Source organism: Ruditapes philippinarum, unplaced genomic scaffold, assembly GCF_026571515.1.
Source record: "Ruditapes philippinarum isolate M1 unplaced genomic scaffold, ASM2657151v2 ctg4257_1_1_1_1, whole genome shotgun sequence".
NCBI classification, from domain to species: Eukaryota; Metazoa; Mollusca; class Bivalvia; order Venerida; family Veneridae; genus Ruditapes; species Ruditapes philippinarum.
This window is the reverse complement of record NW_026865845.1, coordinates 1-124,399: the sequence shown is the minus strand read 5'-3', so window position 1 is coordinate 124,399 and position 124,399 is coordinate 1. Positions and strand designations below refer to the sequence as shown.

At 31.9% G+C, this 124,399-nt stretch overlaps 3 protein-coding genes and 1 long non-coding RNA gene across 4 annotated transcripts; 3 read left to right on the top strand and 1 right to left on the bottom strand.

Annotated features, from left to right (window-relative positions):
• Positions 1–1,339: 1,339 nt before the first annotated feature.
• Positions 1,340–2,870, bottom strand: LOC132730526 (neuferricin-like; the record flags this gene model as incomplete). Its single annotated transcript, XM_060716479.1, is given in 2 exon segments — positions 1,340–1,480; positions 2,336–2,870. Coding segments are annotated over 2 exon segments (424 nt in total), but the record flags the coding sequence as incomplete, so codon positions are not given.
• A 55,580-nt stretch (positions 2,871–58,450) lies between these two features.
• On the top strand, positions 58,451–73,060 carry LOC132730525 (protein slender lobes-like). Its single transcript, XM_060716478.1, has 3 exons — positions 58,451–59,696; positions 62,525–64,856; positions 72,824–73,060. Exons 2-3 carry the CDS (start codon positions 62,547–62,549, stop codon positions 73,058–73,060), a joined length of 2,547 nt encoding a protein of 848 aa, XP_060572461.1. The 5' UTR covers positions 58,451–59,696; positions 62,525–62,546.
• A 2,375-nt stretch (positions 73,061–75,435) lies between these two features.
• Positions 75,436–123,976, top strand: LOC132730523 (unconventional myosin-XVIIIa-like; the record flags this gene model as incomplete). The annotated part of the gene is given in 34 exon segments (XM_060716477.1): positions 75,436–75,603; positions 77,115–77,325; positions 79,596–79,738; positions 80,654–80,754; positions 81,521–81,581; positions 84,286–84,430; positions 84,738–84,996; positions 85,426–85,618; positions 86,019–86,105; positions 87,384–87,401; positions 89,849–89,993; positions 90,638–90,800; positions 91,104–91,287; positions 91,559–91,763; positions 93,336–93,433; positions 97,309–97,374; positions 104,178–104,306; positions 104,767–104,910; positions 110,746–110,835; positions 111,113–111,232; positions 111,745–111,859; positions 112,282–112,409; positions 113,022–113,176; positions 113,457–113,580; positions 113,972–114,175; positions 114,761–114,871; positions 115,933–116,056; positions 116,681–116,808; positions 117,312–117,425; positions 118,073–118,273; positions 120,430–120,567; positions 121,185–121,370; positions 122,262–122,395; positions 123,792–123,976. Coding segments are annotated over 34 exon segments (4,639 nt in total), but the record flags the coding sequence as incomplete, so codon positions are not given.
• LOC132730524 (uncharacterized) lies at positions 77,680–78,706 on the top strand. Its single transcript, XR_009625771.1, has 2 exons — positions 77,680–78,314; positions 78,467–78,706. It is a non-coding gene; the product is annotated as an uncharacterized LOC132730524 (long non-coding RNA).
• Positions 123,977–124,399: the final 423 nt, after the last annotated feature.

Below are 124,399 nucleotides of genomic sequence, written 5' to 3'. Positions count from 1 at the left end.
AAATTTCAATAGTAACAAAATTGTGTTTGTACTAAATACACTTAAGCTCTCATAACAGAAATAAAAATGATTCGTGCTGACAACCTACTTTCAATTTTACAATTAACTGTTTGATGACGTAAAATATGACGTCATTGTTTCAGTTTGTGCACGCGCACATGTTCTGCGGGCTGATAACTAGTTCTCGGCCCCGGGCCGCAAACTCATAATAGGTCACGTGACACTCATAATCAGTTGAAATCATAGGCAATTTTGTTACTATATATAGTAACAAGTGTATTAATAACTGATTTATGAACACATTTCCTATATACAGTGTTTGGGGGGGGGGGGGGGGCTCTTCTTTGGTTAAACAAAAATACTCATAGATTAGAAGGAATAGAAGGGAAATAATAAACTGAAAATATATAATAATTCTCATACTTCTTACAAATACTTATTAGATCTAATTAAGGTAGACCATGGGTAATGGGAACCAAAAGGAACTGTAAAATTGACAACATAGGACAGTTATATGTCTTCAAGGTCACCTGTATGCAAAATTTAAATAAAATTTACCGTGTGGTTTATGAGTTATGGATATATTTCTGAACTAAGACTTTGCCATTAGAAGGGCTTATTTTCAGAAATGAGGAAACTCTAAATAATCTGTAATATCATCATTATTAAAAATGTTTTTTATCGCCCATTGATAAGAAACAAATAATAACATTCAGGTAACAAATTACACGAGCAAAATGTTTGTTTCTAAACAAAATGTTCTTAATATGTATAAAAATGTTACCCTACCCCACCCACTTAAACACTAATTTTACCATTTCCCTATCTAAAATGATTTATTCAAAATATCCCTAAATTTTACCATAATGAGGGGCTGTTTTCAAAGTTTGCCTAATTTTTCTTTAAGGTATATTGGTTGATCATGCAAACTATAAAATACTTTTACCGTGTAGTTTTTATTTTATTAAATTTTGAAAATATCTGGTATCACATTTGGTATAAATTTTGCCATTATTTAGCAATTAAATACCTACAATAATTATATAATTTAAATCAAATCCTTTTTTTCTTCCATAAGGGATCAGAGAGATACATAAATAATGTTAAAAAGAAAAAAAAAGAAAGAAAAAAAAGTTGCCCCTTCTGGGGTTTGAACCCACGCCCCTCAATGTCAATGTAGTTTGAAAGCGATTCTAGCCTATAAAAAGGAGGTAATGCATTACCCATGGTCTACCTTAATATTCAAAATAATGTTATCTATAATGAAACCTGTATAAGTTTATATCTATAGCCCTCAGGTTCTTGTTCAAATGACAAATAACTTTATATTTAGATCTACCTATATGTTTATACTGTTTTCTGTAAAATTCATTCCATTCCTCTATTCCTAGATAATCAGTAAGTGACAGACCCTCTGTATCTTCTATAAGTCCTTTCTCTGTAAAATCTCCAGACACATATGCCCTTGTACCATCTTTACCTAAAATTAAGAAGTTTGTTAATTAAAAAAAATATATATACTTTTACCTTCACTTTTGGCAAAATATTTTGAAACTATAAAATGCAAGTATTTTATATACTTAAAATCATGTTACATACAAAAATATATAGAGGATATTTGTTTGTTTCAGTGTAAGATCGAAAAATATTTCACCGAGTGAACACCAGATGCAATATTTTCCACGAGTGGCGTAGCCACGAGTGAAAATATAATAGCTGGGGTTCACGAGTGAAATATTATTTGATCTTACATGTAAAACAAACAAATTTTCTGTTTATTTCATGATTTTTTAACGATTTTTACACCATTTTACTGATTTTTGCCGCGTAACGTCATGCTCTTATCTTCATGACGTCATCAAATAATGACGTCACAATGTTGAAGCAAAATATAATTCCATGATTATTTTTAGATTTTAGATGTTTTTCAGCACAACGTTCGTAAATATTTACGAACTACAGTTATCACGTACATTTTTTATTATGATTGACTACATTTCCGCTGAAAAAACATTCATTAATGATAAATATTTTATTTTTACGCCAAATATAGTTCGGCTACTGTGAAATTATATTTGGTAATCATTACTGTGAAATTATCAGAATATAATTAACCGTTATAATTCAGTAATCTACTGCAAAACATGTAATAAAAAACTTTAATTATGTATTAAACTATTTACAACAGTAAAACTATTGGGAGGAAAACATGATTTGATAAAGGGGCCTACTGCATTAATCTTTTGAAACTACATGTATAATGCTTACATTTTAATATGTAGTTCAGATTAATGAACAATTTATAATCCAAAACTTAACACATTCAATCAATTACCTGTGAAGAAGTGATATCCTCCGCCTTCTCCATAATGTCTTTTACCTTTAGAAACGTCAAATACATCACCGAGTATTGCTAGGTATACGTACGGCGATTCCTGGCCAGTAAACTTTGATAACTCCTCTTTTGTAAAAAGCTTCTCATTTGATGTTAATGAAGACGATTTTAATAATAACGAGACGGGTATCAAGTCAGTTAAATGTTCAAATGCACCGGTTGTTAATAAAATTGCAATGACAACAGCCAAAAATGAAATAAATAACAGTAATTTAGTAATCATGCTTTACTTCCTGTTTTTTCAACCGGTACATGTATTATCTGTAACGATAGTAAAGATAGTTTCTCGCTTATTTGCCATTGCTGTGCATTAAAATTTGTCGCTTTAAATAGCAATAATATATCATACAAATAAATTTACAATATAAACACATTGTAAATAGATGGCATAGTCTCTTTTGATCACTAAAGGGGTTACAAATTAAGATTTTAAGGTCAATCGTAAGTACCATAGCTATTCGTTCCTTTCACATCAAAATAAGTGAAAGAGAGGCCCGACAAGGAATTTGGATTCTAGGTATCTATACGAAATACAAATAATTATACAGTTCCTGCCAGTTGATATGTTTTGTCAATGCATAAAAATGTAACTTTTGCAATACTACAGACAAAGTTTTATTAAGTACTTCGAAATACATTTTAATTATTTATAATTCAATGCAAATGCTGTACATTTGTATCATTCAAAGCTTAAACAAGAGCTGTCGGTAGGACAGCAACGCTCGACTATTCTTAGTGCTTGATAGTAAAAAAAATGCTTGATACAGTAACCTCCTCCTGTTTACAGATTGGGGTCATGATGGTGAATAAGTGTGCAGAGTTTCAAAGCCATATGTCAATGGACTTTGAAAATATTTGAACTATTACAAAAACTTTAACATAAATTCTAAGTCGAAAAAAGGGGCATAATTCTGTCAAAATGCTTGATAGAGTTACCTCCTCCTGTTTACAGGTTGGGGTCATGATGTTGAACAAGTGTGCAAAGTTTCAAAGCCATATGTCCATGGACTTTGAAAATATTTGAACTATTAAAAAAACTTTAATATAAATTCTAAGTCGAAAAAGGGGCATAATTCTGTCAAAATGCTTGATAGAGTTATCTCCTCCTGTCTACAGGTTGGGGTCATGATGGTGAACAAGTGTGCAGAGTTTCAAAGCCATATGTCTATGGACTTTGAAAATATTTGAACTATTACAAAAACTTTAACATAAATTCTAAGTCGAAAAAGGGGCATAATTCTGTCAAAATGCTTGATGGAGTTACCTCCTCCTGTCTACAGGTTGGAGTCATGATGGTGAACAAGTGTGCAAAGTTTCAAAGCCATATGTCAATGGACTTTGAAAATATTTGAACTATTAAAAAAACTTTAACATAAATTCTAAGTCGAAAAAGGGGCATAATTCTGTCAAAATGCTTGATAGAGTTACCTCCTCCTGTCTACAGGTTGGGGTCATGATGGTGAACAAGTGTGCAAAGTTTCAAAGCCATATGTCTATTGACTTTGAAAATATTTGAACTATTACAAAAACTTTAACGTAAATTCTAAGTCGAAAAGGGGGCATAATTCTGTCAAAATGCTTGATAGAGTTACCTCCTCCTGTCTACAGATTGGGGTCATGATGGTGAACAAGTGTGCAAAGTTTCAAAGCCATATGTCAATGGACTTTGAAAATATTTGAACTATTACAAAAACTTTAACATAAGTGGTTACGCCGACGCCGACGCCGACGCTCGGGTGACTGCAATAGCTCTACTTATTCTTATCGAATAGTCGAGCTAAAAATACATTAAAATTTGACTATGAAATATGTGGGAAAACACATTCTGGTAGGTATCATAATGAAATGATCAGCAAATTTGTCAGTTTGGATAAGGGAAATTCAGTTTGATTGGAATTTTTTAAAAATTGTGAAAAAATATACAGTTGACTCTCAATAAGTCAAAATCGCTTTACTCAAAATTCCGCGTTAGTCGAAGAATTTCTAAAGTCCCGTCAAATTTCCTTCTCTATCTTTGTATTTTAACTCCGCTTAGGTCAAATTTTGACTTACCGAGACTCCTATTTAGTCGAAAAGAAAATTTGGTCCCGTCAATTGAAGTCCAACATATTTTCATCTCGATTAGTCGAAGTGTGAAGACAGCCGACAGATCAAAGGTCGGCGACATCAAGTTGAGATGTTGTCACTCGTGATTCACAGTCACACGTTTCATAGTAATTCTAATTGCCGGTCATCATGTATTATTAGCACGTCGTGAAAGTGGCTTTAATCGGTTTCAGGACTTAATTGGTTTTAACAGTTAGATAAGTAAATTAAGATTTAATTGTGCCAGCCTAGGTATTGATGTGTGTTTTGAACGTAATGACATTTTTATAATTAATTTTCCGTCATATTGCAAACATTAATATTTACTTCCGGTTCACGATAGTTGCTACTTTGGTTTTCGTCCGATGATTAATTTACTTCAAACATTAGATAAATTGTTGTTGAATTTAATGTGTTATTGTGCTTTTATTGTAATGAATTATCATGAGTGCGTATTAAAAGCATGTGCATTACTGATGAATACTGACAAACTTGCATTTATGTCATTGCTACGAATGCTTGTGTTTATATTTCACTATTAATATACATGTATTAAATTTTGAATAATATATTTTTGTTCATTTATAATTTGTATTTGTAAGTGATTTACAGTCATTTCAACGGTTAAATATTGCAGCATTGCCGCTATCAACAATAACAAACCTACTTCTTTGCATATTCAATCAGGTACATGTATATACATGTACGAATGTCAACGTAATGGCGGCAGATCCACGTTACTCGAATTCCGTTTCTCTCGAAGTAAAATGCCCAGTCCCTTGGATTTCGAGTTATCGAGAGTCAACTGTACATATATACACGTACATGTGATGTATTTGCCACTGGGAATGGGTCTGATGACACGCGGGAAAAAGAATTATTTGATTTGCACATTTAAAAAATACAAGTGTCTACATTTTTTCACAAATTTTCAGACAAAATGTTGTTTATAACAATCTTTCTTCCGTACTTTTGAACACTCAATACTAACTATAATGATGATGCATGCATTCATAATCGGGACTTTTTTTCACAGACATTGGAGGGGCTCGGCCTCCCTTAATTTTGATAAAAAATAGCATAGTATTTTTGTAAAAGGAGGGGGAAACTTGATGTGAACTGAATTTTATGAGAAAAATATTAACAAAACAGTATGCTTTGAAGAATTCTTCAGAGGGAAAGAGACCTATATATATAAATAGCCCTCCTGTAAAAGGCAAAACCCGCAACGTCGTGATTACAAGTCTCGCGCTCTAACCGATTGAGCTATGTGACCTGGCTTTTAAAGGCAATACAAGCCAGCCCAGATGTTGCACGTATTCATTATTCCTCATGTACAGACTCAATCAAACCGAGTCTGCAATTTTCAAGCAATTTTGTTGTGTTTAATGATTCCGATGTATCACTTTGTTTCCAGATTTTTGTAATCGACATTTGGTTCGATTCGCGGGCAGCCAACGAAAATTACGAAACATACTCGGATGAGATTTTAAATCGAGGTCCCGTGTATGGGAGCTTAAACACTTGGCACGCTAAAGAACCAGGAGAAGCTTCTGGAATCGGGGCGTCTTTCTGTATCTGCAATTGCACTATCCTCCAAAATCTAAAATGACTATAAAATACTCTTCTGGAGAACTCACTCGCCCATATGGGCAACCGGTGGGGAGTATAAATAAACGCAAATACACACACAAAGGCAAAACAATTAAGCCGCGATGTTGTATAATAGTAAACTCTATTTGCAAATGCTTATATTGTTTGTCTCAATGTCAGATTTAATGAAATTGTGATATATGTTTGTCGAAAGAAGAACAAACTTTTCATTTGTACTAAAAGCCATAAAGCAAATACACTAGGAGTAAGGAGCTCAAAACACATTTTAAAATGCAAATAAAATGTATATTTGTCAATCCCAGCACGTGCTTATTTCTTATATATATATCAAAAAAACTTAGCCGTATGTTGCGCTTGGATTGACAAATATACCTTTTATTTGATGAGCTCACACACCCAAGTGTCTGGCAAAAAAAGGGGCCCCGCAAAACTTAATTAATTTTATACAATAAAAAAAAACAAAAAGGGAACGTACAAAGTCGAGAGCAGGGTGTGGGGAAGTCCTTTTTTTTAGGGATCCTTTTTATAACGCCTTTTGAAAAGTCCCACGTCAATTATTTTAAAATCCGTAAAAACAATTTTTTTATGGGTTTTTTTTCATAAATTGTTCTCAAAAATTTAAATTTTTCAAAATTTTTCCAAAAAACCCTTATATCCTACCGGTTTTAACGGGGGCTTTAGGGTTTTTCCCCTTGTCCGTTTCCGTCTGTTTTGTTTTCTTTTGTTTTTTCTGTCTGTCATCCGTCGCCCGCCCGTCCGAAAAAACTGGACCCCGCATAACGAAAAAATACTAAAATTTTATGAAAACTTAAATTATATATAGAGGGAAAGAAAGGGAAATATGCACGTCTTTTTTTTTCTCTTCCTATGTTGAAAATTCTGGTTGCTATGGCAACAAATAGTCTGAAAATATGGCAAATTCAAACACATAAAACTGATCAGTGATAACTCAAAAAGTACTGAAAATATTTTTATGAAACTTGAAATATGGGTAGATGGCAGTCTGAATTATGCACATCTTTTCTTTCTTCCTATTGTGAAAATTCTGGTTGCTTATGGCAACAAATAGCCTGAATTTCAAGATTTCTGATTTAAAATTTTTCAGCTTTTCACTATATGTTCTTTATTTCTTAAGGTGTTACTTCAACTTTAAATATAAGTTTCTGGTCATCAACCACATCATATGTACAAGGTTTATAACTCTAGGCAAAAAAATTATCAGTATTACCTCCCTTGAACTTAGATTTTTTAGGGGAAAAATGTTGTCTTTTTTAAATAACTTTCTTTATTTCCTAATGATCTACTTCAAACTTCAATATATATGTGTTTCTTATTATCATCACATTTTTGAGAAGCGTTAAATTACTCTAGCCAAGACTAATTTCCAGAATTATTGTCCCCCTGAATCTTAGATTTTTTTCGAGAAAACTGTATTTTCAAACTCCAATTCTTCCTTCCTTATCAGGCATTTACTTTAAATCCACTATCAATATGACAAGGTTGATAAACATAATTTCCCTTACTAAGCATTGGAAAACTTAACACATTACTGTGATATAGACAAATTATTTTTTATTTTTGTGGTCGATTTTTCAAATAACAGACTTCATCCTCAAATTCATTATAAGTGGCAAACACAGAGTGTATACAATTAAAAGGAACTTTTTGAAGGACCGGTTTAGGACTACTGTTATTGCCCGCAAATACTATCAAATGCGGTTTTATAAAGGGATATTATACCAATTTAACATTTCATTTAAATAAAGAACGTAGATCTAATAAAAAATTTTATTTCAAAAAACCCTAAGCCCAAATTTTCCAATAAAAATGAAGGAATGAAATTTATTGTTTTAAAAAAATTGGCACAAATATTTGCATAAAATTTTACTATTTTTAGTTTTTGGTTTTTATTTGCTTTAATTTAAAATACATATTTTAATTTTTTTTGCAAGTTTTGTATACACAACATGTACCTATCAACCCACAAACTTTACGGGTTTTTAAAGTAGGGCCCTTTTTAATTATCTCCTTTAAATTAAAATTGCCATTTATATCAAATAAAAAAATGATCAAATATCCATTTTAAAAATGAAGAAAATTATAATTTTCAATGTTTTTAAAGCAATGACAGCGATTTTAACCCAAACTTTCTGGATTTCCCCGTCCCCCTTTTTCCCAATTATTGGAAATTTAAAAATATGAAAAAAAGTTTCTCCCATAATTACCTTTTTCGATAGGTTTTTTTTCCCAAAAATTAGTTAATAAATTTTTTTTTTCAAAAAACCCTTTCAAAAAAATTTTTCTCATTCATAAAAATCAAAATTATAAAACCCCGATTTATTTCTTTCAATTTTTCTATTTACAAAAATTTTGGGGTGACATTTCCAAACATTGCAAAAATTTCCCCCAAAAATTAGGGAAAAATTCATGAGAAAAGGGGAAATAATTTTTAAAATTTTTTTTATTTTACCTTTACTTTTTTAAAAGGGATTTAAAATTTCCCTTGGGGCGGGCCTTAATACTTTCCGTTCACCTTTGAGGGTGCCTTACGGGGGATTTGTTTTTTCTGAGAGTCAAAATCCCTGCTTTTCCAAAGTAAAAATGTGAGGGGGAAAAAGGGGTAACATTTAACTATAAAATGCTTTATTTTACTTTTTTAATTAAAAAAAACATACTTTTTATTCTTTTGTTTTTAAAATTTAAAATTATTAAAATTTTGTAGTTAAAAAACCAGATCAGTTTCCCGGGGGTTTGTTTCACAAAAATGGGGGAGACAAAAAACATGGACCCAAATTAATTTTATACAAAAAATTTTGTTAATAAACCCGGGGAAAAATTTTTTTATTTTGAACCAAAAATTTCTTAAAAAATCCACCCTTTCCCTTTTTCAAAATTCCATTTTCAGCCATATCTTAAAAAATTAATATTTAAAAACCCTTTTAAAAAAAAAGGAAGTTTGGAAAAATGAGGGTAAAGGAAATCTTTAAAAACTTTTTATCAAAGGGGTTAAAAAATAAGAAAAATCTGTATTGTGTTTAAAACAGAAAATTTTTACAACACTTTTTGAATTGGGAATTTTCTAAAAATAAAAAAAACCCAGTTACCCCCAATTTTACACCCGTATTTATTTTGATAAATATACCCTCAAAAAAAATAAAAAAAGTAAAAAATTTCTTGTAATGGGAGTTTCAATTTTAAAACAAAAATTTTTATCAATTTTTTTTGTAAAAACAAAAAGAAAAAAAAGTCCCAAAATAACCCAAAATTTGGGAAGTGGAAATTCCGGGTTTTCAAAATCCAGCTAAACGGGAAAAAAATTTTAAAACAAAAAAAAAATAAAACCCCTTTAATATTTCTTTAAAAAATTTCCCAAGCATCTAAATAATTTTGGGAAAAATTGGCATTTTCAAACAAAAGAGTAGGGGAATTTTGTATCAATGGGGAGAAAAATTTAAAGTTTTTCAGTTTCATCCCAGATTTTTAAAATATGAAAAAGGTTTAATGCTTTTTATTGGGCTAACTCAAACTTTTAAAATGTCATCAAAAAGGGCTTTGCTCACCAATTGACAGCTTTATTTCCTGAAAAATAGGGGACAAAATCATTTTTGGTCAACACTTGGGTGAGTCTTTAAAATTTTACAACCCTAATAATGAATTTATTCCACCCTTTGAAGTAGGTCTGCTTGAATACTGTGCGATGAAGTGGAACAATGTAAAGCTGATTTCTTGCTCAAAGAAATTAGCTGTGTCAAATTGTCCCTCTTGATCAGGAAGTATGTCAAACCAGTGGAAACTGCCACTCAGTTAAAAGCAACAACAAGTGAAAATATTAATTTATCTCCAAAATGCATTTGCAACATGAATTTCATGTTCAAAACACAAAGCAGGGGTAATCAACATGCATTTAGATTTGTTTCAAAATAAAAAGTTACTTTATTATAGTCTTGGGTGAAAACTCACTGCAGGATGGAAACCAATTTGAAATTTTTTCAAATAGTAATTTTAGAAAAAACAACAACTTTATATCTTATATATGTAGCTCGAAAGATCATGCATCTGAGGGCAATGTTGAGTGTTTCATTCCTGCTGATAGTAATGATGCTGGCCGTCAAACTGTGTGGAATGAAACCAATGAAACAAGAACGAGAAAACCTTGACTTTCATGAAAATGTTCATTATCTGAATATACATGGTAAGTGCATTGTAGCATTTTCAAATCATCTGCCAGTATTTGAACAGAGAGTAATGTTCTGAAATTAGGTTTATTTTTAGGTATAAACTTTTTGTGTAGCCTTGAAAAAGGGGACATATAGGGATTATTTTTGTCGGCGTTGGCGGCAACGGTGTCCCCTTGACTTAAGCTTGTCCGGAGCATAAGTCAGTCATTATAAGTCGGATTGTTCAAACTTGGTAAGCATGCTTCTTATAATGACCTGGAGTGCAGTGCACAAGAACCGGTACACTGCATTTCTTCTTTTTTGAGTTATTGCCCTTTGTTAATTTTCACACTTTATTTTTTACCAGGCCATTTCTCCTAAAGTATAAAAGCTATGGACATCAAACTACATAAGATGATAGATCTCATTAAGAAGAAGTGCAGTGCACAAGAACCAGACTTTGCATTTCTTATTTTTTGAGTTATTGCCCATTGTTAATTTTCATACTTTATTTTTGCCAAGGCCATTTCTCCTAAAGTATAAAAGCTATGGTCTTTAAACTTCATAGGATGATAGATCTCATTAAGAAAAAGTGCAGTGTACAAGAACCAGTACTCTGCATTTCTTATTTTTTAGTTGTTACCCTTTATTAATTTTCATACTTTACTTCTGTCCAGGCCATTTCTCATAAATTATAAAGGCTATGGACTAGAAACTTCATAGGATGATAGATCTTATTGATTAGAAGTGCAGTGCACAGAAACTGCTGCTCTGCACTTCTTATTTTTTGAGTTATTGCCCTTCGTTAATTTTCATATTTCATTTTTGTCCTGGCCATTTCTCCTAAACTACATTGTTCACAAGGCGACACATCCGACTTGCGGAGTTCTAGTTTAATATTGTAGTAAAATATTGTATCATGATTGGTTTCCAGACTCAGAAGTTAGTTTAAATACACTTTCAGTAAAATGTGCACATTTGTATTAGCAAAGGGTTTAAATAAAACTTTGATGGCAGATCATTAAAAACTGCATTTGTACCAATATCCTTGTGTATTATTGAAATTGACCCCCCATTTCATTAGGCAGTTTCTTATTGCATCCACTGTTAAGTATTGTGTCCACTATTAATAATTTTATGTGTCATTTGATAAAAAAGTGGATCAAAATGCTGGTCTAAGAGAATACCCTGTTAGTCCATTGTGAAGGACAAATTGTAAAGGGAAAAGTTACTAACAAGTGCTGAGACTAAATCTTGCCTGTAAACTTTAACCCTCGTAAGCTTTCAGGGAATGAATTTGTAGTCTCTTTTTTTTTTACACATGTAATTTCTTTTTCATTTAGACTTATTGTAAACAAAAAAAACTTGTTATTTCAATAATACTGGCTTTAACATCTACTTGACATCTTTAAATTTCATTGCAGACATTCTGAAAAGAAAGCGTCCATATTTACCTAAGTATTTACTAACATGGGAAAGACGACTGCGGCGGAAGTTTAAAAGGCGTCAAAGGATTAAAAGGGCACTTGAGCAGGAACAAGCTGAGAATGTGATGACAGACAACAGTGAGGAAGAGATGCTGATATACGGTGGAAATTGTGACTTTTAATGCAATAAGTTTAGTTTATATAGAATCTATTTTAGTTTGTGTTTGAAGCTGTTAGCTTTTAGAAACACTTTTTCATCCTTTTTTGGAACCAATCAATACTAAGCTGTGAGTGTGAAGTTTCTTGCTCAAGGGAACAACCGCTTGTTTCTGAAAGGGTTTGAGCTCATGTGGCTAGCAACCCTTAGATTTTTAGTCAGATGCATTTACCACTCGGCCAGGACACTACCTTTTTAATGCAGTTGTTTCTAGCTGGATAATTGTATTATATACCTGTACATATTTTACTATTTTTCCTGCAGGTATCACATGGCGAAATAATGTCTCGCAGTAAAAACATTTGCCTTTATAAAAGGTTGATCTGAAATGATGTTACGGACATAATGTCAGTAAGTAACTGGTGATAACATGATTAAAATACCAAGACATACAGTATGAAATAAAGGAGTTATTATAAAGATATCTTGATTAATTTGTTGTATTTGCCTCTAATTGATATTACTAGAACACTGAGATCACAGAGTGCATCTTAATTTTGTAAGAACCTGACCTAGGAAAACGTCTTGAGTCAAATACATGTCCTGAATTAAGATATTTTTAAATGTTAACTTTTCTCTCAGAGCAGTGTTGTAATATTATTTTTTGTTTAACTTTGTCAGAGCAACATTGAAAGGTGTCTGTTGGTAATATAAATGTTGTACTTTTGTTTGTTTTTTTTCATATACGTTTAATTTTTGAGGTATTTATATCTAGAAGTTTGTATTTTACTGAAAGGAAAGAGATTGTTTTAATCAATTTATTTGTTAGTTACTATGTTTTCAGTACAAGGTAATGAACTGTCACAACATATTAGTACACTTACATATTTATTAATGTATTATGATAACCTGGTATGTTTATGAGCTGTTATGTTGTAGCTATTATATTAGCAAACTGTATACATGTGTTGTTTAATGTTATATAATCATTTATGTTAAATAATTATAACAGATTTTGTGGATATGTTGCGCATCATTCAGTTTTTGCAATCCCACATTGAGGAATAGCAGGGGAAAATGAGTTTTTACATTAAGTATGTTACTTCAGCAATTTTTTTTATGTGCACAAATAGTGGGGCATTTTTCTTACTCGCAGTGCGAGGGCATTTAATGAAAATTGTTCAATCTGGCCGTCCCACAGGGTGGGGCCTTTAGAATTGTATTGTCCTAAAAGTCTTGTGCAGTTGAGAGAGTAGGTCCACTGGTAACAAATGACATTATATGCCAAGGTTTAGTGTTAAATTTCAAATGCTTGTCTGAATAAGCTAGCTACCTTCCAAACTAAATATCTAACTACTTTTACAGTACTAGTATATGCTAGAAAAGTTACATGATATAAGCCTTTTTTCAGAGAAAATACAATATGCAATACTTTTGCTAATATATTTGAAAAAAAAAAATCATTTTGATTAGATGAATATTTTTATATCCCTTGAGAATAAAGCATGTTCAGTTCATTTAATTCTGAGTGCTAAAAAATTTAGATTAAAAAATTGCTAGGAACTTTGGATTCATGTCTTACCTGAAATAATGCTACAAGGTGCATGTAAGGTAGTGATTGAAAAGATTGAAAGTGGGCTAATGTTCTTTACATTGTCATATCAAATTAAGGACAAATGACCTTGACATTGTTGTACCCCCCTCCAGGACAAATGACCTTGACATTGTTGTACCCCCCCTCTCCAGGACAAATGACCTTGACATTGTTGTACCCCCCTCCAGGACAAATGACCTTGACATTGTTGTACCCCCCACCCCCTGCAGGACAAATGACCTTGACATTGTTGTACCCCCCTCCAGGACAAATGACCTTGACATTGTTGTACCCCCTCTAGGACAAATGACCTTGACATTGTTGTACCTTCCTCCAGGACAAATGACCTTGACATTGTTGTACCCCCCCCCCTCCAGGACAAATGACCTTGACATTGTTGTACCCCACCCCCCTGCAGGACAAATGACCTTGATATTGTTGTACCCCCAAACCCCCCTGCAGGACAAATGACCTTGACATTGTTGTACCCCCCCCTCCAGGACAAATGACCTTGACATTGTTGTACCCCCCTCCAGGACAAATGACCTTGACATTGTTTTGTACCCCCTCCAGGACAAATGACCTTGACATTGTTGTACCCCCCTCCAGGACAAATGACCTTGACATTGTTGTACCCCCCCCCTCCAGGACAAATGACCTTGACATTGTTGTACCCCCCCCCCCTCCAGGACAAATGACCTTGACATTGTTGTACCCCCCTCCAGGACAAATGACATTGAAAGTGTCCGGCTGATCTCCCTATGTTTGAATTCCCTTAAAGACAATTTGATTATTGTTTAGATATATTTGTTGGGCATGTATGTTCATTTAGTGCAATAATGATTGAATTTCTCTTGTTATTTTGTGTGTGAGTGATATATTATTTTTAAATTCAAAGTGTTTATTTTGTGAAATCAATGAGAAAAATTGAAAGTTTTTGTGACGAAACAAGATGAGTAATGGACTTGTATTGCTTTCAGTTTGGAAACCCTTAGTTGTTATTTAATGAAAAAAGTTTTTAAATTACCAACAAGTCACTTTCTCCATTTGTACTCAAATTGTTAAAGAATTAATATTAATATGAGCCTTCAAGACCTTGAAGAAATGTCCTATCTGCAGATACAAAATATTTCATTTTTCTCTTTTTAAGAAACAGGATTAAATGCAATTGCATCTGTCATGTGTATCAATATTATTTATTTACTTAACTTCTTTATACATGTGTTTGCTATCTGGATTGCAAAGAAAAATTTACTCTCTCACTTTCTATTTTACAAGTATTACACATTGCCTGTACATATCATAGAAGTATTCTGTGCAGATTAATTTTAGTTTGGTTACGTCCCTTTTTAGGGATGTTTTTATGTCTCTGTTGAGCAGTTTCTTTATAGGTTGATCCTGTATTTAAAGTCTTGCATTAGTCTATCATAATGTTAGTAATTTTCTACTACATGTATAATATTATGTAGTTACTTTAGTAATTGTATATATAATTTTGATGTCATAAAGTATAGAGCATGGTTTTAATCACAAGGATTTTGCTATATGCATTAGTTTTATGTAAACTCGGTTATCATAGCTTATTTCATGTACATTTGTTGTTTTTGCTTTGTTTCATTTAAATGAAGGAATTAACATAGTCCTCTTAATTTATAACCCATAGAAATTTAATGTTAATGTGTGGAAATGGCAGAAATAGTGCTTACTCCATAAGTAGCAGTGTAGAAATTTGATGATGAAATTAGTTAATACCAACAAACAAGCAAAGTTTCATGTGCACTTAAATTGTGAATGCTTATTCATTTCTAAAACTTTTAATATACATGTATACCTTTCTTGATTTTAGTTGGGTTTTTTTTGAAATCTTAGAAAAGATAGAAATAATGAAGAACAAATGTCTTACACTTGGTAAAACATGAGCAATTTTTAATCTACCGGTTCCTGTTTTCACGACTAACACAATATACAAGAATTCAACATTTGGAAAATTTAAGATATCTTTTAGAAATTTATAACTTAAAATAGATTGACAGTTTCCAATCATTTGTTGTTCAGATTTGAAGTTAGTGACAGAAAGTTATCATGAAGACTTAGAAATACAATAAATAGTTGAGATATTAATTAAAACTTTGTTGTTATTGTTCAACTTTTTTCCAGTTTTGAAATCTGAATGTGTTCACTTTTATTTAAATTTATACAATGTCTTAATATTTTGAAAGAAAAATTTTTACAAGTTATTAATTTCAATATTTTTTCATTTTTTGGTAAATTTTTTATTTAAAGGGGTTTTTTCAAATTTATATAGATTTTTAGTAAATGTACGCAAAAATTTTGCATGATTTTTTGTTTAAAGTAAACAAATGTTTTTTACAGTGGCTCACTTTGTATTTAGCATTTTCTTTTAAAGTTTTAATTTACATTTACATGCATAACATTTATCATTTTCCATTTTGGAATACCAATTTAATACAACTTAGATAAATCTTAAAAATTTCAAAATCTTTTACGTCATGAAGTTTTAAAGTTTTTTGATTTATTGCATTTTAAAAGAAATATTTCCCTGGATACAAGCCACCGCCTTATTTTTAAATTTATTCATTTGAACTTTGCTGAAGGTATTTAGTTTGCTTTAAAGGAATATTATAATAAAAAATGAAATAAGGATTTGAATGATCGCCAGATTTTCAGCAAAAGATAGAAAAGTTGTATATATAATTATATTGTATTTATAACTTTGTTCTTTAGATACATGTCCGTTATAGGAAATATTTATAATAGCTATTTGAATAAAACGTTATGTAGATAACAGTGAATAAAACTTTAGTGAAGAGAGCATTGTTATTTCATTTCTGACCTTATTTCAAATGGCTTTACAACAATAACATATATGCCATTTTGTCCCAGATGACTGGGGCTGTCCAAATTAGGGGGATTGTCCCAGAAATTGAGTGTGTCTGATCTGGATTGGTCCAGAGAGCAATAGGCTAGGACCCTGCCACTGGATATATATATATATCGATTTAAAGAGATATAGTTCTTGTGAATTAATCTGTTGAAAATACAAAGAAAACTACAAATCATACAAATCATTGACAATAACGTTTAACAAAAAATAGCCTGATAGATATACTGTTTAAGTGTTAAATTTTGCGACTGGTAATATTTGCGAATTGAAATTATTGGTGAATTGAAATTATTCGTGATCGTACAAAAATTATTCCTTTTTAGGCAAACTTTCTTCCATCATTTGAATAAATGATTAGATATATAATAAGGTCTCCAAAATTCAGGCCAGTTTGCTATATTGGTGTGAGATAACATGAGTTAAATAAAGGTTTTAGAGAATTTAAGATGTTTGTTTGTCATGTGAAAAAAGTAACGATAAATGTGAAATAATTTGTAATAATAGTAAAAAAATGTAAACAAAGCAGTATTTTGACTTCCATACATAATACTAAATTACTTTCTGCCAAAAAGCAACACATGAAAAAGATGATTCAGCTAATTAGTCAATATGTAACCTTTTGGATACTATAAAAGTTCAACAAAATTAAAAAACTTTTGAGAAATAAATATCAAAAGCATTTCTAAGACATAATGTGCCTGTTAAGATTTAAAGATGAGGAATACAAAAAAGTTTTTACATCTTCGTTCCAACAAATGGAAGTGGTGATAAATGCAACTGCACAAAATCTATAACAATGCAATAAGTTTTGTTTTTTTTTTAATTTATTTGGCACGTTACCCTCGTCATTACGCCTCTGCACCACACGTGTCAGTGTTTGAACACCTTACCACACCCTGCCCCTGGACCCCTGCCACAACCCTGAAAAAAAATCACTACTAAGGCTTACTAAAAGATACTAAATACAAAACCACCGATAAAATTATAAAAAAAATCCACTATCAAAATAATAGTTATATAACTAATAATAAACATGTATGTCGAAATTTCGTGTTAGTAAGTCGAAATTTCGAGTTACTTATCTCGAAAGTTTGACTTACTAACCTAAAATTTCGACATATTAACTCGAAATTTCGACTTACTAACTCAAAATTTCGAGTTGTTTTTTTTTATCTCAAATTGCGAATTACTAAGCTGAAATTTCGGATAAGTAAGTCGAAATTTCGAGATAAGTAACTCGAAATTTCGAGTAAATAAAAACACACACCTGGCACTAATGCTCTTCCCTACGTCAAATAGCTCAAAGTAAAAAATGGAAAAAAATATTTAAATCATAGGAATCCTTTCAAAATACGGCAGTATAATAATTAAATGAAGAATACATGTATGAGCAAAGAAGCCATACGCTTACAAATCATATCTGCATTTTCTGTACAGTAGCGGGCTCGTAAGTTAACTTCCAAGTCCAGCTATATTCCTTGATTAACCGTTTTCGTCGCGGGATAACGGCCAGAAAATATAACGTCAACGTTTGAATGACTAATTCCTGTTTTTTTATTTTTGCAAATCCATTGCAATTGCCGTTTCATGTAGCATCGTCGTTTGGAACGACGAAATTAAACCAAGAAACATATGTCCAAATTATTTTTCTGCCGGAGTACAACGCATTTCTCTCACATTCTGTGTGTTCAGTCTCCTGTAGAAAAAGATGATTTCGTTGAGCAATGTCCTTCTGTTTTCGTTCAAGTGCACCATACACGTACTCTGTGCTAAACCTACCCATTCAAATAGATGAAAAAACTTTTTATGAGGTTATTCTTAGCATGAAAATTAATGAAAACATGGTATTAATGTGTTGTATCCTTAGATATTTCGAACATTTACCATTGTGGAATTCGTTATTCAAATAAAAATCTTAAAATTAAATAACGTGCTTGGTCCAGATATATGTGTTTAAGGGTTATGGCCCGGTCCCTAGAATTTGGCTAGTATTAGTATATGTAATCCCTCTGAGATTTGGATATCAACTTACGTGCAAGTCTTTTTAGCAAAAATGAGTAAAACTTTGTCTCACGACCACCTCTGAATTTTAAAACTTAAAATAATCCTGACTCCTTGCAGATAAATATCCATATTAACATAGAAAGTCAATGGTAACAACTTAGATGTTATAATCTGACTACCAGTAACACACCTCTACCAATACAGCAGGAAAGAAAGAAATATATATGAGCCGCGTCACGACAAAACGAACATAATGCGTTTGCGACCAGAGCCTGCGCATCTGAGCAGTCTGATCAGGATCCATGCTGTTCGCTTACAAACCCTATAACAAGTAGAGAAACTGATAGCGAACAGCATGGATCCTGATCAGACTGCGCGGATGCGCAGGCTGGTCTGGATCCATGCTGGTCGCAAACCCATTACGTTGGTTTTGTCGTGACGTGGCTCATATCATAGTGTCAGGTTAACATAATTCAATTCATACCTAAAACAAACAAACAAACAAACAAACAAAATTTTATTATTGTAACAAATGTTTTTTTTTATATCTTTTCATACTATTCTTGCCCTAATTGAGCATCAACATTAGAAAATAATAATTTAATGTTTTGAGTTCTTTATCGCAACAAAAGAGGGCATTCTTTTGAACCATCAGACATGTAACATGCTCTGAGAACAGAGGAAGAGAAGTGTTGGCAGACTCCTAATCTGGATCGAGGTGGTTGCATGGTTCGCATCCGATTGGCGGTAATATTCCTTTCCGACGAATACTAGTTAAGAAACATCTATTTAAAGCGTTATGTTTACTTACCCAAATACATTTGAGATTTGAGGAAAATAAAACATTAAACAGCTCTTGCTTTAAAAAAAATAAAGCCATTTTATTACATGCTTTTCGGTGGTTTATAGAAATATATCAGTGATATAAAAATGGTAATTTCACTGTTTGAAACAGTGAAATTACCACTTTGATAATTTCACTGTTTTGAATTTAAGCCCCTTACGTTATTTCAGTAAAATACCAGCGTGCACAGTACTGGGAACCAACTTAATGACGTGACGTCGTAAATGACGTCACGTTGTATTATTATTTGGCGCGCTTTTCATTCAGTATTAGGTAAAATGTCTTTTTAAAACGTTTCTTTGCATATAATAAAAAGAAAATTTGTTTAGTTTAGTGTGAGATTGAAATATATTTCACCTTGTGAACACCAAAATTTCATATTTCACTCGTGGCTGCGCCACTCGTGAAATATACCTTTTGGTGCTCACTCGGTGAAATATATTCCGATCTTACACTGAACTTAACAAATATCCTCTATATGCATAACCTGAAGATATTAACATAATTCTTTTTCATCCAGGTATTGACGTCGTCATTTTCTTGTTTTGGATCAGAATCTCATTGTACAATGATTAGTACAATACTTGCAAGTTGTTAAATTAGAGAGATAATTAAGATATGTTTTTTCTTAGAAGCACTCAAACTATATCATAGTGCTATTGATGTGCTATTGATATAATAGTGCTATTGTGAGAGATGTAGATCAAGATCTATGTCTCTGGAGTAGTGGAGAAATATAATAGATATTATTTTGTTATTAAATTATTATCATTATTTATTTATTTATTTAGCGGATTCGTGTATTTTCGTCCATCGGCAATAACCGACCACTTATTACTTTTTGATAATTAATCATAATTAATATATGCCAATCAAACTTCATGACGTCAAGAATTACATCATCGATCTTTCCAAGAATTTTTTTTTCGCCATTTTTACCAGTTCAATAGAAATTTATCACAGACAAATCGCTACTCTAAGACAAGGTAAGATTTATTTATTTGTAAATTACTGCTGTTAACTACGATTGTAAAGGGGGAGGCATACTTTTTGTGATTTTTAAAACTTTATTAGTTGCTTTTTTATCGAGTATTTTAGCATGTACGTTATGTAGCTTATGTCCTCTCGTCGAAATTTTAATATCACAGGAATTTGAAATTCTATCAATATTAATGATATTATATAATATCCAAAATATACCCCCTATACAGTATAAATAAACACGTGTTTATTTATACTGTATAGGGGGTATATTTTGGATATTATCATTAATATTGATAGAATTTCAAGTTCCTGTGAAAATATACTACTGTGCGCCCGCGTCTACCTTTTCAACCTTGTTAGAGAGTGGTCGGTTACTGCCGACATAAAATCTTAAGTTCGGCAGTTACCGACCACCTTTGTCTTAAGCTAATATTTAACATCTTTTCTTTTATTTACAGAAAAAATGGCATTGAAGCCTAAGTATTCGCCGTCAAAAATGCAGCAGGCTATTGCTAGCGTAAAATCTGGAGCATTGTCTATAGGAGGAAGGCTGCGGAGTTGTTTGGTGTTCCAAAGACAACATTACTAGACAAGTTATCCGGACGCAGTCCAGAAGAAAGAGTTCGACCAGGCCCAGCTACGGTTCTTACTCAGGCAGAAGAAAATGTCCTTTGTGACTACATTAAGCTCATGGCATCAATAGGATATCCTATGACCAGAGAAGAACTTTTAAAAGAAGTTCAGAAAATATTATCTATCTATCTTCCATCTAGTCAAACCCCTGCTGGGGACCTAGACTTGACGCGCGTCAACTGACAAGAATGTTAGTAAAAGAGCTGAAATAAAAGAATATAAAAGTAATGGAAATGAGTATATTGTTAAAAACAGGTTAAAAATAGAGAAGGTATTTTAGGGAGACGTATGTTCAATCCGGCTTACAGCCAGACTGAACTCGGGGCCAGACAAGTTCATGATATCAGGTGGTAAAGCATTCCAGTGGACTATTGTTCTTGGGAAAAATGAATATTTATGGTAATCAGTTTTAGTTTGGACTTTTTGGAATGCATGGGGATGGGATGTTCTTGATGATTTTGTTAGAGGGACGATATATTTTGGGAAAGGGATAGCCACCTGGTCATGCAAGATGTTGTGAAACATGACCAGGCGTTGGTCAATACGCCGAAGGTCAAGGCGCCTCCATTGAAGGGAAGTCAACATGTCAGTGACACTCGACATACGGCCAAAGTCATGTTTGACCCACCTAGCAGCCCTTCTTTGGACGGACTCTATCTGGTCAATGAGAGTTCCTGTGTAGGGGGACCAGACCGTGGAGCTATACTCGAGCTGGGGCCTGACAAGTGTCTTGTATGCAGTTGACTTTAACCTTTCTGAGTGAACCTTGATGTTTCGGCGTAGAAAACCAAGTGTTTGATTTGCCTTTGTTGTGATGTTGTTTATGTGTGTGTTCCATGTTAGATCATTTGATTTTGTAATGCCAAGGTATTTTGCAGATGGAACTGTTTCTAATGTGGTGTTATGTAGAAGGTATTGTGGTGGAATGACTGTTTTTCGTTTTGTGATTTGGATAACCTGGCATTTTGATGGATTAAATTGCATGTCCCATTTTGTCTCCCATTGTTCAAGTTGTTGTAAGTCATGTTGCAATAAGCTAGAATGAGAAGCGACAGTCAGAGATAGATAGATGGCCGTGTCATCAGCAAATAGGCGGATTTTGGAGGATTTGGACATATTCAGGAAGGTCATTGATGTATATAAGAAATAAGAGAGGTCCGAGGACCGAGCCCTGGGGAACACCGGAGGAGACTGGTATGGAGCTTAGATTAGATATAGACCGCCGTTGTAACCCGTTCAAAATTAACAAACCTGGGAAGGATTGGAACTATGGTTTTAAAAATCGCCATCCCGATATAGCTGAAAGAACAGCAATGTGTTTAGGTAGAATCTAATTAATGTATTTATTTCTCAAAAACATAAATCTACGAAGTAAACAAAATCTAAATCTCATAAACGTTTACTTTAATGCATAATACTTTCTTCTGTTTCTATAACCGGTGATTTGTGGATGCGTGTGTGTTTATGCTTGTCTGACTATAGTATACAGTGTGTTGTTGTTTTTTCTCTGTAATGCAATTTTAAATGGAATGATTCAAATAATAAATATGTTGCCGTAACATATACATGTACGTTTTATAGATCTACGTGTAATTTATACGTTAAATGCATATGAATTTTAGTGCGGATACTTCTAATGAGTCCGATTTTTATGCCCCCACAATGTGGGAGCATATAGCGTTGCACTTGTCCGTCCGTCCGTATGTCCCGAAATCTTGTGAACGCAACTCCTCTTAAACCGGGTGGCAGATTTTGCTTAAACTTAAAGGGATGAACAACCTTAATGTGTAGATGGTAGTAAAGGAAGGAATTTTTGCTGCGACCAAATTTAACAGAATTATGGCCCTTTGTTGATTTTTTCACTATATACTATTTAGAAATTTTGTGAACGCAACTCCTCTTAAACCGGATGGCAGATTTTGCTTAAACTTACAGGGATGAACAACCTTAAGGTGTAGATGGTAGTAAAGGAAGGAATTTTCGCTGCGACCAAATTTTACAGAATTATGGCCCTTTGTTGGTTTTTTCACTATATACTATATGTAGAAATTTTGTGAATGCAACTCCTCTTAAACCGGATGGCAGATTTTGCTTAAACTTCCAGGGATGAACAACCTTAATGTGTAGATGGTAGTAAAGGAAGGAATTTTTGCTGCGACCAAATTAAACAGAATTATGGCCCTTTGTTGATTTTTTGTTTTCAACTTGTGGCACATGTAGTCCAAAAAATATTTGACCTAGAGTCATAAGATTGACAGAACAGTGGCGTGTGGGGGCATCCGTGTCCTATGGACATATTTCTAGTTTTTATCTCATTTACATAAATTAGAATTGAGTTACTTATTTATATTCAAACATAATTTTATTATTTAAAGTAACATCGTTTAGCAGCCATTAACATATCATAACAACAAAAATACAAAAATGCTTATCAATTTTAATCAATTTTAAAAATATTGACATTTTTTCCATCTGTATTTATGTTTAATTTTGTATTTGTACAGGTCATCAGCGTTCCGTTGTGAATATGGCAATGATTCAGGGATGGTATGATGGTCTACTGAAGTTCCTTCAAGATGAAGTGCCGGACTTCAAGAATCTTCTTAAAGATCCCCGAAGAATGTTCAACGGAGATGAAAGTGGTTTTCCGTTATGCTTGAAGACGGGTAAAGTTCTAGCAGAGAAGGGGGCTCGTCATGTCTATCATGTTACATCTAGTAACAAACAGCAAATCACTGTAATGGTTTGCTTTAATGCGTTCGGGGATTATGTACCGCCATTAATTGTATATCCCGGTGAAAGGTTTCGAGACACTGATATCGAAGCTTTTCCTGCAGCTATCTATGGACATACCAGCAACGGCTGGATGGATAGCGAACTTTTTGTTGCTTTTTTGGAGCACTTTTCTGAGTTTGTCGACAATGCAAATATAACAAAGCCCGTGATACTTTTTGTGGACGGACATACAACTCATATGTCTCGTGCTGCAGCTATATTCTGTGCCAATAATGGCATCATTCTTTACTGTCTATTACCTAACGCCACTCATGTTTTGCAGCCGTGTGATGTCGGTTTTTTCTCTCCAATGAAATCAGCATGGAAGAAAAATTTGAAAAAATGGCAACTAGAAAACATTGGCGAAACTCTTACAAAACGTCAATTCCCTGCAGTATTTAAATCAGCCTGGGAAACTGTAAGCACCTTAGAAAATGCATCCCATGGGTTTAGGCGCTCGGGCTTGTTTCCACTAGTGATGGAAATCGGATGAAATTTGTCCCAATCGATCATCGGTTCAGTCGGTTGGGACATAATCAATAACTTTTGAATAAAGTCGCATTAAAAGGAAATAGGGAAGTAACATTTCTTACCAAGGCACTTGATTATATTTAGTAACATGAACTTCATTTAGCACTTTTCAACACAGTTTTAACCTTATATAGTCATAATTTTACGAAATTGATTTTATTTTTCAATGGATGTCAAATAATACCATTCACATCACATTATATTACTATTGTTTACATCACTTTTTGATCCTGTTCAACTCCAAATTGTCTCTGAGTGATTTTTTGCGATCGGATCGGCGAGGTGTTCCTAAAGGAAAATTACAGTCAGAATTAATTTCCTTTGATAATTTAAACATTTTTGACGACGTCGCGGAACAAACTTATGTGAATCGATTATTGTCGTTTTCCATAACAGTAAGTGATAATCGGCGACTTGCGACAATCGGAACATCACTAGTTTCCACTTGATGCAGCTGGAATTGATAAATCGAAATTAGAACCCTCCAAAATTGCTAATCCTCCGAGAGCTCTTCCATTTTCTCAGGACAAGGAAAACATTGGAATAACTATCTATTTAAGTATTTATTTAAATATCTATTTAATTATTTATTTATTTATTTATTTATTTATTATAAATATCGTCCGCTGCGCATTCTTAGGATAAATGATATTCGTGTTTTGAGTCGGAAACATGAAGTTGAAATAGCACAGATAACATCTACATCTCTTGCACAAAATCCTCACACGGTATATGGACTAATTTTGGCATATGGCGAGCATTGTCTCTCTGTGAAAAGTTCATGCTTTTTTTCTGGGACCAAAAATAACCAAATATATACATTATTTTTGTCCCAGTTTTTATGGAGTTTGTCAATCTCTTGAAAAAGCTACATTTGTCTGTAAGTTGGGACAGTTTGCATACTTGAGCATTGTCGTGCTATGATGCATTCCTTAATGATTTTTCTATTTCATAGCTACAGTAGTGTTAGAGAATAAAGCTAAATGGTAGTATCTTTGCAAAAAATGCATCACGCTAAAATTGCCGGTATTACGGTTTGTAAATATCACGAAAAGCAAAATTTCACAAGACACCTAAAATCAATTTTGGACGAAGCGTTTCTGCTTTCGTCAAGCTTTTCGTCAGTAAAAGGTAAACTACTTATTGAATATATCAGAAACATTATGCAAACATAAATTATTTAAGAAATGAATTGTTTCATGCAAATTCACGTGAAGGTTTGCTTGCAAAATTTATTTACACGATTGTTTACAAACCGGAAGCTAATTCCGGTAGCTATACAGTGGGTGGGTGGGGTTTGAGTACGGTAACCAGACAACTCACCCCCCAGACGATTCACCCCTCAAAAAAGCAAGACAACTCACCCCTCAAGACAGTTCACCCCTCAAGATAGATAAGACAATTCACCCCTCATAAATGATAATCATGTTTATGGGTAGAAAAGATTAAAAAGTCGGTATATTTATTTATTTATTTATTTACAAAACATAACAGCACATATACCATGATGTATACAACAAAAAATATTATGATATTTTTATGCAAACATGTACAACTGTTTAATTATGGAGAAGAAGTACATTGTATCATTTCTTTTTGGGAATACTGTAAGATTTCAAAATGTCATTTTATGTCATTTAAGTATAATCGGGACATTTGGGAAATATTGCATGATTGTCTTTTAATGTCATTAGCACATATAATGGGGATTAGTATCATTTGGGTTTGGGAATATTACATGTCTCTGCCAGGAATCTATCTAATCACTAGTTATCACTCAATCATATTGCATGATTGTCTTTTAATGTCATTAGCACATATAATGGGGATTAGTATCATTTGGGTTTGGGAATATTACATGTCTCTGCCAGGAATCTATCTAATCACTAGTTATCACTCAATCATATTGCATGATTGTCTTTTAATGTCATTAGCACATATAATGGGGATTAGTATCATTTGGGTTTGGGAATATTACATGTCTCTGCCAGGAATCTATCTAATCACTAGTTATCACTCAATCATATTGCATGATTGTCTTTTAATGTCATTAGCACATATACACATTCAATTGTCCGTCAATATCATGAAATTCTAAACCTAATAGTTTAGTACTATCTTGAGTACTATGCAAGTTTCTGTTTGAAACAGATTTCTGCTGAAAGTGTTTTTCTTTGGGTCAAGGAAAGTTTGTAATATTTTGTGGAAATGATTTTAAAATACATTTCAGGATACTGTTTTGATTGTCAATGTAAAATTTCATCATTTTGAGCCAAATTGAGACTGTACAGTATCTTAAATTATTAGGTTTAGAATTTCATGATATTGACGGACAATACATACATGTGACATCCCGGTGGGATTTAAAAAAATCCCGATATTTCAACACTGATCCCGATTCCCGATATTACAACTTGAATTCCCGATATTTAAAAAAAAATCAACATAAAAAAAAATCAAACACAGCACCTGTATCTAAAATGTAAACCGTGCCTCCGGGCATTGATTGTTATCTGTCCATATCCTAAATTATAGCGGATTAAATGTTGAGTCCCTAATTGACAGCAAGGTGACGTAATAAACAGTTCCAATACCCAAAGTTATTCTCACGTGTTTAACTTATCACGTGTCGTGTGTCAGTCAATTGACCTCTTTTTAGGTATAACACGCTACGTCATCAACACTACCCTGTAAATTTACATGTATGAATTCGGCTCAACCTTTGATTTTCTTTGATTAGTGCCGCACTGATAAAGATAAAAGGTGAGCAGAATCATTTAAAGGGGATCATTCAAAACCTGTTTAAGATGTCTAATTAACCTATTTTTAGTGAGTGGGTAATTTTTTGTTTTGTTTAGGAATTACACAATCATCAGGCAAAAATGTGGATTTAATTAACGGAATGATTCTTGCATTTATTTTGAGTCTTCTACTTATGTTACGCTATTTAACTGTCATAGTCTTATGTTCATGAATAGTTGTTGCACATTTTCAAATAGCTTGTGTTTAATTATTGAAAGACTGAAAAGAAATATAATTCTTCAAACTGAAAATAATGAAATGTGAAAGTGTCACTGTTTTAGAAATAGCCTGTATGACTACACTTATTTATTTATCTATTTATTTATTTTTTTGGTGAAATAAATTAATATTGATCAACAAAAAAATCATAAAAAGTATAATCATTAAAGGATATTGAGGGTAATATAGATTCTTTGAACCAAATGTGCCAAACACGCATTGAAATTCAAGTCGATAAAAAAATCCAGTTTTGAGCCTCAAAATCCAGCTGAAAATCCAGATTTGGCCCATTTCATTTGTCACATGTATGACAATATGTAAATTTAATAGTGATACCCTGGTCTTATTCAGGATATAACCAAAATTCTGTAGTCAAATGTATTGATGTTTTTAACGAGACATGTCATAGAACCATGGCCATCTTTGTATCCATTCACCACCACCAAAATAGTCTGCGTATAGTCTGCATGTAGCAGGTATGTGCAACTGAAATGTGGCAGTGAATTTTCCTAAAAGAAATCATACAATTATTTCATTTCATAATGCTGCATTCTTTTTATACTGAGTAAAACTTATGCAAGTCCGAATGAAATCCTTTTCGCTGTCAGGATAGTGCATATTTTGACACAAATATATAGCAAGTAATTTTGCACTTCAGTCATGCCATGAATGCTGGGGCATACATAGATAATAGTAAAATTTAGACTTTGTTACTCTCATTGTACAGAAACTAATGTGACAACTTAATGACTGAAGCATTTTCTTCTTTTCAGGGATTTCCATATACATTAAAATGTTCAACTTTATGAAAAAGGACAAAGAGCACAGGAAAGAAAAAGAAGAAAAGAAAAAAGAGAAAAAGGAGAAAAAAGAAAAAGAGAAAAAGGACAAACATAGAGAACACACTACACCAGAGGAACTCAATAGGTTAGAAGAAATAAAAAGAGGAGTGTTTAAGAGAAAGAGTGACAAAAAGAAGGATGGACTGTCACCTGATGATGATGATGGTGGTTTCCTTCAGAGAGACAGTGACAGTAGCACAAGTTTAGGAAGTGCTGGCAGGCCAAGTCCAGGGCGTGAAAACAGCGGTAGTGGAGATATGCAGCAAAGAGCTGGACCACCAGTCCTCCCAAAACCAAAAAGTATTTTGAAATCCAAAGGCGACAGACAGAATGTTTCACAAAACCTTGATGATACTGCCACATTGAAATCCAATACCTTATATAATGTTGAAATGTCTGGACATCCAGTGGATAATGAGAAAGCCAAGGTAGCTGACAGGGGTTCTAAAGGACAAATAAAAGACAGACCTCCAGAGTTTACTCCACCCCCACCACCTGATGAGCCTCCGCCAGAGAAAACATTTCAAGCTGCTTTAAAACTTCCTGATATAATTCCAAGTAAACCTCCAAGAGTGAGGGAATTAGTAATAAATAGGAGTAAAAGTGGTGGGTTTGGATTTACCTTAAGGAAAGGTTCAATCACTCAAAAAGGTAGTGAAGGCAAGGATGTTAAACAGACTGTAATATTTGCTGAACCTGGTGCTGGTCAGAGTAGTTCACAGACAGGACTTATACCAGGGGACAGGCTGATTGAAGTGAATGGTGTAAATGTAGAGCATACTCCAAGAGAGGAGATAATAGAAATGATAAAGAAGACTGGAGACACAGTAGTTCTTAAAGTTCAGCCAATTCCAGAGCTTGTAGAGCTTTCAGTAAGACCCACTGTGGATGGTTCATCGGTAGAAATTCAAGAAGATGTAATGAAAGGGGGAACTTTGAAAAGAAGTGGAAGCTTAAGATACAAGAAGATGCCGGTAAGTGTATTCAAAGATCACATGTATTCTGTGTTAGCAGTGGCTTTTTACGTAGTTTTGAATTTCAAATTCAGCTAAATTTATGTACTTAAGTCACCTAAGTGGCCAAAATATCACACTATTATTTCTGCAAATCTTAACCATTTGAACCCTCCTCATAATATTGAGACAACACTTTAAGACTTTACTGGCATACTTTCTTTCACTTAAAAAAAAAAAGAGATATATATGTTCTAAATATACTTGGTATTTAAATGTTTGCATGTATATATTGGTCTTGAAAATCTGATCATTGTCAAAGATTTTTTATCATTTATACAGAATCTTTTGCTTTACTTTTACAAAGTGTTCTATCTTTATCAAATCTTGTATGGTACAGGAAACTACAAAATGTATATAAATGTATCAATTTATAGTACAGTATACAACTTTAATGTTTTAGTAATAAGTATTGATCTTGCCCTCGGGTCTTATTTAATTGACATTTTAAACTTGAAAGACAATTTACTGTGAGTCGCTCGAGGACAAGTATTGATACAAATTACTATTATTGAACAGTCAAGTCACTGATGTTTCACAACATTTTATTTGAACAGAACTTTATAATACTAGTATACTGTTACCATTTCTTATGTCTCTCTGATAGATACGAATTTATTTATTACATGTACATTAATTTAATTTTATTGCATAAAGTAGGGGTCAAATATTGTTGTTGTTTTTTAACAAACCTATTGAAAATTTGGACTCGATCTCAAGATTCAACCAGGGTTGTAATTAGATCAACTTTGAAGTCATATAATCATGAAAACATCATTTATATCTACATAAGATATGTGAGTGTATCATCATTGTAGGAAAGAAAAGTGTTGAAATACTTGAAACATACTTCTATAGTAATATATTTATGGTATAAATTTATGACTCTTGGTCACATGTACACATTGTTGACAACTTGACATATTTATATAACTTATAAGCAAAATATATCCCATTCAGATGCAGTACATTGTGATAAAAATGTTTGGATGTAAAAAAGATGTATATTTGTATAATATACATATATTGTCAGCTTCCTTATTAATCACTGGCTGTGATGAGAAGGAAGCAGTGACAAATTTTTTGGAAAAGAAGGCCAAAGCAATTATTTATACTTTCCTATGTGACACATCTCAGTGTTGCATCTAGGCCGCGCGATTGCGCGATTTGCGCATTTTTTATGCAGATCGCGCATTTCAATGAAGTCAGTGCGCGCCAAGTCGCGCATCTGACGATCTTTTCAACTTAATTCAGTTTATCTTCATCGTATCTAAGAAATATCTCAAACACTTCAGCCATGTTTGTTTTCACTCGTGGTTATGACTAAAATACGTACTAAATCGCGTGTAGCAGCCGACTAAGTCATCTCGCGTGTGTTTTGTAGTATTCGTCAATATTTTATTTTTTCTACTTCCGTTTTTGAGCGGACAATAACTGTCAAAAATGCCTGAACGGAAAATAAATGAATTCTTTTCGGTATGTCATATTGTAAGGTAAATGTATGTCCCCCACATTTTTTTCAAATCCCCCACATTTTTCAATTGAGTGGGGGACAATCCCCCATAATTTTGAAATTCTAGATGCAACACTGCACATCTATGCAAAAATAAAAAGAAGGAGAATTCATATGCAGGAAAAGAATGAAATATGAACTTGTAATCGTATTTATAATATATATTAAGGAATGTTTTATCTAACAGATTGAAACTTAGAGTTTCAAAGAGAAATATACATATGTAGAAATTTAAGGAAAACCAAAGAATGTTTGCTATTTCCTACAATCTGGTAACTTGATGTCTTAGTTGGTATGACATAGGATATATGTAATATGATCTAGAAATTACAGTCATATATCAGAATTTACTGTTTTCATTATATATAAATATATATGTATACTAAAAACTTCAAGTCAAAAAGAATTCTTTTTACTGCATTATATGGTTACTTTAACATAAAAGGTGTACATTATAGGCAATGAAATAGAAGTTTGGGTTCAGCTTCTTTTATTTACCCAGTTTATACATTTGTATTTTTACATGCAATTGGAGATGTTAGTTTCATTAAATCTGGCTGTCACTCAAGGCATGATATTAATATTATCATATGTAGTTTTAATATCACATTATAACTAGTTTGATATGACCTGATTAGACCAAACTTTGACATGGCTTTAGTGGTTTTAATACCATTTCTGAAATTTCTGGATACCCTTTTCCTCTCAGTCTCTATTTTACCATCCCGCCTGTCCCCCTCCCGACTAAGTGCTGCTATAGTAGTAGTTGCATAAATTCCAAATTTATTTGGAAACACATTGTAATACATATGTATTAAAGAAAAAAATTCAAAAGGAAATATTATCAAGTAAATAAAAGCTGTAATTCTTATTCAAGCTTTAACTTGAGATTTATTATAAATCAAGTAATATTATACCAGACTGGAAGTTAAGTGGCTTAACATAGTTAATTCTGTTTATTTCTTAGTGTGAAATGTTAGATGATTCCTTATTTGAAACTTAATCAGGGTTAGAATTAATGACATATACCTATATAATATCTATGAAGCAATAATGTTTTACTAATATTATACATGGTAAGGGCCTTTTACTTATTGAGTTTTTTGCATGTAGAACTTCAAAAGTGCTAATGCCGAGCCCAGGGCCTGTTTGTTTTGTTTTTGCTTTTGTACAGGGACATTTATTTACTGTGGCATCATAAGCAGTTCTTTATTCAATTGACACTGAAAAACTGGAATGACTTGGGGTACATTTATATATATATGAAAAGAAGGACACCCCATTTATTATCATTGATGCTATTGAATGATAATTTGTATAATATGTATGAAGTAAAATTGAATGATAATTTGTATACTATAATATGTATGAAGTAAAATTGAATGATAAATTTTATATTGATTATGTATGAAGTAAAATTAAGTGTACTAATAATACACTGTTACATTACTTTATAATGGTCTTAAAAAATTGTGGTTAATACAGTTAAACATCAGTGTATAACAGATGTTACCATTTTGATAGATATATCTGTATGTAATAGTGAACAATAGGAAGTTATTGAAGTGGATTTATGAAGAGGTTAATATTTGCCATATAAACATGAAGATTTCTCTTTCAACTTGGATTTATATTAGTCCCATCTTGTATCATCTTACTATCTGTAGATAAATACCAACCTTTAATATTGGTCATAAAACATGACTTGCTTGGTTTATCAAGTATTTTTCCCTCTCCTGTTTGATACATAGAGGGATGTATGTTCTATAATAATGGTAAACTTTTACTGTTAGTAATTATGTCAATTATCCAGGCCTGTCTATTGTTACAATACAAATAGCCAAATTATTTAGATAACCACAGGTTAACTTTACAATTTGGTGGAGTCAGCAAAAACTGTGTTATAAATGGCCAAAATCTGAGAATGCTATAATTTTCATTTTTGAAATTTTTTGTTATCCTAGTAATTTGATAGTGACAATAATGTTAAAATAATATATTTACATGTATGCCCAAAACATAGCAATATTCATACTCTGTCTGCTTAGCTCAAAAACATCGGATTTTTAAACCGGTGGTTGCTGGTTTGATCCTCTATGAGGCGGAATTTCTCTGTTAGGATATAACCCTCACCACTGTTGGTAAATAATTATATTAAGAATGACTGAAATCTTTTATGGGAAGACTCTATCTGGCTAAAAGCTTTATGAAATTAGATGTTACTGTGTATTTGAGGTGTCACCTTGTATCCAGTAGAATGCATAGTGATCGATGCATGTGAAGTATTCTTCATCCAGTAACGCTCAAAAGTTACTATTTACATTGTCAGTGTGTGTCAATATGTCAGTAACCCCACCCACCCACTCCCACCGGGCCCCCTCAAAAAAGAATATAAAATTTGTCAGCAGTAACAAACATTAAGTAGACTGAAGTGAGGAGAGCGAGTCCTAAGGTCACTTTTAACCCCTTGTTATACTAGTCACTTTTGCAATTCACAACCCAATCTGTAATAACAATAATTAAATGGTTTAACCAAATTCCTATATTCACCCCTTTCCAGCACATTGTGTTTGCATTAGTATTTGTTAAGATATTTTGAATCATTACAGATAACAAGCTGTCATTGGAGAATATAGAAGTGATAAGATTCCAGAGTTGTCACTTTAGTGACAATCCTCCATGTTTGATATGATTTTGAAAATTGAAGTTGTACCATCATTTATAGGTACCATGTAAAACATTAAGCTCTTCAATTGTCGGCAAGGTGATATTCAGTGATTGATCCGCACCATTTTAATAAATATATAGAGCAGATTTTATTCTGTTATGTTATTTCATATCTTTTCAAGAGCTGTAATGAAATCAATGATAAATGCGATATTGTCTTTGCATGAAATTACCTTAAATTGAAAATTGCATGAAGTCTGTTGCTTATTTGATATAAATTCATCCAAGTGTCATTTTCGTATTTAGCTCCACAACCATAATATAAGAACATTTGCCATTCCCCCTGTAATACTACCATAGATTGCATTTGACATGTGCATAATCTTCATTCATACAAAAGTTATTGGGACAAAACAATCTTATCCTGTCAATGACTCTTCATAAATACAGAATTATCAGCTTGAATTTCAATGTAGTCTTCCTTTCATTCATAAACATATAGTCACTGTTTAATTAAGGCACTTGGTGTAAACTTGAAAATCTCCTAAGTTTATTGTTTATTTTTATACCATAAAAAAAATGCTAACGAAAGTATTGTCATAACTTGACAGACACTTAAAAGAGGTTAAGTCAACTATTTCAATGATAACAGGTCCTTAAACAATAGCTAGAGATAGTTGTAAGAAGTGCAGCATGTTTTTTGTTCAAAGCATACCATGGGTTTGTGACTATTATACATTTTTCACTAGAGTTAATTTAACTCTTTTTATCCATTATGAAGGAATGCTTTTGAAAAGAAAGATTTTGAAGATGGTTGTTGAATCTTAATGGCCACTCACTAACATAGTCATCTAAGGTACATGACAAATTTGCAACTTAAAGGAACAATATGCCTCAGAAACAATTAAAATTTTCTTCTTTATAAAGGGCAAACATGACGTTTATAATGTTTAGACATTTTAGAAGACTTGAGCACTGAAATTAAAGGCTGAACTTATTTGTCATAAAAGTAGCAAAATGTAAACAAAGTAATATTTTGACTTTCACATAAAATACTAAATCACTGAATCTGTACTTACATTTTGTATATATTGCTGGAAAGCAACAGAAGCAAATGTGGTTCTGGAAATAGTGTAATAAGTAACTGTTTTGAAAGTGAACTATAACAGGGCACTGGTCAGAAATAAATAGCTTCAAATGATATGGGAAGACCAGAGTGTAAGCAAGGCACCTGACTGTATAATTTGTTTTAAACACATTTTCACCAAAGTCTCTTGATCAGTTTGATTTACTTAAAAAAAACAGTTGTTTTAGAGGAAGAATTGCATTTCAAAACAGTTTTCTATGCATTGTTTAACAAAACATCTAAGGAAACCATTATAAATATGCATGTCCAAGGACTTGAACATGCAACTTTGAAGTCAGTGAGTACTAAAACTTGAATACTCACCCTTCAGAACTAAGTAGGAATTATCAGCCATTAAAAGCTGTAATATTGTGTCCGTACCTGCATGTTTACTTGAAATAAATGCTTAATCAGAATAAGGCAGATACTTGCAGCCAGACATGATTGTGATTAAACCATTGTTCATTGACTCGAGTCATTGCTTCAATTGCATTGGCAGTCACTTCAAAAGAAGAAATATGTGTCATTAATTGCAGATCTATGAGGCAATCAAATTAACAACTCAAAGAGAACTTTAATTACCATGTCATGATACCGGATTTGACCTTTAACCTGCTTAATTTGTGTAAAATGGGTTAGCCGAGCTTTAAATTAGGAACAGTCCATTCAAAGTTTAAGGGATTTCAGTATCAAATATAAAAATTGAACCACCTACAGTATAGAGCCTGGTCAGAGAGCACAGCTATGTATAGGCTGGTAGTGGCTCTCTTTACTTGTGTAAAACACCAATCACTTTTGATTCCAGTTGGTTTAAAGTCAAATCATTCTATATGCATGTTAATTAAGATGTATGTTGAACTAAATGGAGGGTTGACTAACTGTCAATTAAGTTTACCGTTATAGTAAAGAACATAACATTATACACAAAATTAATAGTGTTAATATATTCAAAGTTATTTAACTAGTTTTTTTTTTCTTTTGCATATATCCAATGCTGTCTGAAACTTTTTGAAGGTATTTTCATTAAACTTTTGGTGAGGTTTATCCTTCTTTTGCTTGAAAGCAATTTGTACTATTATAATTGATTCAGAATCTATTATCATAAAGTTACTTCTGAAGTAGTTGTAACAAGTAAACTACACTCTACACAGAAACAATTGATTTGATTTTTTTCTGTTCTTTTTGTTCATTTAATGCCAAATACTAATAAAAGCTTATGGAACAACATGATAAGATGGGCGGAGTTGATTTTTTGTTGCAGAATAATACCTGTTAACTGAAATAAAAAATGTTTCTTACAAAAAATCTTCTTGAAATAACAGTAACATATAAAACTGCATTTATGATAGGCATTAATACAAATGTTTCTGGAGAGGTTTTTAGAAACTGTTGAGGGTTATAATATAATTGTGTGTTACGGGGTAACCTGTCTCAGAGTCCACATATTTATTTAAGTGTTTGACTTTGTTTATTGTGAGTATTTTCAGCAGAGTGTGAAAATTTAAATTATTTCATAAGGCTTATTATTTCAAAGTATGCATTTGTACAGGATTTTCATTATTAACAGATTGGAAAATCCAATTATCATCAGTAACTGTTAAAATCCTGTAATATTTTAATGGTTGTATTTTAAGTCTGTACATTTAAACTTCCCCCTTGACCCTTAGCAAAATCAGTTGTTTTTGTTGTCACATTTTTGCCTCAGATAAAAATGAAAACCCTGCTTGTAGTTTTTACAAACAAGCTAAAATGAATGTTACAATAATGATAATTGTGACTAATATAATGATAACTTGAATCTTCAGATATTGTAGAGTCATGGTCAATTTTCATTCCAAAGAGATGCCAGATTCCTTGACTGTTGGAAGAAATATAATTATTCATACATTATTTCAAAGTGCAAGGTCTAATTACCGGTATGTTAATTTCAGAGTGATTCAGAAAGACATTAACCAGTATGAGTACTGTCATTCAATACCACAATTTTGAACATTACCCAAAAGACGGCCCTTAAAGTCAGTACTGACTGTATATTCTTCTGAATTTATTTTCTTCAGAATAATCTGCAGGCTAGCATGCCCGTCTATGCAGTAAATTTATTCAATATATAAACAAATACTATATAAAAATTGAGTGGTAGGCAAGAGTGTCAAGATGTGCGGCTGGCCTGACTCAATCAATATACTGGTCGTTTTATTATAGATATGTAATTTTCACCCACCACACATGTGTTAAATTTAAGAATAACAAATTTTATTTCCGTTTCTGTAATGTTACAATTTTATCTCAGACATTTAACTTGATCAAAGGATCATAAATAATTCTTTTTATGATAGCTACATGAATGTTTATTTAAGCTATACTTCATGATATCTTTAGAACAAGTTTACTTGGTTAAATAGCATAAATTATGTAGGTAAAAAAATCCTTTCCTTGAAAACTTCAAAATTATTGTTATTATTTATTTATTCTTTTTTTTTTTTTGGTCCTGTAAAGCATTGAGTCTCTGCTTTCAGACAATAATTTTTAGCTCGACTATTCGATAAGAATAAGTAGAGCTATTGCAGTCACCCGAGCGTCGGCGTCTGCGTCGGGGATAATTCTTTTTATGATAGCTACATGAATGTTTATTTAAGCTATACTTCATGATATCTTTAGAACAAGTTTTCTTGGTTAAATAGCATAAATTATGTAGGTAAAAAAATCCTTTCCTTGAAAACTTCAAAATTATTGTTATTATTTATTTATTCTTTTTTTTTTTTTTTGGTCCTGTAAAGCATTGAGTCTCTGCTTTCAGACAATAATTTTTAGCTCGACTATTCGATAAGAATAAGTAGAGCTATTGCAGTCACCCGAGCGTCGGCGTCGGCGTCTGCATCGGCATAACCACTTATGTTAAAGTTTTTGTAATACTGTTTTAATATGTTCAAAGTCCATTGACATATGGCTTTGAAACTTTGCACACTTATTCACCATCATTACCTCAACCTGTAGACAGGAGGAGGTAACTCTATCAAGCATTTTGACAGAATTATGCCCCTTTTTTGACTTAGAATTTACGTTAAAGTTTTTGTAACACCTCAAATATTTTCAAAGTCCATTGACATATGGCTTTGAAACTTTGCACACTTGTTCACCATCATTACCCCAACCTGTAAACAGGAGGAAGTAACTGTATCAAGTATTTTGACAGAATTATGCCCCTTTTTCGACTTAGAATTTATGTTAAAGTTTTTGTAATAGTTTTAATATTTACAAAGTCCATTGACCTATGGCTTTTAAACTTTGCACACTTATTCACCATCATTACCCCAACCTGTAATTAGGAGGAGGTAACTGTATCAAGCATTTTGATAGAATAATGCCCCTTTTTCGACTTAGAATTTATGTTAAAGTTTTTGTAATACCTCAAATATTTTCAAAGTCCATTGACATATGGTTTTGAAACTTTGCACACTTGTTCACCATCATTACCCAAACCTGTTAACAGGAGGAGGTAACTGTATCAAGCATTTTTTTTACTATCAAGCACTACGAATAGTCGAGCGTTGCTTTCCTACCGACAGCTCTTGTTGCTAAGAACAGTTTTTATTTGACACATGAACTGTTCATAGCTTGCCAGTCCTATAAATTATATCACTCATTTAATTGGTTTAACTGTGAAAGTCTGTTGTAAAGACATTGCCGGAAAAATCAGAGTTCCTTGAAAACAAGTGTAGCAGGTAAAGCATTTTAACATTTGATCTCCATTACCTTCACTGATAACACCAACATTTCCAGATGATAAGCTTTCCCCACAAATATTGCCTCTGCAACAGGTTATATACCAGAAGCTCTTTACTGTAAAATGATGAGATTATGTGTGAAAGGCTTTTGTAGCAAGCTTAAGACTTATATTTGTTAGTCTGCAGCCAGAGGATTTTTTGGCAGATTTTGTAGCCAGTAAACAGTCATACTCCCTTTAAAAAATATAACTTTTGTTCACAATTCTTAGTAAAATAAATCCTAAATAACTTGGCCAAAATATATTATATTGTAATCATATACTAGAGCTGTCATTGATTCAGTGCAAAGCATATCAACGATATATCAATATCAAGTGACTAAAATCAACGATACACCGATATATCGATAATATCCTATACTCACTTGTTTGTAGGGATGGCAACGAGTAACCGGTTAACCGAGTACTCGATCGAACGTCCGAATATCGGTTATCAAAACTGATATTCGATTACTCGGAAAAAATATTTAATTTCTACTTTTTTGCGATTTAAAAAGATTAGTTCGGAAATTCGTATCTGTATAAATACTTGTTAAATGCAATCAAAACATCCTTGCAGAGGTGTGAAAATGATATCGTTAATTAAACGAGGCGATCAGCAGTTTGACACGCGTATAGGATTGAACACAGTCCTGTGTCGTTTATGCATTCGGCCTTCTTATGATATTTAATCACCTTTAAATAGTCGAAACTTGTTAATTATAAAAACGTAAATATATACGGACTATTATGTTGTAGCTTTGTATTTTGCTACGAGCAGCGGTGGAAAAATTGGTATCTCGCGAGACCGAAGGTCGAGCGAAATATCAATTTTCCAACATTGCGAGTAGAAAAATGCATAGGCTCTAAAAGCTACTACAACATAATTTTCCTTTTATAATATACCTTTTCGTTTGAATTATAAATGATTTTCATTATACTACACTTCTATAAGAAATTTCAGAAAATGAAATGTAGCTGTCAAGAAATAAATTTATGACCGACGGATGAATACGTAATTTTTGCAAAACCGGCCACGCCTTGTATAATTTTGGTTTCCGTTTCCAAATGCTACGTTTATACGCAGCTAAGATCGGAACTTACGTCAAAAATAGTCTGGCACTTCCATATATGATACCGTATTTGTCACTAACATAATACGGAATTTTCTATCCGTTGAAGCGTATTTGCGCTTCAAGTTCATCCTGTATTTTAGGGAGAAAAATTTGTAGGTATATAATCAATGCTGTGTTTGACATTTCTTATGTTTATATTTATATATGTATTTCTTGCAGTTCTATTTATAGTTACGAATTCTATGAATTAAAATAGAAAACGAAAGTAGCATGCAGGCGGTGTTGATATTGTGTGATAAAACTTTAAAGACCATTGGAAATCATCCGAGTAACCGAGTACTCGATCGGAACAATGACCGAGTACTCGAGTATTGATTTTGGTATTCGTTGCCATCCCTACTTGTTTGTCATTCACTTTCATACCTGTTTCAATGATTTCAGTCAAAAACATGTTCTGTACAGTGTCTTGTCCACTGCATGATTTTTTCCAGACAATATTTTTTGTCACCATTGCTATGAAATAATTCCACTATATAACAAAAGCATAACATTAGATATAAATAACTGCTTCTGTATATATTTTGGGTGAATTGTATAATTTCTAGACATTTAATATATTAGTCAAAAGTATCGATTTTTTAAAATGTGTATCGATTATTGATCGGCAAAAAAATATCAACGATACATCGATATTGTCGATATCGATGACAGCTCTATCATATACAATGTATCTTGATTTCAGTTTGTTAATAAAATGTTTTAAAGCATGATAGACATATAGCATATGTCGTCCTATTTTTATAAAGCACTGCTAAAATTCCCAATTCTGATAGGACAGTAACTCATGTTCCCAAAATGATTTTGAAAAGTTAGTATTTATTAATGAAAGTTTATATTTCAGAAGGAAAGTATTTATCTTAAAAAAATTAAACTTAAAAATGATTTAATACAAAGTATTTTAAGTATTCATCAGTATTTCTTTGAAATTTTGCACTTTTGATATGCCTTTCAAAAGCTATTGCAACAGTATTTATACATTATTTTGGTGTTTAAAACTGTAATATAATACTTACTAAAATGACACAGAAAAAAAAACAAGACAAATTTTTTTTCAGTGCAGCCATTATTATATCAAAAGAATTGTTTGAAATAAAATATCCAGTCTATTAGCTTTTATGTGTTTTGTAGTCTAAAGTGTGTTGATCCTGCAATGATATACAGTTAAATAAGAAAAGATAAACATCTCTTATCTTGCTGTTTTGTGTCAGCTAATCATCATGTACTGAAAAAAAAACATACAAAGGGAAGTAATCATGTGAAGATTATTGTGTATCTGAAACATAGTAGTTTCCCTTTTCTCAAAGTTGGTATATATTAATTAAAGGGAGATTATTCTTGTAGTGGCTGTTCAGAATTGAAACTAAGTTGTCTTTTTGAGATAGACTTGTTGGAAATGAATAACAAATAAATGAAAGTGTGATTGTCTGATGATGTCTCAAAATTTTTTTAGGAAAGTATATAATACACATGTTATAATAACATCATTTAATTACATGGTACATGATAATTGTCAAAAATATGTTCTTCATAAATCCATTTATATTTAAGATGTATGGTAACTTTGAGACTAAATTTTATTTCATATCACAAATTAGGGCCATTAAAATAGCACCTCCATGATTACCTACTATCTGGGAAACAGTTTATGACTGAAACCATACCAAATAAAAGTAATCTACGTCTTGACCTTGATGTAAGCAAAGCCAGATTGTAATGTAATCTAATCTTGCAAAGTTATGAATTAACAATTTAACAGAGGTACAAATATATTTATGAAATACCCAGAGGAAAGTGTACCAATAAACTATATGATTGAGAATGATGTTCTGACAATAAGAAACAATTTTAACCATTAGCCTGCTAGTACACCATCAGATTCTTAGTAACCCATGCAGCCATCAGTGCTTTCTGCTGTGAGCTATTCATTCAGTGTACATTTAGAAAAAACTCCCCAAAAATGATGAATGGTTTTGTCAAGATTGAAAGTTTGGTCAGTCCATTTAAGTTATTTGGCATTGGTAAGAGTTATTTGATTCCTAACTGGCAATTGTGATTGGGCTAAAATGTTGCATTTATTGTTATAAAGTCTTCGTTATTCATTCATTTACACATTGAATGTGCAGAAAATTTAAAAAATATAGTGATATAATGTAAGTCTTGAATTAATGAAAGTATGAAATGCTATCTCAAGATATATATTTATAAATAAATCAAATAAAATACATGTACATATGTATACATATAGATAAATGACTATAATTTTTTAGAAAATAATGTTTTTAACAAATAATTGTTTAATTTATTTTAGCATGATCACACATTTAATGCTAGATTAAGCTTTGAATAGGTCTAGTATCTGTCATGTAATACATTTTAGAAAAATCTTAATTAAGAAAATTTGTTTATCATTATTGTCATATTAAGGGGAGATAATTACAGGAGCATGGCACTGAATGTTATAAAGGTCAAGGTCAGATTATGTCTGTGTGCCAGACAGTAGCCAGTCTGTAGTCTGTCATATTAAAATGTTTGGTCATCAAGTTACAGTCAGCCTGTCACATTCTTACAAATTAGTCATCAGTTAAAGTTATACCTGCATCCCCCTGGGGACATCTAGTTGTCTTGTACACCTACAACATCTTATTGTTATATTGATCTGTTAACTGATAATTGAAATTATGCTTTCCTGAACATTTTAAGGGACTGCCTTGGTATAACACTGTCATCAAACAAAATAAGTGTAAAACGTTATAAATCTAGCAGCCACTGTTACTTTGTAGAGTAGCTGGCACAGTGGTGCAAACACCATGTCTGTTTGCAAATTCAAGGATCACAAGTTTGATAGGGGAGTGGTGGCCTTGTGGTCAAGGTGTCTGCCTCTCAACCCAGGGATCATGGGTTCGAGCCCTAATATGGTCACGACCATGTTTTTTACATGATACCAGTACAGGTTGGTTCCAGGAAGCAGACTCGAAAGTGATTGATATAAGTTGCATGAACTTGTTTCACAATCGAGCTTAAGGAAATATGTTCTACCCCACTACATTTAAATAGTAGCAGTAAAAGAATTCTAATAAAGTCATAAATATATAAAACACAAGTTAAATCATAAAAAATGTGTATTTTTTTAGCTCACCTGAGCATGCTCAGGGTGAGCTATTAGGATCGGTGAATGTCCGTCGTCCGTCGTACGTCCACAATTGCTTGTGAACACTCTAGCGGTCACATTTTTGAACCAATCATCATCAAACTTTGTCAGGATGCTTGTTTAGTCAATTGCTTGGATGAGTTCGAACATGGGTCATCTCCGATGAAAATCTAGGTCACAGGAGCTATAAATAGAAAAACCTTGTGAACACTCTAGCGGTCACATTTTTTAACCAATTATCATCAAACTTGGTCAGAATGCTTGTCTAGTCAATTGCTTGGATGAGTTCGAACATGGGTCATCTCTGATGAAAAACTAGGTCACAGGAGCTAAAAATAGAAAAACCTTGTGAACACTCTAGTGGTCACATTTTTGACCCAATCATCCTCAAACTTGGTCAGGATGCTTCTCTAGTTGATAGCTCGGATGAGTTCGAACATGGGTCATCTCGGATGAAAAAGTAGGTCACCTGAGCTAAAAATAGAAAAACCTTGTTAACACTCTAGCGGTCACATTTTTGCATCAATCATCATCAAACTTGGTCAAGATGCTTGTCTAGGTGATAGCTCGGATGAGTTCGAACATGGGTCATCTCGTATGAAAAAGTAGGTCACTGGAGCTAAAAATAGAAAAACCTTGTTAACACTCTAGCGGTCACATTTTTGCATCAGTCATCATCAAGCTTGGTCAGGATGCTTATCTAGCCAATAGCTCGGATGAGTTCGAACATGGGTCATCTCGGATGAAAAACTAGGTCACAGGAGCAAAAAATAGAAAAACCTTGTTAACACTCTAGCAGTCACAGTTTTGCCTCAATCATCATCAAACTTGGTCAGGATGCTTGTCTAGGTGATAGCACGGATGAAATTGAACATGACTCATCTCGGAGGAAAAACTAGGTAACAGGAGCTAAAAGTATAAAAGCCTTGTTAACACTCTAGCGGTCACAGTTTTGGCCTCAATCATCATCAAACTTGGTCAGGATGCTTATCTAGTAAATAGCTCGGATGAGTTCGAACTTGGGTCATCTCGGATGAAAAACTAAGTCACAGGAGCTAGAAATAGAAAAACCTTGTTCACTTTCTAGCGGTTACATTTTTGACCCAATCATCCTCAAACTTGGTCAGGATGCTTCTCTAGTTGATAGCTCGGATGAGTTCGAACATGGGTCATCTCGGATGAAAAAGTAGGTCACCGGAGCTAAAAATAGAAAAACCTTGTTAACACTCTAGCGGTCACATTTTTTGCATCAATCATCATCAAACTTGGTCAAGATGCTTGTCTAGGTGATAGCTCGATGAGGAGTTCGAACATGGGTCATCTCGTATGAAAAAAGTAGGTCACTGGAGCTAAAAATAGAAAAACCTTGTAAACACTCTAGCGGTCACATTTTTGCATCAGTCATCATCAAACTTGGTCAAGATGCTTGTCTAGGTGAAAGCTCGGATGAGTTCGAACATGGGTCATCTCAGATGAAAAACTAGGTCACAGGAGCTAAAAATAGAAAAACCATGTTAACACTCTAGAGGTCACAATTTTGCCTCAATCATCATCAAACTTGGTCAGGATGCTTGTCTAGGTGATAGCACGGATGAGTTCGAACATGGGTCATCTCAGATGAAAAAGTAGGTCACCGGAGCTAAAAATAGAAAAACCTTGTTAACACTCTAGTGGTCACATTTTTGCATCAATCATCATCAAACTTGATCAAGATGCTTGTCTTGGTGATAGCTGAAATGAGTTCGAACATGGGTCATCTCGGATGAAAAACTAGGTCACAGGAGCTAAAAATAGAAAAACCTTGTTAACACTCTAGTGGTCACATTTTTGACCCAATCATCCTCAAACTTGGTCAGGATGCTTCTCTAGTTGATAGCTCGGATGAGTTCGAACATGGGTCATCTCGGATGAAAAAATAGGTCATCGGAGCTAAAAATAGAAAAACCTTGTTAACACTCTAGCGGTCACATTTTTTGCATCAATCATCATCAAACTTGGTCAAGATGCTTGTCTAGGTGATAGCTCGGATGAGTTCGAACATGGGTCATCTTGGATGAAAAAGTAGGTCACTGGAGCTAAAAATAGAAAAACCTTGTTAACACTCTAATGGTCACATTTTTGCATCAGTCATCATCAAACTTGGTCAAGATGCTTGTCTAGGTGAAAGCTCGGATGAGTTCGAACATGGGTTATCTCAGATGAAAAACTAGGTCACAGGAGCTAAAAATAGAAAAACCATGTTAACACTCTAGAGGTCACAATTTTGCCTCAATCATCATCAAACTTGGTCAGGATGCTTGTCTAGGTGATAGCACGGATGAGTTCGAACATGGGTCATCTCGGATGAAAAACTAGGTCACAGGAGCTAAAAATAGAAAAACCTTGTTAACACTCTAGTGGTCACAATTTTGACTCAATTGTCATCAAACTTGGTCAGGAAACTTGTCTAGGTCATTGCTGGGAATAAATTGAACATGGGTCATCTAGGATGAAAAAGTAGGTCACCGGAGCTAAAAATAGAAAAATCTTGTTAACACTCTAGTGGCTACTGTTGTGATCCAAATATTCTGTTGATTGGTCTGAAAGTTTGTTTTGATGATTTCTAAGTCAAGTTCGAACATGTGTCATCTTGGATGAAAAACTAGGTCACACCGCCCAAATATGGAAAAACCTTGTTAACATTCTAGTGGTCACATTTTCGACTCAATTATCATCAAACTTGGTCAGGATGCTTGTCTAGGTAATTGCTTGGATGAGTTCAAAATCGCATGTGGAACTAGGTCACCGGAGCTAAAAATAGAAAAATCTTGTTAACACTCTAGTTGCTACTGTTTTAATCCAAGTATCCTGGAAATTGGTCTGAAAGTTTGTTTTGATGATTTCTAGATCAAGTTTGAATATGTGTCACCTGGGTAAAAAACTAGGTCGCACTGCTCAAATATGGATAATCCTTGTAAACACTGTAGTGGTCACATTTTTGACTCACCTGTCATGAGACTTGGTCAGAATGCTTGTCTAGGTAATTGTTTGGATGAGTTTGATAAGTCAGGTGAGCGATCTAGGGCCATCATGGCCCTCTTGTTTTAATTTGAGGATAAAGATTATAGCTACTCTAAAACATAACTTATTAAGGTAGAAATGAACCTTGTCTGTGTGTAAATTTTTTGAAAAACATACAACCTGTTCCATCAATTCAAGTGTCACCTTCTCTATTGTAGTTGTGTAATGTTAGAGTTTTGTAATAATGGACAATACTTGCAAAGGTAACAGACACAAGATATTCTGAAATATAAAGGTATAATATGTAAAATTAGCCTACTAAATTGTTTCATATAAAGTCTAGACTGTTGTTGACGATTAATGGTGTATTTTAATAAATGAATACATGCACAACCCCATAGCCTAATAACTAATGAATAAAATGATGACACAAAAGTTTCCCATGGCCTGACCAGAATATTATTCAAAATTAAAGCATTTCTAGAGCTCTAATTTATAAGGGAGAATAACTTGCCCAGAGCAACTTCATGTTTTCCTAGTCTTATGTACATGTTTATTTACCATTTTATTGAAGTCCAGTTTTCTCAAAATTAATAATCACTAAAAACTTGGAACACTTAAGTGGGAAGCCCATATACCAGTGGGTCAGCCAAATTAACTCGGATATTGCTTTATGCAGTTATGTGCCCCATCAGTTTGCTCAATAGGCAGAGTGTAAGAACTTTGGATCAGGCCGACGCGTCAGTTTGATTTTCCCCAGATGGGTGCAGGTCGGACACTTTTGTTGTGAATTGATCATGAAAAACTATTTCTCGGTCAATCAACACTGTGCCTCTACTGTAAGCTGGCATGTACAGAAGTTTATCATTTCCTTGCCAAATTAAGGCAACTAAGTACTTCAAAAACTACTTGACAGGGCCTACCCCAAGGAACAATGCAGGTGGCTAAAAACTTGCTCTGGTTTTTTAAAAATTTTTTTTTAAATTTTTTGTGGCCCTTACTGCTGTGATCCGGAGTGAAAAACTACCAACACCACCAAATGGTCATGGCAGTTAACTTCATGCCAAACATACTTTACTAACTTTAAACTCAAAATTGGAATTGCCTTCTTGTATTGTGGATTATGACTTTCATCAAGGGCAGGTAACTTTAACTGTGCTTAATTTTCTTAATTCCAGACTTGCTTTTGGCATTTCTTTCCTGAGCACTGAGAAATTTAATGGGACTTGCAAGACGTAAATACTTGTTGACTGTGTCTCTTGTATGACTGCTACATACACTTAATGTAGGGCAGTATTTAATCAGCTTTTGATCATGAAGGCTGATTCAAGTTGGTTGAAGTGCCAGAAAGCTAATATGGCCAGAAATGCAAGAATCCCATTGTAAAATCTATAAATATTAGAGCTGTATTGTCTTATTCAACATTGTGATGGTTGGTTCGAAATGTACTCTTCCAATATTTTCCTTCATTTGTCTATTTTGACTGAAATAAACATGTATGGCCTTTTGTGGACATTTTTGCATGCAACATGAATCTTTAAATCAAAACTACTGAAGCTATCCGCTTGAAAACTTTCACGATGATAATAAGAGGTCACTGTCTGAGGCCACAGCCATTATTGGAGCTTACACATTTTTTTTTTTTCATAATCCATTTCTAATAATGTATGTTTTTGAATCAAATTCTTGGGTTTTTTGTTTTTTTATATTGTCCAAGGTGTTGTTTTTAGTTATCAAACACTGAGAGTATTCTAGCACACTGTCATACTGACAGCTCTCGTTCTTTTCCTTTTTTTAATGTCAGGGGCTTTAATAGGTGAGATAGATTTCTGTAAAATTGGAGTAGCATGTATAATACTTTAAAATAGTATCATATTTATTAATTATTGTCCTTTCCACTCTACAGGGGGGCAATTGTCCTACATTATAAAGGAATTGAATGGCGTTAATAAAAGACAAGATTTATTTATTTATTCTGACAGAGTTTTTGGAGGAAAATTTGACCCAACACACATTGTTAAGGAACATTAAACGAAAAAAAAAAATGAATAATTGATAGGAAAAAACAAGAAGTTATAAAACTTTATATTTTGTTTGAAAGTTGTGTCTTTATTCCCATTTTAAAAGATAATTTCAATCAAAAGTAAATGGTGAAACATTTTTGCAGGCTTGTTGCATGTCTTATGATTTTTCCTATTGAATATTTAATTAAACTAGTTTGAAGGAAATATATTCACAATTTTGAATTTATTTAATTTACTGTTTTTTTAGACAAGAATTTTTCTAAACGGCTGAATATTTGTGGTTTGGTTGTTTGGCATTGTATAATTGATTAAATTTAAAATATTTTGATTGGAATTTAAAGAAATGTTACATTCATCCTTCAAAAACATTTGGTTTTTTCTCACCCGTAAATTGTAATTTTTTGTATGAATTTTTGGAATGAAAATTGAATAATTTAGAAATGATTTGTCCCCCAAAAGTATAATCGAATGAAGCTTTTAAGACCCATTTATGAAAACATCCATAAAGTTAAAATAGCCTTAAATGAAAAATGGCAGATGAAGAAAATGATTTCAATTTAAGCATATTCTTAACCCTTATTTTATCTATTTAAAATTTTTTAACTTAAACTTTTACTTCCAAATTTGAGATGTGATATTTTTAATATTGTTGACCCCTAGATCGAGGGCCTTTTCAATAACATTAAGAAAAACAAGTGTTTTTACGCCCTCGAGGCAATTTTTTTTTAACGAGCAAACAATATTTTTTGTCGTAAATCATTTGGACCAACATGAAGGGAAAATCGGCAGCTTAGTCGGGTTAACTTGTCAATTAAAAATGGTCTTATAAACACTGTCCAGTCTGAGGTTGTGATAATACTTTACGATTAAAAAATACCCGAAATTTTTCACAGTTGATGAATTGTCTGTAATGTGAGTGGTAGATTTAAGTTTATTTAAGGAAAAGCAGTTTTGTCGATGATGAGTGAACTTATGGTCGAGGGTGGTGCCGGGATTATGACGGTTTTACGGATCGTTTGTTTTGTGATTGTGAAAATGTAATAGAAAGCTTTTAAATAAAAGGAAATTTATGAAAAAGGAGCGTGTGAAAAGATCATTGCACTGAATATGGCTAATGATGTGAATAAATGATATTAAATAGGAATTATGTAGAGAAAAAGTATGTGTTTAATTATTTAAAGAAATATATTATATCAGTGTATGTTTTATCAATATTGTGGGGAAAAAAAACTTACAAGGTTGTGTATTACAATAGTTATTGGACATTGTAAGATAAAAGTAGGTAAAAATTTACTCGTAAGTAAAATATTTCATATTAAAAGACTATAGAAATAATGTTTTGATAGTTCTGAATGGGAAATTGATTAATATTTCGCACAATCAGACTGTAAAGTGCATGCTGATCGTTACTTTAATGTAAGAAATAAATTTGATTTGAAAAAACTGATAGTTTAATGTGCTTTTTTATAGTTTCTTAATGAATTGTCTAAGCGATTAAATGTAAAAATTTAAGTGAACAATTATAATTTGAGGGATTAACTTACATATTTACCTGTATATTGATGGAAAGTGTTTAATTTATTCAAACGCAACAGTTAAAGCTCATTGTTGTGCAAGTCAATAAATTGAAGGAATTTTGAAACATTGGATTTAAATTTTTTCAAACGGAAGTGAATTTTGTGTTCTTTTACACTTTGTGGAATTTAACAATAAAAAAATAAGGATGAGTACTCTTATTTACCCGAAGATCAAGTCCCCGACTGAAATCATCTGTCTCCAACTTAAATCATGTGAAACGTCTTCGTAGGGTAAGTGTAAAAAAATTCTTCTTTAATTTAGATTGAAACAAAATGCATTGCAGGAAGTTGATGCATCACTATCTTAGCTTTGTCATTTACAGCCGTGTTTTATTACATATCAAACATCACAGACCACGTTTTGCTAGTCTAGCCCCTATTATAAGTTCCACCAAGTTTTCCATTAGGATTTAGTAGGTGCATGCACGACCATAATTATGTTTTGTGTCATGATTAACATTCTTCTGCTGTTTCAGTTGATTTCTGTTTATAGTCTGGGAAATTGACTTGAGATCTTGGAATTGGATCTTTAGTATTGATACAAAAATCCATGAGGATTTGTTAGGTATTAAGTCATGTTCTCTGGTATAAAGCTGTGTTTTTGTGTCGCTTGAAAAGGTGACATATAGGGGTTACTTTTGTCGTTGGTGGCGTCTGTGTCGTTGTCGGCGTCGGCGTCCGCTAAAGCTTGTCCGGAGCATAACTCAGTCACTATAAGTCTGATTGACTTCAAACTTGGTATGCATGCTTCTTTCAATAACCCGAAGTACAAGGACTGGTACTCTGCAGTTCTTATTTTTTGAGTTATTGCCCTTTGTTAATTTTCATACTTTAATTTTGTCCGTGCCATTTCTCTTCAACTTAAAAAGCTATGGACTTGAAACTTCATAGGATGATAGATCTCATTAAGAAGAAATGCAGTGCACAAGAACCAGTACTCTGCACTTCCTAATTTTTTGAGTTATTGCCCTTTGTTAATTTTCATACTATATTTTTGTCCGGGCCATTTCTCCTAATGTATAAAAGCCATGGACTTGAAACTTCATAGGATGATTGGTCTCATTAAGAAGAAGTGCAGTGCACAAGAACTGGTACTCTGCATTTCTTATTTTTTGAGTTATTGCCCTTTGTTTATTTTCATACTTAATTTTTGTCCAGGGCATTTCTCTGAAAGTATAAAAATTATGGACTTGAAACTTCATAGGATGATAGATCTCATTAAAAAGAAGTGCAGTGCATAAGAACTGATACTCAGCATTTCTTATTTTTGAGTTATTGCCCTTTGTTGCTTTTCTTACTTTATTTTTGTCCTGGTCATTTTTCCTCAAGTATGAAAGCTATGGACTTGAAACATCATAGAATGATAGATCTTATTGATAAGAAGTGCAGTGTACAGAAACTGCTGCTCTGCACTTATAATTTTTTTAGTTATTGCCCTTTGTTATTTTTCATATTTCATTTTTGTCCTGGCCATTTCCCCTAAACTAAACGTTGTTCACAAGGCGACACATCCGACTCGCGGAGTTCTAGTTTTTTTAGTACTGTGGCAAGCATTAGAACAATAACTCAGCTAGTACACAAAACTATGTGATCATTTTATGATAGTTAAACAAAATATGTGCCTTACTTAAGAAATAATGCATTCATAATTCAAAATATATGAATATTGTTCTTATAGTTATAAGAGAATGGGCATCCGTGGCCAAGTGGTTAAGGTTGTTGACTTCAAATCACTTGCCCCTAATACCACTATGGGTTTGAGTCCTGCTAGAGACTTTGATTCTTTCTTGTGATGAAACTATCCAGCTGTACCTTATGGAACATCGGTGGTTCTACTCGGGTGCTTGTTTGCGCCAGAAATAATGCATGGAGGAGCACCTGAGGTCTTCCTCCACCAGTAAAGCTAGAAAGTTGCCAGATAGACTGTATACAATGTTGGTGCGAAGTAAAACCCAAGAAAGTCTCATACAATGTAATTGTGCATAAAAATGTGCAGATTACCTTAGAAATGTTAGTGAAAGTTTCTATTTGAAGATTGAATGAAAAAGTCAGACTCTGAACATCTACATCAATGACTCATTTATGTATAACATTTCCAGAAAGATGTAATCCCTTTATCTATTCTAAGTCCCTTTCTCAACTATGCTAATGAATTGTTTGCTAGAGATAAGGGATTTCTGCTGTATACATGTTTTCCTGAGGATTCATTCAAGATGTTATATTTATCATGTTCTGAGGATTTTAATTCATTTTTAAAATTGTAAATATATTATTGAACTAAGCACCGGGAGATAAAGGTTAATTTTCATTTGGATATGCTGTGGCTTTTACTATGGTAAGAAAATGAAATTAACAATATTAATTATGTACAATGGGTAACTTGTTTGTATACATTGTGCAAACCTTGTTTGTTTCAAACAATTTAATTAGGGTATCAAGGAAGGTTCCTTTTCATGTCATCCTTTTTAACCTACATGTACATTTAATAATTTTAACTCCCTTTTCTGTTTGTCTTTCTGCTTTTTCAAAAGCTTTATTGTACAAAATATATAAAAATATTACATAGAAAAGGATATTCCAAGGTTTGTAAACTACTATCTACACCTTGTTCTTTTGGGCTGGAATTTCACTTCACAAGAAACAAAATTTGTTATTATAATTCTGTCAAACTTTCCAGCAGTTTTTCCTAGTAACTTTGTAACACATTGATCTTCAAGATTTGCCTTGTATTGACCTGTAATGTTTGGGGTCACTAAGGTCAAGGTTATTTGTGCTACAAATAGATTTTTTACACTTTAGCCTAGCTCATACAATGTTATTTATATTGATTGATTGACTTTGGTTAAGGCATAAACATTGGGTGTTACTTAACCTTTGTCAGAGTAATTGATGACTATGAAGTGTGGGTAAGGGCAATGAAGACATTATGTTGAAACATTGTGTAAATGTTTGTATTTCCTGTACAATATGCATGTATTACCAAACAATTTAAATTTAAATACAATTGTTCATCCATTGTTATTAAATTTGAATCATTACAAATTTGCAAATCACTGTTGTTGAAACTGTCTCCCAGTTTACATATGTTTTATATTATGTATATATAAACCATCGTGGGTGCATGTACAATCTATTCGGGTATTTTAACCATGACGTTTTATAGACCTGAAAAACATTTTCCATCCCTTTTATTAGGCTTATACAGTGAATAAATAAAATCTGATTTGTAAGAAACTTGGTATGGGGAAAACATAATTGAAATTCGTCATGCTCCGTATGCTAGTAACATTTAAGATAGACCATGTAGAAAAATATTCTCGGTTTTCGTCTCCCTAAAAACTAATAGTACCCGTATTTGTAGGTGTAAGTTTAGCTTCTTGAAGAATTTTATAAATAATTTATAGATAAGATGGATTTTCATTTTTTACGTGTTTCACTGTTTCCCATGTACAATGTAAAAACTTAGGACTAGCTAGCTTTCAGCTAAATATGTATTAGGGCCATAAACAGATATTTAACTTTTCTGTCTTTAAACTAGACCTATCTCATTTTTCAGTTTGTCATATTTAAATTTTATGTTAGACTACAAATGATTTTCGGCAAATTAAGGTAAAGTTACATCATAGATATGAAACGTTTCATTAGGAAAGATGTTAGTATAAATATGAGATAGGGTTCATCTTGTATTTAATGTTATAGTATTCAAGTTACAAGATTTTTTCAGATATGAACATCCTGCCCAGGTTAGCTTGCTTATAATTTGTTTAGCAGTAACAGTGTGATTAATTTACATCATGTAAAATTTGCTGTTGTTTTGCTGTCGGTTGAGCTGTGGTGTTGTTGTTGTTGTTTTGGCAGCCTGGATGCTTCTTGAAGTTCCTTTAAGCCTTTGGTGTGAAAGAGTGACCCTTGTTATAATATTAATTTGAAACACAATATGTAAGTCAATACCAATTTCAGTTATATACTTTCTTTGTTCACTTGAAAATATTTTACTTTTAAATTTGTTCATGAAAATTATCACGAACCTTGAGGCATGCTGCTTTAATTGCTAAATTATGTTGTGCTGATTGATGTACTAACCTATATATAGTATGACTTTAAAGCACCATCCCTTCAGACATTTAAAAATGGGTTAGGAAAATCGTAAGTCTTTCTCAATCAAAATGACACTTACAGTAACATGTCATATGTAAAATTTGACCTATTCAAGCTCCCTTTTTACTAGATATGGAAATGACTTTTTGTTGCCACAATTTACTAGTGATTTTAATTACGAGTCTTCAAGCAATGTTTGGTGTTTAAAGCTGTAGAAATGGTATTTTAATTAACTAATGAAAAATTGAATAATCTTTTCAAGATTGAAATGTTGTGTATTGTGAAATAAAAATGATAGAAAGGGAGAGTATACAGTACTATTTTGAAATATTGGTTATACAGTTATCTCCCCTTAATTGCTGTGTTGCCAATTTTTAGAAAAATATAGATTATAAAGTATCTTTAGATAATGATATGCCATTGTTACTGAAGGGTTTCTATTACAGTTGTTGAAGGTAACTTGGTTTAAAAGTTCAAAGGACATCAAACTTGTCTGGGATAGTATTTCCGTTGGCTAAAACATGACTAAGTATTAAGTGGGTGATTATTTACAAATGGTTGAGTATTACTGATATTTATCATCTAGAATGTCTACATTTTATGCATTATTGTGGACAGAAATTGCTGTTGTCATGTATTTAATGAATAAGATAGTTGATAGTGACAATTAAAAGCACATTATCCCTCACAAATCCTTCTTTTTTAATTCTTTAGAAATGCCAAACTTGTTTTTTAATAATTTTTAATAATGGATTAATTTATTATAATAACAGTATGTAAGCTATTCAACAACTGAAAAATGTACCTCTGAACATGCTGTGATGTGATGTGTTGCAATGTAGACAGTAGTAGTAATTTGACTTCTATTAGTAACAAGGTGCTCATTCACTAAATTGTAACCATTTGCCAACAGAGCAAAAAAAGGCAAAAGAAAGTTATGTATATGGCATATGTGTATATTTTTGGAAACAGTGACAAGATACCAAAAATAAAATTTTTTTGAGAAAGTAAAATTATAGCATTTCTATGACATACTGGGCATTTAATAGAAATGGCTGAGAATTATGAGAATTTTCCTCAGGATTTCTTGAAAAACTTGGCATTACAGAGTTGTGTCCCTTGCATCAGAAACTCATAGAACGTCCTCTGCCCACTGTTAGATAACTTAGGTTTTCTGTGACATGTCTGTTTGATAAGATCATGTTTAACCCTTTAAGCACCTGCTGAAATTCTTTAATGGACTAACTCCATCTCCCATTTTTTTACCAGAAACTGCCCATTTATCAATTTTAGGGATCAAAGTATAATTACTTGGTAAACGGTATAGAGCCCGAGTCAGAGATGGCATGATCATTTAGGATGGCCTGCGTTGCCCTTTAATACTCCTGGCATTAAAGGCTTATCACTATTGGTCCCTTTGGGTGTGCATGGGCTTACAGTTAATATTATTTTGAAGAATGATCATATTTTGACCAATGTAAAACACTGCTCTATATTATCTACAAACTCAATAATGTTACAATTTTAATGTCACTCTGTATCTTGGGCGTAAAAATTCTAACTTTTCCCTTGAAATTTTAACAACTACTGCACTGTTTGAAAATAAATTACTTTAATATGTCTTTAACTAAAGAACTGGGGAAAATATTTAAAAGATTATTTGAATGAAGTATATCAAATTACGATACCGTTTTGAAATAAGGCGTTTAACTATAATGAAAGAAGAGTTATCTGTTCATTCATGATAGTATTCCTTCTTTTGTAATCATAATATTTTCATTACCCCACCCATACAGTTTTTTCAATTATGACACCATTGATTGACAATACAACATGTCTGATTATAAATTGACTGACAGCTGAAAACATTTCTACATTGAACTATGTAATTTAACATTATCAGCAAGATTTGTCCTTAAATGGGGTAAAATTATGTTTCAACCTGGATTAATATCTTCTGTGAAATCTACATTGAAGCTCTAAATGTGCTTTCAACATTGTTTGAAATAATGATTTCACTGCAGGAGATGAATAAAAAAAGTCATGTAGGCAAACACTTTTGTCTGACCTTAATTTTGATAGCGCTGTTTCAAGGTGATGTAAGACCTTATTTGTTATTTGATAAAAGAAAAAAATAAAAATCAATTTTAAGTATTGATAGACAATGTAAACTGTGTTTTTGAGTTATGTAATATTTATTTGGCACAGATAATACATTGAATTTTGCTGATTTCTTATTGAAAAAGTTCCAATTGGGGGCATTAATTATGAACAAAGTTACGGTGCTAAAGTTGTGGAGTTAATTCCACTTATTCAAATTTATAGCTGTCCATTGTTAATTGTAGGAATTTTATTTTCAACTTTATATAATATTTTTTTTCAATGTGTTAGACCCATCCTAAAATATATCATATCAAATAACATATTTAGTGCTGCATTTAGCCATTTAAATTATTATATTCCCTTTCTGGCCTGTTTTGTAAAGACCTTGTGTATTATTGGCAGAAGTAAGTGATATATTCCATACTTGTGAATGAAAAAATGACAAGAAACTGTATGATAATAATTGCGGCATGCATTTTTTATAGCTCGGTGTCTGATTTCTTTCTTATATTCATTATGCCAGTCTTTCTCAGCTCTTATTTTCTTCAAATTCGTGACATGACAAAAGTGTTATCCCCCAGTTAATAGCGGTTTACTTTCAGAAAGGAGGTCAAGGTCATTTAAATATTTCATGTCTTTAACCAGAGAAACGCCTAAGTACCTTGAAAATAATTTAAAATGATCTTATCTTGTAGAATAAACAAACTTGTGTCACATGAGTGTTATAGTTTTTCTTGTATTTGTGCGTTTTTGTTATCTCGTATTGAACTGCCTCGTTCAATGACTTATTGTATCTAATTTTTGCTGACATTATTTTGAGCAGCATATTGAAAAGAGAAAAATTTTGAATGAAACTTGGAGTTATGTTAATTACTAGAACATCAGGCTTAATTGTGGTTTAGATTTTTAGATTTTGCTCAAGTGAATAAGAAAATTTTACATTTTGTGATACTTGGATGTGGATTTGAAAGTTTTTTGTTAAAATGTGTTTTTATGGAGTGTTTGAGACTATTTTTTGGTGATTTTACAATTTCCTTAATTTAGTTTTATTGTACTGAAATTGACAGTTTCTTTATATTAGAGTGACAAGTCAACATAATGGATTTATATTCTGCATGCCTTTGTATTTAATGTATTATTTTATATTTCCCCTTGAATTAATTCATTTAAATTGAGGAACATAAAGATTATGGTGAATATGATAAAATAAAGTTTTTGCAGATTTGAAATAGCATAATTAATTTACAAAACAATAATTTTATTATTCATTATGATATATAATTATCATATCCTATAATGTATGTAAATTTATAAATTTATGACAGTCTGAAGTTTTTAATGTACCTATATGGTCATATTGATGCTTAAAGGGAGATAATAACTTACACATTTCTCTTTTGTTGTAGACAAATATGGGACTAGAATTAACCTTTTCTTGTGATGTCTTAAGAAATTATAAAAAAAACTGAGAATAATTTGTCAAAGCCATCTTCACTTTATAAATTTTTAGTGTATTTGAATGCTAATTTGTTGAATATTATGATAAAAATTATAGTTAAAGGGAGGTAATTTAATGTACCTCATTTGGCCATTTCTTTGATAACCAGTGTTTATAATGGTAAATCTCCAACTTTCTTTGCACAGTCATGAAGACTTTGCTTTTTCTCAAGTCCAGATATATAAGTTTTATTTGAAATAATATTTTTTAATACATTGTTGAAAATTGAAATTGCAATTCTTGCATTATGCATGTAATAGTGAAACTTGTCCACAGGAAACTAACATAGACTTTACAAAACTTTATTTAGGTAAAATGCAGGTTTTAGCATAGATATACAGAAGTGGATGTTGAATAATGCAGTACTGATAAGAAAGAAATTTATTCACTAAGGAATTTAATTATTTATAGGCAACTATAGTGATTGTTGAGGACATTATATAAACCACCTTAGTTTGAATTTTAGACAAAATGTGTAGAAATATGTATTAATCATAATAAATGAGTAGAAAACCCAGCAATGGAGAGATCAATATGATATAATTATATGAGTGCAGATACATATATATATGCTCGTGGGATCATAGTTATTTCTAGTGAAAACATTTATTGTATTACACATCACATTCAATAACAATTATTTTATGCACAAAAAAGGATTTTGTTTTGGTAAACTGAAATTGGAGTTTTTAAATTATTGTGTATCAACAAAAATAGTGTGAAAACTGCGTTGGTGTATAACATTATGCTGTGGCGCATTGTGATTTGTATAAATAATTAGCCGATTTATTTCTTTCATTGAAAACTTTGGCTTTGATTATTTGTATATATATATTTTATAATATGGATAAATTATTTTCTTTCTTTGTGATGCCAATATAGAGTCTATTTCATGAAAAGAAAATGAATGATATTTTAGAAGAAGTTCAGTATAGGGCATCAATCAACTTGTAAATTTGTTCTATCAACATTTATCAATTTAGAAAAAAAATCTTGATCTCACTGTTATGAATGTGCTATACTGTTGATAACTAAAATGTTCTTCTGAACAGCATGCCGTAAAGGGAGATAATTCATATTAAAAAGGTAGTGCAAATTCCAAAGCACAGCTGTTGTTGGAGGTAAATAGTTCAAAGAGATCAAGGGAGGTAATTTATTTTCATTAACAGTCGAAGGGAGAAATTTATATTGTATAGTAAAAAGGTATTTGATATTTTGGACCAAGCAGAGAAAAATAAATATTTCACAGCAGTTAATTGATATATTCTGTATTCTTTAACAGTAAAGGGAGTAAAGAGGGGAAATTAATATTCTACAGCAGTAAAGGGAGGTTATTACTAATGTACAACAATCAAGGAAGCTAAAATTAAATAAAAGTTTTGGGAGTAGGAAAAGGTAACTGTTTTGTTATTGTTTGTTCAAATTATTTGTTCAAGTGACTGTTCAGTTTGCATTTTTGCAATAATTGAAATTTATAATGGCTTATAATGACTTCAGTATTTAAAACAATTCTCAAAAGTCTTTATTATGGAATAATAATTTTGCATTGAGTTACCATAACTAAAATGGATTTTCATTGTAGCACATACAGAACAGTGAGGTTTAGTTTGTTTGACCATCAGAAGATATTTTCTGATGATGATTGAACAACCATATGGTCTGAGCTATTTTTCTCTGTACAAAAATATATATTTCTCTACAAATGGAAAATAGATAAGCATTTTATCGAACCTCACTGAATTGATAGCTTAGTCACAAAACAATATTATCTCCACGACTGTATTATTCATGCATTTCTGAGAAAATTCACATGCACAAGTTTATTCATTTATGGGATATTTGATACAGATCAACAGTTTGTGAACATCGGAATATTACGTTAAAGTTATGAAAATCACTGTTGCGATGTTTAGAGAAATTTTGTCACGAGATTTTGTCGCATTTATCTGCAGTCAGCAGCTAACTGATATAGTATAATTGCCATGTGGTTTACTTTTATTTAATTGTGTTTTATGTTTATGAATAAGTTTAAAGTGATTCATTACAAATTGTTTTTGCCAATTAATTCATAGTCAGTGTTTTAGAAAGTTAATTAGAGTAAAATGAAAAGGGTCGTAGGTTTTGAAAAGGACTTATAATACTATATTTGATCGTATTACTACAAGTGATATAGTAAAAAAAAGAAAATAGGACGTACAAGGTTAAACAGTATTTCATGAACTGAGTTTGGAGAAAAAGTTGAAATCGGATAGCTCTTTTTTTTAGGTGACATGAAATTGCATACAAAATGTGAAACATCTGTATAACTGTGACTTTAGTTTGAGGAAGGAACAAAAGGAAAACAACAAAATAAAGACAAGACTACATGGATGGATATAATCTCCATTAAAAACTAAATTTGTTTCAATAGTTGCACTGAATGATTTTGAATGATACTTTAGCTATATATTTATACTGATTTTGATTAATATTTTGAATATTTGGACATATTGTGACCATGGACACCAACACTGAAATTGTTTCAACAATGGATGCGACATGCTGAAAGAAAATTGTGCACTAAACTGCTGGTAATTGGAAAAGTATGACTGATTCATGGATTGATTTTTGGAGCCAACTAGTCACAACTACAAATCTACAATAGCTGGTCTTAAACTTATATATAATCAAGACAACCAGATTGGTACAGTGAAATTAGAAAATCACTATTAAGTGCAATTTATGTCTAAAATTAACACCTGGCTTGAATTGTAACGCAGGAAAATTGAGCTAATTTGATGCTGAAGAAGTTGATGCTTTTTAGACTCACACAAATTTGTTTTTAAAGGAATTTTGGACAGTTATTGTTGTGATAAGCATTGAGTTGTATTTAACAGCACTTGCAGAAGTAAACGTCAATCATCATTGTCAGAGGGTTGATTAGGAGGACATCAAACCAACACTTGGTAACAAATAGTCCAATGAGTAAACTGTAATGAACAGAAATAAATTAAGAGACATATATGTTTGAAAACTCATCACCCACAGTCTGCTGCCATCCATTTGAAAGAAAAAGAAAAATGGTAACAATTGATTTGTTTTTTATGATACTATAATCATGCATTTTCTATTCATAATAAGAAGTAATTTTACTGAAGTTAAGTGAAATGACTTTACCAGTTTGAACATGCAAAGGGAGGCAATGCAACACCTTACAATGAAAAGTAAAATTAATTTAAGCATAGAAATTTAACAATAAATTAAAACCAATGGAAAAAAAACAAGGTTTTTCTAAAGTAATCATAACTAAACATGATAAAGATATTATCAGTGATATGCATTTATTTGAACACACATGGCACTGTAGTTTTTTGCATTTATTTGAATAATTATGGTAAAAAGCAATGTAAAATTAGAAAACCAGCATAAACTACATATTGTTATGAAATATGTCATGTCAATATGTAGTTTATGCTGGTTTTCTAATTTTTCATTGCTTTTTACTGCATCTTCACCAGTGTTTTGTATCTTTTATTAAGATCCTACATATTACATTTATACGCCAAATTATGTATTACATTTTGACGTCGTTGTCCTTGACGTCATATGACGTTGACGTCATTTCCTGTAAACAAAGTATACCTGATGAAGACTTTTGAGGCGAAACATTGTATAATTTACAAATAAAATAATTACATTTTTAAATTGAAACTGAGACAGGAGTTGATTTCTATATTCAAACTTGCATTAAATAATTATGGTACAAAAATTATTAACCAGAATATGCTTTTTTAAAGCAATGGTAAATACATTTAACTTATTTTTCTCAATCAGCTTTTATCTTTAAGTAGACATAAATTAGAATAAATGTAAAAGTTTGCAATGTTCAATCTTTTTAAAACGTAAGTTTTATCCTATCAAAATGATAAGGCACCATGTTCAATGCATTTAATGTAATTAATTACTAAATAAAAAGGTAATTGGCAGAGTTTATTTTTGGATTGAATCTAAGCCAGATGGACTACGTCTCGTGTTACCCCTTAAACATATAAATGTTTAATTATATGCGTGAAATGAATTAAGTTTAAACAATTATAGGGTTTAATAAATACCTGATTGAATTGTAATCGAGTAATGATCTAACGCATTTCAGGTTGTAGCCGAGTTAATTGTTTTTACTGGCAGATTTCGAGTTGATTTTCTCAAATTGCACCCTCTTAAAAGATATGAAAAGAAGTTACTCAATACAGTTCAGTTTGTGTCTATAATGTATTTAAAACTTTATTTCATCGCAGTTTTTTTGGTTTTTTAAATCGTAGGTTTGAAAATGAGTTATGAATTATAAATATCTGATCTATAGGATTCTTTGTATAATATTCATTGTGTCAGATTTGATATTGTAAATTATTGACACATGACCATGTATCATGCAAGGATAAAGAAAAAATATATCTTCAGTTTATAAAATCAAATAGTTTAATCAGAGATCTTTATCATTCAAAATTTAGTGGTTTACTGTACGAAGGTCAGTGCAAACTATAGATTTTGGAATAACAACTTTTTATTTAAGGAGGGAAAATGATAATTTTGGAAATGCTAAAGTGAAAACATTTGTGATTAATAAAGTTACAGGTTATAAAATTTAATGGATAGATAAAATGGCTGAAAATGAGTCATTTGCATATTAATTTGCTTACAAAATAATAAAATAAACGACACTACCTCAGCAACCAGGATATATCTATTTTATTTAGCTACACAGGTGGTTTATTTAAGTTTCATTTGTCATCTAATATTTATGATATTATCTTAAAGTCTTTTATATGTTTGGTGTGAAACGTCAGTTGTACTTCTTTTGACATACACACAAAGATGTCACTGTTTTGCACCAAACTTGCATGGTAATTGTCATCTGATTTTTTTTTGTATTTTTTCTTGATGTGTGTATTTTTTCTTTATGTTGGAAAAAAATTATACACACAAAAAAACAAACAAGAAGATAAACCACATTTATAACAATTCTTCAACTATTTTTTAAAGTAGGTTTAGAAAAAGGCAAATCTGCTCAAGTCACATGCTGTTTATGATGGGCAGTCTGAACCAGACTTAACTTCTCAATTTTATTATTTTTGATACTATAATGGACCAATTAAATTCACAGTAAACAATGCTGAATTCAAAGTAAGATAATTCATCACACAATCAGGTTTAAATCATAAAATTAGTTAAAAATAACATGATTCCATACAAAATAATTCCTATACAAAATTATGATTCACATGAATATAAAAAACTTAGTTATTCTAAAAATGTCACTTCATACAGTATAGAAATCTGATAAATGAAAGAAAAATAAAGAATCTAAATTTTATGAAAACGAGACCAATCCCTTATTTATAAATAAATCTTTCAAACGAATATTGAGGATGTAATCAGTAAATCTTAAATACATATAATTTCACGGACAGGTACAATTTTTATGGATCAAATGGTGCATATTTTAGTAAATAAAAACAAGGGTCAATTGTTGATGTTCAAATTGGTAAATGATTTTCATTACATGTGTTCATGGGCATTTTAACATTCACTTTTCAACTTAATTGAATTTTTCTAAATATGGTACTACTAGTGTGGAGTATAGATCTTACAAGTTAGATTTGCACTCAAGATTTTGTGTTGATTTTAAAAGTAAATAGAAATGACATTTAAAGTTTTTACTTTTTTAACAACAGTTTTACTTATTACAATTTTAGTGATGACTAAATCTTTTAGTTTGATAAGTTATTGTGGTTACAGTTGAGTTATGAAGATCAGGATTATCATAATTTTTCATATAAGATGAAGTAAAAGATAATAATTAAAACTTGCAATATCAAAACTTTTGTTGAAAAATATTGATTATTTCTAATAGGAAACTCAAGCCTTGGTAGTCCATGGAGGCCGAAAGGCTGATGTCCCCTCTCCGCAGGGGTGGAAGCTCAAATAAGCTTGGGAGCTCAGGTTTTTTGAAGCGTAGAGCAAAAGAAGTTGACACAAAAGAGGACAATTTATGTAATAGAATTGATGACACTAGTGAATTGAATGAAAGCAATCTTACAGATTGTAATGCAGTGACTAATAGTACTGAAAGAAATTATCTGAACTCTTCACCAAAGTTTGATGTAATATCAGAAAGTAGAAGGAAAATTCTTGAAAGTGCCTTGAATCGGGATAGAAACTCTGATAATAGGACTAAAATAAGATTGAAAGCAAGTGAGGGGTCACCAGTGAATGAAGAGTCACCTAGAAGTGAGAGAACAGGAGACAGAACTAAAGTGCTGGAAAGAGCACTTAGCAGAATTAGAAAAGGAGATAAGGAATTATCAGGAGTTGTTAATGCAGAGAATGAAAGAGAAAATGGTAAAGGTGTTGGAGTTCTTGATATAGATTTAGATGATATCAGTGATAATGTTAATAGCAAATATGCTGGCAATGTGAAAAATGATTCAACAACTTATTTTGTAGACACATTAAACAGAGCTGTAAGTCTGAAGGAACAGAACAGACTAAAAGATAATGAAAAAGATGAATTTGATGATGAAGATGATGCCAGTCAAGAAAGTGTAGCAAATACACATTCTGAAATTAGAAGAAGTAAAAAAGATATTGAATCATCAATAAATACTGATTTAGAAAAAGAGGTTAGACATATACCAGAGAGAAAAATCTCTGGCTTGAGAAGGGGAGCAAGTGCAAGTGTGCTAGTCAGATCTCAAAGGTCTGTGAGGGATATGCAAACTGGTCTTCCTGGTAAAATAAGAGGACATAACATAGAACGACCAGGTAGTGCAAAAGCAAGATATTCTCCAAGGGTAGAGGTAGTACGAGGAGTGTCACCTAGGGGTATTGTAAGAAAGGAATGTGATTCGGATTTAAAACTTTCCTTAAAGGGATTAAATGACTCTGATGATGAGACTGATGATATAGAAGATAATATAAGTCCAAGAAAACAGGGTAGTTTAAGCCCCAGAAAAAGTCTTCTGTCAAAAACTAAATCTTTTGAAGCTAAAGAAGCTGACTATAGAAGAAAAGATAATGACAGTCCTGTTGTTAGAGTAAAAACAAAATTAAGTGAAAGAAGTGACTCTACTGAAAGGGTTAAGCCAGCTATTAAACAAGGTTTAAAACTAAAAACTTTTTCAAATGAAAGTTTAGGGCCCAGTGAACAAAGAGATACATCAGTTGAAAGACCACTTCGAAGAACATCTTCTGGCAGGAAACTTCCTGGTGTTCCTCCACAGCCCAAAGTGCCTGTTAAAATACCTGAGAAAGAGAATATCAGAAAATCTGAATCAGAGAATAGCTTTCTTTCAATTAGAAAAGATGGTAGTACTGAATATGTGGCTCTTGATTTAAATAGCATTCTTGAGCCAGATAAGAACACTGAAACTGAAGAGAAAGAAACATTTACCATTACTGGAAAAGTGAAAAGCAATCCTAATTTAATGTCCGAGATGAATTCTGAAGCTAAAGTGACGCGCACAATTGATAAGAAGCCAAATGGACGAAGTACATCAGTTGATTCTTCAGCAAGTAAAAAACAATCTGAAAAAATGGGCAAACCTCCACTGGAAAGAAAGGCCAGTAAAGGTGTTGCACAAGGTGTTCCTCCTTCTCCAAGAGGAAGTATTTCTTCTTCCCCTAGAAAGATTGTTGCAGCTTCACCAAGAAGTGCTGCATCACCAAGAGTTAACAATTCACCAAGGGTGAACAGCTCTCCAAGAGCAAGAGGGGCTTCACCAAGAACACCCACATCTAGGGCCTCTCCAAGAGAAGGAACAGGTAGAGCAGCAACTCCAAGGGAGGGGGCAGCAAGAGCTCAAACACCAAGAGAAAGAAAAGCCAGTATTGAAAAATTAAAAACACAATCTTCTGATAGTGGGGAGAAGCCTGCAGTTAAGCAAAAATTAAATGACATACCTCTAAACAAAGGGGTACAAAATGGTGAGCCAGGTGGACGCCGAAGAACATCAAGTGGAAGTAGTTTAGTTTCTCCTCGGCCTGGTTCCCCAATGAAAGCAAAGCATCTTAGTCATGCTGTCGAAGGAACCTTACAAACAACCTCTATTAAAGAGGAACCAGTTAAGCAAAGATTTACAAGGCAGGATAGCTGCCAACAATTAGATCTGCAAAAGTGTATTGAACTATTCCAGATTAAGGATGAAGAAGTTACAAAGGGGGATGATTCTTCAGGGAGCATTGAGGTAATATTATATACTTAAATCAATTTGAATTAGGTGATATTCTTGTACCTATGTTTTTTTTTTCTCCATTTTTATGAATGACTCGATTAAGTTGGGAGAGAAAAGAAGATACCATCAGAATATTCTTGCAATGTCATCAATGTCAATTGCTTTTGCATGAATCGATTGATAAAAAATGTCATGTGAATTTTTTTTTTTGGTAATTGAAATAGCTTTCAAATTGTTTAAGAACCATGCTTCCTATGAATTTTATTGACAGATTAGAGTATCATTCTACCATGAAAGTGATAACTTTTTGTTAGACCTCTTTGACTGATTAGTTTGTAACAAGTTCTTCTCCCTGTTGTCTTTCAAGTGTGTTATCTCAATATTAATAGTTATTCACTGGTTTGGTCCATGTCAGCAAACAAACAAGCTCACAGGGAGAACAAATATTGTCCTACCAAATTAATTGTGTATGTATGAGGACATTCCTATAGGAGTAATGGTTGTCACCTCTTACTGTACTGGTTAGGCAAAGGATATTGCATAATCAGCAAACATTGCTTCATCAAGGTCTCCCATAACTTTAGATAATACTGAATGCTATAGACTTAATTCAAATTTGATTTTCCACATACTGCTTGATTATGAAGATATCTTAAATGTTATGGAACAATATTCAATATTGAAACTCTAATTGGCGTGATGTATTCGAAATGGGATATTATTTACTAGATTATTTTGAAAGATTATTGGTTGCATTAATACTGATTTTATTTTTTAGTGTGGGTGTATGCAGATAGGTATTGGTAAAGTTTATGAGCTGAGACTGTATCTATGGGTATGTTAAGGTGGGGGGGGGGGGGGCAAAAATTTTATACTTTTCCTTTTACCCATGCACCATTATGATGTTGCTGTTAAATAAGTGTTTTGAAATAAAAATTGTATAATGGTACTATTAAACACTTGTCTAACAACATTCAAGTCTTCTACACAGTCATGGTCAATATTTAAATTGTTGATCATTTTACTGAACTTTTTGAATGTAACTATGTAATGTGATAGGGTATATAAATGTTAAAATTTTGTTGAATGAATGGGGGTATTCATAACAGTCATTACTGATTGATTCGGTCAAGCAACGGCTTTTGACAAGTAGGTATATATCATTGATATCGGATATGAGCAAATCATGGTGGTAGAGACATTAATGTAGTAAGTAGTATGATATAGTAAAGTAACCACTGTGCTTTAGATAAAGAAAACCATTCATAATTTCTCAAGTTGTGAAAGGTGTAAAGTCAATAAGTCCCTTTTCCAAAGTGTATTTCCTCTTACTGAGTAACTTAGGTATTAAATGACTGCAGTAGTTAATTTATTCAAATAACGGACATAAAAAAATGCCATGATCAATGTTGGACCTGTAATCGTTTTTAATTATGAATTTGTGTTTTCACCATCATCATCAGCACCACTACCAACATCATCATCATTATCATCACCAGAACCACTACCATCATCATCATCATCACCAACACTTTTGCATTCACTTATCGTCAGTTGACTGTCAGTTAACTCATCATTATAATCATAAACAAAATCTTTAAATTTTACTATTTCCATAACTTAAAGTCAGTATAAGTATGATTATTCATAACATTGCCAACAAATTCATTATCATCGATATCATCAATAGTAACAAAAAAATTATCCTAATTTATCTTCATTAATATCATTATTATCATCATCATAATCAATAACAAAACATTATCATTATTAACATCATCATTAATATTATTACCATTTTTTTATGTTCATTTAATTCATCAGTACTTTAATCATCTGCATGATCATCTAATGAGCCTGAACTTGTTAAAAATGAGGAAACTATAAGCCTTTTTTAAAGTGACTTTTGAAGCATATCATATATCGTATAAATTTTTTCATCTGAATATATTATTGATAATCAACACACCTTGCATTTTTGCATAGACTTGTATAGTGGTATGACTTTACGTCTTTATTCATCGTTACTGTTTGACTAGTGTATTGACAGTTTGTAGTAGGTTAAAATGTCAATAGATCTTATAGTCAATGTAAAAATGGTAGTAGGGTTATACCAGGTTATGACTGCCAACAAAGTTTATATAGACCAGAATATCTACATTGTCAGTGTATAATACTAACGTTATTTATGTACCGTATTCAACAAATAAGGCCATGCTTGATGGATCAACAATGTGCGATTTGTCTTAGTTTCATGAGGAATTTGTATTATTTACCAAAAGCGCGTAATTTGTGCATGTTTTATAGCATTTAAGCATTATGATTAAACATGGACACGTATCCCATCATCATCGTCACGGAAAAATCAAGGTTGGTCGCATTTATTCTGAAGTCTCGGGCATTTAAATTTTGACGAAGACGTAACATAATAGCTGAGTAACGGGTTTCACAAGTTGAAGTTTAATTGCAAACTATAGTAATTATGTAGTTAAACACATTGTTTTGTTTTCAGACTTTTTGTCTGTTGCTTCATAATTTATTTTTACTGATATGCATTGCACTTTGCATTCCATTCAATTACATGTATTGCAGACTGCAAAAATATGCGCATCTTGCATAATCTTTGCGCAGTTATAATACATACAATTTTGTTTGAACATTATTATAACTTTTGTCAATACTTTAAGCTCTAAAATTAGTTTGTCTGGTTTACTATCATACCTGTGTAGGAATTTTCGGTAGACTTTAATTACCCACTTATTTTGGTTACTTCAAACAAGGTTGTTTGTTTAAACAGTTTATCTTTAATTCAGTCCTTATCTATTCACTTTAAACATTCAAAATTCAGTAAAATACTTTATGCCTTATTCATTTTTTATACACCCAGATCAAAAGATTGAGCGAGGCTTATTGTTTTTAGTGTGTGTGTCTGTTTGTCAGTCTGTCCCTGTATATAGTATAAAACAATATGATGATTACCTCTTTAAGTTTTGCTAATGTCACGGTTCAGAACTGCTTGCTATTTAGGGTTGTGTTAGTGGCTGAATAGCTCCGTCGGTACAGCCATGACGAGGTATTCCGAGGGTCCCGGCTTCAAGTCCTGTTCAGACTGCACATTTTTCTCTGCCTGCAACACTAGTATATAGTATATTGACCATCAGTTTAACACTAACTCTAGCCTATGCCACCATTATTATCTAAGAGTCAAAATCAGAGGCTCAATGATTGTGGTAGTTTAATGCTGAAATCCTTAAATTTTTCATCGACTGTTCCAAATTCAAAAGGGCAAAGCCATAACACAAAGTCAGCAGGTTATGGTGGTTAAATCAATGCCTGAGCGTTCACATCAGTACAATCTGACCAGTCTCAAACCAGTAACGTAATGAATTCATGTAAGGTTTTTGGCCTGCAGCAGCCCATTGTTAGAGCATCAGTCATATACTAGTACTAGATTGACCAGTCAATGATCTAGTCTAAATTAAGGCTGTGCAGGCTTGCTTGGCTCTAGTTAGTGGCTGGTCATTTATGTCACCTTAGCATCCAAAAAGGATGAGACTGTTGTGGCTCTTGGAAGTTTAAGCCATAAAAGTTTCGAAATTCTTGGCCATTTTCACACAACTTAAATCTGTGAGGAAAATATTATAAATGACTTGTTTTATAAACCTCTGATATGCTTGATTTTTGTTGTTGTTTTATATGCACATTGTGTAGCTAAATTACATAATATTAATGCAATCTGTCATTTATTTTGTAAATTAAAGCAATAAAATTATGCAAATTTGTGGCTTTGTATACTGATGCTCATAAATCCAGTGCATTGTTTTAAATGTCATTAAATTTGTAAAATAGATTCTTTATATAAAAACAGAAACAAGACCGAGGTTTTATGGGATATATTGTATGTGATTTGACTTGATTGTCTTGTTAAAATCGTAGATGTATGATAATATTTAGGTATGCATAAAGAATTTCTGTTATTGTATGGTTTGTTCAATTAGATAATATCACATGACCTACTAGAATTTTGATGACTTCTTCAATTGATATTTTTTGGCTGTGAAAAGGTCCTGATTACAAGATATTAATTCTTACCACAGGCGATAATATAAAAGTGAATTCTTAATGGTTTGTATGCTAATTATTTGAACGATGGTTGTAAAATCATTTCAACTATTTTACAATGATTTCATATCAATAACTACTACTCTATAATGAAAGTTGAGTTTTGATTAGAGGTGGTTCTGCAGCACACTAACTGTTAAGACTCAGTTCAATGAATGGACTTGGCTAACTTGGTTTTGTTATTTATAAGTTCTGACATCATTTTCTTTTGTATGCAATGAATGTCCTCTGATTTAAGTTTAATAAAGAAATGGGTTTCTCCATGTGCTAGCACGATTTCATTTGGCAATTATGTAATAAAACCACCAGGGCCGTCATTGCAACAAGCCATTTTTACATGGCACCCGGAGTCAAGCATATTAAAAACATGCAACAAGGGCGGCTGCTCACATGATTTTATCTTGTTCTCCAATAATGTTTAACCATGTAAGGAGGTTTTGTGCAAGAATTAAAATTAATGGCCTTCAATCAAATACACCAAATATATATATATATAAAGTTCTTTCTTTGAATAAGGCATTAGATAGATAAATTCAAAGGTTTATTTAAGAATATTAAAAAAAGATATGCAATAACATTTTTATACCCCCAAAAACGAAGTTTGGGGGGTATATAGGAGTCACCCGGTGGTCGGTTGGTCGGTCGGTCCAGACGTCCGTTGCATTTTCCTTGTCCGGAGCATAACTTGAAGAGTCAAGACTAATAGTTGGAATTCAATATAACTACATACAATGGTCAAGCACATTGAGAGGAAGTGCAGTGCACAAGAACCATAACTCTATCTTGACTACTTACAGAGTTATTGCCCTTTGTTACTTTTCCTTGTCCGGGGCTTAACTTGAAGACTAATGGTTGGAATTCAAAACAACTTCATACAATTGTCAAACACAATAAGGGGAAGTGCAGTGCACAAAAACCATAACTCTATCTTAAGTAATTACAGAGTTATTGCCCTTTGTTGCTTTTCCATTGCTTTCTTTTGTCCAGACCATAACTTGAAGACTAATTGTTGGAATTCAATATAACTACATACAATGGTCAAGCACATTGAGAGGAAGTGCAGTGCACAAGAACCATAACTCTATCTTGACTAATTACAGAGTTATTGCCTTTGTTACTTTTCCTTGTCCGGGGCATAGCTTGAAAATTACTGGTTGGAATTCAAAACAACTTCATACAATTGTCAAACACAGTAAGGGGAAGTGCAGTGCATAAGAACCATAACTCTATCTAAAGTAATTACACAGTTATTGCCCTTTGTTACTTTTCCATTGCTTTCTTTTGTCCGGACTATAACTTGGAAGACTACTTGTTGGAATTCAATACAACTTCATACAATGGTCAAGCACATTGAGAGGAAGTGCAGTGCACAAGAACCATAACTCCATCTTGACTTATTACAGAGTTACTGCCCTTTGTTACTTTTCCTTGTCCAGAGCATAACTTGAAAACTACTGGTTGGAATTCAAAACAACTTCATACAATGGTCAAGCACAATAAGGGGATGTGCAGTGCACAAGAGCCATAACTCCATCTTGACTAATTACAGAGTTATTGCCCTTTGTTACTTTTCCATTGCTTTTTTGTCTAGAGCATAACTTGAAGACTAATGGTTGGAATTCAATATAACTTCATACAATGGTCAAGCACAAAAAGAGAAAGTGCAGTGCACAAGAACCATAACTCCATCTTGACAAATTACAGAGTTATTGCCCTTTGTTACTTTTTCTTGTCCAGAGCATAACTTGAAAACTACTGTTTGGAATTCAATACAACTTCATACAGTTGTCAAGGACATTAAAAGGAAGTGCAGTGCATAAAAGCCATAACTCTATTTTGACAAAATACAGGGTTACTGCCCTTTGATACTTTTCCTTGTCTGGAGCATAACTTAAAACGTACTGGTTGAAATTCAAAACAACTTCATACAATGGTCAAGCACAAAAAGAGGAAGTGCAGTGCACAAGAACTATAACTCCATCTTCAGTATTTATAGAGTTATTGCCCTTTGTTCCTTTTCTTTGTCTTTCTGGACTTATTACAGAGTACTTTGTAATTCAATAAAACTTCATCAATGGCCAACTACATTGAAAGGAAATGCAACATACAAGAAGCACAACTATCTTTAATTGCCCACAACCATAACTCTATATTTCAATTCTTTTACAAGGTATTCTGTTACTAGTAACATCCTCATTTCCGAAACAGTCTTGTGGGGGTATTAATCACATTTAGTGATAGTTCTAATTCACTATACATTTACTTATAAATGTGATGTATTTTGTTCATGTTAATAGATATTTTGTTGATACTAATTGAACATATTAAGGAAATGTACATCACACAGTTTTGGTAATGATTGTACAAAATGAGCATTTAGTTACAAGGATATAAAATGATTTGTGTTTTGTATAATACAGCTTGATAATGGTGATTAAAACTTATCCTTAAGGCATTTTCTAATGTGTGCAATAATGCATGAAGCTATGAAAGGTGATACATGTGTAAACTATAAGTTATAATAACTATTGATGAATGTTTTAACTTTTATTAATCTCTTTGAGTGCTTATATCATCGTTCCTGTTATCATCTGTCAGGCTCACCTGAATCTGACCAATTAGCTTTTTACTATTGGTTGCTTAACTTTAAAGCCTCTGAAAATAAAGAATGACAATACTGACCTTGAAGGCAGAGCATGTTATTAGTTCAATTAAGAGTATTTTAAAGATTTCTAAGTATTGAAGAAAAGAATTGTCATGATTTCAGATTTCAGAAAATTCTTTAAAGCTGCCATACCATTGTTTTCTTTAAGGTCCCAGTCTGAGAAATTATCTTTTCTTTTTTATTAAATGAAAATGTATGATGGTAAAATTTAGTGCAGAATTCATCTATGCATTCTGAACACTCACTGTAGTACTTGCTGCTCCCATTCCCAACATGTAACTATTAACAATTTATTGATACAAACTCGAGGCAGGACAAATTTATGATACAAATTTAACTTGTTAAGGGTTAATATAATTATTTTAAGAGCATTTATATGAAAATATATGATAGCAACATTTGCAACAAAGCCATTGGGAGCCTTTATGTATGATTTTATCATGCTCTTCTTGAGTCAGAAATATAACATTGTAAAGTATTGCATAGAAAATTACCATGGCAGTACAATAAATGAAAATATTTTGAGCTGCGTCACGACAAAACCAACATAATGGGTTTGCGACCAGCATGGATCAAGACCAGCCTGCGCATCCGCGCAGTCTGATCAGGATCCATGCTGTTCGCTTACAAACCCTATTACAAGTAGAGAAACTGATAGCGAACAGCATGGATCCTGATCAGACTGTGCGGATGCGCAGGCTGGTCTGGATCCATGCTGGTCGCAAACCCATTATGTTGGTTTTGTCATGGTGCGGCTCATTTTAATTAATTTTTTATGGTAGTGACATTGTTTTGATAATGCTTTAGGGATTCAGCTCCAATTGTTTTGAAATTGCTTTCACTGCATGTGCTGTAATACTTCTTTTGAGTTGAAGCCAAGTAACATTTATTAGTTTAAAGACTACATTTTGTAATGGTTATAAATAAAAATGAAATTGGGTAGCATTGAAGAATTTGTTGAATGGATTGTACAAAAGAGCATTTGATTTCTATGACCATGATTATATACTTTGTTCTACTATTTCTTATTTTGACTATGGCTACGTCTCTCCTTATCCTTCTCAATATTTTGTTTTTGTATTCTTTCAATGTTTGGTCACTCCAACTTTCACAGACATGTACCAAATGATGTGCTAAAGCACAGAATTTACTTGTTATACCCCAAAAATAAATATGTTCTTTTATTTTCCAGGCTCGATCAGAAACTGAAGTGCAATCAGAGAAAACATGGATGGATGCAGAGAGGGTGTGGCTTGTCCACAAGGGAGGGTTTGCCTCAGCCAGTCAGCTGAAAGGGGAGGGGTATGGCCTACCAGAGGGGCGTGTCAAGATAAGACTGGATCATGGAGGAGAGATACTAGAAGTGGATGAAGATGATGTTGAGAAGGTAACAATTTTCAATGCTGTTTTAACTTTGAGAAGTTTATAGGTTTACTGCTGAACTTCAGCATTTTGATATTTGAATTATAAATGGTCAGATCATACAATGCATAAAATCATATTTAAATGCCGATTTCTGTTGAAGTCTGTGCCATGGATTGCATTTACCAACTCAGCATGGCCTTGAACAAGCTCAGTCAAACTCAGTCTGCATCATTTTCAATTTTATTAAAATGTTGTTTGTTCTTTAAACATTTTTTCTTTATTATCTAGTTTACCTTTAGGTCTGTTGGATACATAGATGATTGTATTTGACTAATACTTTATATTTTTGATGACTTTCTTGTCAAATGTTGTCTCAGATGACCTGTGACTATAATGCCATTAACCTGAATTTATTGTTGATTGTTCAGGTTTTTCTAGGTTATAATAGTGGTTGGGCGAGAATAAGGTTGTAAATCAGCCCAATAGTTACACATGAGTCAGTGTTATTGGTAATATATAACATTATTTCAAATAAAGTAGATATAAATTGATGATAAATGTTTGATTTAGAAATTAAACATAATAAATAAATTATTCTTGAGGTTGTAAGAAGGTGATTACTGTGTCTGATCAAAGAATTTACATCTTAATCTGTTAATATGATCTTTAATGAAATAAACTCCTATGATGAAAATATATTTTAAACAATCATGAAGCTTTATATACAACTTATACCAGAATTGTATAGAAAACACAAAGACTCAATATACCAATTGGAAGAAAATTCACAAATTGGTAGAAAACATGGTTCATTGGTTTATATACCACTTGATAATAGACCAACTTGTAGAAATCAATGGTAGAAAACAATAAATAAATCAAATGGTAGAAAACACCCTGTGTTTAACCAATGGTAGAAAACACACTCTGTTTAACCAATGGTAGAAAACACCCTGTATAGCGAGTGGTATAGAAAACTCAGTTAAGATAAACCAATGGTCTGGAAACACAAGCCATGACCAATTGATACCATTGCAACAAGAATGTTGAATATATCAAACATTATCAAAATCATAGAGATATGTCTTCCAGTCAACTATGCTCAATAGGTTAAGTGTCTAGCAAGAACATGTGTGTGTCTGTATTTGAGTTTATTTATATTGCCACTGGTTGCCCATATGGGTGAGTCCTCCAGAAGAGTTTGCCACTGGTTGCCCATGTGGTTAGTACCATGTAGAAGAGTATATTTAAAGTTACTTTAGATTTTGGAGGATAGTGCAAGATACAGATACAGAAATATACCCCAATTCCTGAATCTTCTCAATTTAAAGTTTCATCCAAAAGACTGTTTTTAGTAATATCAGTTGGCCACTGCCCAAGAATCGAACCCACAATGTCGAGAAAACTTCAGGCAGCCAGTTTAAAACCTATTGTTAAAGACAGTTTGTGCTGCACCTGTGAAAATAATATTTAAACATGTTAACTTAATATAATCTGTTAATGGACACAATTTGACAAAACAAGAAGATAAACAAAACATACTTTAATTGGTTTTAATTTTTTTAAGCGATTAAATTTTTTGCTTATCAGCTTTTACATAGCTTTTAAAATCTATCGATAGGTGTCATTATAGTTGAATGTCAGACAAAATTGTTCCATTGTATAAAATCAGTTTTTTTGTCTATCAACTTTAAATTAAGTTGGGATCTTTTGAAATGATAAGATATATATATTCAATTGGTGTTTTATTCTATTGTTAAATGGTGAGCAAATGAAAGTTGTGAAAATGAGAAATTTTGTTAGCATATCATATTTAAAACATGTATATTATTGTTATCAAAGAATTGTTTTATATATAGAAATCTCATTATTTGCTCAAATGTGTTGCATTACAGTAGAATGAAATTAAATGATAAAAAAGTGGACATATTACAAAATGGAGGATATATTTTACAATACAGATAGGATACCTGGATTGCATAATTACATTGATTAAATGAGTTTTTTGACAATGTATTACTTAGCTTTTGAAATTCTGATAGTTGTTGTTATTTAGGCTTATGGACCCTAGGCTTGACTTTTTGCATGTTGTTCTAGATGTTTAGTTGCCAAATGTTGAAGTGTTTACACTGGTGTCCAAGCATGCATGAAAATAATGGATGGTGGGACACTACTTGGCCTGACCCTTCATTATGAGAGCCGGAAAATCACCACATGAACATGCATTCTAGCAGCTAGCTCTCTAAACTAAGATGATTCTTAACATTTCTTAGAAAGTGGCTGTGAAATATCAACTTGTTTAAGAAGAATATACAGAAAATGTGTGACACAATCTCACAGGAAATATCTTATTGTAAATGTTGATTAAAATTCCTTATACACAGACATTAGAAAGCAGTTATCGTCATGATGTTGTGTTGTAATTTCAGGCCAAATCCACCCCAACTTGACAGAGCCGAGGATTTATCACTGTTGAGATATCTAAACGAGTCGAGTGCCCTGCACACAATACGTCAAAGATATGGCGGGAATCTTATACATACATATGGTGGACCATCACTTATTGTTGTCAACCCTATGCAACCTCTACAGATTTATTCAGAAAAGGTAAGTAATTGTTATTGTAGATATGTGTTAGCAGTAGTATTATTGGTCTATTTCTCCAGCAAGGCCTTTGTTCAAATGACTAGCCGCTCATTGCCAGCAGGTGACTTTCATTTCTTTTCAGGTTAGCTTAAACAATATTGGTGCTTCTACCCAGCTTCATCATGCATGTGCCTAAGATAATACATAGGCATAGGCAAGCTTCCTTCATGTCTAAAAATTAGAAGGTTGTCATTCACTGGTTTATAAAATTTCAAATGTTAGATAATAAAAAAGATACTTATAAATCATAGAAATGGTTGTGTCAGGGAAAACTAAAGCTTGTTTGGTAATCCAGTTGTTTAAAAAAATCTCCACAATGCAGGGAATTGATATTGATGTTAAATATCAAATATTTATAATTCATAAACTGTCTACCATATTTCTACAATAAGTAGCAGTCTGTTTATAAAATGTCAATTTAATCACCCAAGATAGAAAACATTAATATTTAATATGAGTTTTACATGGTATTTATTGCATGCCATAATCTATAATAAGTTTATTGAAGTAAAAAAGTCAAAATCATTTAAAAGCTTTATGTGTGAGAAAGTTGAAATGATGTGCATCACACAGAATAATCAGTCATTAGATGCATGTACAGTCACACCTGTTTTATCCATCCTCTGATTAGTGATTATAATAGTAAATCTATGACAGCAATATAAAGTCAGACCAGCCTTCGTTCCATTAGTAGTAGATCTCTTCTGCCAATCTATTTTGATATACCAAATATAGTCCAACTTCTTGTAACGGCCATATTAGTAAAGCAAGCATTAAGTTAATACAGTTAAACTTTGTAAGGACCACATTTAATGTACCAGCTGTTAAAATAGCAAGCCTATACCTGCAATGTTGTCAGGCTAGCCTGAATGTAATCAATGGGACATAACATATTGCACAGGGTTTTATTGTGAGGTAGAATGAGGGCTGTTACTATCATCCTTATGTAGAAACTATCAGTATATGAAATACCACATCTTCTGTATTTACATGTAGACCACACAATATGATTTTATTGTTTATGATGGTTTTGTAGAATAATTATATATGTATTAATTTGTCTTACCAGCTGTGATATTATACACTGTGTGTGCTGTGACAGATTGTCTGCAAAATCTTATTATTTTATTAAAAAAAGTCCATGTTTTTTGTTTTTTTTTTCACAATATTTCTAGACAATATGCTATTGAAAGTGTTTAATTTGTCTCTCCTTACTTCCTTAATTCGCTGATTTTAAAAATATGAGTTTCCCTTCAATAATGCTGTTTGAACTATTGATTATGGTTTTACCTTGGAATGAAGGGCCGAGTGGTCAAGGTCATTGACTTTAAACCACTTGCCCCTCACCACTGTGGACTTGACTTTGAATTCTTTCTGTTGTCTATGTAACTGATGCATTACAGGAGGTATTAGCAAATATCATATGTTTAAAATTTTTACTATAACATGTTATTTCCTCCCTGTTATTTCAGGTTATACAGATGTTTAAGGGATGTAAGCAGGAGGACATGCCCCCTCATATATTTGCCTCGGCCCAGATCGCATATCGTGAAATGTTGAACACTCGTCAGGATCAGTCTATTGTGTTCATGGGTAGAAGTGGTAGTGGTAAAACATACAATGTTCATCACGTCTTACAATACCTCACGTTGAGTGCAGGCACCGTCAACAATGTTCTTACAGGTGAATATACAAATGGTCTTATGTTGGAAATATATTGTTTCTTGAATGTATTATAAGTGCATTAACATCTACAGAAGCACGAGGATGCATATAAAGACTGAACTCAAAATCAGCTCCTGCAGATATTTATTAAATGCACAAAAAAGGTGCATAAATGCTATTCTTGCATAAAAGTATATCTTGTATGGGGTATTTAACGTTTTGTCATGGGTTTTAATATATAAAGATTGGATTGTTATTGTTTGATAAAGCACGGTTCTAGAGTTTACATTAGGCAGTAATTTCTCAAAGCATCTGAACAGAAAATCATTATAAAGGAAATTAAAACAGCCTCAAAAACAATATCTATATTTGTTATATGCCCGAAAGGGCATATTATGTTATACCCCCTGGCGTCCGTCTGTCTGTCCGTCCGTCCGTCCGTCCGTCCGTTAGCAATTTGGTTTCCGGAGCATAAGTTAAGTTCCATTTGGCCCACAATGTTCAAACTTCATAGGATGATTGTCCATATTGGGTAGAAGACCCCTATTGATTTTGGGGTCAAAAGGTCAAAGGTCAAGGTCACTATGACCTTAAAACTGAAAACAGTTTCCGGAGCATAACTTAAGTTCCATTCGACCCACAATGTTCAAACTTCATAGGATGATTGTCCATATTGGGTAGAAGACCCCTATTGATTTTTGGGTCACAAGGTCAAAGGTCAAGGTCGCTATTACCTTGACACTGAAAACAGTTTCCGGAGCATAACTTAAGTTCCAATTGACCCACAATGTTCAAACTTCATAGGATGATTGTCCATAGTGGGTAGAAGACCCCTATTGATTTTGGGGTCAAAAGGTCAAAGGTCAAGGTCACTATGACCTTAAAACTGAAAACAGTTTCCGGAGCATAACTTAAGTTCCATTTGACCCACAATGTTCAAACTTCATAGGATGATTGTCCATATTGGGTAGAAGACCCCTATTGATTTTGGGGTCACAAGGTCAAAGGTCAAGGTCACTATTACCTTGATACTGAAAACAGTTTCCGGAGCATAACTTAAGTTCCATTTGACCCACAATGTTCAAACTTCATAGGATGATTGTCCATATTGGGTAGAAGACCCCTATTGATTTTGGGGTCACAAGGTCAAAGGTCAAAGTCACTTTTACCTTAATACTGAAAACAGTTTCTAGAGCATAATTAAAGTTCCAATTGGCCCACAATATTCAAACTTCTTAGGATGATTGTCCATATAAGGTAGAAGACCCCTATTGATTTAGGGGTCACAAGGTCAAAGGTTAAGGTCATTATTAATAACTTAAGTATTAATCAACCTACAGCTGTAAAATTTTATAGGATGAACAGCGAATTCCCATGTCTTACAAATGCTTCATCCTTACTAAAAAAAAAACACACTTTCGGGCATATAATGCTCCGCCTAGCGGTGCTCTTGTTTTAACATGCACTCAGCAATAGAATTGATAAAATATTGCCTCTATGGCTGACAGGTTTGGATTGTATTGGTCAAATTGCACTTTAAAATTATGAGGATCTATACATGTAGCTTATGGAATGTCATATAATATTGTTTCCTTAATTTAAACATTATGATTAAAAATGATTTACAGCATTAATGTAAAATTACTGGTCGGAGAGATAACTCCGACGCATAGATAACCCCGACACTTGATAAATATAATTGTTTTAGCTTTGTTTTTCAACAAATAAGCACATGCTCACCTAACAGTATAGGAACAGGACAGAATGTGATGATTTGTTATAATTTGGTAGACTTTTTAATGTTTTTCAAATAACCTAAACTTTTTGTAGGCAAAAACTGCTTCAAAACGTTCTTTTTACTAAATTACAGTAAGGTAGTTAGAAATGTATTGACCACAGGCCACTAACTTGGGAAAGATTTTTGAAAAATTGTTTAAATATTTACAAAAAATAGATAAACCATATAAGATGTAAAAATAAATTATTGATGCTGTTTTTCCAGTCATTTTTTACTTAAAAATTTAAGTGTCGACTTTATCTACTGTTGTGGGGTAAAAAGACCATGTTTTGTATACCTCATTAAAGACCTTAAAGAAGTACCAGATTCCATTTTCATACATAGTTTTTGTGGTGTAATGTAGTGTTTGAACTGAACTTTGTTTAGGTGGTTCAATATTTAAAATATACTAGAAGATAATTAAAATATTGCAAAAAATATGTGATTTAGTGTCGGAGTTATCTCTCCAACCAGTATATAATTTTATATACATTTATGTTATATATTTCAGTGGACAAGCTGTCAGCAATGACAGTACTTTTAGAGGCATTTGGAAACAGTAGAACTATATTAAACATAAATGCTAGCAGGTTCTCACAAATTACTACACTAGATTTTGACCATAATGGTCAGGTTGTGTCAGCATCTATACAGGTAGGTTTACATTGGTTTATACAGAATTTATTTTAGTATGATTGTGTAGGAAGCTATAAGCTTATAGACACTTTGGATTCAGTTCCTGGAACCAACCAGTGCTGAGCAGTGAGTGTAAAGTTTCTATCTCAAGAGAACAATGACTTGGCCCTAAAGTGTTTTCAACACATGCGATCTTTAAGATTGCTAGCAGGACGCCTTAACCACTTGGCCAGGCCAACACTTCATTGAGGTACACATTGATTCTTAGGAAAGACCCTTTTCACTTTTCAGCTCTGGCGAGCGTTTCACTAACATTTCGTTAGTTTTGCATATCTTTTTACGTAAATTTTGACTTACTCAAAACGTAAATTTATGTTAGTTGCATTTCATTAAACAGAACAATGCAATTTAATTTAGTGAAATGCAAATAGATACGTAAGTGCTGCTTATACAAAAAGTTACATTCAAACTCGAGTTACAATAACGTAAGTATGTTAGTGAACTATCAAAACTGGTGTTTTGATATTTAAATTTTTGATATGATACTGGTAATGAACAGTTTCAATTTCATAGTTAGAATATGTATGCTGTTTAAATTAGACAGGAAAAGGTTAAAGGTGTAGGTTCTTGGTGTTAATTTTAACATACAGTATAACCTCTGCAGAGCAACATCCTTTGGGAGGAAATGGTTTTGGTTGTTATCATGAGGTGTTGCTGTAGAAAGGTTAAATTCATTGTTAAATCTTAAATTTGAGAAGATTTGATATATATTGTTGTTGTGGTTTATAATGGCTCTACAGAGGGTCACTCTGTTTAGGTTACACTGTAATTCGCAATTTTTCTGTTTTGAATTTTCAGTGTTTCATTTAGTTTTAATACCATGATAAATTTGATAATACACCATGTAACATGTATGTTTTGTATTATTTGTAGGTGTTAATGTTTGAGAAGACAAGAGTTGTTAGAAGACCTGAGGGAGAACCAACTTTTCATGTGTTCTATCAATTACTGGCTGGCGTGGATTCTAAACTTAGGTATCGTATCTTTTAACAGTAAAGTTAAGTACAAAGATAAAATGCCATGCATTTAAAATGTAAAGAAAATTAAACGTTTTAAAGTGTATAGGACTCATAATACAAGGTAGCTTTATTTTGAAATTAGTTATTTAACACATTTATATTGCAATATATACTAAAACAATTGTTCATTTTCATGTAACCATATAAAGACCAAGAATGTCAAATTCTCCAATGAAATGAATAAATCTTGTGAAAGTTTTGTAACATAATGTTTTTTGTACAATTTAGTGCTACCCAATACAGCACTGGCATGTAATTTTTCACAAATGCAGCCATGTTACTTTTTCTCTCAAATACTTAATTCACTACATTTCCAATTTCATATTAGTTTAGACCATTTTAATGACAGAGCAAAATGTTTTGTCTTATATTTTCATTTCTCACCTGTTTTGTTCTCCTTCCAAATGGCTTATTTTGTTAAAAGTGTTTAAAAAAATTTGCAAACTGTTATAAGTAGATTTAAATTGTAATCAGTTCTGTAAATATTGGTGTGCTTTACAGTTTTCAATATTCACAGACTTGTTGCAAAACTGTTCTATGTCCTTGATAATCTATACACTGTTGCATTTATTTAGTGTTTAGCAATCAAAAATGTCAACTTTATTGATTCTGACTTCTCAGCTTTATTATTTATTCACTCATTGAAAGATATTGCAAAAAGTGACTTACTAATATTTGTTCTAAATAACATAAAATAATGAATTTGCATATATTTTTACAGGTCAGAATTACAATTGAACAACTTGAATGACCCTAACCTGTTCATGACACCTCTACAGAAGGTAAAATTAGGATTGAAATCTTTTTATATATGAGCCGCGTCATGACATAACCAACATAATGGCTTTGCGACCAGCATGGATCCAGACCAGTCTGATCAGGATCCATGCTGTTCGCTATCAGTTTCTCTACCTGTTATACAGTTTGTAAGTGAACAGCATGGATCCTCATCATACTGCATGGATGCGCAGGCTGGTCTGGATCCATGCTGGTAGCAAACCCATTATGTTGGTTTTGTCGTAACGCGGCTCATATAATTTTTATTGTTGTGTAATTTGGAAAGACATGTTTATCGGGGGAGGCGGGCTGTCCATTTTGCATTGGTTGACCGCTGTACTGAGTTACATTCTTGTTGGCCTGAAATAGTGCTTGGCATTACATTGCACAATACATGTTTAAAAGATTGTTTTACATTAAGATAGATAATGTTTCACTCATAAACTACAATAAACAACAACTTCACTCCTGGCTATATCATGAAATGATTGGGTCTGATGTTCACTCTGTGAAATTACAGTTTAAGCTGTCTATAGCAGTGAGCAATGGGAATGAGCTAATATGATCCCCACTACACTATATCTAGAACGTAATTATTATCCCCCGCCGATGGAATCGGGAGGGGGATATAGTTTTGGCGTTGTCCGTCCGTCCTTCCGTCCGTCCGTCCGTCCATTCGTCCGTCCGAATTTCGTTTCCGGAGTAGTTCTCTGCAACTAATGGCTGGAATTCAACGAAACTTTATGGGAATGTTGATCAGCATGTGAAGTTGTGCACCTGGGTATTTTCGTCTGGATATTTTTAGTATTTTTAGAGTTATTGCCCTTGACTTAGAATTTCGTTTCCGGAGTAGTTCTCTGCAACTGATGGCTGGAATTCAACGAAACTTTATGGGAATGTTGATCAGCATGTGAAGTTGTGCACCTTGGTATTTTTGTCTGGATATTTTTAGTATTTTAAGAGTTATTGCCCTTGACTTAGTAAAATTATGTAATTTTCAACTTGTGTCGCATGTAACTCAAAAGAATTTGACCTAGAGTCATGAAACTTTACAGGAATGTTGATCAGTATGTGTAGTTGTGCACCTGGGTATTTTTGTCTGGATATTTTTAGTAGTTTTAGGGTTATTGCCCTTGACTTAGTAAAATTTTGTCATTTTCAACTTGTGTCGCATGTAACTCAAAAAGTATTTGACCTAGTGTCATGAAACTTTACAGGAATGTTGATCAGTATGTGTAGTTGTGCACCTGGGTATTTTCGTCTGGATATTTTTAGTATTTTTAGAGTTATTGCCCTTGACTTAGTAAAATTTGTCATTTTCACTTTGTGTGGCATGTAACTCAAAAAGTATTTGACCTAGAGTCATGAAACTTTACAGGAATGTTGATCAGTATGTGTAGTTGTGCACCTGGGTATTTTCATCTGGATATAGGTCCTCTACCAAAATTGTTCAAATTTTAGCCCTGGGGTCAAAATTGGCCCCACTCCAGGGGGTCATAGATTTTCCTTATATGTATATAGTGAAAACTTAAAAATTCTTCTTGTTTGAAGGTACAAGGCTTCAAGTTCAAAGAATATTACAGTTTATGCCATGATTAATATATAAATAAAGCCTTATGTCTTCAGTTGTTGTATTAATAATAACCAGTACTCGGCGGGGGATATAAATTCAACGAATTTGCTTGTTATCATATACAGTGGTAAAATAGAATGCTACATATTCTCATGATAATTTTAACATGTCTGCCTGCTCAGCTCAATAAGGAGAGCATTGGATAAGTAAACACGGGGTCGCTTGTACAGTATGTAAATGTTATATGATTATGAATGTAATAAATAATATTTAGTGTATTTCTATCTTACCATGAAATCAACAAACCTGCTATTTTCTGGAGATACTCTAAAGACATTGTTTCCAATGTAGCATGTATACCAGGTTCTTGTCTGGCTAATTAGCAAGATTAACATTACCTTGTTGTAGTTTATAATACATGTATGACCTTAAATGCTACATATAGAAACAAATGGAAACAAAAATAGAAGACAAAATGTTCATACTGTATTATATTTCATGTCATTAGGAGTCTAATGTAACAAATTAGACATATTCACCACAAGATTTTAAATGTTTCTGTAAAATAATATTAAATGATTTTATCAGCAAAAGATTCAAAGAGTTCAATTCACCTTGACCTTAGAAATATTATCTTTTTGCATCATTTGAGCAGTAGAAATGCCACACACTGGTATTTTGTAAATGTAAAAGCTCTAATTCAAAATTGATAGTTTTGTAGAAAAGAAGGGCAGAAAATATTTTAGCTGTGTTGAATTTCCATATAGTATTTATGCACTTGTTGGATTTTACTGTTAGATTGTTATGCTAATTGCAGTATTTGCATATCAGTTGTAATTTACATAAAATTTAACAAGGGGATGCAACTGTTATGCGTCACTTTTTCAATATAGTTATAAACTATTTCACTTTGTAGCTAAATTTGGAAGGTCAGTGGTCTTACTTCATTATCCACTCATTACCCAAATAATGTACAAAGAGGCGTCTAAAGTTACTCCCATTTCCTCACTCCCTCTCCCCAGCCACACTACCCCCAGCAAAAAAGGGACGTGGCCATATGACTTTAAAAGACTTGATGTGATGTAAAACCACAAGAAAATTTCATTATGTGTATACTTCATGTTAATATTTTGTAGACGGAGGACAAACAGAGAGCTATGCAGTACTGGGCCAAAATTTATAGTGCTATGGACTCTGTAGGAATGACAGAAGAAGAAATCAGATCTATATGTTCTGTACTGGCTGCAATATATCATCTAGGTGTAGCAGGGGCAGTTAAAGGTACAACATATCATTTGTAACATCTTTCATTTGGATTTTATCCGGTTTAATTTTAGCATTTTAGCCTATTTTAAAACAGACTGCAAAAGCATTTCTATGTTAGACAAACTGTAGCCTTGGTGATGATATAAATGTGCATCTAAACACAAACCATACATTATCCTACCGCAACACTTAATTTCCTAAATATCTATTTGCTAAATTTTTAATCATATCTTTTTGTTAGATATTTTTTGCTTTCTCGTAACCCACTTAAGTACTTTATTATTCTATTCTCTGATATTTATCTTGAACATATTTATTTTAGGAAATAACAACAAAGGTCAATTTGCACGACCTGCTGGTGCCCAGCGTGCAGCTGCTCTTCTAGGTATATCAGTAGAAGAATTGGCCCGTAATATATTTGCCTCATCTGGTACTGCCACACTAACTAGGAACACTTCCATGAGGAACAGTCCTGCAGATAAACAGAGTGAGGCTCACACGACAGCTATGGATGCCCTCGAGGGATTTGTGATTGGCTTGTATTCAGATGTCTTTAATGCAATTGTCTCAATGATAAACAGGTATCCCATTATTGTAGTCAACTGATTGATGAAAGCCTACCTATTAATGCTAGTTTTATATGAAAATATTAAAAATTACTTGAACAAATCATAAATTAACATACTGTCATACTGTCATTGTTCTATTATTTAACCAAAGCTCAGTATTTCCTAGGATTTTGTTAACATTTATGACCCTAATGTGACATTTGAATTAATTGTAGTAGATTTGTTGTAGAAAAATGAAACACATTATTTCTGTGGATGGTTTTAGGAAATTACTTTCTATAAAAAGAGCTTATTTCAAATAAGGACTGTGGAAGCAAGGAACATGATTTGACTAGTTTGTTAAATTAATACTTTTCCATGAAAAGTCATATTGTGTGCAGCATGTGAAACTTGCGTTTACTATTAGTATATTAACATTTGAACTTATTTCTTGTATTACAGATCTCTGTCATCAAATTTCCGATCATTGGCATCAATTACGGTACTGGACACACCAGGCTTCCAAAATCCGGCAACATGTGGTCGACAAAGTGGTGCCAGTTTTGAAGATCTCTGCCACAACTACACTCAGGAGAAGCTACAACTTCTCTTCCATGATCTGGTGTTCACCACACCACAGGACCGATATAGTCAAGTAATAAATAATTATATAATGATATTGATACTTTAGATTAATGATTTACCCCTCACTGCTGTAGGTTTTGAATCTCATCAGAGAATTTAGATTCTTTTATGTCAGGGAGCTAGCTATGTGGTTAGCTTATGGATTGTTGATGGTTCTACTTAAATATCTCCTTGTACCCTTGTGACAAAGATAATACAAGAAAAGCACCTGAAGACTCACCTTATCATTAAATTGGATCCAATAATGTTTTCAATTGGAACATCACATGGTGCAAATGCTGAAAGTGCTGAAATTACATTTTATAAGGTGTGAAATAAGTTATATTTAACTATTTAATACTATAGTCTGGTGTAAGGCAAAGCTTTATTCGTCTATTTTCATGTAATTTTTATATTGTTTTTTCTTGTAGGAGAACATAGACTGTGATTTTGAGTTTGTGACAACTTCCCCTGCTGCAATGGTTTCCCTTATTGAGAAGCCTTCTCAACAAACACTCGTAAGTCTATAAATTTCCTTTATTGTGCTTTCATTTTAAACTATATCTCAAACTTAGCAGGTATTTTCAAGTCTTATGATATAAAACTTATATAGAGGATATTGAATGAGTGTAAGTTCAATACTGAATTTATTGCACAAGTTGAATAAAATTATATTATGCGAGCCTCTGGCGAGCATAATATTATTTTATTCAACGAGTGCAATAAATTCAGTAATGAACTTACACGAATTTAATATTCTATTTATCACATACCAAAAATAAAGACCGTTTAAAGTGAAATAAGAGTAATTTTACATTGACGCGCATATAGTATAGCGTTAACATTTAGCGCGTCTTTACACTATGTTTGTATAACGCTAATGACGTCACGTCAAAATATATGCACGGCCGTGCAATACCATATTTACGGAGTCGCAAAATCGGCACGGGCGTGTGATAAATAAGGAAAATGGTGATAAGCCATTGGCCAATTTTAAATTCTGAGTTTCAATTAATCAATCAGATGCATTGGTTCCTGAATTAGGGGAATCTCTCATAAGTATGACACAGTTGCAAAATGCTATTGACACAACTATATACAATTTATAAAGGTGATATTTCATAGTCTTTTAAATGTTATTTTTTGTAACTCATCTGATTTATAGATATTTAAAATGAAACAGAAAGTAAATAAAAATTTCAGGAAAGCAACTTCAATGATAGTAATAAATGAGGTTGTTTTTTAAGATTATAGCACAGTATTTCATTTTTCTGTGCAGTGTTTTAATTCTAGAATGGAAAAGTTTTGACTGAATTTCTGTTGATTGCTTATTGACTGAAACATAGCAAAGCTGTGTGAAATTGTCAGTTTTACTATAATAATTGTCAATTTAGCTTTAAAATAAGCTTCATCTGTTGCTATGCAAATGTGAAATTGTCAGTTTTGATTTTTTGCTTTAATAAAAATTAGGTATTTGATTTTTGCATTAATGAATAATGCAAAAATATATATGAAAATGTGTATGTATGTTTCATGGAAATGTCTATATTCATTTAGGTTTATCAGGTATTTCTACTCCCCACTTTGCTTTTAGATAAGCATCTTCTTTTACTCTTCAAAATTGTATTCACCCATTATTTAATAGTGGCTTTCAAAAATGCCTGACATTTTCTTTTACACATGTAGTTATTGTTTTCTTTAACAGCATAGTGTCAAGCCATTGCTGCTTTTACAAAGTCTATATTTAGAAAATTGAATTGCGATATACATGTATATTACACAATTTTCACTTTCAGAATCCATCTGTTGTTAATGTGAGAGTTGAATTACTTTTAACCTTTCTTTCCAGTTATTTTCATTTTATTCAAGGTTTTTGTTTTAATTCTGTGTAGATTCCATTCCTAGATATATTTTATTATCTTTTTTCCATGCATGAGAACATATTCCCATTTTATTTCTAGGATTATATATAGATGTATACAAAAATATTTTTATCAATTAAGGTAATTCATGTTCTTCTTACTTATGTTTTATTTTTAAAAATGCAGGGATTTTTTAAAAAAGAAAGTATTATCTTTGAGGGTTTTTTTTCTTTAACTTGATTGTCTCCCTTTGCTGTGGATTTTCTGTATTTCATACTTAATTATAGCATTCAAAACCCCGACCTTCAAGTTACCATGAAAATAGAGATGGTCATCTTGTTAATGATCCATTTTCCAAACATGGTCACAACAATGACCTTGAAAATCATCACAAGGTCAAAGGTCATGGTCATTCAAAAGACAGTAAAAGAAGTCTGTCAACATCAAGTGAAGCACATGGGAAAGGAAAGTCAAGAGGTTACTCTCCACAGAGGTGTCATTCAACATCTAGTATGCACGGATTCTCCAAAATTCCTGTGAAAGTGACTTCCCCTTTGAAATCTTATCAGCATTTGTGTCAGACAAGTAGTCACCATAGCAACCAAGGTCATCATCACCTTGGTGACCATGACGAGGTATCCACAGAGGGTCAAGGTCATTGTTGATTGCTGTGATCGGTGAAATGCTACATGTTAGAATTGTGTTCTTCTGAGTTTTGAATGGCAGTGTGTACACATTGCAAATATATTTTTTAGTAGATTTTTTAAAACCTATACTGTTTTAACAACATAGATTCTGGGATTTATTCTTACTGTCTCAGTATTTCAGAGTGCGGTGCCTTCGTGTTCTGTTTTACTCACATTTTACACAAAGAAGTTAAAGCACTTTGTTTTTTTTACACAGTAGATTTGATATCCAAAATTTTTTTAATGTCTTATTTTAACTTAATGTTTAAAATTGTATTTGCTAATAATTTTTTTGTCAAAGGTCTTGCTCAGATATTCATGGGTTAACAGCTGTCTTAAAGGTTTTCTTAATAAGGATATCAGTTACGTTTTAAAATGAAAAAAAAAAAAAAAAAAAAAGATCATTGAATAGATTTTTGCTAGATTTTTTAAAGAATTGTTGTAATTTCCCTTGCTTTGATTGCACTTTCCCTGGCTTTTCATTTTGGCATTTTCCCCACACCATTAAAGCTAAGCACTCCACAGTTTTAACATAGGCTAAACATCATTTTACATGTACATTTTATAAACTTGAGTCAAAATGCTCTTATTTATATTTCAACCATGCAGTTAATACACAAACAGGTATTGTCTGTTTATAATTGGACATGACCATAAGCTTAAGTCTTTACTATTTTAGAAATATATCACATTCATGCACCAGTTGATTGTAACCACTCTCAGCTCCTTTACAATATCAGGGACTTGGACTCAAACCCCTGGTATCATGTCCCGACCTTCAGGGACAGTATGTTGATATAATCCGCAAAAAATGCCCTCATTATACATATTAGACATACCCTAGCCTTTTTTAAACCAAAAAGAACAAAATGGGTCAATATTGCATTTAGATGGAAGATAAAAACTCTACTCATTCTGGCTGCTGTCACCTGTCTTGCCGTCGGGCTTATGGGCTAGGTTACAATTGACTGGTATATGATAACAAAATGCTTTGCTGTTTTTACATTTTACATAAAGTATTAAGTAGTATTTTTTTATGTTTTCACTGTTATCAATGGGCCTGGTTAATCAATTTCTCATTGTTTGATCTAAATTTAAACTGTAAAACATGTTTTAGTGGTAGAAAGAATGGATTTCTTGGGGATAAGTCAAACCAAATTTATTTTATGTGTAGTAATAACAAGGTTATCTAAAGTTGTTTTTAATATAAACATTTTTCATACTCCAGTGTTGTGTTTCCTAATTATATGTAGAATTAAGGTAATTTTCGAACCAAATTTTATTTTACTAATTTAAAGCTAGTTTTTAAAAAATAAATAAATCGGAGATGGGAAGGAACATCATTTGTGACTGTTTGCCACCAAGTTTCAATTATTCTGCAACTAGATGAAATATACCTTAGAGTTGAAATACCATTTAGTGAAAAGAAAAGAAAAAACCCAACAACAAATAAATCTAACAATAAAGGTTTTAAATAACAAACTTTGTTGGCTCAGTTGATTACTGCGATTAAAGCTTATTTTGTTTATATAAATTTGTTGAAACTTCTCTATATTGTTTCTACTCTATGTTGTGTTTGTTTCAGATATACATGTATATATTTTGTTATTCCAATTTAGAATATTTCCAAGGTTTATGAACTGTTCTTATTATTAAATCAGACATAGCTTGTATATTAATCATACTGACATTTGTATGATAATGTTAATATAGGTGAGGACATCAACACCAGAGACAAGAGAAGCTGAGAAGAAAGGGTTGCTATGGATACTCGATGAGGAGGCAATATTCCCTGGGGCAACAGAGGACTCATTTATGGACAGGTTCTTTGGTTACCATGGTGAACATAAAGTCAAAAGTAAGTGATCCTGTAAAAGTCCTGCAAAAACAGACATTTTTCATGTAAAAGTCCTATAAAAGACAGTTTTTTTGTTAAGTCTCGTAAAAGACAGTTTTCCTGTAAAAGTCCTAAAAAAGACAGTTTTCCTGTAAAAAAAACCTTTAAAAAAACAGTTTTCCTGTAAAAAAAATCTTAAACAGACAGTTTACCTGTAAAAGTCTTGTAAAAGACAGTTTTTCTGCAAAAGTCTTGTAAAGGACAGTTTTCCTGTTATAGTATTGCAAAAGACAGTATTCCTGTAAAAGTCTTGTAAAAGACTGTGTTAAAGTCCAGTAGAACTGTGTGACAATGAGTTTTTCTGTAAAAATAAGTTTTCGGTAAAGATAAGTTACCTGTAAAAGTAAGTTTTTCTGTAAAAATAAGTTTTCCTATCAAAATAAGTTTTCTGTAAAGATAAGTTTTTGTTTTCCTGTAAAAGTAAGTTTTCCTTTAAAAAAAAGTTCTGTAACCTGTAATTTATTTCTCATGACTGTTTTAAATACAGGTCTTACAGGTATTGTCAGCTCTTTGGTTTAATGGTTGCTAAATGTCATATCAAGCACTCATGAACACAAAAAGTTTGATCTTCCAGCATTAATAAATATCTTTATTTGTTATTTCAGGAGACAGTTTATTAAGGAAGGCCTCATCATTAGGGAACACATTTATATTAAATCATTTCCAGGGCACGAACCCTGTACAATACAATGCTAGCGGATGGTTAAAGGTGTGTAGAGAAAACCCAATCTGCAAGGTAGCAACACAAGTACTCCAGGACTCCAAAAAGTAAGACATATTTGATTATTATCATTGGTAGATTTTATGTTTATATGTATTTTATGAATGGAGTCTTTATCAAGGAGAATGGTTTGCCTATTTGACCAGTATAGAATTAGGCCAACCGGGACCATCAGATCAGCTTAGTCTAACGGATTTCTATACTCTAGCTATTCCAAATCTTTTAAACTAACTCTTTATATTTAGCAGGACTCAATGAATTTATAATGATTTGGTTGTGTTTTATAATTAAATAAAATAGTTATCAATATTGAAATAGATCGTGTATGATTTTGATACTATTATTTCCAGGGCCAACATAAAGGAACTTTTCAACAGTGTTAAAGCCCCCGTAGGTGGAATGGTGAGCGGGTCCATTGTAGGAATGGAAGGTTCTACTTCACTAAGAAGGGTGGGCAGTATGAGACGAACCTTCATGTCGGGCACAGCCGGTCTCAAGAAACGGTCCATGTGCCTACAAGTTAAATTTCAAGTGGTATGTTTGTAAACTTGTCATCCACATTAATGGTTTAATTTACATGTAATGGTGATGGACTTCGTAATTTAAAAGAGTTAAAAAAACAAAATTTGAAGCCTCATACTTTTGAGATGTTTAAAAAGCCTTTATCAGAGATTTGAAGGAAATCGAAAAAAAGTCTGGATATGAAGATAAATGTTGTAAAAATATTGATGTAATTTTTTTGCAAACTATGATGTCAAAATATAATGTCATAAAAATGTTTAACACCAATCGTGTATAATTTAAGGACACTATTATTGAGACATTGAGGAAAACCAACTGCCATTTCATTCACTGTATCCTGCCTCAAGCCAATGCTGGTCTGTGTGAACTGAGCCGACCAACAGAAATGGCCCCTGAGAAACCTGATGATATACTTATGAATGTGACCTTAGTCAGATCTCAATTCAGGGGCAATGAAATCTTGGAGTCTGTCAGGATTCATAGACAAGGTAGAGTTGTCTTTCTTTATGCTATATTTAGTAACTGACTGGAAAAGTAGGTGTTAGTATATGTATCTGATGGTATTATTGTGTGTGAAATTTGTAGGGCATTTATATAGTATAAGTAAGAACCGATGGCCATTGAAAAATTTACTACGCACTATAAGATTAGTTTACAAGCAACAATAATTTTAGTAAACCAAACCTACCAGTACTGGAAAATTCGCCACAATGAAAGGAACTTATTAGAAATAATTTATTGTCACAAAATGCTGAACTTTGTCAAAATAGGAAAATTCCATCACAGTTTTTAGTATAATGTTAATAATGTGACTATATTACAGTATAAATATATGATAGTTTTTGTAGTATTATAGATATATCAAAGGTAAATGTAAAATAATTAATAGTTTGAGGTATATCTTAGTAATTACTATACCAAAGTTTCCTTCCATTCAGGTATTTGTTACATAAATGCCAAGAAAAGTTACAGGAAATGTCTTGTTATAAATATATGATGGTATTGTTTTTAGTGTATGTAAAAGAAAAAACTGCATGTGAATGAGCTAATTAAGACAGCAGGATTTTGTTAGTAATGAGGGAAATGTATATTTTTTGTTATAGTTAATCTTGTTAGAAAAGATTTATATATTCTTATCATATTGAAAAAAGTTGTACTGTGTTTTAAGGACGGTTTTATGTTTTTTCTTATATTTGTGAAAGTGTGAGTAGTGCTACATGTACTGTTTGTTGTGATAAGGAAAAGAAGTACAGTATAACCTGATTTATAAAACCATGAAAGGAAACTATCAACCTCTGTAAATGTGCATACTTTATAATGTAAAAAGAAAGCTATTGAAAGTGGGTGCTTCAGACAGGTTATCTGTGTATAGAGGTTGTACTGGATTATTTTGGATTATTATGTATGGGAAATGCACCTTTAAGTGATGATTTGATCTGTAGTGTGCAAATGACTAAAGATTATTTGTGTAATATACAAATGACTGAAGCTTATGTGTGAAATATGCAAATGACTGAAGTTTACATGTGAAATATGCAAATGACTGAAGTTTAAAGGTGTAATATGCAAATGACTTAAGTTTATATGTGAAATATGCAAATGACTGATGTTTTTATATGTAATATGCAAATGATTTAAGTTTACATGTATGTGTGTAATTTGCAAATAACTGAAACATATGTGTGAAATATGCAGATGACTGAAGTTTTTATATGTGAAATATGGAAATGACTGAAGTTTATATGTGTAATATGCAAATGACTTAAGTTTATATGTGAAATATGCAAATGACTGAAGTTTTTATGTGTAATATTATATGCAAATGACTTAAGTTTACATGTATGTGTGTAATTTGCAAATAACTGCACTTTTTATGTGTGAAATATGCAAATGACTGAAATATATGTGTGAAATATGCAAATGACTGAAGTTTATGTATGAAAGATGAAAACGACTGAAATTTCGATGTAAAATACACAAATGTCTGAAATGATTATATGAAATACAACAGAGACAAATGTACATGTTATCTGATTTGGTTGATCAATACCTATTTTCAGGGTATCCTGATCATATTACATTTGGAGAGTTTATACAGAAGTTTGAGGGTCTTGTTCCACCAAATGTCAAACCTACCCCTGATATGAATGATAAATCGGTGAGTATCTTACATTATTTCTATTCTCTTGTGTCTTGTGACTTCAATATAAGGTCATATGGTTACTTTATGCCTTTATTGATGGAGAGATACCTCAAATGACCCTCTGTGTATTTTATTAAACAAAAGTGGTTAGCTCCCTCACTTGAACACACCATGAGGGTTTCATTAATAAGTTCACTTACCTCAAATTACTTACTCCTTTCTACTGTGGGATAGAATCCTGCCAGGTACACTGGTTTATTTAAGGAGGCTATACAGTTACAGAAGTCTCTACATGGATGCCTGCTGATGCTAAGTATTATCAAATACTACAACTGTAATCCATTCATTATGTAAATGTTACTCACTTTGTTTATATATCAATGTATAAGACAGGCAAGTGAAGCATTTCAGTTATATTGCTACCTTGTCAGTACATATTGTCATTACACCTATTGTAAAATTAGCACCTGTTTATGTCAGTTCCATGGATAAAATAAAACATGCCTGTAATTTGCACCTTAATTATGTAATACAAAAACATAATGAACGATAGATAATTTCTGTGATTTATGATTCTAGCACCGACTTCTGTTTTAAATTTATGTCCCTTTATTATTCGCTTTATTTTTTAGTTCGGAAATTCAAAGCGTGAAAACATTGTAAATCTTTCTCATTATAATGCTATCTTGTCTAGAAATCTAACAAGTTGGCAACAAGAAATCATCATCAAAATTGTGGATGTTCCCATGAAAGCCTTGCTTTTATATATTAAGACCATGATTAAAAATAATAGTTAATATTTTGCATTATATTCAAAAAGGACGTTAAGCAATTACTTTTTTATTGTACCTTATATGTTTTTTGGTAGAATGTGATTGAAAAAAAATCCTAGTAATCCTAATAATTCTTACTGAAATGTTAATGTTTAAAGATGATATTGGTAACAAATAAAAACATTTGGTGAGCCTTAAACTATAAAGACTAATGTATCTGTACTTTCTGATTTGTTCAATTCCCATGAATAAAATGACTCAGAAAGAAAAGGTCTGTATTTTTTAGACCATGTATGGGTTGTAAAATCATATTAGAAGTGTAAATGCTCTTTAATTTTATGAGGAAATTTTGACATTTTACATAAAATATTATGGGAATCTTACTATAGTGATCATAATTAAAAAATGATTTAATAGGATTTATTTTCATTATTTAACACCCCTTAACTTAGGAACAAGTCAACTGTTTGATGAAAATTACTAACTATAACTTATAAATTTTAGTAACTTTACATGAAATCTTTCATTGAATTTGAATCTGAGGCCCACATGGAAGATCGAGAAACTGAAGATGTAAGGCTTGTTAAATAAAGTCCTTACTTACTACTCAAACAGAAAAAGGGGCAGTTGTGTTTAAAACTTTATGTATGTGTTGGTTGTTTTTTTTTCATACACATATCTGCACCTAAAAATGCTCCCTTTTGATACACTGAACGCTTGGCCTGAAGAAAATCAAAGAGTACCCATTGTTTATATTTTAACCAATAATGAATAACATGTTTTTGGAGGATGACATTTAATTACTTGTTAGTTTTATTATCAAAAATAACAATCAAATGACATTATCTAACATGTGGAAAGCATGACTAAAGGATTTCTTTTTATGAATAACAGTTTATAAAATGCACAATAATATTTTATGCTTGAATTGTGCTGATGTACCTTTTTTCTTGCAATAACATCTGCAGAAAACCTTGGACTTATTAAATCCCCAACCATGCAGACCCTGGCCTTAAATGCACCCTCTTGCTTCTGCAGACGTTTATTGATTAACCCTCTATTGTTATGGATCTTTTGCCTCCGTGGTCGAGGGGTTAGAGTCGATGACTTCTAATCCAGTTACCTCTCTGGCGTGGGTTTGATCCCCGGGAGATGCTTGGTAGTTTAGCGCGGAGGAAGGTAGTCTAGTACTGGTGTAACTCTCCAGGAACGATGGTTAGGAAACTACTCGCCTATATGATTGAAATACTATTGGGAAAAGGCGTAAAATGAGACAAACAAACAAACAAACAAAAAAGTTATGGATCTGCCCTTCTTTGAATTAGGAACAGTCCATTCAAAGTATAAGGGTGTTTTAATATCAAAATGCAAAAAATAGTTACCAACATTATAATAGAGCCTGGTCAGCAGGCTCAGGCCTGGCATTAAACTCGTGGCAAAGGCTTCAATCACTCTCAGTTCAAGAAGGTTAAAGGTTTAAGTCTGGTTTTTACAATTTCAAGTCAGTTTAATAGATTTTATTGATAAGAAGACACTTTTTATGATGGTAATTGAAGCAAATAATCTTATAAACATTTTGAAGTATTACATAAAATTTATGTCTTAAATTATGTAATGTTGTCATGTGAAATTTTAACTTTAAACCCCTTTTTTTGCCTGTGGGAATAAATATCTAAGTACTGATGTCAGATGTCTCAATTTTGTTGATTTTATATATAAATCGTTTTGACAATATAGCCCTGATTTTGTATAAGATTTGTGTATTTGTTTAATTTATAATGAGGGATTAACTGTGTTAGTTTTAAAACTATTTAACAAAGTATTGTTTGACTGGAAAAATAGAGGATAAATTGCTTTGTAAACAAAAAATAAAAAAAAGTTTGTAATTTTTGTTTAAAAAAAATTTTGGATATAATTTTAAGATAATGATTAAAAGTGAAAGGTAACAAAATGCTTTATTATATTCTTTAATTGTTGAAAACATTTATTGCATTAAATTAAAACACAATTTTTGATTCATGACAAAATTTGAAGAAGATTCAACATTTACAGTAGTCTTTTTGATTAATAAATGAATTAAAACATTCAAATTATTTTAAATTGGTAATTAAGATATAGATACAGGTATGTTCTATCTAAATGTAAAGACATGTTAATTAAAAATTTCAATTTAATTTTTTTTTTAAAAATTTGAATTCAATCTTTTGAAAAAGTCGGTATTCATTTTCAAAAATTAATATTTGGAAAGTGTTCAGGTTTTTAAATATTTATCCTTATGAAGGTATAGCCTGAAATTTTGATTGATAAGTAAAAACAGTTCACTGTGTTGTTGATTTTTATATCCTGAATTTGTTGCTTTTTGTTTCAAAATAGCCAATATGTATTTTCAATCTATAAAGCTGATTGAATGATGACAAAATGATCAATGTAAAATTTGCTGATGTGAGCATTTTTTGTTACAGTATATTATAGTATGGTAGAGGTTTTTGTATGCAGTAGATAGGTACTTAATGACACAGATTATGTTGACTTGTTTTATATATAATAAAGAAACAATGAAATTACCGTGAATATGTGTGTGGGAAAGAGATGTCAAAAATGAGTATATACATTTTCATTACTGAAAAATATCTTGTTCCTGTGCCAGAAAATTGAGTAACAATAGGCAAAGTGTGTTAGAGAAAAAAAATTATGTTTAGTTGCTATGTTGCATATATTATGAACATCATTTCATATATATGTATGTCTAAATATATCTAAAGATCAGCAAACTTTTTTCAATATTTTTATTATTTGTTAAATCATGCATCCATGTGGTGTTTAATATTATGATATGAAAATAGTTGATAAATATATCAGCATGCTCATCCAACAATTAAAACTGGCAGATTTTAGAAATTAAAGGTATGAAAAAATCTTGCATAAAGTACAAATTAGTTGCAGTTTTCTCAATTTCTTCAAATGTAACATACAATATATAATTTCTGCTGTTTCAGTGGAAGGCCCAGGAATTGCCTGGATATTTTACATGTGATTAATGTCTTTAACTTTCAGCAGTCCAACAGATATTTTAAAATGTTTTAATTTATTTTGACATGTTTTCTTGTGTTTTCACAGGCTGTGATACAAATAGTGGAGAATCTTGACATTGACAAGCTTAACTATAGGATCGGACTTAGTAAGGTAAGGTGGAGCATTTTTATGTATTTCTTTTGTAGAGTATGGTGTGGTAATTGTTTTGTTTTATAGCTGGTGGTTGCTTAGTTTGCTTTTCTTTGTAGTGTAGTCCTATGATTAAACATTTGTAAGGTAGTATTTGTTATGAAATTCATTACTTTTGAATGCAAATATTTTTATTTCAATCATTTAGTGTCAACCCATTTGAGTTTTAAAAACACAAATTTTCTTGAAAGGTGATATAGAATGTCTGAACAGAGTACGGCCATCACTGTTCAAATGTTCAATCTTTTAAGGACTTCAGCATTGTGAATTTGAAAAATTTATAAAGTTCCTGCATGTTTGTTAATGGAGAGATGTGTCATTATGACAGTTTTTTCTATATTCTATATATTCTTCATATGTTCTAGTTATCAATTTTAGTGGAATTTTCAGTTTTAATTTTATACATGAAGCCCCTTTCTAGAGCTTTAAGTGTAAAGTAAAAGTGACAGCAGCTGTTCATGTTGGTGTTAAGGAAATTAATGTAGTCAGATGTTGAACATTTTCTGTAATTCTCACAGAAAACTGTCTGCTTTTATAAAATTCATTGCCAAGATTTTTATCTGAACTGACAACAATAGCTTTATCAGTATGGAATATATTGTGACAATTAAATCATGAAAAAGTAAAAGTTCCTGTATTTCAGTAGTGGGTAGGGATTTTTTTTGCAGGGGACGTGGGGGATTTTTTACAACAGATGACTTTTTTGTCCACAGGGAAAATTATTTTTACTGGCTTTTAACATAAACATAATTCTAAAGGGTGATGTAAAAATGACATTATTATTGTTGCCTTATTGAATAGATCTTTGACTGAAGAGTGAATAAGAACAATTACATATTCATAGAATTTTGTGCCATTTTCTATCATGACTAAAGTTGGACTGTAGGATGATGAAACAAATAGCATAAACATTTTGGCCTTTATGAAAAAAAAAGAAGTCATCTTCTGCTAACAATTAGTTGTTCTTTTTTTCTGTCATTAGAATGTAAGTGTGTAGAATGATATTATAGCTACAAAATATTTGCTATATACTACAATAGATTACACAGCTTCCTTGGATATGACAGCTTATCTTGTTCAATAACTTACAGATAGTTTTTTGCATTGTTGTATGTTTATATTTGTTTTCCCTCTAATTGATACAACATTGAAGAGTGTACATCTGTTAGTATAATCATGATACTAAAAATAACTGCTTTTCTTTATTTTGTTTTTACTGAAGATAAAAGAATCTCTTTATTTTTTTATTTAGGTTACTAAATATTTTATATAAAGCAATTCTTTCTTGGAGCATGTATTCTTCCTTTGAAGTTTTATTTGATTTCAAAGAATATTGAAAATGAAATTGGAAAAACAGATCCAATTTGTTGCATTAATGCTTGATACAAATCCAGTCAAAAGAACTATGATGGTGATAGGTCCAGTATTTAAGGGTTTCACTGTATTTTAATAAACCACATACCCGGTATAGACAATCACATTGAACAAGCAGTTTTCTGTAGTATGTATTTATATGTATTTATTTCTCATAATAACACAAGCAGTTGAGATATTTCAAGATGTTACATTCCATGATAGCCATTCAATTAAAGAATATACTGGGATGATTATTTACATATCTGTTTCATTCATAGTGAAAATGTCAATATTGTCAAGTATTATAGTTCATTTACTCTCAACAGATTGCACTTTTATTTTATACTCTCAAATGAAAAATTTATTTGTATTATCAGTGAGATATTTTCTATATCAGTCACTGCATGTCATTCATTGTTTCTATTAATTTTGAAGCTTCTATTTAGATAAGCCTTTGTTATAGTGATAATATGTTACACTGTTAATGTATTAAATGTATTAATTAATTGATGTACATGTATGTTAGAATTACTGGTCCCTCAATGCGGTCCTTTGCTCAAGTTTAGTTATGAAAGGAATCATGGATTCTTTCATGAAAGAAAGCTAACTTAGCTGAAGATTAGCAGAACTTTCTGGTGTATATTACATATTGAAGCATATTGGAGCATGATTTAAGGTTTCTATCAGTAATAAGTCCGAATTATGTGATGAGCCCAACCCTGCAAGTTCTGACTCCGTCCCCCCCTCCACCCACCAATCTACGTGTTCGGCTGTTTGGTTTATGGTCTATTGAACCTTAAACCATTTTCTTTCCTTTTAATTGAATTGTATACAAATTGAATTGTAAACATTTTAAACCAATTAAATTTATTCATTTTAAGTTGTATACATTATGTATATATGGCTGTATTTTGTTGTTGTGCAGTGAAGATTTTATCACTTCAACTTTAATTAGCATGCAGCATCTAAGATAAATCTTTGGATTTTAGATGTTTTGTGTGAATTAGTCATCTGTTATTCGAATGAAAAGTTGAGATTTTCTGTTTATGAGAGAAAATTGCACTAAAAGTAAACACTGGAAAATTTATGACCTGCGCAACAGTTTTAGTTTTCTGTGAGGTGATCTGAGTAAAAAAAAAAGCATTACTGGATTTTAGAGTTGATTTGAATTTCTTCTCAGTGTAGGTAATGTATGTTTAAGTGATTTGTCAGTGACAATTTTTTTTATTTTTGAAAAATAAGGTCTGAGTAGAAGAATTTTCAATATTTTTTGTAGAATATGAACTAAAGGAAATATATGCTCAAAATGATTCTTATAAACATTGTTAAGTTTTATCATGCTAAATTCTTAAATGAACTTTTCAATCAATCAATCAATTTGTCCGCATGGGTTCAAACCCCATCAGGGATGAGCCGCTGTTTCCAGGAGCAAGAAACATTACACCCATTGCTCGGTACTGGTTGGTTCTAGTCCGAACAGACTCAAAAGTCTGTCTATATAGCAATAGAATTAACCAATCTGAACAGCATTGTTTTTCATTTTTAGGAAAAAAATTCAAAATAATTACCAATTGAATTGTAAACAGTGCAGACCATGATCCATACTGGCTGACTTTGATCTGCACTAGTCACATGGGTAGAAGCTGTTAATGCTTATTTATACACATGTATAAATTTCTAAATAGATTTTTTATTTTCAACAAATGCTGCAGTTATTACACTTTTTTATCATGACAGAAATATCTTTGGAATTTAAGATCGCTGATAATCTATTTTGAAAAATTCAAATAATTTTCTCATTCCCATTCCAATGTTTCAAATTTAGTTTTGTTTCATGTGAATAATGATTTGTGTAAATTTACTTACTTCAGGAAAATACACAATGTTACACTGTGTAATCAGTGATTGATTTGATTGTACCTTGTCTATAGCTCCGGCCTAGCTTAAGGTCTTCAGCGTACCCGTTTATATATATGACATGACGTGAACGCTGAAGATAACCCCGTAGGGAAAGTCCACCAATAATCGTGCCAGGAATCTGACACGCTCGTATTTATTTATCGAACATGCCACGAAATAAATTGAAGCATACCTTGATAAAACGATATATAATCTGTTGATAAGCCAAGGATGGGCAAATAAAAATCTTATTAGGAACATAAACTACCTAAAAGTTTCCGACAGGTAAAAATTTCGGCACTTGGCCGCCATATTGTCAAAATGTTTGACCACGTGATTACGAGATTGACCTTTATGAACCCATGTGCCTCCAATATTTTTATAGATTACTTTTTTTTAAGATGTTGAAAAAGGTTATTTGCTGACTGTTATATTCAATAAAATCATAATTAAATCCTAAAAAAATTATGAAAATAAATAAAAACATTATCTTGAATAAAAATATCGAAATCATGTCAACAAAATGTTCTAAATATAGTACACAACTCTATTCAAATCTGTTCCCGCGAATGACGTCATACGAGGTCTCGCGTGGCACTTGAATGTCATGGCCGACTGTAGTCGGCGAAAATTGATATTTTACAGTAAAATAGGCAATTTTAATGACGGTATTAATATTTTATTACTTGAATTGGTATAGAACGATATTTAAATAATTGTTTTACCGTAAAATGCACAAGAATTGATCGGTCAAGTGTATTTGCAAGTGAAAAACAAAAATAAATCAACTTATGTTATTCTGGTTAGGTTTCGTAACGGGTCTAATCCAAAACTTTAATGCCGCATCTGATGAAAAACAAAAATGTTAAAAAGCGGCTTATAAAGTTTTGGAAGCCAGAACTAGCTCCGGCCATGTCCTTCGTCTGTCTGTCCTTATAAAATATTTACAAGTGTTGATGTAAAGGAGAATAATATATGGGAAGGTAGAGCTATATGTTAAAGGAATACTTCTGTTTGTTTGTTGATGTGCTCTAGCTTCTTTTGGAATTAAAGAAAAAGTTGACATTGATTGCATTGGGACTTAACTTAAATACAAAGTGCACATTAAATGAATTAGTGGGAATTACTTATCAATACAATGTACTATGAAATGCTCAATTTTTTAAATTCAGTGTACTGCAAATAATTTATGTACGAAATTAATCAAAATCTATATTGAGGGTATGGAATAACTTCAAAAGTATTTTGGTGTAGGCAAAGACTAAAATATAAGAACACTAGTCTTACAGTGCAAGACTCACATCCTTTTATGGTTTAATTAGTCTGGTTATTGTTATGGTTAACTGAGATTTTCAGGTTCAGTTTATTCATGTTTTGATAATATCTAAACATGAATAAAGTGAAACTGAAATCATCATATAATTAAGGATTTATATCATTCTTTTGTTAACATTTTTGTCTGCTTTTTCATCATAATCTTTATATACTGTAGTACTGACACACTTTTTCATTACCAAATGTGTTTAACTGGACATAATTGGACAACTCTTGTTTAATTTGTTTTTGTTTTTTTCCAATATAAAACTCCATAATCCAGGCAATCCTTGTTTGGTACACATATTTATGAAGAATGATACATTTTATAACTTATATACTGCTTAATAAAAGTAATAATATCTGGAAAAACTAAAAATACTATTTTAATAGGGAATGACAAATGAATAGAATTATTTTAGGATAATTGATAAAAGGAAATATTCATTTTTTCGTTTACAGATTCAGCATCATGATACAAAATATTTTGTGCATTCTCCTCAAATATACATATCTGATGTCCGACATCTTGTAAGATCTTTAATGTAGAAACTTTATACATATATGCGTGAACATTTTGTTACCCTCATTGGTTTTTGCTTTTCTTTAGTTGTCGTAATGTTGATAAATTTTATTTGTTTATTATTATTATCTTGTGGATTTAAGGATTTAAGGATTTTTTGATGTTTTATATGATAGCATTAAAATATTTTGTCTAAATTAAAACTTAGATTTGTGTTATTTAAAAAAACAAACAAAAAAAACAAACAAACAAACATCTTTATACTAGATTATGATAATATTGGGTTTATCAAAGAACTGGTTTAAACATATTTTATTCTATATTCCTTTACTTTTATACATTAGTTATGGGTTTAGGCTGGAAGCAAACATAGTTTACAAAATCTTTGCAAAAGTAGCATTACAATACGGTAGTTAGGGTATGGACAAGAAATAGTTGTTGGATAGAGTACTAATCCTGCAAAGTTTTATTCCCCAAAGTAAATTTAGAATGAAATGTTTTATATGATCACTATTAAATGGACATTTTAGCTAAAGTATTATTTATCAATATAATATTTTTATGTTTGACATGTTTTCTTCTTTTGATTTTCTCTCCATATTATGGTGATGCCCCAAGTACTATTGGGGAAGGGGCATGTAGATTTGCCCCAGTCCTGCTGTACCACTGTTACATGTACATTGTATGACTGCAGTTAGACCATTTCATTTCCATTTATGTTTTGTATTTTATTCCTCCATAAGTTTGTTTTTTCTGCTATTTCATGTGAATTTTACTTTGGTAAAATAGAAATATATGATGTACAGTTGTTTTGCTTCTGATAATATTTGTAAATACCTTGCTGCTGGGTATTAAAATAGACAATTTGGCAACTGATATAGTAGAAATCAAATGTAAGAATTTTATGATGTTGGCAATGATGTTAGGATTCTGGTAACAGATGATGGCTATTGAATCTTATAAATTATTTATTTTGAGATTTTTTGTTATTTATTAGTCAACAAAGGTAGACAGTTCAGTATCATTTTTGGGGAAAAAGTTGTCAGAAGTTTATTCATTTACTTCATAGAATTTTATTAAAATTAATGTGTTATATAGCTTCTTCAACAGAGATAAATTTTCATAGCAGATATTTTCAGGAAAAAAAACCCGTTGCATGAACTCTTCATTTATATGATGGATATGTCCTGTTCTTAGTTTGCAACATTGTAATTTGTAAGGAATTTTAAAAGCTGCATGCCTCCAGATGAGCAAAAAAAAATCAATAACAATAACAACTTGCGAATAAATTTGTTAAGATTTTAGGAAAAGTTAAAAGATTCAAGATTTAAGTAATGGTTGACTTTTTAGTAATTAACAAAATATGGATTTAGATATGCATAACTAACACAGTAGAGGATATATTTGGATATTTTGATCTCATTTTGGTAATTCACATAGGTTATGAGTTGTTTTTTGTAAATTGCTTCCTTTTGGTTACTTCACAATATAACTTGTTAATACACTTACAACATTTTCATTAAAATAAGCTTGAATCTGGAGGCGTGCTGCATTAACAACTATATATTTTTAGCAAACCTTGCCTTATACTTGTATCATAGTCTTGTAAAAAGTTTCACTATTATTTAATAAACTGTACTTAATTGGTTGCAAACTTTTGTATTGTTTTCAGGTGTTTTTCCGTGCCGGTGCATTGAACCGACTGGAATCATCACGTGACGATCGTGTGACAGGGAGGATAACTGCGTTCCAGGCATACTGTAGGGGTTATATTGCCAGGAAAAAGTTAGAAAAATTAAGGGTATGTTCTTAAATATATTAATTCTTCTTTGTCTTTGTTAATTGGATTGATTGGAAAAAATCTTTTACATATAAATTAAGTCCAGGAATTAAAAAATACATGTGTCAAATGGTTATTCAAAGAAATTTAAATGCCCGAAATTAATTTATTAATTAATAAACAAGAGTATTTATTATAGAACATGTTTTGATGGGGTGGGTCTGGTGCAAGGTATTATTTTAAGTTGTTTAAAGTTAAAAAAAAAATTGACTTTGTAATTCAATATAGAATTAGTTTATATTCAGATTAATAGAAATTCTTGTGTAAATGATTGCTTCCAGTTTTAAACATGATAATGATAATTGTACAATTAATGTGATTTAACTATTTCAATCTTGCTGCAGTTTTTTTCTGCCAATGAAGGATGTAAGATATAAATGCAGGTGTAATGATGCATTAATTTGTGTTGATATTATTCCAGGTGCAACACGTGGCCATCAGCTGTATACAGAAGAACGTACGCAAGCACTACCAGATCCGAGACTGGGCCTGGTGGAAGTTGTATGTCAAGGTCAAACCGTTACTAAATGTGCACAGGACCGAGGAAGAGTTGCATGAAAAAGAGGTAAATTTTATTGTTATTGAATATAAACATTTCCTCATTTAATAAAAGTTTGAACAATAATTGGTTATTAATATTTTTTCATGTACGTAATGTACATGTTTATTTAGTGAGTGTCTTTTAAGATATGTTGGATTTAACCATATATAAAGATTTTTAAAAAATATACAAGGCTATTTTCCATTAATAATTTGTACACTTATTATGATATTTTCACCATGTTTTGGCTTGTTTAAATAGATTGGTATTATTGAAAAGATTCTGAGACAGGATTTAGAATTTTTTAATAATTTTATCACAATAAAAACATAAAATATTGACACACTGATAGGTATATGTAACTTGTAACACTTTGATGACATAAGAACTATACTGTGATAGTTTTACAGACAAGATGGTCAGCAGGTACTTTACTGATCATTATCTACATTAAATGACAGGTAATTATTATCTGGACTGTGATTAATGTGTTAAAATTGACCAGACTGACCACTGTCCTTGACAATGAAAAAAACATATAATAATTATATATTATTGTATACAATGACTTAGAAGACAAGTACTGGACACTAAGGTTAACAGATTTATTGTCCCTTTGGCAGGGAAAGGATATCTTTAGTGGTGGGCTAAATAATTCAAATACAGTGTTGTTTTTTGGTGTGAAAAATGCCTTAAAAAGTTGGATTAAATTGTAGTGAATTCTATGTATGGAATAAAATTTCTGTTTATTACATGAAAAAGCATCAGTTCTGAAAAAGCGAGTAAAGTGGAATAAGGGTTGTCTTGAAATTAAATGGACGTTTATGTAAGATGAAAATTAGTTTGCATCCTCAAACGGTAGCAAAATATAATAAAATGTAATTAAATCTTGATTGAAGAAAGATATTGTTAATGTTTAAATAACCGTTTATTGTTGTGTGTGAAATATTTCCCCAAAAATGTAGAGATGTTTTTGAGTAAGAAATGCATTTTACACAAAGAAAATGATTCACTTAAAAGATCTGTGTTTGCATGATGTACCAAGAAAAGCAAAAAAGGCAAAAGCAAAATTACATTTTATTAACAATTGTTGCACTATAGTAATGAAGAAAAAAAAGTTGAATAAGATTAGTTAACATCATAAGAATCGTTAGTCCGTAGGGGATTTACAATAAATAAAAAAAAGTTTTTGTACATTAAGTACTGATACATAGCCTTTGTAACTTATATGTAGGCTGTAACTTTAACGAGAAGTGAAGATGGTGTTTAATTATGTATACATACTGCTAAACTGTTGTATTGTCTTCATGGTGAATAGCTAGTTAAATCATTCTAGCATTTTACCTTTAAATTACCATTATTTCACTGCACTGACCTTAGTAAGGTGACAGTTAAATAAATGGACACAGTTGGTCAAGGGTAAACAAAATGTAGTTGGTTTCTGTTCAATGAAAATGAAATTTAAGGAAGAATACAGGCAAGAAATAGAAAAATGTGCATTTATAGTAATCTTTCAGGAAAAAGATTTATCACACACCCGTGCCGATTTTGCGACTCCGTAAAAATGGTATTGCACGGCCGTGCATATATTTTGACGTGACGTCATTAGCGTTATACAAACATAGTGTAAAGACGCGCTAAATGTTAGCGTTATACTATAGGCGCGTCAATGAAAAATGACTTTTATTTCACTTTAAACGGTCTTTATTTTGGGTATATGATAAATAGAATATTAAATTCGTGTAAGTTCATTACTGAATTTATTGCACTCGTTGAATAAAATAATATTATGCTCGCCAGAGGCTCGCATAATATAATTTTATTCAACTCGTGCAATAAATTCAGTATTGAACTTACACTCATTCAATATCCTCTATATATTGTATATCTAGATATATCTGGATAAATGATTCATGTTAGAAAAAAGAAATCTCTGATAATTCTAATTGTTAATTAATTGAGGCATTATTTAAAGACAGGTTAGATAATCAGAGCTGTTCCCAATGACAAAAATTCCCAAGTTTATACCTGAAATTACTATAGTAATTCATTAAATGTTGTGAATGTTCCCCCCTCCCCCCTCCCCAATTTTACATCAAGTTGCAACTATTAATGAAATTCCAAACTGAACAGACCTGTTCCCGAAAATGTGAGAAAATGTAAACACTTAACTTGTCTTCTCAAGTTGATAATAACAAAATATAAAAAGTCATCTATAACTTATAGAGATATTTTTACATTGTCATAGACTGGTATAGGATGTTAACCAAGTTTCAGAATTATTTTAGCCTATTGTTTAGTGGGAGGACGTAAACCAAATATGAGTAACACATTCAACTGTCTTTCTAGAAAACCATATCTGTTAATCACTGATATAATTTCTGTCAAGAGTGTTCAATGTGGAAACTTACTCATGATTTTACCTCTTTCGTTGTAATACTTACTGGATATATGTATGTAATAAAAGAAAGAAAATGGATTCTATTATTTTCTTGCAAAAATAATGTTTCATTGATAAAGTGATTTTTGAATTTTCGGTGGAGTTATTGAATTTTTCGTTGTGCATTTGGTGAAATCATACCAGTAAGAGAGCAGCTTTCCTGGTAAATTTTGATATCATTATGAATTAAGAATAAGGAGAAAAAATGTGCTTTAAATATTTGAGGTTTTTTAATATGATTCTGTTGGCTGTTTGTTATTTTGGATTTTGGGATCTGGGAAGGGTTGGGTTGAAGAAGTAAATGAAGTAGAGTATACAGAAGTATGAAACAACGGTTGGAAAAAAATAAATTGCCTTGAAAATGTCAAAGAAAATTTGAAAATTACATGGGAAATTTACTCTGAATTATGATAAAATGGAAAAAAAGGGTGTTAAAAATGTTTCAAAGACAATGTAGCTTCATTATACTTTAGTTTATTTAGTGTATTAGATACATGAGGTGATAAAAATGATTTTTTTAAAGAATATGCCCTGAGAATATATTATTAAAGATGAAAAGATTAAGATGAAGGAAAGTGAAATGTGATGAAAATAAAATTTCTGAAATAAAGAGATGATAATGTCTTTACTTGACAAGATAAAAATGAAGTACCTTTCATTAGAAATAGGCCAGAAGTAAATTATTATTTTAATTTGCCTTTTTTGAAAAAGAAAAAAGGGCAGAAGTAATATTTAGGTAATTGATCATAGAATTTTTCTTCATAAATTCTTACCACATAAGTCAGTTTAAACAAATTATTGATTTTTGAACTTTGGGTGATGCTTTTCAGTAATTCCCTTTTACTCTGACACCACAAGTATTTTTTTCTCCAGCATCTTTCTTAACTTAAAAAGTATAGAAAACAATTTTCATTGTGATGGGACCGAGAATTTTCATTTCACGGCCTTGCATGTTGTATTTATGTGATAGCAGTTGTTTTTGAAATATTTGATCGGCAGATGTTTGTAAGATAGTGTCAAATGATGTGTGATATTATTGCGTATTATCAGAGCACGAGATGCACGTGCAGCGTGCATTTCTCTCTTATCACAAAATGTCTGTCTCAATAAAAGGAATGCTACAGAGTTGATGTTAAGAGTGTTTGTTTGTTGATTTTTTTGTAAGATATATCAGGAATGACATCAAGAAAAAAGTGATGGTAACATAGTTTGTGGTGCTGGAATGCTCAAAGATTGTAGGATTCTAACCTTGGAAATCCATTTTTCATAATATTTTACTGATTGACACCAGTTTGTTCTCTGCAGTATTATTGAATGATGGTTTTTAGTTTGAAATTTTGTTGTTGTTGTTTTAAATGGTTTTCAGACCATGAAATACTCTGAGTTTGGTTTTTTATAGTACAATTGAGTAGATATTGAATGGGATTCTATAGACGAAATAGTTTATAATGATAATATGAGGTGCACTTTTTACAAAAAGAAAAACTATCATAGTTATTATAGGAAGTTTTTGCCCTTTTTCCCCAGAGAGAAAGTATTTATAAGCATTTAATGATCACATGGTAATTGCATATGTATATATAATTAGCTGATGGTACTGTTTTATCAATTACTGTAAGTTACTTTGCAGTAATAAACTATTTATCAAAATAACATAGAATTAACTGTGTTGACATAACTTCTCTTTAACACTGCCAAATTTATATAATGAATCTTTTCCAGCTTTTAATTTCGAATCATGCATTGTTAATTCAAGGGGTGTAATTGGTGAATTAAATACATTTGTACTAAAATGATCAACTTGATTCCAGTAAAAATGTCTTCTGTTTGGCCTGCATGTTTGTGCAGGCTAGGTCTTGAGTCTCTTGAAAATAACCATTGGTATAGGCTAAGTTAACATCATAAGAGTTACAATAATCTAAATGAGCCGCGTCATGACAAAACCAACATAATGGGTTTGCGACCAGCATGGATCCAGACCAGCCTGCGCATCCGCAAGTAGAGAAACTGATAGCAAACAGTATGGATTCTGATCAGACTGCGCAGATGCGCAGGCTGGTCTGGATCCATGCTGGTCCCAAACGCACTATGTTGGTTTTGTTGTAATGGTCTGCACATCTGTGTTTATCCAAATATCTTGTCAAATATTCAGTATTTTAAACAAATCTGTTCAGATATTTCAGATGATAGAACATGTGTCATAAATGGTGTAAGGGGTGTAGAAAATAAACAGTTTATATAGCTGGGGACATATGGCAGGGATGTTTTTTTGTTGTTTCCAGGATTGATAGGAGATTTGTTTATACTAACAGGGCTTCTGGACATTTATATTATCATAAAAAATAAGCTATTATATACATGTATGCTAGTTTTGGTAAATGAAGTCAGGCCTCATATTTATTTAGTTTCCAACTTGTGCTATACAGTGAAAGTTTCATTTAGACAGTGTTGTTGTTGTTTTATCAGGTGAACTTGAATTTCATGTATTTCATCATTCATGTAATATTGGTTAAACTAAGTTACAGAGCATACCTTAAAGTCAGTTGTTAAGGGTCATGTTAGGTGTCAGTGATAAAGGAGGAACTGTTTAAAATGATCAAATAGGAAGTAAACAATATGCTGAATTATTTCCTTAATTTCTGAATCAGAAGATAACATATTTAAGATACACCTGATAAAAGAAAAAATACTCAGATTTAAGTCATATTGTAATGTGTACTGATGTTGAGTTCTCGAATATTAAACAGGACTAATTAGTAATATATACATGTATACTAATAATACTTGTTAATTTTAGATGTTCACAATACATGTACAATGTACATTAGGGAATATTGGAATCAGAAGTGATCTTTAAAGACAAGTTTTATAATTTCAGTCCAATATTTACCACAATGTTCAAGATGAAGAGAGATATTTAATTATAAACATTTTGATAAAATGATTGGCAGAATCTTAATGATATTTTAGACATTTGTTCAAATATGATAAAACCTTAAACAAGACATATCTACATGTATACATACACAATAAAAGTTGGAACTAGAAAACTTGAAAACCAAGAATATTTATACATATATTCAAAAAGGCCAATAACAAAGACAGTCGTTCACAAACAATAGAAATCAGACAGTAAAATACTAACAAAGTATTCTTAGTATTTGGATATATATCAAGAATTAAAAAACAAAACAAAACAATCTAATTTACCAGACATTGAAACGACAGACAGTGTAAGTAAAGCTGACATTAATAAAACAATCGAGACATTGGGAAAAAAAAACCTAACTTGCAAGGACGCCAAGATGACGAGCCGTATGAAGTGTTACAGTTACATATACCGTCAGACACAGGCACCGTGCGTCAACTGTGCCACTAGACAAACTGACAATGTGTGTTCTAAATGTTCTAATCTACAGCTTGAGCTAGAACAGATGAAAACAAAGTTGGACAGGATTGAAAAGGAGAGAAATGATTATAAACAACAGATGGATAAACTTGAAAATCGGGTAAGTGTCATGTTGTTGTGTGACTTTATTTCATTGAAATTTTTAGCTTTTACCCTCCCTGAATTTATGATTATCAATATTACATGTTATCAATATTACATACCATCAGTATCACATTAACAAATTTAAACTGTGCTATTTATAATGTATAAATATAGATGCATACAGTAGATGTACGCTGAACTCATGTAAAGGACAGGCTCTGTGTTGAATTTAGAATTGGTTATAGTTTAAATTGTTACACTATCAAAATATTTCTACATGTTATGTATTACAGGTGGTGGAGCTACAAGCAGATTTGGTGGAGGAGAACACAACTGCTACACAAGCGTCAGAGATGCTGGAAACAGAAAGTGCTGAGAGAATGAGATTGGAGAAGGAACTGAAAGATGTACAGGTAATAACATTTAGTTTATTTCATAAGTGATGATAGTATACTTTAACTGGCAATGGTTCAACTTAGCTCAAAGCTTTCATTTAAATTATGCTAAAAATAAATAGGGATTAAAAATTATAAAATAGGGATAAAACAAATATTTAAGGAACTTTTGTCTAATCACTGAACCTTAGGTTACAACAACATAAGAAATTATTACAAAGTTTTTCCTAGCTTCAAATCTGGAAAGATTTTTGACCCAAGGATAGTGTGAAAAAGAATGGTTGTGCTATCCTTGTAATTTTTGTCTAGGCCCTGTTGTTGGCTTGACACTTGGCTAAAGTTTTGCAATTTCTTAAGTCACTATAATCATTGGTCATTTTCTTTAAACTTAAACATATAAACATGATAAATTTTCCTTTTGCAGTGTTGAAATTCTGGATTTTTTTTCTTTCATATATATATATATTTGCAGTGAATTCCTGTCTAACTCTTTACTGTTACAGGTTTAATTGTATAATTGTATATTGTAGGGGAAATATAATGCGTTGAAACGTAATCATGACAAGGTTGAAATGGAGATGACACAGATGAGGTTATGGCAAGCTGAGACGATGGATGGTGACCTAGATGATGATGATGTTGATGGTAATGTCTAAAACTTTACTATATAACAAATAGATTATAAATAGATTATACTTTATGCTGGTTTGTCAATCCTTACATTCTTCTATCAGGCCTGTCATTTTTCATAACAAATTCAATTATTGACTGATATCTTTGATATTTGGTGTATTATATCTTCTATACAAGCTTATGCTTGTGTGAAATTTTTGGTTTATTTGGTCAAGGTCAGTGAGGCTAAATACAGATTTTTTTGTACTTTTCCCTGCCAATAAGGTCATGTTTTTAAAGCTTTGTCTTAGGGAACTCAAGGAGCATCTATCAGTTTTAATGACAATATATTTGTATCAGTCTGTATAGGAAAAGATATAAAAAATATATTTAGGTTTGATGGTAGTTTACCTTTAATTTCCTTTGATGAATCTTATAAATATATATATTACTAGCCGATATATACAAAGAGAGATATGAGAGGATAAGAAAGGAGTTGGCATTCACCAGGAAGAAGATGACTCAACAACATGAGGAGGAACTTGAACAAGAGCATAATTCTAAGAAAGCTGTTGAGAAAAGGGTAGGTGGAATAAAACTGTAGAAATTTTTTGACAAAGGATATAATGATGAGTATGTATGGTGTTTTTTGGTTATGGGTGTAGAGGAGGACTGAGAGGGCATTGTAATCTCAGAGAGTGTAAAGATGTTATGACCATGTTGTGATGACCATATGGTTAAGATCTCCTGCTCTTCATGACTATCTATTTGCTTCACACGGGGAATTTAAATTCCTACATGTCAGGAAGATCATGTCATGTCGTGTTAGTTTTTTTGGAAGGTTGTTGGTTCTACTTGGGTTAGGGTATGTTACTGAAATAATGTTTAAAGGAAAACTTCCAGCATGGTTGTCATATGCCATATAGTGTTTCTTAAAGTGTTGAAATTATATTGAGATTCTTTGTAACTGAAAAGTATATATATAAAATATATTCCTTTTTGGCCAAATGTAACGAAAGCTAGAAAAATCTGTTTCCACTGTTTATGCTTGAAATATCTTAATACCAAACATGCAGTACAAAAACTCTGATTTTTCAAATATTATTGACCTTGCTTTAAAAAAAAGACATTCTAATTGCCTGATTTGCATTTTTAAACAACATTATAATCATGAATACATAAATTTCTTTTACAGCTGCACGAGTCCCTAGAGGATATGGAGGACTTGAGACGTCAACTAGCCTCGGCCAAAAAGAAGTCCCAGAAACTGATGTCTGAGATGCAGGACTCTAAATTACATCTAGAGGAACAAATGTCTCGTAACAATGACCTAGAACGAAAACAAAGAAGGTTTGTCAATACACATTGTTAACTATAATTGATCAAAAGATTAATTAGCTGTTTTTACTTTAAGTAGCATGCTACTAGATTCTTGGTGATATTTAGAATATTGATTCTGATTCTAATTACTATCAAAGTAATTATTTATTGTATTACAAACCTGCCATTATAAACAATTTAAAAAAAAGTAGAGGGGTAACTTGATAATGCTTTCAGTAAAAAATAAATCTAATTATTCTATGAAGATAATTTCATTATTATAATTTGAATATATTATGTGTATTTGAAGGTTTGATACAGAATTAAGTAAAGCTCATGAGGAGGCCCGGCAGGAGAAAACTATGAAAGAAAAACTTCAACGAGAAAAAGATACTCTGACGGCTGATAATTATTCTCTGGAAAAGGAAGTTCAGGTAAATAAGATTGTTGTTCTCTATGATTGACTAAAATGTTTTAAACTTTTCTGGGAAATGTGTAACGTTTCATCATAGCTAAAAATATTGATTTCGATATTGGACATTTTAGTTAAAGAAGCTTGTTTTTCAAATCATTAAACTATTATGCGCTTTTATTAATTAAAGTAATTTTTGTTTATTTTGTTTTATACCAAAAAAGATCATGGCTAAAATCAAACTATTTAAAATTGTAGTGCATAACAATAAAATGAATTACAGCAACTTTTGACAGTTTGAATTGATTCTTACTTAAGTATAATTTATAAAAATATTTCATATGTTAATTGTTATTGATGGTAGAAAACTATTATCGTTATCATTATTATCATCATTATTATTATCATCATAGAGATTAAAGGGAGATGTAGAGTCACAGGACGCGAAGTACGAGCGTCTACAGAAAGAGTTAGGTGACACACTGACATCAGCGGGACATAAAGATGAACATGGCATATCAGTATTGAAGAAGGCGAAGGCTGACCTTGAAGCCAAGGTGATAGATCAGGAGGAGGAGCTAGATGATCAGGCGGGGCAAATACAACAATTAGAACAGGTACGTAAAAGTTTGATCAATTAAAATAAGTTGCATTTAGGCTATAGTGAATATTTTCAATACTTTTAATTCATTTAGTTACATGAAACTGACATCACTTTGGAGTTAAACTTCAGTCTGTAACCAGCTTTGATGTGATGTATATGTGAAAATACATATAGAATGATTAAATGAGCTTATTAGAGCATGCAAACCATGTTATATTGACAGGTACTTTTCTGACCATTTTGCCACTGTCAGTTGTAAATTGATATCTGAGTTTCATTATACCATGTGCTTTATTTTTTATCATTCAATGATAAAATGGTTCTGGCACAAGAGATCTCGTTGAAATGTTTGTTTATTTGGTTAGACCGTACGGATGAAGAACAAAATAAGTGACATAGGTGCTTTCTTCATAAAGCTTAAATACATCTTAATTGTACAGTACAAAAAGAAAAATTACATCAGCTTGCAGGGAATAATGCTTAATAAGAACTTGATTCTGTAAATGATGTAGTCAGAATTAAAAGATTATAATTAATGAAACAAGTGCATTTGTTAAAGAACTGTTTGTCATTATTGTGAGATTAAACATGTTTTCAGACAAAGGTGAGGTTAGAGATGAATCTAGAGAAATTACGACAACAGAACATGAAGGATATAGAGGAGAAAGAACAAGAGATGGAAGATCTCAGATATTCTACACAGAAAAAGGTACGTAGTTCTCAGTCAGGGAAAGCACAGTATATGAAGAGTAATAAGGTTACAAAAATGCTCTGAATTATGTTGAAATGTCAAGGTGTGATAGTTTATTGGCTATCTGTGAAACATATGGGGGAAACGTGGCATTAGATTTTACAATAGCTGTAATTAAAGCAGGATATATTTGACAGAAGCTTTACTTTTAATGTAGACAGGTCATCATTTTAATACTTTTTTTAACCACATTTGCTTCAGAATTATATCTACTTTACTTAATTTGATCAAAATCATATTCTTTGAGCTTACAATATACAGTCTAAAATGTTTGCATTATATATTGGTTTCACTAATTTGTTTCTCTGAACATATTATTAAATTTCACTAAAAGGTAAAGCTAAAGTTTGTACATAAATAGAGGATATTTGTTTAGTTCAGTGTAAGATCGGAATATATTTCACCGAGTGAGCACCAAAAGGTATATTTCACGAGTGGCGCAGCCACGAGTGAAATATGAACTTTTGGTGTTCACAAGGTAAAATATATTTCAATCTTACACTAAACTAAACAAATTTTCTTTTTATTACATGCAAAGAAACGTTTTAAAAAGACATTAAATCTAATACTAAATGAAAAGCGCGCCAAATAATAATGCAACGTGACGTCATTTACGACGTCACGTCATTAAGTTGGTACCCAGTACTGTGCACGCTGGTATTTCATTGAAACAACGTAAGGGGCTTAAATTCAAAACAGTGAAATTATCAAAGTGGTAATTTCACTGTTTCAAACAGTGAAATTACCAGTTTTATATCACTGATATATTTCTATAAACCACCGAAAAGCATGTAATAAATCTTTATTACTAATAAAACAGAAGTCAATGAGTGCTTAACAATAAGACAGTGTATACCTTAGAAGTCAAATGAATTGCACAAGATTTTCCTCAATACTTGTCAATGATCGGTAATTTCCTTATTCTCATACTTATAGATAAAATATTTCTATTTGTTGTAGTATGAGTGGTAATTTTCTTATTCTCTTATTTATAAATAAAATATTTTTGTTTGTTGTAGTTAAAACAGATGGAATCACAGATGGAAGAGGAATATGAGGAGAGAAAGATGATGGTACAGAAGAACCGAGATCTCGAGCAGAGGTTACAGGATCTACAAGGACAGGCAGCTCAGAGAGATAAAGGTATGGTATAAAGACTTTGTACAGTCCCTAAAAATGTTGCAGTTTTCTAGCTCACTTTCTTTTTTACCTCTTAACCTGCATGGACTGAAAGTGATTGAATTTTGCCACAAGTATAGAGCCAGGCTAGCATGCACATTGGTGCAGTTAAACCAGACTATATACTGCTGGTTACTCAATTCTTATATTTTGATAAACTTTTGAATGGACTGTTCCAAATTTGAAGCAGGGCAAAACCATAACACAAATTCAGCAGGTTTAGGATAAAACATTAAGACTATTTCATCTTACCATATACTGTAGCTTAGTTTATATAATGGACTTTTCCTGATTTGAATGGTATGAGGATGACAGTGTAAAAAAGCTGAAATTGAGTAGTTAATAGTTAACATTCTGGATAGGGAGGTTGGCCATTCTTCCACTACTTGTAAAGTTGTTATTTTGTTGGTTTCACTGAAAACTTGCAATAAAAAAAAGTAAAAGGAAACAAGGAGTGCCCGGCCACCTGTATCAAAAGAAATAATGATATTAGGAAAATAAATTAGTGATTTTAGTTCAAACAAAAACTTGCAAAGATGTAATTATATTTTACCAATATTATGTTTAAGGTATTTTATTTGATTTTAGGTGCAGAGAAGCGGTTACGTAAAGATTTACGGAAAACAAAAGCTTTGCTCAAAGATGCTGAGGCAGTGTTACATAAACAGAGAAGTGGAGAAGGTTCTAAGGCACAAGTTAGACAACTCAGGAATCAAGTATGTTAACATACTTTAAGGGTTTTACTTAAAATACTTATTATGAATAAATTATTAGATCTTTTCTTGTATTTGTTTGATATTTTTCCTATTTTTGAAAAAATGTAAGATCTGAGTGGTAAACAGTAAAATAAAGATGATTTAGATCAAGGTGGTTCTAGAGACCACTATACCTGAAAAGGTTACTTTAAAGTATTAGAATCCCAAAAGGGATGTAGGACTCATTCATTAGATATTATCCAGCTATCTTATGCACGGTCAGTGCTTCCACTCGAGTGGTTCCTTGAGGAACACCTAAGGTATCATTGTCTACTTCAGTAAAGCAGGATAGTCGCCATTTGACATTTGTAATGTTAGTGCACCTTAAAAACAAACAAATCATAGAAAAAGTTCCAAAGTTAGAATTGTAAAGTTGCAGTATTGTCATAATTGTCTCAAAAAAGTAATGCTTGAAACGCATGTAAATATATAAAACTTATAACATATTCACTATGATATTTCAGTTAGAGGACTTAGAATTTTCTTCAGCAAGTGCTGTAAAAGCAAAGAAGACCATGGAGCTAGAGCTGGCAGATCTTCAACAGCAACTTGATGAACTCTTTAAATCTAAACAAGAGGTATAAAGTTACCAGAATATTTTGACAGACACTCCTGTTGCCATTTTGTCTTTCTGCCAATTTTGCTGTCAAATTTTATTACCATTTCTCTAAGCACTTTTGCCAGTAACATCAGATATTTGAATTGTTGGTACTTTTCACGGTCCTCTACTCCTGAGGAAAGTTACAGCTCATTTTTGGCTAAAAATAGATTTCCTTATTTTGCCTCATTGTATGCCTTACCGTAATGCTTTTAGCTTTGTCAAAGCATTTTCAAGGTCATTTATGAATGGTTCAGATATTCTTGTTGTAAGTCATTTATGTTGTAATTAATCTAAAGTTACAAGTGTTTAATACCATCTCTTGTAATAAAAGAGTTGTAAGTACTTTTTTCAAGCTCTTAGTAATTGAATTTTACTTTACAATGATGCATGTTGTTTTAAAAAAGGGAAACTGTGATTCTCTTTCCTTATAAATGATTTTTTTCCGATAGATTTAATCATTTTAAGACTTATTATTGTAAATGGCGAGGTAAAAATTTGTTTGTTAAATAATATACGTTTTTAAGTTCAACTGATTTTTGTTTACCTGGGAGTTACTTTCATTGTGTTCATGAAGGCATAAAGTTACAATTGTAAAAATAATTTAATTTGTTGACTGGTTTACAGATTGAGAACAGGAGTATGACATTATTACGGGAGAAGACAGAGATCCAGTCACAATTAGAGGAGAATGAGGAAGATATGGCAGATATTATGAAGAAATACAAGGCAGTGGTACAGCAGCAGACGGTCGATCAAATTAAAATGAACGATCAGCTGGCTCAGATAGAAGAACTCACTATAGATAGAGATAAACTTAGATCAGAGGTAGGTTTGAAATACTAATGGCAATAAGAAATTGTCCTTAGAGCCTCCCATACCAATACAACAAGGCTATGTATTTTTGGCTACTTGATTAAAGTACTTTGACATTTATAGACCTTATATTAACAAGGGTCTGTTTTAAATACAATACAGGACATGCTTATTAATCCTTACCATGTTGAAATATTGCATGAACTTGTCCATCTTTCAATTTGGAAAAATTCATTGATCATTTTTAGGGAATTTACAAAATACGTACTGACTGAATAGCAAACAGTGCAGGCTATTATCAGATGACATGTACGAGGGCTGTTCAAAAAGTTCGTGGACTGCGGCTCTACTGTTCACATCTTTTAATTTGCGTAATTGATTTTACAAGAGACATATATGAAAATATGTCCTTTATATACAGTGAAAAAATCAATCCAATATGTTTACAAATAACAATTCTGTGACAGTAACAAATCACAAGGGGTGCACAATCCGGCGCACGCTGATGATGAAACAAAATGACGTTCGTGACGTCGCAATATAAATTAAACATTTTACCAGCCTCATTGTTTCTGAAAGTACTCTGTTTAGTGTTCAATATCTGCGGATCATATACCAAAACCAAATTTCTGTTTGTGATGATGACCCGAGATATAAAGTGGTTCATCTTTTCGCTCAGTTCTCCGTATAAAGGTCCGAGTGCAGCATACTTTCCGCTCTTTATCGGGATTTTTGAGTAATTTAGACACTAAACGGACAGTGTTATTAAGTTAATTCAATTGTTGATTGATAGTATCAATTAAAAACCGCCCTCGTCCGATCTTTAAACAATATGATTATCAATGATAAAAAAAATATTTTATCAACTGACAATTATTCTATGCGGTAAATCTACTGAACACCGGCTAGCATTAATTATCAAACGGACCAGGGTAAATACACGTAATACAAATAATAACTACAATTATTTATTGTAAATACGCATATATCCTGATGAATGAAATAAAATATTATTTTAATTAAAATAAATTGTTTTGTCAGAATTGAACGCATAGACCCGATGCAGTTATTAAACATGTCGGACATCTCGCAAAACTTTCATAATGTCTGAATTTCTGTAGATCTTTTGCAATTGACGTTACAAACGTCCCAACAATTTGCCGCTAAAAATTATCCGTCGCCCTTTCTGTCTGTGAGCATGTATTTACCGTATTTGAATCGCTTGCGCGACCTTAAACCAAGAAACTTTCTCGCCAACTCATTGTTCTTCGTTAATTTAATCACCTCATAAAAATATAAAAATGTATCCCACATTTATTGGTAAATATTTCCGAAAGAGCGAAATTCTAGTTTTTAAACAGGCTTTATACTTCCCAACTTACCCGTCTGTCCACTGCTGCTCAAAACCTGTTTGTTCAGCTATTCAACGTCCAAACGACGCCAAATTTCTTATTTATGTCACTTAAATATTAATAGATGAATACTTGTATTTAACTTCATAAAACTATCATTCAGTTTGTTTCAACATTTGTTTATATTTAAACATTATATGAAAATTTCGGCGTGCGCCGATGTTGCGTTGCCATGGTTATTAAAGTGCACATAACTCGTAAAGGAAATAAAAGTTAACAATAAAAGTAAATCTTACTTTTGGAAATAAAGACACTCTTTCGATTCATATCCACTAAGGGTGTTTTTACGAACCAAGTAAAAAATGACAGCAAAAATCCACGAACTTTTTGAACATACCTCGTATGTGCAGGCTGATCATGGTTTGTCCTTGGCAACATGGGTTGATTCATTTGTCTCCAAGATTTTCAAATTCAGCAGTGAAAGAGTTATAATATGATTTAGATAAACTCCAAAGTTGGGAGTATTTTAAGATGATACATGAAATTGAGTAGAAATGCTTATATGAAATATGATACATTTGCTTGATTTAATGATTACCATATTGGTATAATGGATGTTTTCATGCTTTGAATTTGCAATATACTTGATATTACTTCATCAAAATTAAATGTGCTTTTCATATATTTTTCTTTTGTCTTTCATGTTTGTATTTTACCTTCATCACTTGAGAATGTAATTATTGTCTATTTCCGTATTTGTTTACAAACAATGGGCAAACTAATTTAAATTTCATACAAATATATTATGTATTTTAGGTGAATGATTTGAAAGAAAGAATTCACACGTATGAAGAGAGTAGTGTGGATAAAACAGTTGTACAGAGATTAGAGAATAAAATAAGAGATCTAGAGGCCAGACTTGATCTAGAGACCACAAACAAACATAGATTAGAGGTAAATACAGATATTTTAAATATCCTTGACCCTCAAATTTATGTAAATTCTGTAGAACTTTGTGATTTACACTTAGATTTGTTAAATGATTTATGCACAGATTTGATTAATAAACAATGACATGTTGAATAACACGATTTGGCTGAAGTGAATATGATTTTAACTAAAAATAACTTTTAAAAGGTTTTTTTCAATGATGAGATTTGCTATAACTATGTAAATTCAAATTGTAGATGGATTTTTGTTAAATATAGATAAAAAATATCTCAAATTAAATGAGTTAAATTTTGCAATATAAATACATATGTACTACTATAAAATGATTTATTTGAAAATAAAGGTTACCACATATGACTGAGCGCTATACTCTTACAGAGGAAGGACAATTTCAGTTAGATTTGCTGGAGATATTTTGTTAAATAAAATTTTTATAGAATAAAATAAAAATGTTAATTTACTTCTAGTCTTTGTAAGTCTTAAAATTCCTTGTTTGGTGTGAAAATATATTGATGTTGACACCATATGTAATTTAATTATAAGTATTGGAGTATTTGTTTGTAACTTTTCTGCTGACAGAAACAAATCGCAAACACAATTTTTTCATGTTGTTTATGAAGGTCCAAGTGAACAGAATGAAGGAGCAGGCAGACAGATTTTCAGAAGAGAAGGAACAATTGACGTCTGCTAAATCCCAGGCAGAAGAGAATATTAAAAAAGTTCAGAGAAACTTACGAGATTTGAGAGAAGAGTTCTCAGATGTTCAAAAGAGAGAATTAGAGATGGCTCATAAATTTAAAGAAAATGTGAGTGATTTCGTAAATTATAATGAGTTGAACTATGGTACACAATTAGTATATACCTATTTTCTCCATCTTAGCTATCTTGAAGGCTTAAGTTGATTTCTTGGGTAAAAAGATGAACTAGCGAAATCTGTATAGGGAATAGACTTACTTTTCTTTCAAACAAGACTTCCATTAGTGAAATTTGGGAGTCATATACTCCTTGATTTGTTTTGTGATTTCCAACATGTCATGGTTTTCTTTCTTTACCTATATAATGTAACATCCAATGGCAGAAAATTTGCAGTCTCTGACTTCCAAATTTTGAAACTTAATGGAAACCTTGTTCAGATATTTCTGCAAGATAAGTTTAATAGACAGAAATATAGAAGATATTAGATTACAGATAAGGCTACTTATATTTGGAAGACAGATATCTTTGTTATAGTTTATAGTTATTTTAAATCCTTCCCAAAATCTTTCTCCAGAGCATACAGTGGATGAAGAGGACAAAAGATGCAAAAAGTAGCCCTTACTGCAGTAGTGACGCAGTAGAAATAAAGTTATTAATTCTGAAAAATCGCACATAACTTGTAAATTATTACTTGAATCTTGAATATTTCTCTTTTCCTAATATCTTAGTACATTTTTCTCAAGTTTGAATTTATTGAAATATTTGCTCATCTGGAGGCATGCAGCTTTAAACGTACTTACCATTTTACAAAGCACTTTTGTTTATTGACTTGAATCATTTTGGATATTTGGCTTGGTGATTCTTTACAACTTCTTCCCTTTGGTTATGTTTCATGTGGATTGGGTCATGGAAGCTACATCCTGGGTTTAAGTGATTATAATATTGAATATGTATATATTTTTCAGTGTGATTATAACATTGAATATGTATATATTTTTCAGGAAAACAAGGTAGCAGAATTGGAGGGTGATTTCGAGCAAAACCAGTCTGACCTCAAACTTGCCTTCAAGAGAATAGCTGACCTTCAAGCAGCCCTTGAGGAAGGTCTTGACAGTGATGATGACTTTTCTGATAGGTAGGTCAAGGTCATGTTCTATACTAGGGTAAAGGTCATTTATATCAATTACAGGGGTCACCTTAAGAAAATAGTAATAATTATCATAAAAGTAGGTCATGGTCATGTGTCATAACGTCAATATAATAAAATATCTTGTTAAAGTCAAGGTTAATTAATTGTGTTGTTTCTATAAATAGAAAGATAAGGGAAAAGCTTTTTTGACTTAATCAAGGTCATTTAAGAATGATTTAAAATTTACTTTATAGTCTGGTTTTATTTTCAGGGTTTAAATTAAGCTATTGAAAATTATTATAGATGTGTTTTATGTGTTCATAATTTTGTTCCAAGATGAAAAACTTGTTCTCAATTTGAATTTTTTAAACTTTAAATCAGAAGTCAATTTTGATTTGCAATGAAATGAACAAAAGGCTTTAGTTTTATTTTTGAAAAAACAATCTATCCAGTGAAACTGAAGGCAAAAGTGATAGTGTAAATAAAGAAGGTATTAGAGTATAGCTGAGTAAATTATAATTTTAGAACAATAATGCTTCCTTTAAGGATTCTTAGAATAGATTTTAATTCCTATAAAAAATTTAAGTACTAAATTAAAAATAAAAATTTAATAATTTATTTCTTTGCATCGCATGGAGTTGTTTTTTTAACCTAATAGTGTGTGTTTTATGTGTTTGTAGAGTTTTTACCATGTAATTAATTATCTTACCAATCACTTGCATTTATTCATTTATTTCTTGTCACCATTTTTGATAAATATACATACACATGGTAGTATATATTGTTATTTATATATATCGTATTTGTCCAAGCTAAATGTATCTGGAATCCTGTAGTTGCTAACACAGTATCATCGTCATTCAGTCTCATTCATCAACAAAATTATGAATTATTTAAGAACTTCTTTATATGATATTGTGCATTCTTTTTGCAAATCTGCGATTTATCAGATTTCTTAATCAGTGATTTAGGAACAATTCAAAGAATTTGCTGGTTGATTTCAAACTTCTTTTGAAAGTGTCGACTAATCAGAATCAACACACAGATTTCAGTTCGCAAGAATTCAAATTAAGGATTACGGCATATCTGGAAAAATATAAGTATCTCATAAAAAACGAGAGTTATCTCTTTTAAATCATTACCCATGAGAAATATGAAATATATTGGTCATACAAAGGGTACAATTTACAACCAGTTTGCAGGAGTATATCAACACTATCCATGCACATAGTTGGAAAAACTGTAAAATTATATCTCCTATCTCTGCCTGTATGCAAGAATCTTAATTTATATCATACAAATTTAGGAATGTGAAAGTTTTGCTAGGTTTGTATATGTTTTTGTTATTTGTGTTTTGTATGTTACGTGTATAGAAGCCATTTTGTTTTTGTCTCGTTTCCAGTGATGTAGAGGATGAGGATTCTGGGTCGGATATTGACACTTTTTTAGCGAAACATAAACGCTCGCCTTTAGGTGCCCGACGGAGAAGTTTAGAGAGTGATACACGATCGTCAAGGTTGAACTCGGCATCAAGTGGCCTCACAGACACACCTTCTAGTCCTAGATTAACCAATAGTATAGAACATAGTACGTATCAAAGGAACATGTAGTGAAGAAATGCATTATGGGTTAAAATCACTCGGAGTGTGAAATGATTTTTCCCGGAGTTATCTTTTGATTCAACTTTATTTCACTATGTTCATGACTTTTTCCATCCTTGCTTTCTCAAATACTCAGGCTGGTTGAATTTGTTAAGTTCCTCACAGAATGGATTGAAAAGTGTACCAGATTGGATTCTATTTAATTTCTTTCTCTTTCTCTAAATGCTTACTTTTTAATTTGCAGATCTTCCTTTTTCAACAGACCTTATTAATTTTATAAAGACATTGATTTCTTTCTTTTTTAGCATTTTACCTCTTGGAGTGTCGACCTTTGTAAACCTTTTTGTTAAGGCTCATTTTCTCAGAAATTAAGTTGTAAATTTAAACTTAACATACATGTTCACTGTCA

What these genes read in the sequence shown, in the direction of transcription:
- LOC132730525 (XM_060716478.1), top strand. Translation starts at nt 62,547, where the DNA reads ATGGAGGCCGAAAGGCTGATGTCCCCTCTCCGCAGGGGTGGAAGCTCA. An exon ending in ATTCTTCAGGGAGCATTGAG is followed by an intron (nt 64,857 to 72,823) that starts GTAATATTATAT and finishes TTTATTTTCCAG; the next exon opens with GCTCGATCAGAAACTGAAGT.